We start from the raw sequence: 119,290 nt of genomic DNA, 5'->3' as shown, positions 1-119,290 counted from the left end.
GCTGTTTTCAGCCCAGGTCATAGCATCTATCGATACCTTTAGATAGACACAACTCAAAGTTCCAGATTTTTGTACACCCACAGAAATCTGATGCCAGAAAGAGCCCAAAACAACAGCATATGCCCAGGCTCTTCATGTTGGAGCCTCAAAGGAGAGCTGGATTTGAGCAGGGGAGCCGTTATCCCTCAAATATCAAGAGAAGAGAGGGGCAGCAAACAGCAGCCCCTCCACAAACCGCAGAACACAGCCCAGCCTGCCAGGTAATTAGGAAATTGATGCAGTAATGTATGCGAGGAACTGCTAAGAAGGGGGAAAAGCCAGCAAGTCACTTTCTTACTTAATTTTCCCCAAAGTGAGAAGGAGGAGAGAGTTTTCCCAGCAAGTTGAAGCCGGACAGCCAAGCGTGCTGCGATACAGCACTGAGCCTGGCAGGCTGCCGTGTCACAAAGCTGCAGTGGGATGCTGGAGGAGAAGATGCATCCTGACATCTCAGCCAGGAGCTGGGCTTCCAGGGCCCATCAGTCCCACCTCAAGCCACCTGCCCCCTGACAGACTGTTCAGCTTCCTTTTAAACTTTTTGGAGAACAACCTGCCTCCTGCCCAGATCTGGCACAGCATCACCTTAACCATGAGCCTGGAAACCTGCTCATGTCCCCTCTGCTTTTGCCAAACAGCTGTACGCTTATTTCCACACCAGTGGGTGAAAAGGAGATGCTGCTTCCCCTGGATGTGGCTACACCACCAGTCTGGCCAGAAAGAGAAGACAGGCAAGTGATAGATCAGGCACAATTCTGCCTAAACAGGTGCTAAAAAGAAGATGCAACTGAGCTGCAAATAGTCAGGAAGGAAATAAAAGGTACAGCCCCTTCTCTGCTCCTTAAGTTCCTGATGTGGAGGATATAGCAACCCTGACGTGCGATAAGAATGCTGTGCTGCCAGTCAAGGCTTTACATATGGAAGAGGGCAAGCCGTGCCCTTTGGCAGAGAACGGGTACAAAGAGTCCAGCTCCAGGGCAGGATGTGAATATAGATGACTTTCAGAGAAGTTCTTGATCTTATCATTTAAGCCTTCCTGCTTGAATAAGGTGAGAAACAAAACAGAAACTGAAGAGACTTGGTCGACTTTAAATACAGACCCAGCAACCTGCACACCTGGGGCTCTCGGGAAGGATAGCAACTGCTGAGGATTTCTCTGAGTAAGTGCCAAATTCAATAGTGCCTTTATGAGCTGGGAACAGTAATTTATCATGAGCATGTGGCAACACCACGCTGAGGCACTGGCTTGGGAGTGACCTTTCCTGCGAAACAGTGGATGGCGTGGGGTCCCTGGGCTGTTGCTGCCTGAGGGGATGGAAACGGGGTACTCCTGTCCTGCAAACACTGTGCAAAACCCTGAGCTCAGAGCTCCAGGTCCTGTATGACCTGTGCAAGGTGCTGGATTGGGGCACCCTCCAAGGCATCTCTTAGGACATGAGTTGCAAGCTTCTTTCTTCTCTACTTGAAAAGAACATCTCTCCCCGTCCTTCCAAAATCTTTTATCCCCCAGTAGCTTTTGAAACCAGCATTTATTGGGAATTAATGTTCAAGCAGCCAGTTCTCCAGAAAATCCCCTACCTGGTCATAAATGGGTGTGATGGCAGTGATGCTCAGCTGATTTCTGGCTATGGACAGGTTGACATATTATCAATCTCTTTATAATAATATTGTAAAAAAGACTGTAGCTCAAGCATATAATGTAGTACTGAACACTACATTTCTCATTGTCTTTGCAGAAATAAGCCCCAAAGCAGCAAATCTCCCAGAGGTGAAGCATGATGGTCCAGCCCCATGAAGTTGGTGGTGATGTCCTTGTTGGTTGTAGTGACTTGATGTCTCCCAGAAGTTAATTAAGCTGTTGCTCTGTATCAGAGGTCAGACCCACCCCAAACCGCTGCTCATCAGAAAGAGGAAACACTCTATGGCTGGGCAAAACTCAGGGTCATTTCTCTCCTCAATCAGAGAGGTTCAAGCAAGAAACAGCTTCTGCTTGGGTGCAGGTAACAGCTTCTGAAAAGAGCAAACCCCAGGGCAAGTGCCTCTGTGCTCACGTGAGTCTGCCTCCATGTCTTGTTGGGCTGCATTTTTGCAGCTATCTTTAACAGCACCATCTGCTGATATTAAAAATACTTTGCTTTTTGGTATATACAAGAGCCTTTGGTGCGGCTGAGCTTAGAACAGCCCCCCAAGTCCAGAGCAAGCAGTGCAGAATTGATCAGTTGCAATGAGCGATGTCCCTCCTCACGTGGGTTCGTGGGCATTCACATGCTGATGGATTTCTCTACCTGGTAACAGTCTGGCAGGCTTTTCTGAGAAGTTCACTGAATAATTGCAAGTCAGGATGTGTTGATTAGCATTTCTGTTCCACGAATTGCTTCTCTATGGGAAGAAAAACAGTACAATTAGTGAAGTCTACAATACTACACACATCTGAATTTCTCTGTCAATAACAGCTATGTAAAATGAAACCTGCTTTCAGGACACTTCTGCTGGTAAGCCTGGTAACAGTCCTTGGAGAAAGGGACTTAGCCCTGCATGGTTGTCTGGTTGGACATCTAGCCCATGGTGACAGTGCTGGAGGATGCTGGAGGATGCTCTCCTCTCCCTGAGCACCCCTGCAGCTCTCAGGTTGCCAGAGAGGCACCAACACCTTCAATGCATGAGGCCATTCAGGGGCAGTTTTCTCATCTCTAATGGTGAACGCTGCCTGTAACATATACATTTATCAAGTGTATCTCCTTGGTGACAGCCATGCAGCACAGCCAGCATCTCAGCAGCTGTTGTAGAGTGAGGTGGTGGTGGTCTTACAGGGTCTTACCCATTGTACAAGGAATTGGGAAGGTGTTTCAAGCAGCTGTGTCTCTTACAGAGCTGCTGGGGCCTAGCTGAGCACAGATCAAGGTGCTAAAACCACCATCACATGCTGATGGGCTGCGAGCATTACAGCTGAGAGGAGGATGCAGATACACATGGTCTGACTGCAAAATTGCTGATGGGAAGTGCCTGTGCATCCCTCTCAAACACAGGGGTTGTCCCTGGACAGGGACAAGTGAGGATACAGCTCCTACCCAGCAATGCTTGCACCTGGATGTTGTCCCAGCCACCCTCTCCATGCCTGTGACCAGCTCTGCAGCACCCCACATGTCAGGATCCGGCTCCAGCTGAGCCACAAGCACTGCAGTCGCTATGGAGACCCTGCCCAAGATGCATCAATATGGAGAGGAACAGGTTGTTCCTCATGTCCCATTCAAAGGACCAGTAAGCAAACCCATTCCAGATGGACCCTTCACCCCAGAACTGTCCCCACCAGGGACTGCACAGGGCAATGATTCTGGGAGTTTTGTAGTCTCTCTCCAGAGAACTGTAGCTCCAACTCCTGCACCTGGATGCTGGAGCTCTGGGCTCTCCCCCAAATTCAGCATCACTATGGGATGAGCCCACCCCATGTTCCTGCTGGCATTAGATGGGTTCATGCAGGGAGGTCTGCAGGGCAAAGCCATAAAGCACCTGAGTCTGGGGTGAGGGACATGGCTGGAAACACCCTCCAGAGGTGTCCCAGGACCACATTATGGCTGTGTGGGGCAGGATGCAATCCTGGGAGAGCTAGCACTGGCTCTGGCCCCATGGCAGGGTGATGTATGGAAGCAATGGCAGAGCTTCTCACAGTTTGTCTGCTGAGACAGAAGTCTTCATCCCTTCAGGATACTTTGTACAGGAGCTTTCTGAACCACTGAGCATCCTCCTGGCTCCACATCCATTTGTAGTGGGAGATGAGGCAGCTGAGATGCTGCCTCCCCACTGTCCCCAGTCACACTAAAGCCACCACGTGGCAATGTCAGCCTGTAGAGAGAGGGGCAAACAGAGGATAGGGCCAAAGCAACCTGGCAAGCAACGCCCATGGGGGAACAGGTAGGATGAGAGGTGCAAGAATCGATTCTTTACCTGGAGTCAGAAGCAGCTGGGGGAAGAGGAGCCAGGCTGCAAGCGGCAGTGAGACAGCAGCTACGTGGGGCAGGGCGAGACATGGGAGACCATCTGGAGCTCAGTCTGCACAGTGAGCCGCTGAGCTCCTGTGAATCATGCTCCGCTGCCGATGGTAACGGGGAAAGGAAAAAAAAATCACAGCAAAAAAGCAAAGTTTAAGTGGCACCATCTGCAAGGGGCAGCCCTGGCCAGTGCGTCCGGGTGGGACTGGGCAGGGCCTGGGGCCTCGTCCCTCTTTGTTTCCATGGGTGCTGCAGGAGATTCAAAGTCTTCCAGTAAAGGTGCTTTTCAGAAGCCATTTGGGAATTACACACTCATACAGAAAGTACCTGTCACCTTGAGAAAAGGTTAACTGTCCACAAAGGAGGAAAACAGCAAAACTCCCAGTAAAACTGCATCAGCAGCATGGCTGCGGTGACATCTCCAAAGCCATATGCCTCCATCTTGTCCCCATCCTTCTCTGCTACTTGGCCACCATGGTGGGGTATTGAGTGATACCAACCATTCTCTGTGTTAATAGTTATTGCACCTTCTTCTAGCAAGGCTATTACAGCACCTCTGTCCGCATCAGCTAAAACTGGAGATAGGAGCCTGGAGAGGCTCTGCTGTTACTCTTTGAAAGGTCCCCAGGGGCTTTTACAGAGGACTCAGTTGTCCCTTAAATCTCCTCCACCCACTCTACTGATAGGAAAACCACCTTCACCTGCCCTTCACCTGTCTGGACAGGAGCAAAGCAGCTGTGGATGAGCACAGACCCGCTCCCTCCACACTGTGAGGATGTGGGGTGGCTGGGAAGACAGCGTCACCAAAGCTGGGGGGCCCTGGGCTTTTCCCATGGCTTGTCTCTGTCTTTGTGGTTTCCTCACTGTTGGGGTCAGTGCAATCTGCATCATGTGCTGTGTCCCTGTGCCACCTCTAGCTTTGTCCCCTTGGCCACCTGCTCCTTTTCCCAAGGCTATGTGGCTCCTGACAGCGCACTCTGTCTGCACAGGGCTCTGCACGACAAGGGGCAACCACCATGCCGGCACCCCACATCACCCACCCAGGCGACAGCCATCGGGGTGCCAAACCGGGAGGCAAAAGGCTCCTGCCACTCTCCCTGGGGCTGCATGGGGGGGCTCTGGGGGAGACCGGGGGGATCTGGACCAGCGTTCCCATCCCTGTGACCCTTAGTTTGAGGGCTGGACATTCATCCCTGTCCCCATGTGATGCAGCGAGGTCTCCATGGGGGCCGTGCCGGGCGCTCGGCGGGGGCGGGAGCATCCGTGCCCGGGACCCGCCGGGGCCCGTCGGGGCGGCCCAAGCCCCGGGAGGCGGTGCCGCTCCCCCTCCCACCACCCCCACCCCACCCCGCCCCGTCGGGGCACGGCGCTGGCGGGAGGCGGCCGCTCCGCAGGTGCCGCTCGCTCGCTGCCGCGCTCACGTCGCGGAGCCGGGGCTGCCGGTAATAGCGGGGCTGCCGGTAATAGCGGGGCTGCCAGGGCTGCGGAGCAGGGTAAGCAGGCGGAGGGAGGCGGTGGCACAGTCCGGGCGGAGTGGGAACCCCGCGGGCACCGAGCGGGACCGGACGGGGAGCCCCGGGCGGGGCAGGGACCGGGGATCATACGTGCTGGCCGGGGGGCTCGGTGGGCACAGAGCGGAGAGTGTTCGTGCTGGAAGGGGGGTTCCGAGCTGGGGCCGTCTAGGCTGGAGCCATGAGGGGCACGGGTTGGGTCCGTCCGTGCTGGCCGGGGAGCCCCAGGGGAGCCCGGGCTGCTTCCCCATCCGGAGGTCCCGGTGGGTGCCCCGCGGCGGGGCTGTGCAGAGCAGGGCGCTGCGGGGCAGAGGTGACTGTGAGCAGGGATGGGGCCGAGAGGTGATGGGGTGTAGCTGATTTGGATGGTCCCATCCTGGCTGGCAGGCAGCGGGGCAGGGGAGGCACAGTGGGTCCCAGGGAGTCCCAGGAGAGGTCTCCTTGCCTCCCCGGGGTCATCCCTGCAGCCCTACCCCCTTTCCAGGGCTTGTTTGCAACAGGCCACCCATCAGGTGCTGCCTGCCTGCAGGGGTGAGCAGCTGTGGCACAGGGACTGTCACACTGGTTACAGGGGTGGCTTTTGCTTCCCTCTGGCTTCAGCCTCACAGTCCTCTTGCCTGCCAGCTACCCAGGGGCCAGCAGCGGTGGCGTGGAGGCTGGCAAGGCTCAGCCAAGACGTGATCCTATTATGCCCCCGCTTCTGGCTGCTCTGCCTGATGCTCCCCGAGGTTTTGGGTCTGGCAGGGAAGTGACCCAGGGCTGTGGCAGCCCAGGACATGCCTGTGGCTGGCATTCACACCCTGGTTCTTCTCCACTGCCTTGGAGAGCACATCTCTTCATCCACACTGGTGTGTGTGGCTAGAAGAGCCATGCCGTCCTCAGTCCTCCACCTGCCACCTAGGATTCGGGTCCTCAGCTCAGCTTTGAGACGCACCCAGCACCGGGAGCACTGGCCACAGGCTGGCAGTGGCAGCCATGATGGATGTGCTCAGGTCCGGGTACCAGCAGACCCTCGTCCATCTTGCCTGGATGTTCCTGTTTTCCACCATGCCGGTAAGAGACAAGCTGAGTCTGGCCCGCAGGGTTGGTGCTACCAGGCTTTGAGCTGTTGCAAGTGGGCTCAGTCCTAGCTTTGTTGCATCTTCCTGCTTGTCTTGAGGATGCTGGCATGCAGCAGCTCCTCAGGGGGGTGCAGGCAGCTGGTGCGGGAGCCGCTGGGTACTGCAGTGGGGCGGGCAGGCCAGCATGGGCTCTGTGCACGGTGCACAGCCTGGAGGCTCTGACCTGGCTCTGGGCTTGCAGCACAGTGGGGCCAAGGTGCTGGAGAAGACATTCGAGGAGTGGATGCGGTACCGTGATGAGTGTTTGAGGAGGATGGCGAGTGAGCCCTACCCAGCAGGTACCCAACTGTGCCCAAGCTCAGGGGCAGACATGGGGGCACGTGGAGCTGAGTGACAGCTGTGGCTGCGGCTGGGTTTTATCACCCCTCCAGCATCTTCTACACCAATCACCTATGGAGGGATGAGTCAGGGGCTGAGAGGTGTCTCCTCATCTCAGGTGGGATGCCTGGGGCTGGGGTACCCCAGAGGGCTGAGGCCGGCGTGGGGCCCAGGGCTCTGTTTGGGGTGGCACCCCATGGAGGTGCTGGCAGGGGGCTGTGGTGACGGGACTGGATGTGGCTGTGCTGCTAGCACCTGACCATTGGCTTTTCCCTGTGCTGCTGTTGGAAGGGCTCTTCTGCAACCGGACATTTGACATGTATGCCTGCTGGCCTGATGGGAGCCCCGGCACTGCCGTCAATGTCTCCTGCCCCTTCTACCTGCCCTGGTTTGAGAAAGGTGACAATGACCCTCTGCCACCCCAGAACTGGAAGCTAGGGCTGAGGCATGTTAGGAGGGGAGAGGTTCTTGGGGTTTCCCCTCCTGCCCACTGCTGGGGGGGAGAGGACCCACGAGCAGACCTGGGGGAAGGGGGCATGTGTCATGGAGCAGAGCCAGCTCTTTGGGGTTGAGCAGAGTCCAACGCATCGTTTCAGGAGGGGGTTTTGGGTGGAGCCCGGGTGGAACATGTTGTTGCTTCATGTCCGCAGTGAAACACGGGCTGGTGAGCCGCAGGTGTGGCACCGATGGGCAGTGGGTGATGGTGAACAACAGCCAGCCCTGGCGGGACTACTCGCAGTGCGAGGAGGAGATGGAGTTGGCTGCTGAGGAGGTGGGATGCCCTGGCCTGGCCATGGTGGTTGAGCAGGGACAGGCAGGGGCACCCCGGCCGCATGGGCAGGTGCCGCTTGCCCAGGCTCACCGGCGCGGTGCTAACCTGCAGGAAGGTGCCCACCAGCTGATGGTGAGCTTCAAGGTGCTCTACACTGTGGGGTACTCGCTGTCACTCCTGACCCTCATCTCTGCCCTGCTCATCCTCACCATCTTCAGGTAGGAGAGCTGGGGGCACATGGTCCTGCCCCTCATCCTTCCCAGCTGGTGATGGTGGAGCTGAGTGATGTCCCCACCTGCCCCTGACACCCTTGCTCTTGGCAGGAAGCTCCGCTGCACCAGGAACTACATCCACGCCAACCTCTTTGCCTCCTTCGGGCTGCGAGCGACCTCAGTGATGGTGAAGGATGCACTGCTGGAGAAACACTGGGGCATGGAGGTGGTGCAGGTGGCTGACTGGGAGGCCCTGCTGAGCCATGAGGCAAGAGCTGCCACCCCCCGGGGGGACCCTACTTAATGCAATTGGGGTGGGGACCTCACTTCAGGGAGGGGTATGCAGCCAGGTGCCAGTGCCCATGCAGCCCCAGGCACCCTGTGCCTGAGCCCTTGAGGCACCTCTATGCCTGGTGGGTGAGCTCTTGGGGTGCCTGTGCAGCACCATACACTCAGTGGGCAAGTTCTCGGGGTGCCCATGCCCCCCGGGCACTCTGCTGGCCCCATGGTGGGTCTCCCGTGGCAGGCGGCGCTGGGCTGCCGGGCGGCACAGGTGCTGATGCAGTACTGCATCCTGGCCAACCACTACTGGTTCCTGGTGGAAGCTGTCTACCTCTACAAGCTGCTGATTGGGGCCGTCTTCTCCGAGAAGAATTACTACAGGCTCTACCTCTACCTGGGCTGGGGTAGGAGCCACCTGGGTGCATGGTGGGGATGGTGCCTGGTGTCGGGCAAGCACCGCGGCCCCAAGTGGCCCCAGGAGGTTGCGGGGTGGGGGCTCTGCTGACCCTGGGGCAAGATGCCACCCCACAGCATCCCTGTGGTGTCCCCCCTCACGGGGCCGGTTTCTCAGCTCAGGCGGGTGCTTGGTTTTACAGGGTTTGCTGTGTGACTTGCAGGGACCCCTGTGGTGTTCGTGGTGCCCTGGATGGCTGCCAAGTACCTGAAGGAGAACGCGGAGTGAGTGCGGAGGGATGCTCAGCCCCAGGCTGGTGTTAGGGCTCAGCTGGGGAGCAGGACAGAGGCCGCTGTGGGTCCCTGACCCACCTTGCCAGGGCTGGCACCCTCTTGGCCTCATCCTGCACCCCCCAGCACAACGTGATGGTGCTGCTCTCTGTGTCTGCCTGGGCAGGTGCTGGGCACTGAATGAGAACATGGCTTACTGGTGGATCATCCGCATCCCCATCCTGCTCGCCTCCCTGGTAAGGGGGCACCCGCCAGCCCCACGCCTTTTTGGAAAACAGCAGCTCAGCCTGGGGCGGGGGGGAGGGGGCAGCTCCCTGCACAGCCCAGGAGGGAGGGACTGGCTTCCAAAGCATCAGGCTAAGGGCACATGGGGTTGTTTTTTGCTAACCACCACAGTGGGGGGCAAGGAGACCCCTGGGCTCTGAAGGCCCAGGCTGAGCCCTAGAGAAGGGTGGATGCTGCTGCTGCTGCTGCTGCTTCTTGGCCAGGAGTTTGGGATGGTGGAATGGGATGAAGAGCAGCCCTGGGGACCTGGTACCACAGGGCTTGTTGTCTCCTGTGGTCCCCAAGGGTGTGTACCACGGCCAGGGTGCCCCGCAAGGGGTGGGGGTGCTGGGTTGTGTGTGCCCCCCTCTGTCTCCCTGCAGATCAACCTGCTGATCTTCATGCGGATCCTCAAGGTGATCCTGGCCAAGCTCCGTGCCAACCAGAAGGGTTATGCAGACTACAAGCTGCGGTGAGCCGGGAGGGAGGGGGCAGCAGGTCAAGGGTCCTCCACATCCACCCTCCTCCTCCTGCACATTCTTAAATGATCACCCTGAAATTAACTCAGGGCTCGTTGCTGCTTGCACCTGTGCCCCTGCCCTTTCTTACTCACTGCCAGAGGGGACACCTTCTGCTCTTTCAGGTTGGCCAAAGCCACACTCACCCTCATCCCTCTCTTCGGGATCCATGAAGTTGTATTCATCTTTGCCACTGATGAGCAAACCACAGGCATCCTACGCTACATCAAGGTGTTCTTCACCCTCTTTCTCAACTCCTTCCAGGTGAGGGAGGAGTGTGACATGTTCTTGCTTGGCCCTGGGCACCATGGAACAAGAATTAGGGGGTCCCTGTTCCAGCTCCCTCTCCCTGCAGTGCCACAGCTGAGCTTGGGGATGCGATCACCAGCTCTTCCACCCCCAGCCCTGTTGTTGAGTGATGTCGCCTGCTGTGCAGTGCTGGCAGGGGGAACCCACCCCAAAAGCAGCCTGGAGGGACTGAGCCCATCCCAGCCCCGGGAGAGGGGGTGGCAGTGGGGGCTCAATCCCCTGTTCTCCCCCCAGGGTTTCCTGGTGGCCGTGCTGTATTGCTTTGCCAACAAGGAGGTATGTACCCACCGCAGCACCTCCTGCTCAGCCCTGCCTCAGCCGGTGGCTTTGTCATGCCAGCCCATGCCTGGCATGGTCTGTGCAGAGGGCACAGCCAGGGAAAAGCCCCTGCTCTCTCTCCTCCACCATTGCAGGTGAAGTCAGAGATGAAGAAGAAGTGGCAGCTCTGGAAGCTCGACCACCCAGTGCTCTGCTGTGCTCAGTGATGCAGTGACCAGCCCCACGGAGCCACAGGAGAGGGGCTGTGGGGAAGCCGTGCTAGGGCAGCACCTCATGGTGGGACAGTGTCTCAGCTGTGCTGCACCTGTGAGCACTAGAGCTGCTGGAGAGGACATTCCCCGACTGCAGTCCAAGGGGGAGGCAGGCACCCTCAGCTCACACCAGACATCACTGTCCCTCAGAGGAGCCTCCCCTTGCCCAGGTTTGATGAGCTGCATAGAGAGATGTGCCTGCTGCTGCCTGTACACCATCAGCAGCCCCCTTCCTAGGCATCTGCAGGGGAAGCCTGGCCCTCACCATCAGAGGACACAGAGCAGGGAACAGGAGACACTGCTCAGTCCGGCACTGCTGCCCAGACCTGCTGCCCCACTGAACAGACATCTGCTGTGCCCAGGGCTGTGACAGCACTGCTCCCACCCAGGGCATCACCTTCATGCTCTCCTTGCCCTAAGCAAGGACCATCTCACCAGCACCCTGAGACCTCCAAGATATCCAGCCTGGAGGCATCCTGCAAAGCTCTTCAGAGCAAGGTGCTGCTTGTGCACCTTCTCATCACCATCCTCACTAATGCAGAACTTGGCATCAGCACCTGCTGCGCTCCTCATTGCTCCCCAGCTGCACAAAACACCAGCTTTCCTCCTCTTGGAGCTCCTCCTGCAGCACAGACCCCCTCACAGCAAGTCCAGCCAGGGCAGCACATACACGTTTCCTGCAGTGCTTGAGCACTTTGACTTGTATTTACCCCCTGTGTTAAGTGTAGCATTGCTTCTCCTTTGCTGGCAGGGAGAAAAAAAATTAATCACAAGGGACAGGGAAGGACTTGAGAGCACCAGCCGCCCACAGCCAGGCTGGGAGCTGAGCCCAACCTCCCACTGCCCAGGCCCAGCCCAGTTGCCTGTCCTTGGCAGCAAGGAGAGCTGTGGAGTCTTGGGCAGGAGCCACCCTCACCTTGGGAACTGTTCTGCTGACAAAAAGCTGGGTGTTTCTGAGCTCAGCTGTGGAACAGTTGGGGATCAAGGTGTTTGCTTCCCAGTAGGGTACCAAAGCACCAGGTGCCTGCCCTGCCCCAGCAGCACGGTGAGCCCAGGAGTATCCACACCTCTGCCAGCCAAGCATTAAGGCTGTGCAGTTTGAGCAGTGCCATTTGTGCGTGGCTGCACACATCTGGCTATCTGCTCCTGCCCTGGGACAGGGCCTAGTGCTCTCCACCAAGAGCTGAGAGCAGCAGCAGATGCCACCAGCACGCACCCCACCCCCACCCTCACCTTCACCAGCAGGACAGACATGCTGCTGAGTCCATTGTTCCTACCACCTAATGCTTTACCTTACAGAAAAGGCCACACCAGGAGGGAAAAAGCAGCTTTTACTCTCTACTACATGCAAGTGGACACAGGTGGTTCTTCATCTCCAGTCCCTCCACCCCCAGGGTTGGAGGAAACACCTCTTGCAGACACAGCATCTCTAACAGGGAGCCTTGACCACAGACAGAGGCTGTGCCAGACTCAGCAGCAGCTGGCTTCAAGGTTGGAGAGCCATGCAGGAGTTTTCCTGGATCAATGTAACCCCTGTGAGACCATTTTGCACATAAACTCTCTTTTCAGGTGTAAATAAATGTTTCTTTTTCAGCAAGCAGAGCGTGCTGCTTCTGTCTGCTCTGGTGGAGGGGAACAGCTTTCAGGCTGCAGCTGTGAGGGTACAAATTCACACTGGAGCACACGCACTCCCAGGGACAGGGGTATGAAACAGGCACACAGAGCCCCTGGCTCAGACAGCACTGCATTGCTCTCCCTGGGATTACATTACAGGTTACGTAGGGAGGAAAAGTAGCAAAATAAGACAACATTATGGTCATAAATACAAACAGCAACCAAAATCACTTGCCAGCTCTGGTACCAGCAGAGCCATCCCACGCAAAGGGCACAGGCAGGAGCTGGATTACTGTCTGGATTCTCCTCTGCTCTTTGCTGGGTGCTGCAAGCTCCAGGAGCCTGGCCCTGGTGTGTGTGCACAGGGCACTGCTACAGGAGCAATGCCAAAGCTGTATAAGGCCACAAAGCCTTGGAAGGAGAAAACAGACGCTTTTGAGACCCAAGCTTGGCTCCTGGATCAATCAGAGCTTCCTGTGCTTCCAGGTACTCTGTGAAGTGCTGCTGTATGTCAGATGGAACTGAGAACAGTAACAGTTCTGAACACCAAGGGCCTAGAATCAGCATGAAAAGGGAACCCTTTCCAGTTCTCTCCTCGCAGTTTCAAAACTGGCTATGGAGAGAAAAAGCCCTGGCTACAGCTCAGGACACAGCAGGGCTGAGATCCAGGCATCTGAGAGTGACCCTGCTCCACTCCTACCAGTTCAAACCCCAACTCAGCTTAAATGTGTTGAGATACAGCAAGAGCTTTAGTTCTGACAAAAGATTTTTATGTTGCCCTAATTAAAATTTTTTATGGTAGCTGCTGAATGCTGTCCTCTTGACCACCTGTCTCTTGTGACAGAGGCTGGCTGAAGGTTTAGAAGAGCAGAGTCACACCAACAGCTCACAAGTCTCAGACCAGAGTACTTCATTCTGAGAGCAAAACCTCCGCACACAACTCAACAAGGCCTAAACTCTTTTCTAATCAGTGTAGAGATAACTTTTGTCATGCAGCTGGAACCTTTTGGGGGCTAAAGTGGCAATGGCCAGCTAGGAAAGAAAGATCTGAGCCCTCAGAGGAACATGGACTTTGGAACCTGTGTGTGCTCTTCTGCTGCACCTCCAGCACTGCCTGATGACATGAATTCCCACATCACGTACACAGCTAAAATTGCAGGGGTGTCACCTTCACCAGGAGCCAGGCAGGGCTAGAAGGACAGCTAAAACAGCCCCTGATCCCCTGAGAGACAAAGCTGGAAAGCACTGTATATATTCCTGGTTGTCCTGAAATAAATCAGTGAGGTTATTAACAATTCTACAATCCCAAGTCCCTCCAGAGAAACACACCAGAAACATTTTCAGTTTTTATTATTTTATCCATGTCAGCAAATACTATTTTATTCAGACAGCTTGCCTTAGGGTAGCACCAGTCTCCCTGCCACCTGCTCCACCACCCCTTCAGCAATGAATGCTGTTTGAAGTCCTCCATGTAAGCAACTGCCTCCTCAGGGAACCACTAGTCTATAAAATCACTTCTATGGTGTTACCCTGAGGCTACTCTAGAACCCCTTTAAGTCTTTACACCTGGGCTCCTGTAGCACCTTTTGTATGAGTCTTTTTCCTTCATGCACACACTGCTGTGGCTCTCATCTACCCCTTCTCCCAGTCTCCAAGCATTACAATCTATTGCATGTACCATTTTGCCCCCAAAACCCCCATTTCTTCCACCTTATGACCCAGCAAAGTTAGCCCCAAGTCCATGCAGTCTCTCCTTCCAGCCACCTGCTCTCCTGCAGTGTTGCTGAGCCAGGACTCCTGTGCTCACCAGATGCTCCCAGGCCCTTTCACTTTTTTCCCCCTTGCACACAAAAATTTTCCACCTTTCCCCACAAGCGTCTTGCTTTAAATTCAAGACTGGGCTTCCATGGGCTACAGCACTGACAACCCTGTACTGGTGCAGCCAGAGACCCCACCAAGGCTGAGGCAAGGGCATTACACACTGCCTGGGCACTCCCCACCATTCCTCCAGAAATGGGGAATGAAAAACAAAGCCCAAAATACTGTTCCCAGCACACCCTCAATACTTCTTGGGAAGCTTCCAGGGATGCTTCCTTAGGAGAATTGGCTCTACCTCACCAAAACTACTTAATTGTGAAACTTCCTGCAGCCTTGTCCCACTGCCTGCTGCACAGCTGGTGCCAGCTGCTCCCATGCATACACCCATGTGATTTGCTAAAGATTAAATTAAAAGTGTGCCGTGTTAAATTTAAGAGCTGAACATGGGTAGAAAGCAGCAGCCCACAGCTGAGCACTCTGCCAAGCACAGACAAGCTGCCAGCAGAGCAGGGTCACATCAGAGCCATACCCACCTCAGTGCCCCAGGATTGTCACCCAGAAGCACAGACACCCTGGTTCTGTGGGACATGCAAACCAGATGTGACCTTCAAACACAGCCCAGCCTGCCTAAACATCCCAGGCAGCTGATCAGAAGGGGTGACTAGCTCAATGGGTGGTGCCAGACTGGGTTTTTGAATTCTGACATCTGTGATCATGGTCCAAAAAAATTAAAATCAGAAGGAATACACACTTTCTTCCCCTTCCCAGCAAAGAGAAGAACACTTTTCCAGACTCATCAAGGCCAATGCTCATAGACTTCAGGTTTGGCTTTTCCCCACCCCCCCACAGCTCAGCAATACAGTCTCACTAGAAACCATTTTACATCAATGTTACTGTCACCAGAGCCCCTGTGGCTGCTCACAGAGCTCCAAGAGACAGAGCAGCCTCTTCCTGCACCAGTTGTCTGCCTTTTGACAACACCCACACCGCCAACACAAGAATGCCTTGGCAGAATTACTTCCAAACACTAAAGCCTGGAAAACAGAGGGAGGCAGTGGTTGAGGACCATGGCTTTGTACTGCAGCTACATCTGGGATGTGATTTCTTTGCTCATCTCCCCTGCGCGACAGCTCTGTTCCCCAGCTCTTGTTCTGCCTGCCTTGGCACTCTCTTGCCTGCCAAAGGCACAGGAGATGGAACGGTCTCAAGCTCTTCCTTCTCTCTCATGTCCTTCCAGGGGAACATTTGCCTTGCAACCACTGCCAGCATTGGGAGCTTGGCACTAACAAACCAGACAGAGTCTGTACCATAAAGCATTTACCACAAAAACAAGTTATTTGGGACTGAATAACATGATCACAAACAACCCCTGAGGCAGGGAAGAATCTGAACCAAAGCAGGGTTGGCTGGTTGGAGGGAGAGGTTTTTGAAGCACAGGCAGACATTCCTGCTGGAGATTAGGGCTGCATGAGTTTCACTGCAACTCAATGAGCCAAACGTTAAACTCCACTCGCTTTACCCATTCACACCAACCCCACATTCCTTATTGCCTCAGATACATTTTCTGAATCAGCTCCTGAGCAATCTGCATGGCATACAAGGGGCCAGGGCAAGTGTTAGAGACCTTGGGAAGGACAGGATGCAGAAAAAGATAATTGATTGCTGTCAGTGAATGTCAGGTTTCTAACACCACACAGCCCTGAATGACAATGGCTGCAGGAAGCTTAAGGCAGAAAAACCTTTTAGGGTCAGTGCTTCTCCTCTTCACTTAACCTTTTGGTATGGACAACAATGATCCTGGGAACCCAGACAACAGTCAGGCCCAAATAGTTGCTGGCTTGTCCTCTGCTGTCCCTCATTCTCCCAGGCATGTTCTCTGATCGTTGAGACCTCCTTCCATGCATCTGCCAACCACTGTGGCACTCTCAGCGGAGCTGCGGTGGTGTCGGCACGGCTCTTGCGCTCATTCTCCCAGGCACACTCAGCTTCCGGGTGGAACAATCACCCGACGTCAGTATTCCTGTAGCTACCAGGAAAAGAAAAAAAAGTCACCCTTTCAGTGAAGCAGAGGGACGAGGAGACTAAGGATTTTTCAAAGGGAAAGCTAACCAGAAGGCACACAAGGACTAGTTAGAGACTCGGTGTGCAGGCTATGGGCAAGCACTCGGCACAAGCAGCAGACGCTGTTACTTGCTGCAGGGAGTGATGGCCCCTGAACGTCACAGCTCCCAGTGACCATCACTAGTTTCCACTCACCCTCCTGCTTTGTTATGGCTCTAGCCAGCTCTGCCCCGGGGCCTGGAGCCTTTGGAGGTTTTGAGTCACAGTCTGCAGAGCTTTTCCTGAGGACAAACCAAAAGAAAAAAAATCAGCATTAGCAACAGGTCAACAAGTGGTAAAGACCAGGCTGCAGTCTGCATTCAACCACTGCTTTCCTGCCTCCATACTGCCTTCTCCCCTGCAGCTCCCAGTGCCCTGAAAACAGGAGTGTCTCCACTCTGCCTGTTGCTGGGACAAGTTCCTGTCATCAGGAGAACAGGATGCAGGCTTTGGGAACCATTTCACAGGCAGCTCTGACCACTGAGCAGGAGAGAAGCATGTACCCCCTTCTGCCAGCCAGGAATGAGGCAGAGCCCAAGATCTGCAGTGAGATGAAGTGCAAGAAAACGCCAGCACCAACTTCAGAGCCTGGAGATTTCCTCGAGCGTGTCTTGTTAGGTCCCTCCAACCTGCTACCACCAAATCAAAAATCTGCGCAGCCACACCTCCCCACCAGCACAGTCACTTCACATGCCCAGAGTCCTCCCCGACCTTACCCATTTCTCCCACACACTCCTCTAGGACAGCTGATAGCTCAGGCAAGCTCAGAGACTTCAAAGAAGGCGGCCATCCTTCCAGCACTGCAAGAAAGAGAAACCACACATTTAATTAATCTCCATGCTCTCTGTGACAGAGCAGAAACAAGGGTTTGTTGTTGCTGTGAAGCACCCACACACAAAGCAGCTCTGGTTAGCAGTTCTGAGTCACATGGGAAGAGAGCTGGAGCTGGATGTGACAAACTGAGGGGTTTTTCCTGGCAATTCTACCACTCAAATATTTTTTTTACTACTAGTTGGGTCATATATTAAAAGAATCTCAAAGTGACTACATGAAGTGGACAGAAGTCAACAGGATTTGTAATTGTCTCACTTTTAGAACACAAGCAGCAAAAAGCACATCTCTGGAAGTGTGTCAGGAGTAGCAGATCACTTGCTAACTCCTTGTGATAAGGAGATGGTGGCCTGAGCTTGCCCAGCCATGCACAGCAGTTCACCCAGGGCCTGAACAGCACAGTCCCCCTGACTGGGTCAGGGAACAACCGTGGCTTCCAGTTCAGCCCTTGCTCTAGTGCACACTGTGGTAACACACCTGAGGTGCCCACATGCTCCAGCGCAGGAAGAAGCCTGTGCTTCAGTTTTGCATATTTAGCCACAAACACCTGCAAGATCTCAAGACTTGCCACTTGCTAAGAAGCAAAAGTTGCTGAGAATCTCAGGTGCTTTGTATACTTTCCCTGAACAATAATTTTTACATTAAATTTAAGAGTTTAGCTGCTCATCCATTTCCAAATCACTTCTAACTTCGTTATTTCAGCAATGAAAGACAAGCATGTGGCTTGCTCTGGGGTCTCCTGGCATTTACCCACCCCCTGCACCCATTTGTGTAGTTTGACAAGCTCTTCCTCACCTGGACGCTCACCAGGCCGTCTGCTCTCACCGGTTCCCATTTGTACCTTTGCGTCCAGCACTCTGCCGACCATGAGCTCTTGGGTCAGCCGGGAGGACAGCTCTGCTTGACAGGATCTGCCAAACAAGACAAAGCCCATCAGAAGTGCACAGGGGCACTTCTTGGGACAACATGCCAGTCTGTGCACTCCTGCATCCTGCAAGTACCTGCTCAGGGTGCTGAGGGACCGCATCTAACGCCCTGGGTTACAAACTGCTCCTTGTTCCTTCCCAGGAAGAGGAAGACGTGCCCCAGACAAAGCTCAGGGCGCTCTCCACTGTGCCCCATCTCCACAGCAATCTCTGCCCCTGTCCACAGAGGAGCTGCGGAGGGAGAAGAGAAGGAGGGGGCACAGTGAGCAGGAGAAAGCCCAAGCCAGGGGCTGTGCCTGGTTTATATGAGAATCAAACATGACCCACGGTTCCTAAGGGGCAAATGAAGCTACCTCAGGACAGGCATCAGGTTAAAGCAAGAGCAGCACACAAAGTTCTCTGGTGATCATCACCACACCATCAATTCAGACAGCATAGCCTCAGAGCATGGAAGGGCACTTATACCAGACAGCCTTAGCTCCTCAGGCAGGGAGAAAAGACCAGTGCCCATGGCAACTGGGAGCATTGCTCTGCTGCCCTTCTGGAAGCCAATCCCGGTTCACCCTTGCTTGGCAGTGAGCAGAGCTCATCCCCTGTTGGGTCAGGAACTACTGGGGTAGGATTAACACCACCTTCAAGGACACATCTGTTCTATCAGTAGACAAAAAAGGGCACGTGATAGAATTGTAGTGCAACTGGAACAGGGGGAAAAGCACCACACAGGCAACAAAATATGTATTAGGAGGTGAGGGAGAAGAGAGAACTCAAAGGCAGTGGTGTGAATGAACAGGGCAGATACTTGTTAGGTGTCAGAGTTGCAAGAAAAGTATTCTTCACTAGCCAGGGCAGGATATTGCAAGTCCTTTGATAGAGCTTGGAAGTTAGAAACTCTTGTCTGCATTTATCACATCACCAAGTTATACCCTGGTCACTGGGTCTCATGTAAGCACAAAGCACTAAGCCTTTTGGTTCCAAGGGAACTGAGCACCTTCACATTCCAGTTGAAACAGGAACACTCAGCATCTCTGGAAAGTTAGGCCATTTATAGCTCATGCATCTGATTAAGGCTTCACATCTGCTCACATGACTGTGGCTTTCCACTAGAGAAAGTCAGGCAGGATCCACAGTGGGTTCAGCTGCCTGGTGAGTTCGCCTGCCTGACCCTAAGCCTCACCTGTAAGACTGTCAATATGAGCTCTGATCTCTGTACAGCCCAAATCCCATTTCCAGTAACCTTAGTGCCATTTCCTGGGAACGACTTACTTAATCTGATCCAGTAGGACTCCAGCATCCTTGGTGATGGCCTGAACCTCTCTGAGCTGGCACTGGATAGCATTCCAGGTCTCATCCCGCTCCATCAAACAGCTCTCAGCCACTGCACGCAGCTTCTGCTCCTGGCACACCTGGCTCTTCATCATCTCCACCTCCTCACACCTCTACAGCAGAGCAGAACAGAGGAGTAGGCTGGGGTTACTGTATGTCTCATATGTGCCTGCTCCAACATACCCCTGGAATCCCTGCTAATTTAATGGCTTAGGCAGCCAGATGATTCCTGCAGAAGTGCACCCAACCCAGTGGGAAAGAAAGCTGGATAAGGCTTGTACACTGCATACATTTTCTCTCCACACCAAGACCAGTCCCACAGTTACAATTCCCCCTTACTCTTCATTTGCAAAGATACTCAGTAGGCCCAATTTTGCAAGTGAAGAGAAATCTGTTCACTAATGGCTGCAAAACTTCACCATGAAAATGACACTACTGAAAAAGAGTAGGCACTTAATTCCTCCCAATCACTCCTTTAGTTCTCAGGTAGATGGGAAATCAAGACATGAAGCTTCACAAGCATGGAGCACAGATGATGAGGAGTGGATAAGCTGCACTGATGGTGTTACCTGATCTACTTGACACCAAGCGTGCCCACTGAAAGTTCTATCTTTTCCTTTACCCCAGGCCATTAGAGGTATAACAAAAATACGCTACGAATCACTTACTGGAGTGTGATGAGGCACTGAGCAGCTCATGGCAGACTTACCTTGTGCAGCTGAATGGCCAACTCTTGCATCTCAGCCTCCAGTCGATCTGCATAGGCCAGCTCCAGGGCATCGCTGGGTGGTCGAGCGTTGCTGTGCCATCGGGCAATGGCAGAAGTCATCTTCCTTTTGGGTCCAAACAGACTGGTGGGAGAATAGCAAATTGTCAGGGACCAAACGCTGCCCCACCTGTCCTTAGGCCAAGTGGGATGCCATGAGGACCTCTGCAGTCTACTGGTTCCTCCAAAAACAGAAGCCTGTTGCAGCCAAGAATTAGGGGATATCAAAATTGTGTGGGAGACTACCAGAGCAGAAAAGCACTCACTAGCTAAACTTTCCTGTGCAGGTTGTGCGCATGGTTTATAGTGGGAAAGATGAGAACTACATTAAAGACACTTACGTGATGCCTATTTCCTTCAGATCACTCTCTGTGAGGGTCAAGAAGATCCGGAGGTCAACATCTTGTTCCTCAAACACTTGCAGATACTTCAGACACCCAATCTCTTCAAGGAACGTTGCCAGGTCCTGCAGCCCATCCAAACCAAAATTATTTACACCCTCAGAAAAGCATTGCTATGTCTCTCCATCATAAACATCTGCTTCCTCATGTGGCTGTTATGCCTTCCTGGGTTCTAGCAGCAATTGTGACTTCCCCTGGTTAATTGCCCTTCTCTGCAGTCACACAACAGGACCTGGCCTGTCTGCTGCAGCCATTGCTTCTTGTAATGAACGTAGAGAAGACACACCAACATCTACCCTAGCACTCACCACAGACATTTGGTAGCACACCCACAGGCCTGAGGGTCCAGAATAGCCCTCCTAGCAACAGCAACACCTAAGCAGACAGTTCTTTGTACAATAAATTTTTGTTTTACAAGTGCTGAAGTCTGGGCAGAGGTTTGGAATCAAACGTGTGTTGGTAACAACTTCCCTTTTATCTGAGAAAGCCCAGAAAGCAGCTTAGGCAACCTTGGAAAAACCTCCCACACTTGATAGAGTGACACAATCTGCATTACTTCAGAGACAAGATTCTGTGTGTAGTTACCTGGGGCCCTTTATAGGCTGGGGGCTCAGGAAGGATCAGGTGCTGACTAGAGCCCCCAGCTTTCCCTGGGCAGTGGGTCCACTGACTATCACTGTTGCTGTAGCGGTTCTTGATCTTAAAGCTCTTGGCTTGTTTCCGACTAGGAGGGCTGTTTGCATGGTCAGAATCCTGAAAAAGAAAAAAAAACCAACCACACCACACAAAATATAAAGGTTAAGGTTGATCACGCAAAGGTAACAGGATCACTACAGCAAAAAAAATGCAGACTCCAAGTCCAAGCTCTAAATCCAGACAGCAGTCCACAAACACCAGAAGCAAAAGATTAACAAACGCCTTATTAGGAAGGGTTGAATTAAGGTGCTCCCAAGATGGTAGCCTGATACCATGTCTGGAATGGCACCAGGCTCTTGCAATCTCATCTTAGGAAGCAATAAATCAGAGCAAAGAGCAACACCAAATCCTCCCCTGAATCAATACAATGCACCGAGATTCCATCTATGAGAAGTTCCTCAAGAAAAAGAGGAAAAGGGGAATTAAGCTCATGTCCAGCTATAATCAACATTCTGTCTGTCAGCCCCAAAGCTGGCTTTAAAATGTGAGCTGTGACTTGAACCATTGAGTAACCTCCAACCTCCTCCCATTTTCCTTCTCTAAACCGCACTATCCTGCCTGTGATCTCATCAAGCTCAAGAACTGACCCAGCTCCAGGAGGTCACATCCTTTCTTGACCACCATCTAGCCAGAAATCTACAAAAAGTTCAGAAGCTGCAGAAAGAACTTAATTACTAACTAGCCATCAACAACCTGCTCTAGAGTGAATTTGCTTTGAGAGCTGGCTATTAGCCAGAGATCAAATGAGAGGAAACAGCCTCAAGTTGCACCGGGGGAGGATTAGATTGGATAGTAGGAAAAATTTCTTCCTGGAAAGGGTTGTCAGGCATTAGAACAGGCTGCCCAGGGCAGTGGTTGAATCACCATCCCTGGAGGCGTTCAAAGACACACAGATGAGGTTCTTTGGGTCATGGTTAAGTGACAGTGTTAGGTTAATGGTTGAACTTTATGATTGAAGGTCTTTTCCAACCAAAATGATTTTATGATTCTATGATCTTCAAATATGGAAACTGGTTTTCTTGTCCCTGTAATTCTACCTTTCCTCAGCCAGCCTGGTGGAGGCAGTGTCACAACAGGCTGTGGAGGGGTCACAGTACTGACTGAGCTGAAGGCAGAGAAAGGAAAACTGAAACCCCCACCTCATTGCTTTCCAAGGAGCCTTCACTGCTGACCCCTGGGGCTTTGGTCAGGCATTCACTGCTGCTGCTGCTGCTCCTGACAGTTGCTAAGTTGTTGGTGAGGAAAACATTATCTTCTGGAAAGGAATACAAAATAAAAAGTTTCACATTCAACTTTCTTATACTCAGTGCTGTTTTTGCTACAAAATTACCAGCAAAAGCTGCTGGAGGTATAAAAGATGGAGAAACCCAGAGCAAGGCTTCATATGCAGCACTCATGACAAGATGATTCCAAGACATAAATACCACATCTGATATCAGGCACTAATCTTTCTTCAAGTCTGTTAAGTACCACAGAGAGCAGGAAGGCTGAGTGTGTGTATTTCTGTGAGGCTTTTGGTTATGGGGTGGAAAAGTGGGTTATTGCTACCAAGCCTGCACTCCCATTAGTAAAGTTCCCTTCACAGAATCACAGAATGTTAGGGATTAGAAGGTTAAGGCTTAGAAGTGACCTCAAAGATCATCTATCATTATTTGTCACTGAGAAGAGCCTGTCTCTGTTCTCATGGCACTCACCCTTTACATATTTATAAACATTAATGAGGTCACCCCTCAGTCTCCTCTTCTCCAAGCCAATGCAGAGCCACATTATCCTTTATTGATTTAGGAACTGCCCACAGATCCTTCCTTTATGCTGTTTCACAGAACAGTGAGGTTGGAAGGGACTTCTTGAGGTCATCTTCTCCAAACCCCTGTTCATGCAGGGTCAGCTACTACAGCAAGTTGCCCAGGACCATGCCCAGGAGCATCTCCAAGGATGGAGACTCCACAGCCTCTGACACCCTGCTCCAGTGTGCAGTCACCCTCACAGTAAAACAAAAAAAAAAAAAAAAAAAAAAGGTGCTTTTCCTGATGTTCAAGGGTACCTCCCACCTTTCAGTTTGTGCCCATTACCTCTTGTCCTGTCACTGGACACCACTGAATACAGCAGTGGGAAAGAAACCTGCAAGCCAAGGGGTTGGTTTCACATCCAGGTGCACACTGCAAACCAGACTATTTTCTGAGACAGTGACCTACCCCTGCTGCTGCTGCTCTCCACATCCTGCTCATTAATTGGAGAGGTAACATCCCGGTTCCGGATATTGTCTGCTTCACAGCTGCCATCGTCATTGAAGGTAACATAGCCCCGAGGAGGGACCTGCTCTGTGTGCAAGAGGAATGAAGAACCAATAAAATTAGGATACAGGTTACCAGGGAGGCTCCAGCAGGAAAAGCAACCACTTGAGGATTTGAAAGTAGTCAAGAGAGACTGTCTTCTCAACTACCAGCTCTCATTCTAAAAAGCCCACAGGAATACTGAGAAATGCATTTGCCTACAGCTTCCCTCCCAGAAACACACATCAGCTGTACATGGTTGCATCGAAAAAACTCAGAGGAAACAGCCTCGTAGAGATGCACCTCAAATAGCAGCTTTCATTATTTCCTTTATTCTTCATGCCCCAACTGTCAGAGGGGAAAAGCATCTGCTTAAGAGAGCAAGATGCCAGCTCTGTCCCATCCCCAGTCAAGCACACCCTGTAAAACCAACCCCTCTGCTTCTCTTTTAACACACTAGTAGCATCCCACTGTCACTTCAGAAGCTGACAGTATCATTTCAATAAAGCCTCTGCCTATGGGATAGCATATCTGTATTAAAAGAATACAAACTTTGAACATGCTTTTAGGTCCATATTCTTGGCTACTCCAGACAACTGGGTAGTCAGCCTGAGAAATACCTATGGCTATGACACATATCCAACAAAACTGATAACAACTACATCCACGGGCTGATGTCTCAACTGGGATGATCTTTCTCTTAGCCTGTTGCAAGGTTTTGATAATCTCATTTATTAGTATTTCAAGCATTGGGGAAGACAAAATTGACAGGTCTAGGACCAGCAAGCTCACTGTAGTGGCCTGTGTGACCATTTCCTCTACCATCAGATTGAGAACGGTTCTCAAACTTTTGAGCCCACCGCAAAAAGGGAAGCTGGACTGTTCTCAAGAATCAGTGGAAGAGTAATTGAGATAAGAACAGTGTTCATTCCACAGAAGTGTCCCATTCATCAATATCCAGCCTTGACAAGAGAGTTCAGGGGGTTTTCTTTTTCAAGTAGGCATTGGATAGCCTTGCATGGTGTTTGCTATCTTTGTTTCTGTACAAGTCACACATTAATTCCAAATCAAAAGAAAAGAGTGTTGGCACAGAAAAACGTGCAAAGCATTTAAAAGACCCCAAAGGACTCTCAATTAGGTTTCTAACTATTCTCACCATAGCAAGACTGCTTCCTTCCCCCAATTCCAACCGCCGTTATCTTTGCCAACGCCTGGGGCCCATCATGGATGCTGGGACCCTTGGTCCTACGAACAGGCCTCTGTCTCTGAGGAGCAGAACATGATTCATCTGAAGAACTCAGCTCTTCATATTTTCCTGTAGTTCAAACAAAGATTTTTAGCAGCATAGTAATTTGCCTACTTTATTTGCTACTGGTCCTACAAACACAGTGGAAAATAAAGGGAAATGTTAGAAGAAGGAGGGTGGAACCGTTTAACTAGATTGAAAAAGGGTCAGCAGAAAATAAATGTTGGATCCAATCCTCTTCCATCCTCATCAATGCTGGAATTTTGAGAACAGACCAGCTAGTACTACCCCTTAACATACTTTCAAAATATCAAGTATCTCTCTTCAGGTTCTATCTTAAAAATAAGAAGCTACAACATCTGTTACCTGGACCCCTGCAGAAGACCTTGGGCACTGGGGCCACATGCAAATCTATCAGCCCCACAATCTTTGTATGTCCGTACTTCATGGCCAGTGTCCGTGCTGTGGCTCCAGTGTTATCTCTGACATCTGCCTTCACCCCCTATAGAAAAAGGAAAAAACATGTTTAACATACACATAGCAGAAGGCACTATATACAAAAATTTAAGGAAGTCTAAGAATTGTCTTAGTTCCAAGCCCATCAGAAATACAGTCTCACCTTTGACAGGCAGTTCAAGCTCCACTAATATATCTTTTGCCTTTCTAATTATCCACAGTCTCTCCAGTCCCTGAACACCAAGAAGCCCAGGGATGTGGCTTTTGTGCACTGCCACATGGAACTAGTTTGTTTTATCTGCAAAATGTTTTGCACTGCTGCCTCCTTCTGGAAATAAGCTGGACCAGTTAAATGGGATATCAAAACCAAGTTATTTAACATCAAAACACCTGCATGCTCATATGCTTTTGGAGGTAGAAGACACCCCAGAGCCCATACATGCAAGCTTGTAAACACAATATGCAGATTACCACATTAACATGTTTTCTAATTCAGTCATTATTCAGTTAGATCTGGACAGTTAGACCTCACTCCTATTCCTACAAGGCCAGTGTAAAATCAGAGTACTAGCCTTCAGAAAGCACATAATTTCAGAACAGTCCTGGAAGTCTGGGACTTCAGAGGTGACTGTCATCAAGGTCAAACATAACACTGTAAACAGTCTAGAGTCAAGCTTATGGTTTTTCCTCTCTGAGGGCTGGAACCACAGGTTTTCAGCTTTACAGAAGACAGCCTACACACTTACATGATTGAGAAGGTACTGGACAATTATCTCATGGCCAGAAGCAGCTGCTTCCATCAGAGGTGTATATCCATACACTGGCTCCCTACAGAGAAAAACATGCACACGTGGACTAGAATAATCAAAACTGAAATATGCTGCAGTCTTTGCCACTCCCTAATACAGCATCTTCAACCTCTGCCCCCAGCTGATTACAAACTGTACCATGTACTGGCTGTTCTACCGCATTTTAGTCTATCCCAGTAAAACTCCCAGTGGAGATCCAGTAAGTGTTACTGTATTGGCTGCACAGCAAAAGATTACTCTTCTAGTTGCAGATCTGCCCTTCAGTAGCAAAATCAGTTTCTCAAGAGCTAACAAAACAAGAACTCTTGTTGATCTCAGGTAATTCAATATGCATAAATGCACAGGCAGTTCCCAAGACACAAGAACGTACTACACAACTGAGAAAAAACTGAACTCCAAGTACACAGATAATTCAATAGAGAGACTTGTAAAGTGGACTTGAGTTCAGAAGGTATTGCACCTGCTTGCTAACAGAATTTAGCTCATAATTAAACCAGTAGTAAATCTAATTTCTCTTGATCTTAGTTACAGAAAGTAACAACATGGGTGGACTTCACTGTTCAGCATGCATTGGCTAACAGTGTGCCATACTTCTTAAGGTATAGGAGGGAGAACAAAAGCAGGTATCTGCTCCCTGCCCATGTTCAAATGCATTCATAAGCCAACTGGCTGCTTCCATATCTGAAATGAGGTATCTTTTGAGAAATGAAATGACAGATTCCTCCTTACTTGCAGTTGGCATTTGCCCCATTGTCCAGTAAGAACCTGACCATCTGCTGATGTCCAGCACTGGTGCAGTGAAACAAGGCAGTCCAGCCATGGATGTCCTTCATCTCCAGCTCTGCACCTTGCTTCAAGAGAACAGAGAAAGTTCTTTACTGCACCCTCTCTCCTCCATCTCTTTGCTACTGCCTCTCTGCTCTGTGATACCAGACTTTAAATCCTGTCAAGAAGCTGAACTCACAACAGAACATACATGGCACACTTCGGTTGCAACTGGTAGAGAGTCTTACCCTGTGCATTTAAACCATGCACTGTGGCTGTACCTGTTTCTTATGGGATACACACCTGTAGAAGAAAGTAAGCAACACTTTCATTTCCACAGCTGGAGGCCAGCATGAGTGGTGTCTGCCCTTCTGGTGTGGGGATGTTCACATTCACTCCCGCTTCCAGCAGCAGGTGCACAATGGTGTCGTGGCCAATGTAGGAGGCATACATCAGTGGAGTCCAGCCACCACAATTCCTCTTATTTAAATCCAGATCTCCACTAAATAAGAGAGAAAAGAATTCAGCTGAACTACTGTCCTGGAGCTGTATATCACAGTAGGTTCCTGCAGCCTCTTGCTACCATCAAGTCTGAAAAAAATTCTAGCACTGAAGCCTACAGGGGAATTCCTACCAGCTCCAGCACAGCTTCTACCAAGTCACTAAGGTGATAATTTTTATCAGCAGACTCGCCCCTTGAAACTTTGCGCTTTAAGAACCCTTTTGGAGTCCCAGTGACGTGCCCCAACTGCAATGTTAGACCAGCCTGTATGGCAGCCAGTGAAAAACCACAACCAGCATCAAGTAACCACAAACCTGTGCCCTCCCCGACCCCTCCTTACCGCTGGATACACTCCTGCACCACTTCATACTGCCCAACAGAAGAAGCCGTATGCAAGTCCAGGGGAACGTCCAGCTCCTCCCGACAGATCATCTGACCGACCCCATGCCACATGGAGAGACTGCGGCTCAGCAGCTCCGACTCGCTGGCTTCATCACTCAGCTCTGACATCCTGCCCTGAGTAACCAAAGCAAAGCAGAACTTTCAGCTGCTGATCTCAATTTTCTATAGAATGTGGCATTACCCATTGGTGCTATAGTTCCAGGGTGCCATGGGCTTGGAATCTGAGGTTCTCAGAGGTGTAGTTTCAAATTCCTACCTCCACTTCAGTCACCTCCTTAGCCTGAAGCAATAAGACTTGTTGAAGAATTTTTGCTGGCAGTTCTTTCTTGCTGCAGTGGACTCTGGGATGCGAATACGCTGGAAAAATAAAAGCCGATAATACTAGAAACCCCCAACTTTCTAATACAATTTTAAGACTTCAGAAGCACTGGCCATTTTTTCCCCTCCCCTCTAATCAAAACATGCCTAAGGCAGATTTGGATACGTTTGTGAAGAGAAGACCAAGCACCTATTTAGGTGATGATGCCATTCTTCATGTTATAAAAAAAGGGTGCAATCCTTAGTCTGCATGTTTTATAATTCAGAGAGAGAATTAAGAATTCGTGTGTCAGATGTTCCTGTTCTTTCTTGTTATCTGTCTTATATTACAGGATGGCCCTGCTTAAATTAAGCTACAGTCATTAATAATGACAACTGTCCACTGCTCCCAAAAGTAGTTCATATCATCTGAACAGGGCACACACTTCATTATGCCATCAGGCCGCAAGTACACTGTTTCTACCATTTATTGTTTTAGCACTTCAGGCGCAGTCCAGTCCCATCTCTGTGAACCCTGGCAAGCGCTGAAACACACGCACCTGCCCATTCATTATCTGAGCATGTCCACCGTCCTGCAGACACTAACTTAATTACACAGCTAGTAGATTTTCCTGGCTGTCTGAAAGGTTTATTTCCCATTCCTAGCCTTAGGGAGCAATTGCAAATTAATCATTTTAACCACTCACAGGAGACTGTTCCTGTTTGGTACTTCATAAAAAGCTGGTCATCACAACTTCATCTATCATCCGGTGTCTTCAGCTGCAGTTTCAGGCTACATCCAAGCCAATCCAACGGGAAGTGCCTTCCCCTCCCTGTAGTCTCTGTCATCCCCCAGGCAGCATGTCTGGTCCCATCACATATTATATGGGCAGCTAAGCCAACATGAAGTATTTGTTCTTTTTGCTGATGATTTCTTGCCAGTTTAACTCCTCAGATTGATTAATTCCCAGGTCATGCAAATGCCAAATCTGGCATCCATGAAGAACAAAAGAGAACAGGAACACACTTTTCAGCAGCAGTTGCTCTTTAGATTGCCTCAGCTGTAATGCTTCAACTGTACTCATATTTTCTAAATGACTGGGGATCTTCGTCTTGCAAGCACAAGCCCCTTTTCTTATAACATAAGCAAAATGCCCTTAACTCCTACCTCTTCACTCCCCAACTGGATCCCTTCTCCCACACCTGGCTTTTTTTTTTTCCCCTTCCTCCTTCTTAAGTTTAAGACTACAAAAGCACTACCCATTCTACCTAATCAGCATATACTGGTAATAAATTATTCCTTTCTTAAGAAATGTCCAAAAGCACCCACTTTACCTAATAGCAACAATTTGTATTACACTAGCAACTCAGAGGCCTCAGGCAAGAATATGCAGTGCTGAACACAAATGAAAGACCTGAAAACCTCACAATCAAAATATAAGGAGATAAATGGATTTAAGTGGATCATGAGGGGAAAAGTAGAAGTGTTTCTCACTACAACAGATTAAAGCTGCCCCTGGAAGGCAAAAAGGCACATTCAAGGTTAAAGGAGGTAAAATCCAGGACAGTTTGTAGATGCACATCAAGATGAAAGCAAAGCTCACTGTTCTTTCTGCAGATCTTTGTTAACTGGACACATTAACTATAAAAACAAGACATATTTTTGGTCTTTTTCAGAATCGGCCCCACATCAGGTACTAATTACCAACACAAGACAGAACAAACCCAACACTGCTCATTAATCACCACACAGCAGGCACAATTCAGCTGTGCTGGCTCTGCTGAGTTCATTCTCTTACCACCTCTTCCATGAGCACCAGTAACACTCACATAGGTCCTTCTGTCCCAAAAGACATGAGGCACCCAAAACAGCACAAGTGAGGATGTTGCTGGAGCTTCTAACTGAGCCATCAAGCTGATAACACAGAACCATAGAATCACAGAGTATCCTGAGCTGGACAGGACCCACACAGATAATTAAGTCCATCTCTCTAAAATCAGAACCAAAGGCTTCACTTCCGCTCCTGACTTAGTTCTATCTCTGTTACGTTCAGTAACGATCTATTGGAGAAAATAAGAAGTCTTGCTACAGCCCACAAATAGCCGGTACCAGCTCAGTCACAACACCAAGCGCTTCCAGAGCCAGAACATTCCATCTTCATGCTACTGTTGCCTGCTGGCTACCCAGGAACAGGTACACACATTACAGCTGTAGGAACCACACCAAGTTTCCCCAGACATTGCAGTGTGTGCAAGAAGGGGTTCCTGCAGCATGAGCTCCAGCTTGAGTACCCACAATACCTGGGCTCAATCCTACACATGCCTGTTGAAAAGACACTACATACTAAAAGGCTGATGCACTAAGCATGTTAAAGGATGTATTGCACTCCCAGAAAATTAACAGAGCCAGATAAGATGCACAAAACCATTTCAACAGCCACATTAGGAGCAGATTCCCTGGGACAGGGGCTACACCAGATGAGATGGAGCACTCCAAGGCAGCCAGCCTCCAGCCCCCCAGGGCTGAGTGCCAGACAGCCTGCAGTCCCACAGCGATAAGCCTGAAGAGAACCCAGCCCGGCTGGCGCCAGGAACCCCATAGCAAAACGGTTTCCAGGCACGTTATCCCCACAGTTACTCCCGAGGCCCTACTCGGAACTCGCTCCCAGCCCCAGGGTGGGCCGGGCCGAGCTGCGCGCCGCTGGGATGACCCGGCCTACCCCACCGCGGAGCGAGCAAAGTGGAGCCGCTCCGGCCATAGGCCCACCGAGCCCAGCAGCCGCCTGAGAAGGAGCCCATAGACAGCTGCACCCGAGCCAGACATCCCCACAGCCACCAGAGAAGAGGCCAGACCCCCCGCAGGCCCCGACGGCCCTCACCTGCACACCCGGTGAGCTTCGCTACCGGAAGTTGCCCCGCCCCGCAAAGAATGCTGGGAACCCCCCGTCCCGCCGAGCCGGCAGACTACAAAGCCCAAGAACAGACGCCGAGACAGCAAAGGCTCCGCCTACCGCGGCGCCGAGCCAATACACAGCGCCGCTGTGAGGAGACGGGGCGAAGGACAGCCAATAGAACGCAGGATCCACGCGAGGGCGGGCGGTTCTAGCAGGAGGGGCGGACCGGAGCCGGTGGCTGAGGTACGGTGGGAAATAAACTGTACCACAAGTGATACGGGCAGGCGGAGCGACGATCGCGGACGCCTCAGAGCTGCGTTGTTGCTGACTGGCCCCTCGTGTTTTTTCTTCATCTTACAAGTCACGTCGGTTTTTTCTTCAACTTATAAGTCATGTCGGTTCGCTTTACCCCGCTGCCAGAACCTCAGGCCGGGGCGGGGGCGGTTCTCGGAGGCGCCCGGGTGGGTGCTGTGAGTGAGGGGAAGGGGCGGTGCAGGGACGGGGGTCTCGCGGCGGGGAACGGCGCCGGGCCGGGAGCGCGCGCAGCCGCCGGCCGCGTTGCCATGGCGACGGAGGCGTTGGCTCAGCTGCGCGTGCGCCGCCGGGCCGCCATTTTGGTGCCTGTCAGGGGCGTCTGTCAGCGGGTGTCCCCTCCGTGTCCCCCTCGCACTGCGGGTCCCGAGCCCTGTCGGTGTGGTGTGGCCGGCGCTGAGGGCAGGGGTTGGCTCATGCTGCGGCCTGCCCGTGAATACCGCCCCGAAGTGAGGGGGTGTTTCCCGCCATTGCTTTCATCTTCCTGGCTTCTCCGTTGCACCCGTACAGCGAGGCTCCCCAGAGCGATGTGACAGGACATATCAGTTCTAGTGACATGGCGAAGCTCAGGATTTCACGTCTCAATCAGCCCAAGCTCTCCAGAATGTGCCATTTGTGTTATAGCTCTCTAACAAGCCTGCACTTTGTTTTAAACATAGAGCACTGCTTGCTCCCAGAGAAGATACGGGATTAGATGACTAATAAATCAGATGCAGTATAGGATCCTTGCCCATGGGAGACTGACCTCTCAAGCTGGCAGAGGGAGCCACAGCAGGCAGTTTGGTTTGATCTGCACGGGACTCCCCTTGCCCTTGGCAACTTCCGCTTGCTGTCAGAGTACAGCACTCCAGCCCACTTTACCTCAATCAGATCCACGGGTTGTCTCACATGAACAAAGCCACCACTCTACAGATACGGCATATGAAGTATATTGCAAAGGTGCTTTGCAAGTTGTATACTTCCCAGGGCGTGAGATGAGTTTCACTTCATGTTTAGAGTGTTGTTGGTTCATGCCAATGCAAATAATAATGACACTCTAATCATATGAACAGTTATTTCAGTACTGAATAACATGCAGTCACAAACCTCTTAACCTTTCTTGCCAAACAAATTATTTACTCTCATGTTTGATTCCCCAGGAAACCATGCAATAGTGGCATAAAATTTTAAAAGCAAAGGTTTTCCATGAGGAGTAATTGTCTAACTTGTGAGTACAGCAGTAGTCCCTACTGTATTGTCTTGACTCCTTGTGCATATCAAGGAAAATACAAGGAAAGAGTATACTTTGTAAACGCTTTGAGAGGTCAGAATCCAAAAGCATGCCTACTCTCAACTATTTTTATACAGATTCAATGAAAAAAAAGAAAACATAAACATTTCGTATATCATTTGAGCAGTGAGGAGGGGAGCGTGAGACAAAAAGGAACAGGGAGAAAAGAGCAGCTGAGAGAGAGGTGTCCAGCTCGCCTTTGCTGTGTACTTTCCCTCCCTATAGGCAGGGAGAACGTGCTTTTCTGAGAACACAGTTACCAGTCAGTCTGGCTAAGAGTCCCCAGAACACTTTATAAATGAGGGGATAAAGTGCCCCTCATGTGGCCCTGGTTCTGGGTGTACATGATGAGCAGGGCAGAAAGCTCTCAGCCCTCTGGACTCAGGTGGGAAGGAACAACTCCAGAAATGCAGGTTTTATTGTTCACCGCTGACAGTGAAAACCCTGGCAGTGCTGAGAATTGTGCTGACCCTGAATGCGTGTGCTTTGTTCTTGCTTTGTACTGTTGTTGTCCCTTGTGCTCTTTGTGAGGTGTACTTATGCTCATCTTTTATGTGATTGAAGGGAAGCTGTTTGAATGGCCTCAGAAGAGCAAAGTGAGGATACAGAGCATCTATCTGAGCCTCCTGCAGCTCCTGTTCAGAGTAATAGAACGTTTCAATGGGGAGCCATACTTGCTGCAGTGAAAGATCAGCTCCCATCTCTGGACTCTGACACCTCCACAGTAAGCACTGGAACCTACCTTTCTTTCTCACTGTGTTTTAGAAAAACCTCTCAAAAGAAAGAGAAAGTCACCTTAGCCAGGCATTTCTGAGTATGTAGCATGGTATCCTTGATGAGCTACTTGTTGTGGCAACAGTGACACTGTACATTAATCCACAGCCTTCTGGGTTCTCTGATTGTCAATGTAATTGCCGTCTCCTCTCCCTGTATTCTTTGTAACCTGAAAATGGGACTGATTTCTCCAGACAATGTGTATTCCTAGGTTGGGAAGAGGAGGGTAATGGGCATCTTGCAGAATGAGCCTGCATTTCTTCTTAGTTTGGTCAGTTGAAAATACAGTATGAAAGACACATACAGCTTATATAAAATGAAATTATAATGTTTTATGCTTGAGAGTATTATACTATTCATTCTAATGATGTACTTGCCAGACAGTAAGCCTCTTTTTCTGGATATGAGAATCACAGGAAAGCAATATTCCTGAAGACACTGTGGTCCACGGGAAAAGGCATTTGGCAGATATTTCAATCCTGGATTTGGCTTTTTTCCCTGCCTGTAATTCTCCACAAACCATGTTGCCTTTTTGTGCTTCAATTCTACCTGCAAAGAAGCAAAATGCCCCTAACCTTTTAATATAAAGCATAGGATTGCTAGATATTGTGCAGCATTCTTCACCATTACGATATTTTTACTTGCTGGGTCTTCGTGTCTGGGACAGGCTGCCTCTTGGCTGCTAAAGATCTCTGTTCACAGGACAGCAACAATCTGGTGGAAATAAAAAAAGTGCCTGCCTCTCTAGTCCAAGATGCTAGCTCTGGCATTGACTTTTCCAAGGCAATAACGTGTCTCAAGGCTCAATTATTAGTGGCCTTTTGTCCAGATCAGAATATTTTGTTAACTGTCAAACATGTATGCACTTGAAAAAATATTTTTGAACACTTAAAGGATATATTTTATTCTTAGTGTGGCCGTTAATGATACAAAGGGAGTCCTGTGAGCAATGAAGGAGCCAGAAAGGCCTCCATGGGGTATTTATTACTTATTATTAGTCAGTCATCAGAAGCAGTTTGGTCTAGTGCATGAAGTGTTGATACAGATTCCATGACTTGTTTTCTGCACCTGGCTCTAACACTAGCATTTTGGACAAATTGTATTGCCTCACTGTTTCTCAGTTCCCCTCTACCTACATTCTGGTTTAGTTACTTAAAACAACCATTGCATTTTAATATGTGTCTATATAGTATAGATTATGCCCAACACTCTGAAGTTATTTTTAGGCATTCTTGTTGTATAATTTTACAATAAGATTAAGATGGAGAGAAAGCTTTGTACTTCCATGCCAAATATCATTCTATAACTCTTCAATCACATTGAACATGTTTTTACTTATAAATAATCTCCCAGTTCCATGTTTCTATTACAAGTGGGAAAAATTTCCTGCTGAAGGAACTGAGGCAATCTGTTTGGCACTTACTTGCTACCCTTGATTTGCATTCAAAAGATCTGGTTGTATAATCCCTCTCCTGCTTAATATGAAACAGTGGCCTGCTGAGCCTGCAGTTTCAGTGCTGCACCTTTGTCCGAGTGGTTTCCACTTGTGTGAAGATACATTTGTGCATTTGAGATCTGTAGTCTCAATGGGCTGTGCTCCTGAATTTAAAAAAGGCACTGACAAATGAGTTTTATGCCCTGAAGTTCTTTCATTACCCTCACATGCAATTTATTAAGAGGAAGGAAGTTCTGTTGCAGTTTTCTTTGTGTTAGGAGAAATTAATTGTACCAGACAGACAGAATTCCCCAAAGTGTGAGTTAGTGAAAATGTCCACTTGCAAAACAAGGGGACAAGCAGGAAATCTGTGTCCTGACTGCTGAGGGGGTGCTTGATCTCATTTTGGTGTCTATGCATAAGGATTTGTTTCAAATTTATATCTTATGTTCAGAAAAGAGATTTTCAAAACTATGTAACCTCTGTCCAAACAAATATCGATACCACTTCACGTTCTGAGTGGGTGTGTGTGTCATGGCCCTGATTGCAATCACAAGCCTTCATGGCCCTTACCAGCCTCACCTGGGTCTCCCACCTGCATGCCCAGAAGCTCTATTTAAGCTCGGTGCTGAGCCTTCACTCTTTGTCTGAGTTTTGTTGGAGGAGCACTGATTTTTAGTTGCAGTTATGGTTGGTCTGGACCAGAGCTGCCAAAGTGTTTTTCACCGGGGGCTGTATCTGCTGCTACTCCTATATTTCTACAGTCCTAAAATTACATTCTGCCCTTTGAAGGCAACCGTGAAGCAGATGTGGCCCCAGTAAAAATAAGTTGGGCACCCTGGTCTAGGCTTCTACCTGTGAATTGGCTTTTAGGCGTGATCTTTGACCTGCCTCATCACCACAACCTTGCCTTATAACCTCGGTTCTTCACTCAATCTGGTAACTAGCTCTGGTCTGTTCTGCTTATTAGTCTTAGGTGTTGTGGGACTGGGCTTTGGCTGGTGAGGCTTTTGCCTTTCCAGTTATGTGCTGCTGCTTCCCTTAGGGAGCAGCCCTGCTCTTGTTATTCTGTGATGGTGAGTGAGGTAATACAAAGAATCACTTGGGAGTTAGAGAACTTGCCCACTTTGGTCATTACTTTGCTTCAGAGGGATGTTAGTCATCAGCCTTCTTGGTGATTCAATGTTTTATGGGGTTTTTACAATTATAGCTTGCTCAAATGTTGGGTCACTGTAAGACAGCCTAAGTTATTGAGTGTTGGGCCATCAAACTGTCTAGTGAAGATGCACCTGCAGAAGAAATTCTTGTCTCTGAACTTCAGTCAAGTGGTAACATAGGGTTTGTCACTGCAAAACAGATATTTAGGTGAGCATTGTAGTCTCTCATTTAATTTTTCTCTCTCTTTTTTTTGTTTACAGTCTGATTGTGAGAGTGATGGGGAGCTTTTCATTTTCCAGCGGGAGCAACCGAACTTAATTCCTGACCTGTCGGAAGAACTGATGGAGTTTTCCCTGGAAGACTCAAACATGCAGGTTGTTGACTGCTGTGCACAGGCTGAGCTGCTGTAACCCCACTCTTCTGATTGTCTCCAGTGGGGGTAGCTGCTGTTCATTTGAGCTATTTACCTGAATTGTGTGATAGAAGAGCATGGTCCCTAGTACTTTCTCCCACTAGAGACTAGATCTTTCTGTTCATACAGTGACCTTTTAAAGTTTTCTGGTTTTGAGATTTTTTGACCTTTTTTGGCCCATCTCCTTGTAGTTTCTATTGTTGTCCTTTTTTTTTTTTTTTTTTTTTTTCCCCCTGTGTGCTGACGCTGTGCAATGACTCCTAAAGTTTTCAGGTTTTAAATAGTTTCAGTTACCATTTTACATATCTAGAAAATGTAGAATTAGTTAGGTCAGTGAGTCCTTAGTAAGGAGGAAGAGTATGAAGTTTATCCCTTGACCAGCTTTTCTGAGATAAAATGATTATGTTGTGTCTGCAGTGATGAAGACTGGGCACCATTGGAAGCTGGCAGAGAAGCCAACTGACCCTATTGTTTCATCATGGGAAGACTAACTTACTGTGCTGTTTTTCCATTTGTTTATCTTGCTATAAGAAATATCATATGATGAACAGATGTAAGGGAAATTAATTTCAAAGATGTTTAATACTTCCTGAAGTTAGACTTTGAAAAGTAAACAGTCTTACTATTTTCCATGATGGATACGATGTGTGTTGTTACCAGATGGTGTCTGAGTTGGAGCTGCTATCTGCCAATCACTTTGTTTTGCTTTACTGTCATGTTCTAAAGCTTAGTGAGATGTGACTTTCTGCATGTGTGTATTTTTTCTACCTGTAACAAATGCAGGAAACAGGAAGGCACCCATGGGAGGTCTGGAATGAAGATCTGGAAAGTTTTGGTGTTCAGGTAAAAACAGATGGTGCCCAAGTCATTGCAAAAGATGATGTAGAAATTATTAAAGATGAGACTCCAAATCTTGCCAGCCATACTGAAGATATTTCAAGCCAAAAGGGAGCTGGTTTTGAAGAGTCTCTTGCAGATCCCACAGATCACATTGAAGAGAAAGAACTGGACAGGAAGCAGACCAGGGAAAGAGGAAACTCTTGGCTTAAAACAGCATTGTCTGTGGAAGAGCTAGACAGTCAGAAAGAGAGAAGAAAGCTGATAGAGACAAAAATACTCTCCAAAGTATTTCTGGAACCATTACCAGGCTGCCCAGAGCTAGACGTGAAGCCTCCCTCACATGGCATTAGCAACAGTCTAGAAAGATTTTCTAAACAGGAAACCTCCTCAGATGATCATCTTCAAGAACTAACTCATTTATCATTTCGGGTAAGTGGCCCAAGTAAGTGGTTTCGGGGAGTGCTGCTCGAGGGGTAGAGGGCACAGTCATGTCTTACAGAATCCTGCTAAAACAAAGAACTGAAATGTCAAATTCTGCACCCACCACAGCCACCTTTGTTGCTTTCATTGTTGTCCTGAGTTTGGGTTTTGTTTGGTCATGTGCTATACAAGCTACCAACAAACTACCTTTGTCTCGTAGGGCTGTTGTTGAAAGCCCGTAATGGTAGGAAAAGCCATGGGCCTGCAGTGTGGTTCATGGTCTCATTCAGGAAAACCAACCATGACATCTGTGGGAACTCTCCTGGTCCCAGGCAGGCCTTGCATAAAAACAGTGACCTTTTCAGCCTTCTGGTATCTTGCTTTTCCTGGGGAAAGAGAGGAAGGAAAAGGCTGCAGGCCTCACTTCTGAGAACTAGAAAGCCAGAAGTCTCTCTCATGTTAGTGGTAGTGAGGAGTTCTCAGCATTATTCAGGATCAGAATATGTATGCTTGGTCTTGTATCAAGGCATCTTTTCATCTGTTTTACTATCTCTGGTAGTTTTCTGTAGCCTATATCAAAAGGGTTCATAATTGTCTGAGAAGAAGCCTCAGCAGAACTGGATGAAGTAGCTGGAAGGAGGCACTATCCAAAGAGATAACAGTAAATGTATTCCTTTTGTTACAGCACTTCCTTGGGGAACTGCTTAAAGCAAGCTGGCAGTGTAGTTAGGGGCATCATCTTTTGGAGACAGTGAAAGGCTGAGGAAAGGTACTTAGAGGGATGGACAGAGAGAAGTAAAATATGTGGAGATCTGGTACTGTGGGTTTGAGAGATCAAGGAGAGTACTTGCTGTTGGAAAGATACTTCACCATGCAAATGCATGTGGAAGACTGAGCCATGTGAAGGACATAACAAAGTTATAGCCCATCCTATAGCACGAAGGGTCAGGTGGATATTGAGGGTGGATCTATGCTTCTCCTTTTAAGGAGCTGTCAGTTCAGGCTATTCTAGAAACATCTTCTAGACTTTGCAGTTTCAAGTGTGGAAGGAGGAGGTACTCTACCTTTTTTTTTTATATTTGAATGAATGTTGGTTAATCCTTCACTGATTTCTCATAGTAACTATACTGTACTTGCCCATGCTAGATGTGCAGAGCCTTGGCAATGATGTGAGGCAAGCTGTGTTCAAACAGTAAATATCCTTTTATTAGTCATGCCGTGTCTGAAGTGACACACTGGTTCATCTACTGGCAAGTGACACTGCTGGAGATAAGTAAGGTGAAATTCAATGCCATTTGTGTGTTTATATGTGGTGGAAAAATCTGATGGAGTTTATTCAAAGAATGTGAGTCAAAGAAACTTTTATTTTGTAGCAGTCTCTTGAGACTGAATTTTCCACCACGTTTTGGCTTGTCTTCTTTCAGAATATTGAGAAATGGGATCTAGACAAGATTCTTGAGGAGCTGAAGCAGCGGAAAGATAACACTCACGCAGAAGTTGCTTTCTCCCCACCAGATCATGGTAACACTGCTAAATTAATACCAACTTTGCTGAAAAATGTATAAATATAAATAAAATTCAGGTTCCTGTGTTTAAGTCATTCCCTGCAGCATCATCTTGAATGTTGAAATTGAGGTGGGTTTTTTAATGCCTCTGTATAAATATTTTTAATTAAGCTTCCCTCAAGATTTCATCTTGCTTGTGTAGCTTGAAATCAGTGCCTTGTGACTTGTCATGGCCTAAGAGTGAATTGAACAAGAAGGATGAAGGTTTGAAGTTAGAGCCAGATGCCAGTCGTGTCTTTATCCTTCCTCTGACAGGCTGTAGAGAGAGGGACAATGTGAAAGTGGGGAAGGGCTATATTGGATGATCTCGTGGCAGAAGACTGCAACTGGTGATTTTTTTTTTTTTGCTTGTTTGTTTGTGGGGTTTTTTTGGTGTGTTTTTTTTGTTTGTTCTTCCACAGATACCTTCAGGATTAGGTCTGAAAATCAGCTCATGAAACAGCTAGAAGAGTTGTGTGCCAGGCAGTCCAGGACAGTGTCTCCACTCTGCAGGTGGCCGTCATCCAAGCTGTCCTCCTTTCAAGAACAGCAGGAAAATAAGAAGTAGGTCCTTTTCTGTCATATACACTAGGTAATTATGGTTGGCAGTGGGGATACCTGGAAATTTGTGTTCTGTAAGTGCTTTTCTCTTTATCCTCTGCAGAAAGCTAATATAGTAGTTGAAACACGCTACAGGGATGTTAAAGGGGAAAACTAAGGCTCATTCATGTACATTTAATGATAAACAGTGTCCTGCCACCTTAACATTGTCCATCAACCACCACTTTTGTCTGGACCTTACAAGATAGTTGGGACAAATGAGAAAAGCAGGAAAACAATGCTGAGCAAATTATCATGGCCACACTTCTTGTCATATAGGGTACCAGGTTGTCTTACCAGAACCTCAATTTAGCTAAAATATACAGGATTATTTTTGTAGGTATTGATGGAGATGTCAGTGCATCTTAGAGGGTTCTGTGTGAAGAAAGTGGATTTCCAGACTGTTCAGAGAGAACAACATCAATAGTGGCAGCTCAGAGGAACCAACAGTGAAACAAGCCAGTCAAGCAGAAGGTGCAATGAGGATACTTTTCCAGAACAGGGAGTGCCATGAAGATTTTAACTTTGTTATGATCTGAAGGATGAAATAGAATTGCGAAAGGAGGTAGAGAGGAAAAAGGGACCTGTTTTTACTGATTTACACCGGGTTTTTAAAATCTGTAAGCTCTTTGGTACCATAGCTGCCTGCCTTTGTTCTATAGAATTATTTGACGTTGCCAGTTTTCAGGAGATATTCCTCATTGTGCTGCCTGGGATCTGTATTCCTTGGGGGAAGCTGAATCTTTGAGTTCAGCTTTCTAAGGTGGTAGAGAGTAGGCAGGAGTTTGAATCTATACAGTAGCCAAGGACAAAGCTCTTTTCACTATCCAATTTTGATCATAATCCACACCCTGCAGGACTTCTTGTCTGGATAAGGCAGAGGACATGCTTAAACAGTGTTTTCTGTACTTAGGGATGTGGCCTTCATATCAGCTTCACAAAATTCTCGAAGGATGGACATGATGAGATTACAGTACCCGCCAGAACCTGTAACTGTGTACATAGATTTAAGAGATGCTAAACCACAGAAGTCAGTAACATCGGCTGATGAGAAACTAAGGTAAATTCTGGGTTTATTTTTAGTGAGAAGTAAGTAACGAAAACTAGGAAACTGAAACCTCCTTTCCACATCTCATACTTGTGAAATGTAACTTTAAAAGTGTTTTCTTCCACACCTCTGTGACTTTAGTAGGAAGGCATAGCTGCTATCTGAGCACAGACAGTCTCAGGAGAGAATAACTTGTCTCAGAACACATGAATGTGTGGGGATGCAGGCAGCACAGAAAGGACATGCAAATCATTCAGGGAAATAACATTTAGAAAGTTTCCATCCATAAAAGAGTGGGCAGTGACTGCAAAGCTGTGCTACAGCTGTCTGAGTTGGGCCAGCATTCTGACAGCTGTGTGTACAAAATGCACATCCTTCACTCCAATCCTGGCAAGAAACTGTAGGTGCTGATTTCTGCCTCCTGTGTGATAAGAGGGGCTTATATAGTCAGTTATGAGAAGCCAAATTCTTCTCAAACTGCAACAGATTCTGGCAAATGTCTTCTCCCTGAGAGCTAATGGTGTCTGAGGTAGCTGTTTGCTCCCTTCTCAGAACGTATGTTTGCTGCTTCAAGGGGCTGAAGAAAACAGTCACTGGAAGAAACCTTGTAGTTAATAAGTCTCTAATAGTCGTTGCTAAACAGCTAACATATTTTGATATAGTTGCTTGATTTTTTTAATTGCTAGAGTAATAGTGCGAAGAACTATCCATAATACTGGATACCTTCCTTGAAGGTATCTCTCTTTTTCATAATGGCTCTAAATTTGCATCCTAGCAGTGATGAAAAGCCAAAATTCAGCTGGAACAGAGTTAACTAATGTAGTCTAATTTGTTTTATAGTGCAAGTGACAGCTCCAGTGAAGAGGAAGAGACTATGACAATTAAGGACCAAGCAGAAAGGAGAATGTAAGATTTTTACTAGGACCCTAGTTTAAATGATACCATGTTCATTTTCTCTGAAGTAAAATAATTGTGCTAACAGTGATTACAGTGAGGGCCTGCCTACTGAAATATCAGCATTCCTGGTCTTTGCAGAAAAAAACCCTAAGTAGTAATAATGAAAGTGCTTCAATCTGTCCCTAGGAGATCACTCTTTTCTTGTGGCATGGTAAAGATACTAAAGCTAGAAGATAGTTGTTGATCCTTGAGGCAGTATAGCACCTTGCTCCTGTACAGCTGCATGGAAACGGCTCAAAAGACAAATAGAGCAGACTTGGGTGGCTGCAGAACCTGAATCTTTCTCCAGACATGTTTGAGTGACACAAGAACTGTTTTTTAAATGACTCAGAAACAAACTTTGAAAATTTTGTAGCGAGTTGACTCAGATAAACCTTTTTTTTTAGAAGTAATAAAATAGGTTAGAATAGATGTTGATTGAAAGAGAATATTGAATACAATGTGTGGGCAGGAATGCTCTCAATTCTCCTTAATTGCGGGGGAGAGGAAGAGGGGAAAGGGGAGAGGGTGTGATGGGTGGAATCCTAAACTGTAAATTCTTCAATATGCCCAGATGCCAGTCTTTTTCTGTTGCTAAACTCTGGGCTTGATTCATATCCGTAGGTTGATAGACATTTGTTTAATGTGAAGCAGATATGTCAAGCTTTAAACATCTTGGTGCATTTATGCTCTGGATTACATTTAGAAGTCTGAAGTGTGCAAGTTCACATTACAGCAGTGCAGAGGACAAGCAGAACATTTGTATTGTTGTGCCAGCCAATTATTCCGTTTCTACTTGTTTGAAAGATTAAATGATTCAGCAAGGAACAGAGCCTAAACACTCAATGTAATTTAGAACATCTAATCCCAAACCAGCATAAAGTAGGGGCACTCTTGGGGAACTCTGGCACTGATGCAAGTGTGGAAATTGCATCAGTGTAAATCTGGAGTGATGGGGGGCAGAGCTTAGCTGATTACATTTTGATTCATTTTAATGTTGCTGAAGAACATATAGAAAAATGAAATGCCTGGAAAATGTCGTTCAGTTCTGTTTTTAAGTAAGGAAGTCTCATGGTCTCAGGGCATGATCCTGGTCTTGTTCATGAGGGGTCAATGCCACTTGTACTCTTATCTGGGTGGGATTATTAATAGGGTTACATATTCTGTAGTACAATATACCTACATATTAGGGCCTTGGAGTGTTAGTTGTTTTGATCTCCAGGCACTCAGCCTAGAAAATACACTTCTGGTTTGTCTGTGGCCTACTCAGGTAGTCAGTGCCATCTCTAGCACTGTAGCAGAATGCTGCCCTCCTATACATGGCTCTCCTAAAATTAGCACTGCTTAGACGTAGTCCTTAGTGGTGCAGCCATCAGTGTGAAATGTTGATTTGATGGTACTGGATATGATGGCAGATGTGAGATCCTTAAGGAGAAAGGATCCTAAAGCATAGGTTTAGTTTAGGTAAGTACAGCAGTACAATGTATACTCATACGCACCACCTAACTGCACCATTAATACTCAACTAAATCTGTTACTCAGTCCATGTACTGCCATGAAAACAGTGTATATTATTTGCTCATAACCACCAGCTACAAATTGATGGTAGTCTTCCTGTAGCAGGTGACTCTGGAGACTCATCATTGAAGAGAACAGCAAGACAAAATAACCATATCTGCCCATTTTGTCATGATAGGACACTTCACAGCAGAGTGCTATCACAGTGTTGTGGTTGCTGACAGTTTAGCATTAACCTGGAGGAGAGATGGGTGAAATTAAGCCAAACACTAAAAATTAGAAGAACTTTTCTTCTGTATGTATTTGAATCCCAACCCCTGTATCCAAAGGAGACAAAAATCTGTAAACTGTAATTTCCGTGCCAACGTTATATTTGTTCAGGACTCTTCTGGTAGGTGTGTGTTGTGCCTGAAATGCAGAAGAGGTGAGGAAATTGCTAGTAAGATCAGTCTCATGTTCTGTCACTGCAGTGTTTTATGTGTTGCCTGTGTGCTGGTGCTGCCATTACCAATAGCTATTCTTTGTGTAGATGCCCAGTCCTCATTTTGAGCTGTCACTCCTATGAGAAGTTCCTCAGAATTTGAATGTATTCATATAATGCTCTATCTTGATTAAATCTGGGGTTTTTGGGACTTTTGTTTGTTTTGTTTTGTTTTTTTCAGGAGGAATTGCTCAGGGAAAAGCCTGCTACTGCAACAACTCCGTGCAGCCCAAAAAGAAGCCTCAGAACTTCTTCATAAAACATCTACCTTGACTGAAAATCTTGAAGGCATAAAAAATGGAAAGCCAGAAAGACTGGAAGATACAGGTTCCTCTAAAATAAAGGAAACTCAATACTTCAAAGTGAGGCAAGAGACAAATAAGATGATTCCCAGGAAAATGATGAGATTGAAACCAGAGGAAAAAAATACTCCCTTGTCAAGCTGTGGGGGCAATGGAGCTGACACAGAAAAAGAAAACAGAAAGGAAATTGAGGAGGTTCAACATCCAGGAAATGCTCCAGAGTCTCTTCTAACTGCCACTGAATTCCCAAGGTACCACACGGGGGGCTAGGGAGAAGGAAAAAAGGGATCGATTGAGGAAATAGCAGAGTTATTTGTGTGTCTACCTCCTTGGGCTTAGTTTAATGTAGTATGTTCTGCATAAGGTCTAATTTTAAAGTGAAATCAGGTGGTTGCCTTATGCACCTGCCCAGCTATTTGGGAGAGCTGCATTATACAGACTTTTCAAAGGTTATATTTTGTCTGCTATTTTCAGAGTGAAATTTAACATTTTGACTTTGACATATGAGCCCTTGAAAGAATTAGTATCTGCTTGCTCTAGAGACTATTACTTTTTCAGTGTTAAACAGTTGCCTGCCTTGCCACTTAAACACTTCAGCTGCTGTGTACTTGGTTTAAAAGGCAGATGGTTGGTTGCAAGTTTTTTTTTTCCTCTATGGGACTCCTGACATTAAAGCTCATTGCTTCCATCAGTTCCATAAAACTCCGTTTTGTCTACCTGTTAGCCTGCAACATGGGTGGCAGACCATGGCTTGGCAAGAATCTGGGTTATTTATTGTTGGTCAAAATAACTTTAATGAGCTTGTTTTTTTTGCTATTCTATTGTTGCGGCACCTGGGACTTGAAAAGTTAAGAAGAAATTGAACTTAATACTTGCCATGGAAATGGCAGATTAAAACTTTCTGCAGACAAAGTACAGAAAGATGGAAGGCCTTGGCTCGGGGCAAAATTGTCACTGTGTTATAGCAGATAGGAATGGGAAAGGAGTTAGACTGACAGTTTTGGTGTGGACATGGGAATGAAACATCCCAAGCATGCCTCCGCTTAATGGAGTTCTGGTCTCCAAGTAGATTGTTACCACTTATCCGAGCTTTGAGGTCTGCTTTTCTTTGTGTTTTGTGGTGGTTTTTTTTGAGAGGTGATTTCATCCAATGACAACTTCTTGTGTCCCCCCACAAACACCATAAGTACTTTCTAAATCTATTTTAGCCTTTCACGTCATGATTCACTGTCAAGTGTGTGGTATAAATATCAGCAAAAAGAAATGCAAACAGATGAACAAAGTTGCTTTTTCTCCCAAGTGAAAAGCTTAAGTGAAGCAGAATCTGTATATTTTTCAGGACAGAAGAAAGTAAAAGAGAGAGATCCCAAAAGGAAGAGCAGATGAAAGAGAGACACAGGAGACAGAGATTCCAGGAGCAGCTGGAGAGATTGCAGCCTCAGCTGTCGGTTACTGGAAAGCAGCCCATGGCAGAGAACACCCCTGTTTTGTTCCACATGGTTAGTAGTTCAATGTAGGACTGTCCCTTTCAGAATGGCTTCCTGGCCAAATGTATGTTCCTAGAAGCAAAAAGTAATTAACATTGCATTGTTTAAAATTGTTATGGAGCACCATTACCTGATGAGATGAGCAGTCCCACAGCTCTTGTCTCATGCTAATATAATATTTTTCTCACCTTTCCTGTGTGGGGAGTGTTCCCCTTACAGCTGCCCACCAGGCTTGATGTGTCAGGGTATGACAGGAGTCCTGGCTTGCTGGAGTCAGTGGGCTCCGTGTCATGGGAGCAAGACTTTCTCACCTGATTTTTCATAACTTTTTAGAAAAAGTGAAATATTTTTACTATCATACTGCTAAAGCAAAGCTTATGTTGAGTCCTTTTGGTTGTCTGTCCCTAGCAGCTTTATATTTCAATTTTGTGGCTAGGTTTTGAAGATTGTGGTTTTAATAATAGGTTTTGCTTTTGGCTGATGTCCTGATTAGGGGACTATGAAATTATCCTAATTTTTTCCAGAGCCCAAAATATGGCTCAGAGGACAGGGCTGGTTTTCCTCCTGAAGAGATTTGTGTATGTAGTCCTAATTCATCCTTGTACTGATTTCACTGAAAACAGGGTCAACTGAGAAGGTAAGGAGAGAGGAGAAATTCCAGAATTTGTCCATGGGTACAACATCAATTGTGATTTATTTGGACTAATAGCAATAAGAAAGCTCTGCTGTTGGTACAAAAATTGGAAGACCTTATAGCCCTAACCTGAGGGCTGGCCTGATTTGTTTTGTAAGCAACTGATTGCTGTATTTCGGCAGATTGAAAGTTTTTCTATATACATATATATGTATATATATATATATATACACAGAATTAATAACTGGTGAGAAGTACAGGGCTAACACTGACAGCTGAATTTTTGTCTGTCAGCCTGCCCTGGCAAGGACAGTGCACTGCACAGAGCTCTCTTTTGAAGGTTGTAAAGGTTGTGAATCTAGTCTTCAGACTTGCTGCTTTCTCAGTGTGGGAGGTGCCACCAAATTCCAGTTAGTCCTTATTAAGATGCAGGCACACGCTCAGTAGAAATATACTTAAGCCTTGCTCACTCATTCCTGACAATGCACCAAGTGATTGCTGGATTGTTCTGTATCTTGATAATTTCCCATATTTGCTGCATCAAAGCCAATAAAATGAAGATAATGGCTTGGTAATACGGTTCCTCTCAAGTATGGCTCAGGGTGTATCTACACCATAGTCTTGCTGTAGCTGAATTGCAGTGTAAAGTTGCCTGTAGTAGCTTTAATGGTATTTCTGCCAGTAGGTCATAGCACTGTGGACATTGGCACAAGCTGTCCAGCCCAGGATTTAGTCACTTCCGATGCTTCTGGCAACAGCTGCCTGGTACCTAAACTGACAGCCTGCTTGAGGGAAACCTGCCTGAACTTCTGAGGCACACTTGGTAGAAACAAAATCAGCACAACCCATAATAACTGTCCTGTGAGCAACTTTGCTCTTAGTTCTTCAGAAATGCTCATTATTAAAATTTAGAATGAAAAAATGTATCAGTATCATCTATCATATACAACAGTCATTTATCAGATTGCTTGAAATACATCTTGACAGCAAAATGTTTTCTTTTTATTAGAACAAGTTTTTCTTTTCTGCTGCACTTACAAAGGCAGAAAAACTTGTATGTTTTGACATTTAAAACTAAAGAAGCTGTAATTTGGCAACTGTGCCTCAGTGAAAATATCTAATATCTATATATAAACCTGTATATTCAAAGAGCAAGCCGCAGTGTTTGACAGAGTAGCACATTTTCAAATTTGTTTTTGAGTCCTCTGTTTCGGCAATGATAGATGTTCAGATCTGGAACACTTGTCATAGTTTCCAGAATTCCTCTGACCATTTATAATGTACATAAATAATTGAATTGAATAATAATCAGAGGGAAAGTTTAGAAACTCTGTAATTACTGTAACTGAGGTGCTGGGAAAGAAATGCAAAGGAGATGTAAGAAGCTGCATTACAGTTCTTGTCTAAAATTTAAAAGCAGTGGAATTCAGATTTAATGCTGCTGTCTTTTTTTCTTAACCTAGTTCAGTCAAACTCTGCACTCAGCTTCACTCCGTGTGAAGCACTAATATAATGAGAGTCAGGATTGGGAAGAACGCTTTCAAAACAGAGCAGGTAACTTAGGAGATGAACTAACTTTCAGAGGTACTCCAGCATCTTAAGGAGGGGCTGATATCCAGTGGTATTTTCAAGACACGCAAGTACCAAGTTTCCCTGGAAATCAGCGGGTTCATTCTAAGCATTCTGCCTGCCAAGTCTGTGTCTTTTGGGTATCTGAATACTTGTGTGATCTGGCCCACCTCGTATTTTCAAAAATGCATGGAAGAACCTGATTTAAAAAATCTGCTCCCTTCCACCACCCAAACATTCAGTGACACTTAAGGCTGACACGGGTTGATCTCTTCTGAAAACGTGCCCCTTAACCACATTTTTACCTTTTGATCTAATTCAGAACTGATTTAAGCATTTAAATTTCTGCTGAAAGCCAGCGGAGTGCTGATGTGATACATACTGTAAGGTCAGGCTGAATTAATAGTTTAGAGTAACACGCATGGGTTTTGTTTCAGTATTTCAGCAGAATTGTTATTGACAAGGGAGACAGAAGGAATGCTGTGCAGTATGTAAAACAGTTAAATGGAGGATGTAAAATGAAATTAGTTTGATCTGTCATTTCACTCATCTTGTGTATAATGATACAGTAACTTAGTACTGATGTTGATTTCTATATTACATTCCCATTAGATGCAATCTAGATAATAGTTGTTAGTGTTGCCAGGCTTGTATCTGAGTTTGATGCCGGTGAGCAGCACAGGCAGGTTACTCTGTAAGGGAAGACAAGCCAGGAGCTACAGGTGACAGCAAAGCAGGCAGGGGCAGAGGCCCCACCAGCAAAGAGTGCGGTCCCATGGTATTCAAACAAGGAAAGTGGAGAGGGTCAAGTGAAGGTAACCTGTTCGCAAGTCTGGTAATGATGTAGGTCCAAGATCAAGGCCAGAAAGTCAAGTCAGGGTCCGGTTTGGGTCCTGTGACAGTACACAGGGTCAGCCAGCAGCCCAGGGAGTCCACAGGGATGGAGCAGGTCTGAGATCTAGTCACAAAGTCAAATTGCTTAGTTTAAGAGCGGAGCTCAGATCACTGAGGTGAGGCCAGGCAGAGGCATAGCTGCAGTGGAGCTCAGTTGAGGACCACGGCCAAGTGTCTCAGCTTAAAAGCAGCTCCCAAGCAAAGGGGGATGGACCCAGCAGAGGCTTCATACTGTTCTTTCCACAGCGATCTCATTTGAAGTTACGTGCCTGAGCTTGCGTCAGAACTGGCCTTCAAAGCAGGCAGCTGAACTGCTGCAGGGAGTGGTGCTCATGACCCTGATCCTTTACATCCAGCTATGGATTTAATTTGACAGCAAATAGCATTTAGCTTTTATTAAGCTCTTTTATTGCTAGGACAAAATAGGTGTTTTCAATAGGGTTTCAGCCTGCTTCTTTCTTTACCTTTATTGTTTTATTGAGATATGGCAGAACAAGATAATGCAGTTTGAAAGCTATTAGGAAACACCTTGTTACCGGTACCTTAAAAACACTGTTTTATCTACCTTTTACAGCCAAACTGTTTGGAAAATGAATGTGTTGACTCATACTGAGGCATCTAATTTTTCTTGGCTACACAATGACTTTGGCTAACCTTGTGTTAGTTATTCTATTACCATGATCATCATCTTATTGCAACTTAGCCTTACAGCTAGCTTACAAAACAAAAACATTCAGCCACAGAACTGAGTCATTCTAGCTTAACAAATCTATTATGCAGATACTTGCTTTTCTATCTTGAAAACATAGACTCTATGACCTTTCTGTCAAAACTGGTACATTTTTTATATTAATATGCTGTTGACTCAGCTTACTGATGTCAGGTAAAATTCTCAGCCAAAAAATTTTCTGCTTGCATTCCCACAAAGCTAAAATTAACAATATGCTATGGTCAAAAGGTTTCTTGCCCTTTGACGGCCTTATTCTCACTTCAATCTAATATCATTTCTACAGGAAAATCCCTGACACAACTCCTGGATGGTACTTACTGTCAAGAACAGTGCTGAAGCATTGTATGTTCAGTTACTGTGACAGTTACCCTGGATTTACAGAGTATGACTGAAAGTAGAGATTGACTTCTGAAACTTGAAGGGATCTTTTTAGTTCAATTACTGGTCCCGTATGTTTGTTTGATGTAGTAGGTACCTTGATCTGCACAGTTGTCAGTGAAATGCTTTTGATTCTTTTACCTATCTTACTAAAATAGGTGTCTGTAATTTCTATCACTATTGTGTGGGTGTATTGATCTTTTTCAGGCAGCAGTGCTTGCATTGACATTGGAAGGTGCATTTTTCTTACATCTTACTGAGCACAGGGGGTTGCTCAAGGACATTGTGAGTCCCAAGATCCCAACCTAACAGTTTACCAGCTGGACCATATGACTTGGGCATCTCACCAGCTCCATTGTAGAGCACCTTACATGAATGCACTTAGGTGATGTCCTAAGCAGTATTTAAAAATTATCTGTTTTTATTGCTGTGTTGAAAATACAGAAAGGAAAAGAACTGTAAGAAAGTGAAATTTGTCTCAGTAGAAAGAATGTACACCAGTTATGAAAGGAATAGGTTTTGTTCTGCACAGAATACGCCAGTGTATCTCCAACAACGTGGTGCCTTATACAGATTTGGAGAAGCTGAGGAAAACCATTTAATTTTATTTCAGTTATAATGATCTTGTGACACAGTAGCAGATTTTTTTATATGTCTGTATTACTCTAAAGCTGATCTCACATGTAATAAATCACTCTGACCAAATGTTTTCATTCACACTGAACCAAAGCAACTGTTATGTTTGCACCTATGTGTATGTAACTGAATCCAGTATTTAGCCCTTACTATTATTTTACTATAGCTTAAAAAAAGAACATTAATTGTAAAAATAGCAAAATATTTCCTACGCTAAGTCTTTTTCTGGCATCAGAACTGAATTTGGCTTGTGCTTCGCTCTAGGTCTTCTCACTCTCTTGGATGGGCTCGGGCAGGGTTGTGGCCAGCAGTGATGTGCCGAACAGCCAGCAGATGGCCCCTGAATTCCTCCTTTTTTTTCCAGGGAGGTATTTAATGAGTTCCTGAAACAAGATTAAAATCTCTTGTACTTAATGAACCGGCTGCCTCAACTCAAGAAAGGCTTAAAAATAAACTAAGGCAATTAGAGATGTAGTTAAATTTAGCATACAAAAACAGAAGGCCAAGATTCCTGTTTGTACCACCAGTCCAGCACACAGGATTCAGAATAGCATGGAAGTTCCCAAGAAAATGTTTTTCTAGCATAGATGACTGTTAGCTGGCACAGAGCCTGTAGTTCTGGCCTCCTCTTCAGCTTCCTACTTGGTACTAGTGAAAGAAAATAGGGAGGGATTTGCTGGCACCGTACATTATGCTTAGGTTGAGTTTATCTGGTCTATGGTCTCTTTGGCTGCAGCCAGAGGAGCTGAGGCTGCTCCTGCCTCTGCTGTGGCTCAGGGTGGCACAGATCTACCCTAAGGATTTGCCTTAATAGGCAAAGCAGAGGATCTAGGCCTTAAATGTCTAAATGTTTCTGTTATAAACAACTTCCTTTGCACAGGCAGAGTCTGCTTGCTCGCTGTTCTCTGAGGAAGAGATGTTACGGTAGTGTGTGCTTTGGCACTCTTAGGGCACAGATTGAAGCAAGTCAGGCTTTACAGATACATAACTCTCCTCAGTAGTTCTGCTCACGCAACCAGAGCAGTTAAAAAATGACATACAGCAATCCCGCTTTAATAACGTGCTGTCTGCTTCAGTAGGTTTCTCAGCCAAGTTGCTGCATATATGCTCAGAATCAGGAAATTCACCTTCTGTACTGAATGTAACAGGACTACCAAAAGCCACAGGGAACCTTCCATTTAAACTTCCATGTGGAGATCCAGTCTGACAGTTTCACAGGGTCTCCCACCTTTGTCCGTTGCACTTTCTAGCTATGGAATGAATTAAACAATCTTTTTTTTTTTTTTTTAAATAAATGGCTCCTTTCAGTGTTGTTTCTCTGACTGGAGTTTGAAATGGCCCCAGGAAAATGTGAAATATTTAATCCTTTCTATTCCTTGGCATATCTTGGAAGTTATTAAAATGAGTTTAGGCTTATTCTTGAATATACTTACACATGATCTTGACAGATAAGAACATTTGTTGCTATTGCTTAAGGGAAAGGTTAATGTAAGTAAAAAGAACATAGTTTCCAGAATTACATGCATGAACTTGCTGCCAGTAGAGGTCCTAAATACTCCTCCATTCACATCAGCAGGATGGCTCAGATTAAACTTGAAGACAATGATGTAAAATGTCCAGGGGCTAAATTTTAATTCTCATTTAGAAGAGGGCAAGAGGACAGAAAATCATTTCTATACCGTTTGTCTCCTCAGGTCTTTGACAGGTCCTGTGTTTGTTGGCAGAAGGATTAGTGACTGTAAGTTTGCAACATGTGAACAAGTGCCAGTCACGTTTAATTATACAGAGAGATACTTTCTGCCATGCATCTCTCTTGGAATTGGAATAGAATTCACAACTTCTGGCCTTACCTCAGGGCTGTGATCAGTGATGCTATTTGTAGATGAAAGGGTGCTGAATTTGTCCCTCTGTTTTTTGAAGGAGATGTACAGACTTGTCTGACACAGGTGCACTACCTTAAAGAAGCTGTGTAGTTTAAGCTGTATCACAGTATCACAGTATATTTGGGATTGGAAGGGACCTCAAAAGATCATCTAGTCCAATCCCCCTGCTGGAGCAGGAACACCTAGGTGAGGTCGCACAGGAACATGTCCAGGCGGGTTTTGAATGTCTCCAGAGAAGGAGACTCCACCACTTCCCTGGGCAGCCTGTTCCAGTGCTCTGTCACCCTTACTGAGAAGAAGTTTCTTCTCAAATTTAAGTGGAACCTCTTGTGTTCCAGCTTGATCCCATTACCCCTTGTCCTATCATTGTTTGCCACCGAGAAGAGCCTGGCTCCATCCCCATGGCACTCACCCTTTATATATTTATAAACATTAATAAGGTCCCCCTTAGTCTCCTAGTATTCCTAGTTTTTCACATGCCTTCTGGTTTAGTGTTATGTCTTAGGTTGGACTACAGTTCCAAATCTTAGCATGTTGGGGAATGAGCTTGGTCACAGCTTGTAAACACATTATTATACAAATAATAATTATGGACACATTATACTTAGTGGTAGGAAATGGAATTCAAGGCTTTATCTGAGATTATGGAGTAGAAATATGATGCAGTTATTTTATTTTAAAAACACAGAGCTCTGTCCAGCTCTGTGCCAAGCATCTGAAGTTCCCACAAGCTTCAGTGGATGTTGTAAGCACTCAGCAGTTCCCAGAATCACAAAACCCCTGTATTTACTGCCTTGGAGAATTCATAGGTCTGAAGGGTTATCTGCATACTGTTGTGCAGCTGGACACACAATCACAGAGCCTGTATGGCAGACAGGACACAAATCCATTTCTAAACTGGAAGGTGACAGTGTGAAAAGCAGGCTGCTTGAGCTTTGGTAAAACTTCCTGATAAAAGCAGCTGAGCATAGTTGCCTCCTCCCCACCCCTTTTTTTTTTTTTAATTGGGGGATTTCCATAGTGTATCAGGGGAGATACAGGAAAAGATAAATAAAGACTAGAAAAAAATAAGGCCTTACTCATGTTGATGAGTACATGGTGAATCTCCTGTTGGATCAAACTAGGAACATATGCCAAATACCAGCCTAGTTTTGAGACAGCTAAACACCAATTCCACGCCCTATCACAGCATTTCAAAGTGAACATGTACAAGCTCATTCCCTGCTGTGGGTCTGGAAATCATGGCACATTTTATTTGTGAGGCATTTTGAAATCATTTGAAGAACAGTGCTATGGAAGATACAGATACTACTTTTTGGGGTTTGGAGGACATCATACTGTTTCAGGAATGTCAAGAAAGCTAACAGATGAATTTTGAAAGCTCCTTGATAACCTTACACTGTTCCTCTTCACAGTGTTTTACAGGCTTTTGCTAATTAATCCAGCTAGACAGGGACTAGGATAAGGAAATATTATCTTCACTTTACAGTTTCGCAGAGAAATAATCCATTCCAGAGGCAGGACTAAGGCACAAGTTCCTGATTCCCAATCTTGTGCTCGCATGAAATGTGTAAGTAATTAAACTTCTATTACTTAATTCAGCTGCTTCTTGTTAACCAGGAGTATAAGCTCATTAGAGGAGGAACTTTTTGTTACATATGCTTAGACTATCAGCACAATGAGGCTGTGAATCCTTCTAAGCCTCTCGAAGTGTTACTGTAGTGTAAACACTAATCATGGAAAAGGCACTTCTCATTTTTAATGATTATGTCTCAGAAAGCAAACAAAATCAAATAGGATTCAGTGTTACTTTGATTTTAAATTTTAGTGCAATTTCTAGAGTAGTTCTGTATTTATCTGAGGAGTCAAGCTTTTGTCAGAAAATTTTCCCACTTCTGACAAATAGAGAAGCTGCTTGTTACTAGTTACTTGTGCCAGTTATTTGGGTGTTTTTTAGCTGCACTCAGTCTTGTTTCTAAATGGCCTCAATTTACACATTTTTTCTTGAAAAATATTTGTGTGCAAATACCCATTTTCAAACATTTTTGGTTTGGTAACATACTTCACAACCACGTAAATGTTTTGTGTTCTAATAAACAGCATTATGTTGGAATTGGTCCTTAGTTATCTGGAAGCTGGGCTGGTATTTGACCTGTGCTCCTAGCTGGCTGTAAATACTGCTTAGAACATCTATGACCTAATGAAGTAATTCAAGAGCAATTCCATCAAGGAGGTCGTCATTGCTTTAACTGTGCTTGCCTACCAGAGCTGACTAGATAGATCTTCCTGTTTCATTCACAGTATTCTGGTCCTAAAAAGAACATTAGCTGGTTGTGTAAGACTGTCTAATAATAACAATAATGTTCAAGGCCCAGGACAGGACACAGCAAGATGATGAGGGGTCTGGAGCATCTTTCTTATGAGGAAAGGTGGAAAGAGCTGGGTCTGTGTAGCCTGGAGGAGAGAACAGTGAGAGGGGATCTCATCAGTGCTTATAAATATCTTAAAGGTGGGTGTCAAGAGGATGAGGGGGGACTCTTTTCAGTGGTGTCCAATGACAGGGTAAGGGGCATCAGTCACAGACTGAAACACAGGAAAGTGCATCTGAATATGAGGAGAAGCTTCTTTGAGGGTAACGGAAAAATGGAACAGGCTGCCCAGAGAGGTTGTGGAGTCTCCTTCTCTGGAGACATTCAAAATGCTCCTGGATGTGATCCTGTACAACCTGCTTTGGCAGGGGGGTTGGACTTGGATGGTCTCCAGAAGTCGCTTCCAACCTCAACCATTCTGTGATTCCGTGAAGAGATCACAGTAAGACATACATATACAAGAGAGCCAGCATGGCAGGGGCAGTGCTGTGTACTCACATCAGGAGTAGTGTGGCAGGACAAGCAGAACGGAGGAGGTTAGGACAGGGTGCACACCCTAGGCTACAAGATTCTTCTTATTCAGGAGATAATGTCTGATGCTGTGGAGTGTTCTTCACTGCAGATAGCAGAAGAAATGTCTGTTGAATTTCGGGCCACAAATACTTTCTGCCTCAGTGATCACGCAGTGTCTCTCTGCTTACTATCTTCTACGGGCCACATCCTTGACTTTTGCCAGAGGGGTTATGCATATCTTTGATAGCACAGATGAGCCGTTAACTCTAGTGAAGCAGTTGAGAATTCCCTTGATGCAGGCTAATGCAGAAGTGGCATAGAACAGCGTAATTCACACTACATCACATCTCTTGGTTGCCTTAGTTTGTGTTGGGAGGGATTATGGACAGGATGAAGAGGGATTTTTGCAGAACACTGACATGTCCTGAGCCAGAAATGTAGCTGATCCTCACTATCATTAACTGTCTGCTGGTGTTGTGGTGGCCGTAAAGCCGCTTTAAATTGCGCTTGGGGTTAACCATGCTCAGCTGGCAGCAACGTGAAAAGGTGTACAAAGTGAGTTTTGCTGTCCTTGGTTCCTGTGCCGAGCTGTTCCCTTCTGTGCGTCTCGTCTGAACTGCAGTCCTATATTCAGTAATTTCTGGCAACGAGCTGACATTTCTCTTTGACACTTGCCCTCTTTATGCTCCAGCAGAGACACTGTCAAGCTTTAGCACGCTTATGCTGCCAGACATGGAAAAATGGTTTCTTCTGAATCAGAAGAGGTTATGTTCTTCATGCCCAAAATGAAGAATATCTGTCCAGAACAAGAAGATAACTTTCAGCAAATAAATTCTCTTTATTATATTTTTTTTTTAACTTAAGCTTATGATATGTAATGCTCTAATTGAACTGGAGGACTACAGAGTTCATAGCAAATAATGCTTCCATTATGCAGCTCTGAATTCGTGCAGTCTTACTTTGGCAGAATTATCTCCTTCGGAGGATCGTAACTCCTCCATTTTAGCAATCTGAAGCACAGCTCAGATCAGAAAATGTCAGTAACATCTTGCCACCATCATATTTTTCACATAACCTCAGCATGCTTGATTCTCAGAAAGCCATTGGTGCTATAGAGAGTGAATGTAGTACAAAAATGCATTAACAGAAAGACCATTCAGACCATTAACATCAATTGTACTCTGCTTTTTGTTTTCAAATGTTGCCTTCCTAATTACAGTATGTTCTGCCAGTTGCATGCAGTAAATGCAGATACTTTCCTCATCCTTATCCTTTGTTCCCGCTTTGCAATGATAAAGCATTTCTTTGAATAATTTCAGGGTTTATTCCACAATTTATTGTGGAATTTCAAATAATTTACCAGATGGCATTGTCATCATTTTTCCTTCCCCACAGAAAGAAAATGAACAAACACTTGACATTTCCAATGTGTCTTCACTGAATGCAAGAATTTTTAGAAGCCATGAGAGTGTTTTCTGCTTTGCCTTAGACGGACAGAATGGTTAAATGTGTCCTAACTATCTCCTCTCCTACATTAGCAATGTGACCGTGTGGAAAATAGATGTATAACCACATAATCAACATGGTTGTGTTTTGTACCATGAGCTCTGTCTATAATGAAGCATGAACATGCAATGCTAGAGCTATTTCAGCATAAGAGTATAGAATTTTCATTAGAGAAATTAGCTGGAGCTACTAAAGGACCTAGAAATCAGCTCACATTTACAAGCAACACAGCAGATGCATCATTTGGCAAAAGATTTCTGCAGTCAGTAATTTGCCATTCATCAGGGATTGCCTCTTAAATCTGTGATCCAAGCTAGGGTGCAGATGACATAGAAGGATAAATTTAGACATGGCTGAAAACAATTATTTTGATTAAGCCTTCAACCAATGGGAGTAAGATTCTTCCTATTCCTCCCCTTCCCCCTCCCTCACCCTCTCCAGTAAAGAAGGAGGAGACTGTGTGACTATAACTTATCTTCGTTTTACATGTAGTGGTTGTTTTGATTTAGGTCTTGCTGTTGTAGAGTCTGCTCAATGTAGTAGCGAGTGTTTTTTGATGGAATATGATACCTTGCTTCAGGGTTAGCATCATTTTAGTTAGTATTGGAAAAGGTGCTGGAAGGAAAACATCGAAGTTTTGTTTACCTGTGAAAGAGAGACCATATCTTTAACTTAAATTGACTTCTCCCTGACCTGTCCTTCTGCTGGGAGAAACCCTCAGACTGGGTGAGCTGATTCTGCCTGGAAATACTCATTTGCTGTCTCAGGTTTATATGGTGAAATGAACTTTCCAAATGTTTGATGTGGGGTGGTTCCCAATCAGCAGTTGACAGCACCTGCTCTCAGCCTTGTACCTGGCTGGAAACCAGCAGCAAAGTTGTCACCTGGCCCTCTTGACTCCTGAGCTGCTACTCGCTCATTCCAGCTTCTAACAGTTCTGATAATTTTTCCCACATTTAGGGCAACAGGGATGTTTGTCCAATCTAGTATGCAGGAGTAGTAAAAGCAATGCCAACTAGTCTTTTAAAAAACAATCAGCACAAATATCATTTAACCAATTAGAGCCATTTTAATAGAAACAAAATGATGTTAATCTTGGCTGATAAACCCGTATCTACTAAGCTTCAGCTTGCTGCGATCATAAACAGCTCTGCTTTTTTAAAAAAGTAAAGGAGGTAAAATGCCTTTTTTTTTTTTTTTTAGTTATGTGTATGGATGCCTTCACATTGCAGGAGGTTTTTTTATGAACAGTAGTTTCATTTGGGGCTGTGCCTCTGTGTGTAACTTCAAAACCGCTGTAGCTGAAATCTAGAAGATTGGGGGTATCCTTAAGTTGTCTTGCAATTCCTTTTTCCTCATTCCTTTGTTTGGTGCGGGTTTGGGTGGAGGTTATTGACTGCTTAGTGTCGTTAATGCTTCTGCTTGCGCTGTTATGTTAGAGTGGAGGAAGTTGGCCAGAATTGGGGGTGGAGGGCTGGTTGGAAAACCTAGCTGAAGGGTTGTAAGTTGCAATATTGTAAACTATAATTGTAAAACACAAAAGCAAACACTTTGGAAATAGAAAATTTTGTCTTATTTACTTGATGGTAATTGTTGGCACTTGACTACAATCAGCTGCATGCCTGTCTGTGATTGACAGCACAAGTCTAGCCAGAGCAACCAAAAATAGCCCAGCGTGTGAGTAATTTTAGTCTTTTTATAATCTAATATTGTCACAAATAAAAGCTGGTGTAACATGTAGGCAAATTGAACTCTCTTCACAGGTAGACTAGGCTAAATTGGGTAATGCTGTGGAAAGGCATACTGAGAAAGCACTGAATGTATCTTACTTCAGCAGTTCTTGCCCAGAATTAAATAGAATTAACTACTTTTTTGTTCATTAGCCTTAATATTGCTGAACCTAGTTAATTTCTTCTATGCCTAGGTTCTTGTTTTGGGTTAAGGAGGCTGGCAGAGGGAGGAGAGGGAAGGACCAATATTGATCAAAACCTCCCTCATTCTCAGAGAACCTTAATAAGTAAAATTCTTGGCTGATCTTGATCAGAAAACCTATTGAGGCCTCCCCTGCCGTTATGCCAAGCAAATCTGGAATAGTTGGAAATTTCCTGCTGAGGCATTAGTAGATACTGTTCTAATCTTTAGCTCTTGAGTTACCTCCTATCATTGATCCCCACACCCTTGTTGAGAGGAAGAATCAATCATTTCTCCAACACAGGATATAGAAGAAGCTCATCTTTTCTCGAAAGTCCCCAAGTTTCTTTTAAGGCCTCTTCCTCAGAGAATTACAATGGTAGGATCAAAGCCCTGATGAATCCTGTTAGCTCTTCAGGACTACAGTAATGTTAGTAATGCAGATCTGCAGCATCAGAAACTTTTGTATGACTATTTTTCCTTTATTACTAATTGCAATTTTTATTTGGTACTTGTAGGCAGTGCTGTGCCTGTGGCATGTATTTTGGCACCACAGCACTGGATGACACAATAGATCTGCTTGTGGCTTTTTATTAGTATATTTTTTTGAAAACCATTTTAAGGAATTGTCTATTTTGAGGACAGACACGAAAGTCAGGCTACATTAACTTGTCAAGTGGATTAGTCATTAAACACCTTTGTGGACATTTTAATTCAGAATTAAAGTGGCTTTAATTGGATTTAGCTTACTTTGCTTCCAAAGTAAATTCAGGTAAATCAAATTAAGTTTAATTCAGTGTAAAGATGTGGGCAGGCATCGTCATTACCGGCTATCTGGAGCAGCTGAAAACATAACTGCTTAGCTGCTCCTCGACACCCGCCTGCTCCCGTTGTGTTCCTATGGTGTTCCACACAGCTCAGTGCAAAGAAAGGAGTGCTTGCTAGTCATGTGCTAGAGTAGGTTATTTAAGATTAATTCTGCTCACCTTAATTAGCAGTTTAGTCTGTTGGCTGACCATGCTGGCAGGTACAGGAAATGCAGTCGTATTGTACTTTGCTGACTCTGCGGTGCGGAGTTGGTGCTCTAACATGTAGCTTGGAACTGTTAACCCCCTGAACAGCTCCAGCTATTTGCAAAATGAAGGTATGTCCACATCTGTCTGCACTCAAGGATGCTTTGGGGGGGCCCTGAGGGTCCTTATGAAAGGATCTTAACTGCTGATCATCAGTACTCTTATATATACTAGAGAATCTTTGCAGTTGTAGGGACTAGGTTCCTAATTTACAAAAGAAATTTCAGGGACAGCAAATCTACTATAGACAGGAATAGCAAGCCTGCTATTAATTACAGCTGCAGACCCAAAAAAACCTGAAGTGCACAAGGAGGTGTTGCTGATATAATGACCTTGCTTTTATGGCTCATGCTTACTTTTTGATAAATGCTTGCTAGATAGTAATTGCCCCTCCTGTGATGGCAATGAATGTAATTAATTTGTGATGATTAATACAGTTCCAGTAATCTGAATTACTTCTATTTTCATACTTTTTTTTGGACAGGAAGCCTCTTATTTGCCAGAAATTGACACATTGCCTAGACCACACAGTATGAAAAATGAGGTGCTGCTTATGACCATTTGGCTGTCAAGTTGTGGCCAAGTAGCAACAGATCAGTGTGGTGAGCAGGTTCCTGACATGGTGCTGAGAGCAGCCAACATCTACCAGGCCCTTGTGACGTGGCTTCTCTCTCTGGTGAGTACATGCTGTGACAGTGCACAAAAGAAAATCTGCATGATTAAAGCAGTGATTTGCCCTCCAGTGAATACATAATCATTCTTGAAATCTCCTCCTTCCGACAGCTACACACACACACACACAAAGTAGTGGCTGAACAAAGGGGAAATTATTTTCTAACTCACCTTATCACCTTAAAATCAGTAAATAAGTCTTGCTGAACTCTGTGAAAGCTGGATTGTGCCTGTAGTTTACAAAGAGCAGGGCACAGAAAGTAAGAAAAAATTGTTGAGCCTGACTTGCAGTAATCAAAGGGGACTACTGGAAGCAGAGAGCTGTCTAAGTATTATACTTTGGCCTTGGCAAAAGAAGCAAATGGGGACAGGTACCTATTTCTTTATGCTTGTTCTATTTAAGATTATATCCTTCTGACAATCAAGAGGGCTATAAACAAGTGATGGTCTGTTTTATCTTAATTGTCCTTTGGATCACATATTTTTCTCCTCTGAAGAAAACCACCTTTTCCTCACTATTCCTGTTCATCCCACATTAGCCTTTTCCTCTAGGGAAAGCAATGTGTGCTTTTCCTCCCTACCCTGTGTATTGGCCTCATTCTTTTCCCTGGTTAAAGACATTGGCATGCCAATACCAATCCATGCACGCAAGGTAGATTTCTCCCTGAGCGGGCAGCCTGCTCAAGGCTCTTAAATCACTTAAACTCCACTTAAACAATATTAATTGTTAATGATGTTCACACTTCCATTAAAACATTGCTAACATTCTCTAATGTTTGTTCAATGCTAATGAAAATTGCCACTTGAACAGCCCCAGAGTCTGGATCTCCCATTCAGAATGTAGTAAGCTCATGACCAGCTGCAGAGTGAGCTTTCTTCCCTTGTGTTATTCCCATTTGAAAAGTGTAAGCTCTGATTGTGGCAGCTCTCTCCAAGCCTGAGAAGGTAACTCAGCTGCCAGGGCTCAGCGTCACTCTGCTGAGACTGTAGGGTCAAATGCTGTGATGTGCTTTGTGTCTAATAGAAACTGGGGTAAAATCCACCGGTTTTTCACGCAGGTTCTCAAACAGGTGTTGGATAGCAATGAAAAGTCTGCATTTCTTTAGTATAAAAAAAAACCAAACAGGAAGTTTGAGGCATTTTTTGACCAAGTTCTCCTCTGGTCAAAATCTATGTAATTCCACTGATTCATTGGATTCCTGTCTTGCGTAGATCAGAATATCTTTACTGATTTCATTTGAGATACGTTGATTTCTGCTGGTTGAGAACACAATGCTTCTGATGCAAGCATTCTCCCATGGCAGAGCTGCTACAGAATTTCCCGTGTGAAATGAGTGTTCAAAGCAGTCAAGGACTTGGTAGTGCTATTTTGAGCAATACAGCTCAGCTACACAACAGTTTGAAAATTCACTCATGCTTTATGTTGAGAACTCATTTCTAAAGGCATTTATCTCACTGTAAATAGTTTTGGTTTATAGATGCAGTAAATAGCAGAGCTGTTAATCCCTCTAAAGATCACAGTGATGATATAAAGCATGAGAACAAGACTTAGTGATTTCTGTATTCACCAGAATCCTGGGAAGGAATTATACTTCTGTAATTCAGACTTGCCTGTCTCCTCATCTTGTGCATGACCTGGTTTGGGCATCTCTGCCTCATGTGGCTGCTATTCCTTTTGCATGGCTTTGCTTGTTACCTCTGTCTCCCACAGCCTTCTGCCCTTTTCACCTGCTACCGAGGTTTCAGGATGCTTTGCAGCACTACAATACCTTCCCAATTTGTTTCAGGTATCTTTCCTGTCTCTTTTCTACTCTGTAATAAAGTTTCTCGTGTATTTTGTATGATAAAGTGCATCACATTTCAGCCTGTCTTTGAGCAGCCTTACGAGCCAATGAGTGGTCTATCCTACTGGACACCTGTTTCTGGAACTAAACTGATATTCAGGATAAAAGATGTCTAGTGTTCATCTTGGGGTTGGCAGAAGTTGCTTTTTACCGTTCTTGTTTTGGATCAGATCTGTGTATTGGAATATTGGAAAATAGAATGTTTGCCCCCCGCACACATGTGTATGCAAAAAAAATCCATCAAAAATAAATCACTTCAGTCTAACTAAAAAGTGTATTCACTGGAGAGGGATTGATGGGATTTTGGCTATTAGTGGTCACTAGCAGGGAAGACAAAGTCACATTAAGGAAGCCCGCCCTAAGTCCTCAGAGTGGTATGGTCATTTAGCATTGATTTTTGAACTGAAATTGGATTGATCTCATCATATCATTAATGAAGGCTGCACATGGTGCCACTGTGGTAAGATCACACAGTGCGGTGTTGACAGGAACTGTGTTCTGATTTCTTGCTAGACTAGGGAACTAATGCAAGTTCCTGCTTTCACATAGTGAAACTGGTGGAAGTCAGAGCTTGCAAGCCCTCATTGAGAAAATAAATCCTACGACTTATCAAAACCTACTTGTTATTCCTACTTAATTTGGTCTTTATTGATTTTTCTACTGGCTAAACCACAGCTAATTCACTAATCAAGTGAGAGTGCTCCCTGGATTATTGTACATTATGGGGGTCTACTCAAAAGCAACAGAGAAAGATAAAGGGTTCTTTTCAGTCTCTAAATACAGCTATCTAAAAATGAAATTATGTTCAAATGGATTTACAGGTGCCTCCTGTGAAAATGAAGGGTGGACTCAAAGCTCCGTTTCAGGTGGTAGGGCTGCAGCAGGTCTGGCGAGAGGACGGCTTGGCCCTCTATGCTTGTCTAATGCCAGCAGAGGAGTCTTCTGCCCAGAACAGCACCAAGATCCAGAAGATAAAAGTGAGTAGCAGCATTTACACTTGCTAGGCATGTCCAGCAGCCACAGGCACTTACCACTGCTTTTTGCTAAGGACCAGGCTTGGATGTGCCAGTTCCAGCTCAAATTTCAGTGAGGTAGGGTAGAACAGTGTAAGTGCTGCTCTAAATTAGTATGTGGGAACAGCCCAGTACTGTGGGAACTGAAAGATTGCTTACAGCTAATTGTCAACTCAAGCTGTCCTCAGTTACGGTGAATTTAGATTACGTGCAGATGTGAAGCCAGCTCTCTCTGGTCTTTTGTCTCTGCTGCTCATTAGCTGTTAATATCTTTTTGGTGGCTGTAACCCCACAGTGCAGAAATTTGTCTGGGTTCAGAGGAGACATATCTTTGGCATGTGTTATCATTTTTGCGCTTACATTTTATCCATGTGATGAGGGCGTGTTGTCTGCCATTTGGTCCCAGGAGGTAGGACCCAAGACTCAGCTCTGGTAGACTACAGCGTCTGTGCTGCGCAGTGAAATACCAAGCTGAAAGGTCTAGCGCACAAGCTGAAGATCTAGCACATGTAGGTGGCACAGTGTAATGTGGGGCATGTTATGAGCTTATGTCCTGAAAACAGCAGAGCTATGACATAGCAGCTCTGGGTCCTAGTTTGTTGGCTCTGTCTTTTCACAGAGTTAATATGATACAAAATGATACTCTGAGCATCTTGTTCTGTTTTCAGTTTTGAAGACAGTTTGTTAGGTGTTATTGCTACTCTTGCCTGGTATAAATACCCGTCCTACCTATGCAGTGTAGCTGACTGTTGCTGGAAAATGTACCCAGGTATGTATCAGGAGCAGTGATCTTGTGTACCCAAGATCTCCTGTGGGTCACTTGCTTGAATAACCTGTGAGATGCTGGCCCTGTGCTCTGTTCAGGCTGATAAGTTTCAGGTGGCTCAAAGCAACACTCGTGGCTTTAGTGAGCTGGTAGTGGATTTTCTACTCTATTTTTGCCTGTTCCACCCCGTTAATGTTAACGGGAATGTCATGATATGTGCTCATTCTTGACACTTCCTCTGTGCTGAAAAGACCCCATTGGACCCAATAGCAGGTGATCTTAGGGAGGCCCCAGGTATCCGATTCACACCTGCTAGACACATAATGTGAAATTTAAATGGAAGAGGAGGTGTTAACATATTTTAAAAACATGCTTAAGCTTCCCCTACTCAGCTGCAGCAAGCGTTCTTCGCTTGCAGCTGCCTGCCTGTCTGTGAGCAGTAAAGATTAAATTTCCCATGATGTATCATAAAGCCTGGAGTATGACAGCTGTGGCTCCAGTGCTCCTGCAAGTAAATGGCTGATGCTGACAACAAATATCATCATGAAAACACTACCAAAAAAAAACCAACCCCAAAACAATAGGCAACCTTTCTGTTAGCATTTGAGCACCTGTTGGCAGAAGCAGCCAGGCTAATGACACTAAGCAGTCTGGCAGACCGGACGATGGCTTAATGTTGATTTCTGTCTAAGGCACCTGAATTCAAGATGTTTTCTCTATGGAACAAATAAAATGGAGGAACAGAGACTGACCTGACTTCTGTCCACTTGCCACCTTGCTCCCTGCTGATTTTGACTGAGGAGCTGGCCAAAGCATCACAATTATTGAGCACTGAGTATATTCAAAATATGCATCTGGTGTTGTGTACTTGAATGAACTCCTGAAGCTGCAGGGTCAGGCTGCTCTGAACATTTGGTTGGAGCTGGAAAGGGTTGTGTCCCAGGTTGGTGGAACGAGCCATACAGAGTTTCCAGTCTGCATATAAATTGTAAATGCTATTCTGCTGCCCCATTTACAGTTACTGCCACTGCTGTTGAGCTCAGCTGGTGCACACAGCACCGAACATACAAGGCATTTGGATGGTGTTCCTCAAAGCAAGACTGTGTGTAATGGAGGTTTCTCCTCATTAGAAGCTCTACCGTATGTCTTTTTGGTAACAATGACTTTTCATCGGTTTTGCTTTCTTGAGGCATTTGCAAAGCTCTGCTGCTCTTTCCCCAGCAGAGATCCAAGCTGACAGGAACAACAAAAGTCTTCCAGAAATGTCAGCCACAGCAGAGACAAGGAAACCAGCAGCAACTGCTCTGGTGTCCCCATTCCTTCCCTTGAGCAGCTTCAACCGTTGTTGGAGAGAAACGTGGTAGATTTGATTCTTCACACTTAAGTCTCTTGCTGTAGTGTTAACGTACAGCATTTTAATGATTTAATCAGATAACAAAATTCTGATGTGGTTCTTGTTCCAGTTATCTCCTATGGCCATGAAGAGAACCACTTATCAGGGCTTACCTTCAAAATTTGACTATGTTTCCAGGCATTTTTGCTGCATCTATTTGCTGTAAGAATGTAGGGAAACTCTAGTTACTTCTTTGGATTATTTAAAAAGATGTACCAAGGAGTGTAAATGTTATCCAGAAGCATTATAACAAATTGATATTTTAATGTTGTTAATGTGTAGAGTCCAGAGTCCATTTTCAGTGCCAAAAGCTGGTATGTACAAGACTATGCAACATATTAGGTACAGACTTGTGCCTGCTTGATGCCAGGAGGGAAATGCCAGTCTTTCTATGTGTATCTGTACTCGTGTCTCATAACAGCAGCAAAATTACAGTTGTCCATAGATTTTCTTCAGTTTGTAATATGAATATGATTTTTACAGCAGATGTTGGATTGATAGTCTAAGAGCTTAAGGACCGATCTGTGTCAACAAGGCAAGGTTTCACTTTCCCCAGCTTGTCCCACTGTTAATTCCCAATCTTGGTGTGACTGAACATGCTGAGTGCATTTATCAGTCCCATTGGCTTTGATGTTGTCTGATCCTGTGGATTGTTGGCTGTTCTAGGTCCACAGCTATAATGAAAGGGGACAGTTCATCACCAAGAACTGCACCAAGACAGTCTGCTAGTTTCATGTTACCGTATGTTGTTGCTGCAGCTTTTTGTTGCTTTGATGTTTTTAATTATTATTATTTTTTTTCCCCAATTACTAATATTTGGAGCTGAGGTACATTCCAGACTTCTAAGCTATCAATGTCTTATTTACTGGCCACTTCACTGTCATCTGTGTGTCTTCTGTTGTTTGTCACATTTTATTTCTCCATCCTAATGTCTAATGGTTATGAATACAAATGTAGTAGTGGTTTCTCAAGGCAAATGCTGAACCTTTTGCCTTATTCAACTAGAATGAAATCAGTTCCTATATCAAGTGGTTCTGCTATGTTACCTCCCATTTTTGTCAGTTTTTTGGACTTCAATTTTGGGGTGTTCGTTTGTTTTCTGTCCTCCCAACAACTGACAGTTGGTAAGGTAAAAAGTGAGGTAAATTTGAACATTCTGCATGGCTTCGGTTTCTTGACTTGTTGTCAGAACAAAGGCTTATACACTCACCTCTTGTAATTCTTGCATGCTGATGGGCAAGTTGCAGTTACAAGCATGTCTGATGGGAATGAGATTTGTACAGCGGATGCTTTCTAAGAATCTACTAAGCATTCCAAATTAGGTATTGTGCAGAGCAACGTGGTTCTTGTCTGTACACTTCCATCATTTAACAGTTTTATGGTGGCTCAGAAGAGCTCATAGGCTCTGTCATTAGATTTGGGGCTTTTTTGCAGACCTTTTCTTCTTGAGCTCTAGTTTTTAGGTGGGATAATAGCTGGTGTAGAGAAGACGCTTTGCATAATTGTTGATACTGTTAGTTTCTGATTTGGTCTTATTGAGGTCACCAATCTTGTTCTCTGACAGTCCTGCTAATTAAGAAACAACCTGGAAGAAGAAAGGGGCTTAGATGGGAGGTTAAATGATGGAAAACTGTAATTTAGCAGTGCAGTATTCAATATTAATGTATTGATATTAGTATCAATATTTTTAAAAAATCTTGAAATTAATGAATCTTTTCATTTATATCCACGTGAAACCCTTTGCAAATTAATGTTTCATTGTATTGGGCTGGTTTACAGTCCTGTTTATAGCATTTTCTCCCTCTTTAAGTGTGGTGTGTGACCTACTTCAGAATAATATTTGTGGGCTGAATGGGTGTCATGAGCCAGTTATTTTATACCAGTGTCTTCACACCAACTGAAGATTGCTATTAACTCGTCAGTCATCATCTGTGGTGGAGTTTTATAGCTGAGCAGTCGGAGTGTGTTGGGCGCTCTGGTGGAAGGGGAATGCTGCTTATCCCCCCTGCCTTCACCAAGGGACACTTGGAGTCAAGTCTATGTGGAGACACATCCCCATGTCATGGGGTGAGCCCTTCCATGCAGCTGGTGCATGTAATGGACTGTTGCAGGCAGCATCTGTTCTCAAGTTCCATCTCCTGGGCCAGGAATCCAGACAGTATCAGGACCTCCCATTCTGTCTTTGGACCTGGGAGTAGAGACTTTGTGGGGTGATGGCGGGAGGAGTGTGGTCTCTGTGGGTGAGGGGCTGATTTAGAGCTCTGGTTGCAGGGATGCAGGGTGTGATGGTTTGGGAGGCTGAGGGATGTTACGTTAGGGGTTTGGTTTGGAGAATCTCAAGTCCAGCTGTAGGGTAGATTTGTGAAGAATGAGGCTGGGATGGTTGCAGACAGAGAAACTGCTGCTACACATGTATGGTACAGAACAGAAAGTTCCCAAGGCCATCATCAATGTTTTTTAACCATTGTCTCTTTGCAGACTAAAGAAGATCTACAAGGAACATCAATTTTTTACCAGAAGATTTCTGCATTTCTAGCCTGTACATGGCTTCCAGATGTTGTTTGGTGGAGGGCAGAACTGGCCAATCTCTTCCAAAACCAGCTGTGTCCACTTCTTCCTGAAATTCCCTCAGTCCTGCTCAATTGCATCACTGCTGTTAATTCTGATCCCCAGGTACTGTACAGAAATGCTTGGACTTCTGGTGATTTGTTTTCCGATTGGGTCCGGTAAACACTGCTGTTCTTCCAGTGTTAACAGGTATTCCCATTTACATTAGTGAAGGATTTAAACAGTTTGAGAACAAATGCTTCTAAGCACTGCAGATTTCCACTGAAGTGTATGAGATTACAAGGACATAGCACCTCTTAAAATCAAGTGCTTAAAATCACTTGCCTGCCTAAAGACATCTGCAAGAACATTCACTTCATGCTGTCTATAAGTAGAATGTTAATTAACTTTTCCACTTCTGTCAGGTTAGCAAGTGCTCCATAGCAAACATTCAAGCGAATGAAATGTTAAGAGAATTCATTGTACTTACTGAGGGAGTTTATTCCTTGAGGGCAATCAGTGTTGCTTTTAGGCCCTTAACAGCCTATCATACCTTAATGTAAATATTTAGGCCAGATTTTCAAAGAAGTACTAAATATGACATGGTTTCCATACCTTTTGAGGGAATGTTCTACTTCTTTCTTTCCCATGACATCACCAGCCTTTGGAAAATTGTGGTCTTTTCCCAATGTATCTCAATCAACAAAAACCTTGAGACACAATTCCAGGGAATGGTGAAGACTGCAATTCTGGTTCACAACAAAGTTTAGTTCTGAAAATAATGTAGCATAAGAACTTTTCTGCAGTTTCAAACAGATTTGGGGATTACTATTACTCTCTGCGAATCAATGCCATGAAAGCTTAGGGGCTTAGCAGTGCACTTAGCAATTTGCCTAGAGGTTTATCCCACTTCTGTAGAGGAAAAGGAGGCTTAATGTTGTTGATTTGCAGTCACTGTAGCTTTCAAGTAGAAGCAAGTGCTATAAAGCAGTCTGACGTACTTGTAAAAGATAAATCTGATGTACATTTTAAGGCATAAAATAAGGCATCATTTAAAACAGTCAGGGCTTTTATGCAAATCCCTTATTAGGGGAATTATAAATCATTACAAATTAAGCAGCAAGATAGCAGGCAGTTTCTGGGTGTGGATTTTTGCCTTGATGCAATAGGAAAACTGAAGTCAATTTAAAGACCATGTTCTCTTCCTAAGTTCAAATGCACTGTGCCACCCTGGTTCCCAGGCCTGAATTACACAGAGACCACTATGTGTCATGGCTTTTTGGTAAATATATCTTGCAGTTAAACAGAAAAGCTGATTTCTCAAAGCAAGACTCAATGAGCCAGACTCTCAGCAGGCAGCAGCTAACCCTGTTGTCTGCCCTGAAGCTTTATGAAGTGGCACCAACTGAGAATGTTCCCAAATGTCATTAACATACAGCCAAAAAGTGCTGCATAGAAAATTCAATATCATATTCTTCTGTTCAGGCCCGGTGATCTATGCTTGCTTTTTATATATTTATATTTATTTTGAGGTGGTATATGGAAAACTAAGTAGACCAAAGAACCTGCTACTATGTGTTGGAAAAGCATGCAGTGAATACCTATTTTTGCTCCAGGTAGCTTACAGTCTGAGACAAAAATCTAGACAGGTTCATGAAACAAATGGGTAGAAGTGGAGGGAGAAAGAACATCAGGTAAAATTGCTGTCTGCTTGTGTACTGATTGGCTCTGTGTATGATTTTTATAAGCAATTGTTAGCAGTAATTGTAGTAACCTTATCTAACATTGTTTGCTGGTGCATGAGCTCATGTCTTGTTTTCAGTCAATTGGTCTAGTGTATTTTCAGTTTGCTCTGGACCCCAAACAGTTGCTTTTCTCTTGCTATTTTTCTTTGAGGCTTTTCTTATTAATGCTATGTGTACAGCCTATTAACCTGCAGTAATTCACTTCAGTAATTCACTTCTGATATGAAGAGTAAACTCAATGCAGTCATTAAAACCCCAGGTTAGGTTAGGAGTGATGTAATCCCTGTGGAAGTTATTAACAGCGATGTCTCTTGTCAGTGAAAAGAGGATTGCTTCATTTTAACATAAAAAAGTACTTGCTCCTTTTAAGCCCTAAGCATTAACCTTAGGGATACAGACAACATACGTAGCCAGCGTTTATGCTGCTTTTCCTCTGTCTGTTTGCTCCATTAAGGCACAGGGGATTTCTCTTGCTCTCTCTCGGTTTTTATGGCCACTGGGACATTTGTCCAAAGGGTGCAACCCCTAACGGTCACAGTCTTTTTGGTCACCTTCTAGAGCATCTCCTTGAACTCTCAACCTATCCAGGTGCTGGCCGTGGCAGAGGATTCAGGCCATGGCAGTATTGGATGGGGAGATTGTGTCAGTGAGGTTTCAAGGAAGAAGGGGAATCTCCATCCTTAAGTCAAGGTGAATGAGACTTTTTCTTTTAGTTCCAGAAAACGGATTTTGTTGCACCTTCTGGTGATCAGTCCCCTACTTCCTGCTGCTGTAGTTTCCCTGCTGACTCCCAGTGCAAGGGTTGTGTTTTCTTTTTTGAGACAATGGTACTGATTAAGGGCAGGCCTACACAAAGTTCCCTCCTTGCTTTTCACTTAAGCAAAACTCCATTTTTTTATTTTTTTAAATGCAGTTTTGTCTAGGCATAGGTGGGAATTCCAGAACTGGGTAGAGGGAGTTAAATTTGCCCCCATGTTGTAACTCGATGCTGCCAAAAACATCAAACAGCACAAACGAACTAACAGGAAGTTTGATGTATGGGAGTGGACTCGCAGAAAGTACAGCAGTCCTTTAATGTGGCATTTCAGACTTTTGGGGTTTCCCTGCTAGAGAGTTGATGGCAAGTGTGTTACCAGAGGAGCCCTGCACGTACACACATTCACACAAGCTTTGAAAATTGCAAACTTTTTTTTTCAAAGAATGAAATAACCGTGTAGCAGAAGAGCTATGCATTGCTGATGAGACTAGAAATCACTGTTTCATGCTGTGGAAACGCAGGTCCAGATGCATCACTTGTTACTTTGTGCACTTAAGGCACCTAATTTAGGTATGTGCTTGCCCTGTCTGTAGGTGCAGTCTCTGAAGAGGAAGTGAGGGGTATTTCCACAGGATCTTTCACATCTGTGAATCTGTTTTAATATGGACTCAACAAGAAGACTCTGAGCTTTAGAGTTTGAATGCTGTGACATTATTTCATTGACAAGCATCACAGCCTTAGCCCTGCTGAGTGGCTTCAGCATCTTCCTCTACCTTTTACCATAACTTCTTTTAACCTCAGTGCTAGTGACAGACTTGCTCAAGGAGATCTGCTTTTCACCAAACTCTCTTCAGGCCCTCGCCTGTGTGGGCATTGGCGTTGACACATCTCAGATTGTAATAACTGCTGGTGTGCTGTCATTCAGTGCCCCACAGTGCTGTCAATTATGCTGTTTTGATTTGGGGCTAGTGCCCTGTGTGTTCTCTCTTTTTCCTTTCATGCTGTGTGAGAAGCAGCAAACTAACAGCTTTGAGCAGTACCTAAGCCAGGCCATGTCATGTTTTGTGGGTGGAGAGCGCAGACTGAGCTACCTGGAGTGCGACAGCATTTGGCCTGCCGTTAGACCTGATCCACATGTTGCCGTAAGCTCTCAGATTTAGTGTATGGCTCAGGGCTGCACTTTCCTCCTCCAAAGCTTCTGCTGAGCCTGATGCCAAAGCTTGAAGGATTTGACTGTTGAGCAGCTGGAATTGGCATTAGGGAGGGATAAAACACCCAGAAAGGCACTTCTGCATCTGCTTCCCCAAACCAGAGCCAGCAGGATGTTGCAGCTTGCAGCGTGGCAGGTGCCAGCTGCTAAGTCCAGCAGTTTGGTTTGAAATAGAGGGTAAAGCTGTAAAACAGGAGGTTCAAAAGGACAGGTTCATCCTGCCCTTTGCTTTCCAAATATCACTCAGATCTTGTCTTTACCTGAGCTGGTGCTAAGGGTCATGTCTCACGTGTCTGGCACCCGAGTCTGCTGTGCAGTCTGGTAATGGCTTTGGCGATAGCACATCAGCTGGCTGGTGATTCCACATGGATATGTCTCATCTGTTGGTGAGACATTTGTCCTGGGGAATCATCTATATGCATTTATAGAAATTAATGCATAGCTGCAGACACGGAATAGCTGCATGGCTGTATCTTCACAAGGCAGAAGGGAGAAGGTGGCATCCTGGCCCTAGCTAGGCCCCAGTGGAGTTTATCATTGATTTTAGAGGGACCAGGAATTCAGGCTGTCGCTGGTATTTGTAACTAAAAAACCCTAGCCTTTAAAAGGAGAAAGGACTACCATGATGTCTGCCAGAGCTCACGCAAAGATGAAGGCATAGCTTGGGGAGGAATAAACTGTTATAGATTTTTTAATTCTTCCTAAAATTTGATAGCTCACATTTAAACTGTGGCCATTTCTAATTATTCCAGAAAAGAGCAGCTTAAAAGAACTCTCAAGCTAATGTGCTTAGCCATTAGTATTGTGCTTGATGGGCAGAAAGGGTGGAAGTTACTGTCTCATCCTTTCTCTTCTGTGTTTTAAGATATCCCATTTCCTGTCCAGAAGGGAGGGCAAGGGAAAGTGAGATGCCTCTTCAAACTGCATGAAATACAGTAATCAGAACTGCACATATTCAGTGGCAAAGCTCTTAATTAGCCCTCTCTATCCTCAGCCTTTTTGCTGTCTAGGATCTTCCTACTGTGCTTCCACCTTTCCTGTACTAAATTCTGTAGACATGTGAAGTGAGCATGCACAATGGGGAGGAAAGATGTACAGGAAACTTTCAAATTTGTGTTCATCTGGATTCCATAAGGAGTACTACACTAAACCATTGGGATTCATGATGGTGGGGAGAGGAAAGAGTCTGAGTATAATGCTACCTAATTCAGGGGCACACTTAGTGAATCACATCAGACATGAGCCTTGCCTATGTGTTAGCATCAAGGCCTTTGCTAGATTGAGAATAGTGCATCCTCTGCAGCCACTGATGTGGTTAGCGGAGCTGAAAGGGAGAGGTTTTATACCTGTAGAATTTACAATTTGTCTCTGGAGGTAGTGGAGGATGCAGCGTCTTCCTCCAAGGGATTTGGGTATCGTCTCATAGTGATAGTGGTTGAGCAGATCTTTGCATTGGAAAGTCCCTTGCACGTCAGGAGATAAGATTGTAGCATACACAGAAATTCTTCCTGCGGTTTCTGTTTTCCTGCTGTGGCTGGAAAGGAGTCTAGAAGACTCACTGCAACTTAAAAGACTCTCTTAGATCATCTGACAGCAAAAGCTATTTCTTTGTTGTCGGAAATGAGAACAGAACACACTGTAAGCAAGAAGAAGAGAATTTGGATTTGGTCATATTTCTGTATGACAGTTAAAGATTCATGGGTTTGTTGCATGCTGCTCCAGTCTTCTCTAAAATGTGCTTATTCTTGTTTCTGTTCAGTATTTTACGACACATTTTTGTTCTGCTGAGAATTTCTTTCCCATAGCTGTCTGGCTTCATCTCAGTAATATTTTCTGAAACAAAGCAGTAGCTCTGGGTTTCTTTCTAACATTTTTTTATGGTACAAACTGGTCTTTTCCAGTGTCTTAAGGTAGCAGAAATCAGAATTTGTCTCCCAAAACAAATAAGAAAAAGGATAATTGACAAAAAGGAATAACTACAACTAGGAGGTTATGGACATGCCCTCCCTTCCTGCCCTTTCTGATCATGGCAATATGGATGGAGAGGACACCAGTGCGGTAAGCACCCCTGCTTTCTTGCAGCAGGGACTGGGGAGACATGGTCATGCAAATGGCTATGGTTAAATGATGCTGGATTTTGCAGCCTGTCACAGCTTAAGTCAAAGTATCCTTGGGGCTGCTGTTGTCTGACTGTAGGGTACCTTTCCTCCTTGGTATAATGCCTTTACCATGACGCGTGAGATTATTGCAGTGCTCTGAGTCTGCAGAGCCTTAGAGCAGAGGAATTTTTGGGTAAGTATGGAAGGCTGGAACTGCCTCTTCACCGTTCTGTGGGGAAGGAGTCTCTCTCCTCCCTGCCAAGAGACAGGTCAATGTTCAGAGATGATGCATCAGCCAGCCTGGGAGGTGCTTTCTGAACTGCTGTGTTTGCACAGAAGCTTTACAGCTACTGTAATGTTGTTGGAGGCATAAGAAAGGAACCAGCCCTGGGGTGAAACCAATACAATTCTCACGCCTACCCTTAATACAATTCTCATGCAAGGTTAAAAGTAGCACCAAAGTAGCATAAAGATAGTGTCAAAATCACCAAAATTATTTCAATGAGAGTGAGGTCGTGCAACTGCCAGCAGAGGGTCACACTCATTATGTGTCAAACAGGGCTCATCTCAATATTATAACAACTGACTGGATGCACTTCTCTCCTATATGAACAGGAAAGTTGCTTCCTTCCTATTTTTCCTGTGGATTGTACACTCAGGCTGTGTCAGTTCTCCTCCACTGGCACATTTTAGCTGGACTGGATAAAGCAGGTGCTGTCTTACTGCAGCCATCTATGTGCATTTTCTAACCCATGAGGAAAAGGATTTTCTAGGGCAACTAAGACTTTTCAAGCTTCATTTTCTGTTGCTTTGTGAAATCACATTCAGACTGGCTGCTAGAAAACAGAACCTGACAGATCACGGTAAGAACTTCCCACAGGCCTTGATTCTTTAAAAAGCACGGCTGGATCTGTGTTGTGGTGGGGAGGGAGGCTGGCGGTGTGGCAGCATGCCTGGGATTGCACCTGATCCACAGTTCACACCACACTGCTTCCTAAAGGTCAGCTCTGTACCTTGGCTTTCCCAAGCATGGGTCCTCTGTATGGTAACTAGGGTTGGATGATGATAATGGATGTTTCTGTGGAAATGGAGGCTGGAAGTGGTTTGACCACATTTGTCCCTTCTCTTTTCCTTCTTCTTGAAAGCTCATAGGCTTGAGGTTTGTTCAAGGACCATCCTGAACCCCAGAAGATTGAGGTCTTGCTGCATTCCCCTGTATGTAGGGCTTGTCTGTGCTCACTGCATTGTTCCAGTTTTGCGTGCTGGAGCTGGCATCAAACATTGGAAACAGAGAAGATAATCTGTTTCCTTAAATAAACAATTTCTTGCTTTTCCTCTGGTGATATTTTCCACAGCAACCAAGTGTAATGAAAGATGAATTGCAGGACAAAAGGGACAAATCCATTGAGAGACGTCAAAGCTCTTTGTTTGGTGTAGTTCTGTTGGCTGAGACCAGGTAAAAAGTGAAATCTCCAGTTCTGCTTTTAGGAAAATATCTCATGAAGCAAAGAAGTAGAGGGTGAAGAAAACAAAAGGTTGCTGAAGCAGAAAGGCAGATGTCAGATGGGCTTTAGTATTATTCAATTTAATTTCATTTTCTGGTTGTTGTTTGTAAACAATTATAGAATGATATGAGGTGCCTATCATTTGCCAAGCAGTGCAAAAAAAAAATCTCAGGTGATTACGCAATTAAGTAGTATTATATGGACCTCATAATCCAGAATGGATGCTTCTTCAATGCAGTGTTAGTCCATTCTCTATCCATAATAAAAGTCCTGATGACACTATGCTGAGATTTAATTATTGTTTTATTTTTTTGAAAAGGTCTGTCCCCATGAGATGAGGACAGATTAATGTCTGCTGTAAATCAAAGCAAAGTCTTTAAAAATAGTGAAGCTACTCTGAGATACACCACCTGATGCTATGTCTCAAAACTGAGAATTTTTTTTCACTCTAGGAGTGAATCTTGCCCACTATGAACTCTGCCTAAACACATCTGTATTTCTGGAATGTTCAATATTGGCATAGCTGCGAACATCACTTCTTCCCAAACCAGAACTTAACAAACATGACTTTCAAAAGCTGCATTTGTTCCTGGACTATGGCCTTGCTTACTGAGCATGCAGTCACAGCAAATTCTTGTGAGTGACGCATCCTTAAACTTGCACTTGTACAAGTTGCTTGCTTGGCTGCCCAGAAAATGTATGAGAAACAAACTGAGGTGCTGAGGTTGGGAAATGCTGCACTTCTCTAAAGCTGCGACCTAGATGCCAGAGTCTTTTTGCCTATCCATGAGTACGTGGCACAATAAGACTTGCAGATACGTGTCACTTGTGGTGACATGAGCACAAGAGAAACGTCCTATTTTGGTCACAGGCATGTAGAAGTTCATGCCATTTTCCCCTACCCTTCCATTTGATTAGTTAATTAGAGCGTTCCTTTCACAAAGCTCTTTTCTGCTGGATGCTCTGCACAATGTGGAGAATCAAGGTCTTGAGCTGCTCAGCCTGACCATGCAGTACTTTTTGCATGCAACTCCTGTCCATGGGTACTCTGCAGGCTGGAGGGTCACTGGATTTGACTCTGGGAATGCTGGGTCTCTCAGGAAGCAGTTGCGGATTCATATCACTTAATCTGAGCTAGTGGTATGGATGTGAGAATTAAATGACAGACCAACAACACTGGAATAATGGGTTTAATCCATGAATGTGCATCTTTTTGTGCTCTCTAGCCATAAAATACTATTTTTTCCTAGCCCTTTATTTTGAGGCGTCAGGATAACACAGGTAAGAGGCATCCTTTGTACATTCCAGGCAGTGGAGAAGGTGTTTGTGGTGCCAAATGGATTTCACTGGCAGACAGTTGAAACTGATGAAGAATACTTCCCTCATAGCAGTGACATTGAGGCTTGCAGAGATACAGACACTGAGGTAAAAGAAACCCCAACCGCTCCTTTCTGACTTGTGGGATGATGTGGGAAGCTGAGAGATTATTAAGTTACCTGAAATATTTCAGTCTTGAGGTTTTGTATAAATACTGAAGCATTTCTCACTCAGACCTAAATACATCAGGTGAGTATTTTGTGTCATCCGTATCGACGTGCTGATTGCTCTGAGCCAAAGAATATTAAACCATGGAATGTGCAGATTGAAGAAATTCCTACCAACCAGATGCAAATCAGTGAAGTAGGCAGAATTTTGACAACCCAAACCCACTTGACTGCAAGCCAATATACAACATAACTTTTTTTAAATTTGCATTCAGAAATATTTTTAAAAATGCCTGAATCTTCTGGTACTGTGCATGACCTAGAGTAACTGTGTATGTGTTGTATGAAGAAGTTGGAAGTAATTCTACTTATTTTACCCCAGAAGAAGAGAAAGTTAAGGTAACTTCAATTAGCTGATATTTACTTCTGTTTAGGAGTGCATACCAAAATGTACTGGATCTCTACCCATGTATGATAACTTGTTAGCATTGGTAACTCACCTTTCCTAGCTCTTGCACAACACAGACCAGCATGTTTTATCTGACAGAGTTCAGTTGGCTGTTAGCATTGACTCAGGGAGATGCAGATATATTAAGCTCTTCCTGAGCATGCAGCAAGAGTGTACCAGGCTTGTCCTGGAAGATGCCTGAAGTCCACAATTAGGAACTGAAGTTACCTGGCGCTTGGTGCAGCTGGGAAGTGCCTCATGTCTTTGTTACAGTTCCTTGACTTGCCTCGGCAGTGCTGTTAGCGGATCCGTACAGACTCACAGCAAGGGCAGGGTGTGCTGGCAGGGAAGGTGAGCCAGGAGCTGAGACTGACAGCCAGGCAGGCAGGGCCAGTGGCCTCGCAGGCAGCGTGCAGTCCTGCATCACCCAAGCAAGAAGAGGAGGGCAGGTGCAGCAGTAATAACTGTGGTCAGCCAAGAGTCTGTAGTGACAAGGCCAAGCCAGAAAGTCAGCTGGATAATGGCTGGATTAGTGACACGTATACTGGGCCAAGGCAAACCTGCAACAAAGCTCAGACAGGGAGCAAAGGCGAGTGCCTGGCTCCAAAGCAAAGGGGAGACAGGTGGTTACGGCGGGGGCTCAGTGCAGGACAGCTGCAGGATCAAAGCTGGCCCTGAGCCCACGCAGCTAAGCCCCAGGGACGCTCATGGCAGCTACAGAAAATAGTTCTTCACTGGCTACTGTGAATAGTGGGTTAATAACAGGAGAGCTTCAGCTAGATGAACATAAAGAAATAGAGCTTTTATTCCTAATTAGACCACTTTTTTATGATTTGAGTAAATTTATAGCTTCATTTATCATGATGGAATAAGCCTCATAATGTGTTTATGGGGGAGTAGCATTTCATTTAAAGTGTCCGATAGTGATGAATTCATTTGGCGTTCACTGCAGCCATAAAACTTGCTGCTGGGGATAGCATTGTGTTGCTTTACATCCAGGAGAACTGTGCACAAATTTGAGGCCAGTACCATCACGTTTGTCTGATCTACAGCTAGACAATTTATTACCCACAGCACCATACAACTTCCTGTCATAAAGTGCCTGCTTTTTTAAACAATATGTTTCTTCTATGGGAAAGTAATAGTCATTTATTCCCTTTTGGGTATAGACATTCAGTATGTGTTGATGCGTGTCTTTCTATATGCCAGGGTAGGCTGAATTGGATTAGTCTGGTAAAGAAGGTTTCAAAAGGTAAATGTGGGACAGTACCAGTGATGTGTCTGCCTTTTGGTTTTTTTTTTTTTTAATGTTGATTTTTGGCACTTTTGTAGGTATAGAGGAAAAAACAGTTGGCCTGTTATTATTTAAATAACTTTCTGTAATACACAAAGTTGAGCAGCAGGAATGAAACACTTCAGTCTCTGCCCAGGAGAACTTGCAGTTTTTTATTAGTAGGTTTATGTGACAAAAGGCACAGTTATATCTGCAGAAATTGATTCAGACTTAATTATCATAGATAGTTAAGATTTAATCTGAAGCTAAGATCCAACTGTGCTGAACTGCACATAAGCATAAAATAAAGCTCTTAGGATGTAAGTAAAGCATGGGAATTAAAGGTGCGCAGAAGAGATACAGCTGTGTATTGAGGGCTTGGAAGGTTTTGGCTCATTCCTCCAATGTGCTCTTGCTGTTCAGGTTACCATGGCACTGCTCTTTGAAACTCTTTTCCAAAGTCCCCTGGCTACCCATCACATGCTGCAGCTGGTACTCAGTTCTGGTCTGGATATCTGTGGACTCCGCCTGCTCTATCCTCAGCAGGACGTGCTGCTCTCCAGCTCAGGTGAGGCCTAGTTTTCCTTCAGAGATTCCATCACGTGGTGATACTGAGGCGAAGGCAAAGATCACTAAACGTGCCAAGGAAGAACAATGATGTGGTGCTGCATGCGCAGGGGAAAGGGTATCAGATTTACACGAGCGTTGCTTTATCAGTTCCTATATCTTTCCCTAAAGAAATGATAAAAGATCCTGGGCTGTTTCTTTTCTTCTGTTCCCAGTGTTGAATACCCATGAGTTGAATTTTAACCCTTGATATATTTTTGTGTCTCAAACCACTTCAGTTGTCATTCCTTTGCAGTAGTCTTTCCCAGACTGCAGCTCCAGGGTTAGACTCGTGTAAGTTAAATATACTAAATTAGTTTCCACTGGTCTTCTTGAGGGTTTTAGCTGCAGAAAATCCAGCCTCCCCCTTCCACAATTTCTCCTACCCCATTGTTTATGGAGCTTTAGAGGCATGGGCAAAAGTACTGATCTAGCCATCCTGTAATGTCACCATCAGAAGATAGTCTGAGATGGGAGATCAAGAAGATAAGGTAAACAGAAATTATATGGATCTCTGAACTCAAATCACTAAGTCTTTAACATTAAGCACCAATATTTTTAAATATCGGCATGTACCACTTAAGTCTTTTTTTCCATTTATGAAATAGAAATAATGAAGCCTGTCTTAAAGTGTATATGGAATATTATTAGTTGCTAATGCAATATAACTCTAGAGCAACAGGCATTACATTAGCTGCAAAGTACAGAGATTGCCTCTGTAGTATAGCATGGCTTGTACTTCCTTTTAAGCCAAGAAGTTCTCCTGGGAGGTTTGCATCTGACACCATCACAAATGCGGGCAATCCACTTCTCTTGGGGAAAGGTATAGGCAGGCTGAGAGTGAGAGAAATGGGTTTCCTTTTCCTCAGGCAAAAGGTGAGTGAAGACCAGCTTAATCAGATAAAAATTCTCCTGTCTCACTCCCCCCTTATTTTACATTTGAAAACAATAGGAGCAGACCGCCTTAGAAATGGGACTGCAGTTGTCTCAGCACTGTGCACATAGTGCATTCATACTGATAGCTGGAAAAATGAAGAAGGAATCCAGAAATGAATAAGAAAACCATAAAATCACCAGTCATTAGGAGATGACAGGCAGCAGATCTGCTTCAATGCTCTGTGCCATGTACCATTATTTAGGAACGTTTCATATGAAGAAACGATTCATTTGAGCTGAGAACTGCTATGCGAGTTTGTAAATTAGATTTTTACCCTTAGCTTGAAAACTTTAAAAAGATTATTTTAAACATTTATAGCCAATTTTTCCATTATCTACCTGCTCTGGAGACTTATGTTCTGGCTTCTGATTCTTATGCAACAAATGATGAAGTTGACTATGTTTTTAAACCTCAGGGAAGAAAATGACACACCTTGTTTTTTTTCTGACATCTGTAGTAAGAAATGCAGAGGAGCCAAATTTACCCTTTTTCTGGGGTTACTTACTGGCCTCCAACTACGCTGACAGTTGACAGGGAGAAAGGTTTGCCAGAGACATAGGGAAGTGTTGTTGCAGGAAATAAGGGAAGCCACAGTTCAAGTCCTGGCAGGGAAGTAAAGGTGGCTAATCAAATATTTGCATGGATATGTCATCTTACAACATAGTATGAAATCTGTATTAGATGCAGAGGGAAATCATCTATAAAAGAAATCCACAGGTTTCCAGTTTGTGATCCCCTTCCCAGTTTTCCCATATCTGATGGAAAATTAAAGAAAATGTCCCTCTCCTCAGGCCCGTGTTCTTGTCCTGTCTCCCCTTTGATATCCCAGCCTTCCTTGTGGACATGAACAACATGCTGCACAAGTTAAGGTGCTGACTTCTAGTGTATCAGTAGTAACTAACCCTGTACGTGCCCCTTTTCACAGCGAATATGCGGCAAACAACTCCTCTTTATTTAAGAGATTGCCTTGAATAATCTCATTTACTGTTGGGTAAAAACATGCAGCTGGTTGCCAGCATATTACCCACAGGACAGGTAACCAGTAGGTTATTTTGTTGAAGTCTGGCTGTGACAGATCTGAAAACAGCACTTGAGTGGAATGAATGACCTTGAGGTGAGTTGTGCCATGTTTTAGTCACATGTGTTTGTCTTTCACAGAAAAGCTGCCTTCTTCCTATACTTCAAAGACTGGCAGGGTGCCACCAGTGGTGGCATTAAGCCTGAGAGGGCCTAAAGCACGTAGGACCTTGCAGAATATCTTTGGGCCATCTGACCCGAAGCTGGCGAGTGTGACAGACTGCGGTTCCATCAATGCCATCTATTGCCGGAGCCAAGCGGAGCCTCTTGCCTACCTGCCCCAGCGGGACAGCCGGGTGCAGCGGGAGCTGTGCCTCTGGTTTGCAGGGAGGGCTGCTGGGGCAGCGCTGTGTGCTGGTGGCCTGGATCCGGCTTCCCGATGTGATGGAGCAAGGTAATGACCCTGGATAAACTAGGGTTTTTCTCACACACGAAGTGTGACAGGGAGGCTGGGCAGGCACGCAACTAGCGTGCTTTGTCTTTATATATCAGTGTTCTGATAAAGGTCTCGGTGAACAAGAGTACAGGGTGGGAACACTCTGTCCACTTTTTATATTTCCAAATCAGTTACTAGAGTCTGCAAAAATCCCTCTCTCACAGGACTATCTTCTCTGCAGCACGTAATGGATGTGTCAAGGTATCAGGTGTGGAACTCTTGCAGTTATTTCACATTCCTTGTTCCCTGGTAACTAGGCCTGTAATTCATACACATACAGTGCCTGCTCTGGGGCTCTCTGTGCCAGGTACAACTGATCAGTCTGACTCAAGACCTCCTCCAGCTGGGCCTGGTGCTGGAGAAGGGCTGCAAGGCCATGGTCCACTGAGGGGACCTTTGCTAGAAAGCCTGGTCTAGCTTTGCCCTATGTGCCTTCTGAATCAACTAATTAGAGATAAGAGGCTTCAGATGAAGAACGGTTTTTGGAGGATTATGACAGAAGAGTGTGAAAATGAAGGGTGGCTTATAGACTTTTAACTCTGGCAACCAGTGTGAGAAATGCAATTTAGAAACTAATGGCATAGCAATAGGGTGCCAAAAAGTGCTGGGAACAAGTGAGGTTCAGGAGCCTGGAATCTCACTCTCAGATGGGTCTGGATATGGCTGCAGAGGGAACTGGGCTTTGAAGCTATTGGCTTTTCTCAGCAGAGCAGATGCAAACGAGGGAAAGGGGCGAGGGACAGCGAGCAAAGCCTCGGCAGCTCTGTGGAGGTCGGCACTGAGCAGCCCTTGCACGCTGTCTGCCCCTGCAGAGAGGCAGAGGCAAGGTGGGATCAGTAGCCTGGACTCTCTTGCACTCCTTCCCTGCACTTCTTCCCAAGCCTCTCAGCAGTTTTTTCCATTATGAGGATGATCTACAGCACAAAACAATCACTTTGCTTCCTGACGATCTTGCAACTTCCTGGGCAGAGACTCAGACCTAAGGGGGTGTGTGTAAATGAAAGGTTCTGCTGCACTTAGAGGTCCCTTTCCTCCAGAGGGTCAGAGCAGGCTGACCTGCAAAGGGAAGAAAAGAGGAACCTGTCTTTTTTCGGCTGCTGAAAGTCACCCCTGCGGTTATTCCAAGCATAGGTAGATCTGTGACTTGAAGCATTTGTTTTACAGTGCTTTATCAAAAGATTCCTTCAAGGAATTTCCACCAACCAAAAGAATGTCAAACTACAGATCTCTCCCTGGCTGTCATGCTTGTCACACAGGCCTGTGCAATCACCTGGGGTGCCAGCCTCTACACAGAGGGGTTTCAAGCTCTGCCATCTCTCTTTAATATTGCTGAACTGAATAAATGGTGCTGTGGTGAAACTCCCCTGCAGAAAGCTCAGACAAGGCCCTGTACCTGCAAGTTCTGGACAGATTTTTAAAGATCCCTTCTGGTGCTGGGTGCAGTGTGGCACACTGTGTCAGTGGCAGCAGACTAGAGGTGAGGTCCTGTTGGCGTTTCTGCAGAGTGGCAAAGTGCACCCTTGTAGAATTAATCTGATGCTTGTGGAGGGACTGCGTGTCCGAGTTCAGTTCTGCTTGGCCATGAACAGTAACTCATAATTTTCTCTCTTAAGATTTGAAAAAAATGATTTGATAGAGTTTCATTCTCTTTATTTATTTGTTTATTTTCCTCAGGGATGCTTTTTTCGTCTTACAAAGATGATTAATTCTGCTCCTTTGGTATAACTTAGCCAGTCCAGAGTGGTGCTACATTCTAAATAATGCACTTGTCTTTCTCCTAATGCTGGTAATTTGGTCCACTGGGAGGCAAGAATACAAACTGCAACTCAGATTGCAGTTTTCAGATTATACTTGCAAATGCCGTTGTCTCCTGGGAGTGAACAAGCAGGATATATTCCAGTCAACCCTATGGTGGCAGGGGATGAGGAAGGCAGGTTTGCCTGAGCAGCCTGCACTTCACAGACCTCACCAAACTGTTCTGCAGACCACAGTTTGCATTTTTGTCAGACCCTGGCTTTCAGAATCACACCTTATGTTCACCATGCTGTGGTTTGGTCCTTTTGAGTATGCAGGAATGTTGTAGAGGTTTCACTGCCATGAACATCTTTGCCAGACTTGATTGTGCTTGTTGCCCAATGTGAACCTTTAAAATTGGTTAAACTCTGGCTGAAGAACCAAAAGTGAATAGCAACTATGATAAATCTGTGGGCAGGAAAAGCTCTGGTAATACAGCCTAACATATTTCTTGATTCCCAGATTTCCTTGCCAAGCTGGCTACTTTGCATTAGCTGTTTTTAATTTAACACGGAGAGTCTTGCAGGGAACAATATAAAAATATGTTCAGTGAGAGACGTTGATGCAGCTTGCATCACAGACAGTGTATTGGAATGGATTTTCCAGTAAAGCAGTTTTACCAGAGAAGTTTCTGTGGCCCTGGGTTTGTTGTGGGAAGTAGGTTTCAGTCAGAACTTGGCATAACAGCTTTTAATATTTTTTATTTTTCTTTAGCTCGCAGAGTCCTTCGTCAACTAGGGCAGAAGCAAGTGAAGAAAAGGTTGATCTCCAGGGCATGGTGCTGTCTCGACCTCCAGCAATGCTTGTCTCAACTACCAAAGGTCAGTGTTAGGGAATGAACCTTGAAGTCTTATGGTTATCCTTCAGTGGCAATTTTATCTTGCTCTAGCCCATCTGTTTCAGGCAATTCTGTCTGCCTGGATTGCTCAGTGCTGTGACCTGGGCAGCTCTAGAGCCAGGAATGAATTTCTAGTGAAACGCTGTTGCCTAAAATGAAGTGGGCCTGTTCATCAAAGAAATGGCCATGTGAAGACCTAAGAGTGTCCTTAACCTGCATGTTTATCTGTTTAGAGATAGTCTACCACTACTGGTGAAGAGTTGAATATAATAATAATAGGTATGAAATGGTTAAGACTTCAGGACAGGACTGACCACACAGCCAGAAAATGAAGCACTTCATGGGGCTAATATTAACTGGATAGCACCTGGCTCTGCCCAGATCCCTCTTTTCCCTTTGTAGGTGTAGTCTTCCAGCTTCTAAATTCATACCTAGCTAGCAGCAAACTTACTGTGTCCCAGGGAAACCAGATAAGGCATGCAGGCCTTGTAGCCACCTGAGAAGGATCTGTGTGCTGCTGGGGTGTCTGCTGTAGCAGGCTAGCATGCTGACAGTCCTCTGCAGTGGGGCCGGACACAGCAGATCTCAGGCACAAGTGATTTTTAGACAATGCTATTAAAGCATTGATATCCAGTTTCTACTATTGAAGGTAGTTTCACAGGAAAAAAAACCTGAGGAGTGTGGAAGCTCAGCAGCTGTCAGGGAGATGGCAGAAGGAAAGCAGGATTGTACTGACATAGAAAGTAGGCACAGAAAATTATATTGCTAAAGGAAAGAATGTATGAGAAAAGAATGAAAGCATAAGCCAAAAAGATGAAAGGAGTGGAAAGTAACAGAAAGAAAATGGAGAAGGTAGAAAGAAAAGTCTCACCTTTGAGATGCTCTTTCATATAACTGGGCATGTTAACTCAGGTAGCTTGGCAGACAGCCATTGGCTGTGTGTTATTTGGGACTGGTATTGATGGCAGCTGGTTGCTGCTGATGGAATGAGTCACACTTACTGCCTCCCCTTCCTTTTATGGCCATTAATGATTCACTTTGGCTGTGGGCTGCTGAGTTACACCACACCACGTTCCATCTGTATTTGGGCTCAGGAAGTCACTTTCAAGCTTTGCTCCTCAGATAGATAACTATCTCATGACTCTCAGAAGAGAAACTGAAAATCTGCTCAGAGAACAGATATCCTATGGGGTTTTAAGGAAAGGAAACGTTCACTGACTCCTTCCCTCAGGTCTTCAGCAGGTTCTCTTGGAGACAGAGCGTACAGAACAAATATACTGCAGCTCCCACCAGGTATATCTGGCCCTTCAGTAATGAAAGCTTTACTGACCCTAGCAGGTATTCTTGTTGATTTAGGATATGTGTATGGGAACTTTTTTTAAAGTGTTATCAACTAGAGAGGAACCAAAATCTTACCACCTGCGACCCTAAATTTTGACAGTTCACATGTAATAGTTGTGGCACTAATGTCAGTCTGGCTCAAAGCTTGCAAAATTAAAGCTGTAAAGTCAACTAGAAATTTTAGGCAAAGAAACACTCTGCCTGTCCCATCCTTAGTAATAAACACAAGCTTTCCCTTGTTCTGTTGCCATTGCTTTGAACTACCAGGCTGAGCCTTGGTCAGATTCTTGAGGGAACAGATATCCATATCGCAGTCTAGAACTGAAAGAAACATTCACTGCTGCTAGTCTGCCCCCAAAAAACAAGTGTAAGTGGGACACAGAGAGTAAAATACTCCAACCTCATTGTATCATTTGGTTAGAGCCAAGAGAAATTAATGGGGCAGTGTAGAGGAAACTCACGTAGAAGAAGAATTTGTCTTCAGAGCTCGCTCTTGGCAGGTTGTGGAGATCTGAATGTACATTGTATACAGAAAGAAAAGCTATATTAGGACTATGACAATATAATAATGAAAGTAATGGTAAAAGTGAGACCCAAGATGATTAGAACAAAGCAAAGACCTCAGGTAGCTCAGAGGTTTCAGGGAAAAATCTTGAGCTTGTTCTGTGTTACCTAGGATGGGGCTTAGACACTGCTCAGGAGGTCTTGTAGGCTCTTTCTCTTCAACTTGCTCATAGTATGTGTTGCCACCTTGTTGGCAGTGAGTTTGGGGTTCAACTTAAAAAACAGGAGTCTAAAATCCCAAAGTTTTAACCCAATGTAAATTGCAGTTGCTTCTACAGCCTTACCTACTGGGATGAGGGATGCAAGGAGAGCATGAGCACCCAGACCTAGTAGATTAGAATCGGGTAGGAGAGAGCAGGCTGGTACCATTATCACAATGACCAAGGACAGGAATGTGTGAAATCACAGATGGTGCCAAAACAAAGAGTGAGGTGAGGTCATGATCACAGGCTGGTCCAAAGATTTGGGAGCCTGTGCCACAAGGCAAGCTCTGGGATGAAGGTTGAAGACAGGACTAAAGAAGGAACAAAAGGAAACAGAAGGTAGTGCTGAACAAGACTGTAGAAGCCAGCCACAGGTAGGACCACCAATAATAGCAGAGAGGAATGGCTGGGGTTGCTTCATGCACTTTATAGTGGACTAATTGCCAGTTGGTCTTGTTGACCTTATTTAGTTACTCATCAGTGTGGCCAGATTTGTCAGCTCTTTAGCCCCTGAGGGCACTGCCTGCTGTCGGGGTGCCAGCTGCAAGGGTAAGAGCTCAAACACAGCCCGGCGGGGGCTGGTGCACAGCCAGCATGTGAACTGAGAGCACAAATGCCACAAAGATAGATGAGTAGCTCGTAGCTAGATAGACCTGATGAGACAGACTATTTGGGGTAGATGATTCACAGAGATATTAGTGATGATGCCATAAGCTTTTCCATTCTAGATTGGCATTTGACAGTACTCATAATGAGCTGGGTAGAGCAAACAAACCATAAAACACAGTGTCACCATTTGGGATGCTCTTAAGTTGGAGCCAGCCACTGTGAGAGTTGCGTTGCATTGATACCACAGCTTCTGTGGAAATAATATGCTGCTTTTCTTACCCTCTTTTTGATCTAGGGGACATCATTTTGATGGTGTCACCTGTGGTATCTCCTCATGCATACGGTAATGTGATTTCGGTCTGTACTCATCGGGGGTTTGTTCTGCAAGGAATCAGACAGCTGCAGCTTTCACCCAAGCAAGCCGTTGTGCTGAGCATGACAACAAGTCAGGTACTGGACAGAATGCACAGCTCAGTTGATACCTTGAGCTACCAGTTGTTCTGAAACTAATTATGCTGTGAGCTTGTGGGTGTGTGAGCCGACACTCCTCCAGTAAGTGTTCTCAAGGAAACTCATTCTCTCTTTACTAGGTAGCCAGCACTTGTGTTCTCTGTATTCCTATGACTGGGACTCTGCTTTCAGTGCTGTTTTTTTCTTTAGTAGAAAAATCCCACCAGGCCTCAGCCTCTCACTGAGAACAAAAGTGTAAATTCATAATTGGGCCTCCTCCTGCTAAGGCAAATATGAATTTTACCATTGATCTCAAAATAAGCAAGAGCAGGCAGTAGCCCCATAAACCACAATAATAATTCCTGACCTGTGAATGTGTATTCAGACCAATAGTCTTCCTCTAACAGACTGATGTTTGATTATGTACTTTCCAGTCCCTCTGGGACTGCTTATGGCCTTTCAGCATGAAGTCCCCTAGTTTAATGCATTCCAGATGGGTTGCAAAAAGATTTTTCCTATTGTCAAAATTAACTTTTTTCTATTTTTCTCTGAGCCTCTGTCTAACATGACGATAGATTTGAGTTAGAGTACAGCTGGCATTTTTACAAGTCAGCCTAAGGAAACAGCAGTAATCATAAATGCAAGATTTCAGTCAACATTAATGTATGCAAGAAGTCAGATTCTGCACTTCTTACACAATAAATCACCCAGGAATCACGTGGCACCGTCTCTTACAAAGGAGCGGACCCCTTTAAATTATCATACTTAGGGCTGTTTGCTGTGTCAGTCGGTAAATGCATCATTTTGTAAATTAAACTGCATACAAAGCCCCTCTTTTCTGCTTGTTCTGTGATCAAGCCTGAGGAATAACGCTGCTTCTCCCCATAATATTTTTGTAGAATAAGCATAAATTATTTATGGAATACTACAGCCTGAATAGCCAAATATTTGGAGTATGCTCCTAAACAGCCATTTAAGACGTTAACAGCAGCAACTATTGATTCAGTGTGCTGTTTGGAGCTAAATGTTTCTGAAAAATCATCCCTTCATTTGGGACTCAAGATCATTTTTGCATCAGTGACTTAGGATGGTACCACATATCAGCTCAGCTATAACTGTCCTGGTTTTAGTCCAGCCCAGTTGCAAGGCAGAACACTTTTATGTTAAACTTCTTCCCTGAGGTTTAAATTACATTCCTCTGTCTCATGAACAGATGAACATCTAGCTACTGGAAGTTACTATGGCTCAGCTGGTGAGCTGTATCTTATGCCATCATAATTTAGATATTTGCAGGAGCCCTATAGTGATTACATCTGGATTTATTATCTAATCTAACCCTCATTATTTCAGATTTCTGTATTTTGCCCTAGCAAGATTTCAAGTTCACCTGGTACCTGTTCTGCAAGAGGAGAGCTTTCTCCTGAACCACGCATGCACTGTCTCATCTTGTTGCTGAGAAAGGAGAATGCAAGTCATCACATTCCCGCATTGGTAACAGGTAATGCTTTCACTGCTCAACAGCATTGAAGAGGTTTGCATTTCAGTGTGTGTGAGCTAAACATGAACAGTCTAACTACAGCTGTTACACTGCAGGGAATATTTACTGAGAATATCAGGGCCTGATCTTATAGTTTTGCTATATGTATCTCCACACCCATGTGTAAATTGGTCACTACTACATATCCAATAGAACAGGTTGATCTTTGTCTGTTGATTGATCTTCAGCACTGGAGCCCCCTTGAACTTAGAATCATAGCGTAACTCATGTTGGAAGGGACCTCAGAAGCTCTTGAAAATCTGCGAGAACTGAGATTCCCCCACATCTCTGGGCCTTTGTTTCAATGCTTGACCATCCTTATGGGGAGCTGTTCTTCCTTTATGTCAAGTTGAAACCTCGTCTTGTTGGAATTTGTGAGCCTTGTCTCTTGGCTTCCCACTGTAAACCTCCATAATGGACCCGGCTTCACCATCTCAATAACCTCCTCTTTGGTGTTATTGCACAGAGAGGTAGGGTAGCAAAAATATGTATGTGCCACTGAGCCTGAGGATAGCATCTAATCCTGTCAACCTCAGTCCTGAGTTCTGCATACTTCTAACTCCCAAGCACCTGAACTGTAACTCATTTATATGTAGGTACTGTCAAAAAAGAGACAAATTGCTGTCCCAAATCATCTTACTTGAGTCAGAGCTCTGTTCTGAGGCTCTGGTTCTGGAAAAGTGTTACTTAGGTTTTTTTTAAGGAGGAGCTGACATTGGTCTCAAGTGGGGAAGAACCCAGGCAACAGCAGTGATCAGTAGGGAACAAAGAACCTGCCCTGCATGCTTCTTCCTGCTCTGGCAGTGGGCGTGTTGCCTGCAGGAGGAGAGTCCAGTTCATTCCTGAACCTGTTTTCTGCAACCTCCCCCTCAGACACCACTGCTGAGAAGAGGATCACATTTGCTGACCCCTCCATTAACACCACCACAAATGGCTCATGATGGAGACATTCATCCACTGCAAGATTACTTCCTTTAATCCATCCACAATAGAAAAGAAAGTTTAGAGGTTTGGAAAAAATGACAATTCAAAAAGTCTTCTGCTTTTTCTCCCGAGACTATCACAGAATGTTCTGAAAACATGTACAGGCACAGCAGATTAATCACAGCAGACTAATTACAGCACTGTGTCACCTGCTGCCTGTAGACCCAAGGAAAGTTGCTCATTAGAGAAGTACAGTTTCTGCCACTTTTCTCACAAAGTGCCACAGATTATGTTTACAGTGTTCATGTTTTGCATGGGGAACTTTGCACTAGAAATATACAGGTGGGCACTGGAACAAAGTGTATTCTGGAAAGGTAAAATGTTTTCCCTCATTGTAGAGAGCTCAGATATTTGTTCTTTTGTTTGTAGGTGGATTTTGCAAATCCCTCTTCCCGTGTGTTCTAAGGTTGCTTCAGAACTGATCTACAGAGATACCTTAGTCCCCCCTGGAGAGGGGAAGCCAACATTCTTGTCCCATAAGCTTTGATTTGGCCTCTGGGAAGTATAGAATAGCACTAGGATTTGAGGATGGTAAATACCACACTAAAAAATTTTGCATTTGTAATCAATGGCCCTGAAAAGCAGTTACCTCTTCAAGGTCTTGAACCTTGTTTGGTTTTCAAAGCAAGGAAAAATTCAACAATCATTCCTGAAATAGAGCAGATATAGATGTCTTTGGGTGATGGATCTCTGTCTTGAGGCTCAAAGAACATAAACTTTTGTCCAAGCTTTACTTTTTGCCATGCATTGATTTTGAATAAACAGCAGGTAATGCTGCTGTGGCAGCAATGGCACATTTTTTGGTTACTCATGCCACTGAATTTTGAAAAACAGGTAGGTGATTGCCAATGGTACAAGCTCAAATCTCTTGTCAGTTCTGTGTTTGATGTCTGAGGTTTGCCATCAGCCTCTAGCGCTAATAATCCATTTCCCATGCTACACTATAGTAAATTTTTGACAGGCTTGTAGAAGGAAAACATATACAAAGTAACTTTTAAATAACAAGCCTTTAAAACTGTGGTCTGAAATATTATTACAGAAAGCTGAATTAATTGTTGTGAAAATGTACTGTATGCCAGTACCTTAATGTACTGCCTGTGTGTAGCCCAGCCTTTTGGAGGAAGAATAGGAACTGAGAAATTGCCAGTTTCAAGCATTTAGTGTCTCTAAAAGTGGTGTGGAACAGGTGTTTTCCAGACTGGGAGTTACAGGAGCAGAACATGATATTTCTGTTCAGGTTTGTAATCCTACCAGTGACTTTGTGGCCACGTGGTGCTGTGCAGGGTACAGGACACTGGCCTTGCACCTGGGGGTACAAGACACTTTGAGGGCCTGCACTTGAGCACTGGGCTCAAGATTTGTGACTTCTCTCCCTTGGGGACAGCAACTTATTTAAGACACTAACTGTAATTCAAGAGCTGGTAGCATCTTCCATGCATTTGTTCCACATTTCAGTTCACAGCAGGAGTTAGAAAGTAATGGGAACAACTGGGGTGCTGGGCACAAAGCAGAGGTGTCTCCAGAGAAAGCCGTGTTCAAGCCACAATTTTCAACAGCCATTTGCCCTGCTGTAAATGAATATGATTTGTGGGAGAGGGGATAGTTAAGTTGCGTTTCACATCTCTTAGGTAAGTTCAGCATGACGCACGTTAATGTCTCCGTAATGAAACTGTGGTCAGATGAATCAAAACATTTGGTATGTTTTCATATCTAACTGCATCACACAACGTTTCCTTGTGTTCTATGAACAGGGCTGAGGAATGAACTGGCAAAGCAAGGCCTCCTTAGCAACGGGCAGAGCGGCCTGCCTGCTACCGCTGGGCTGGACCCCTCCGTCTGGTTTCATGTGGTTCCTTACACCGAGCCCTTGCTGCAGACACTGGGTAGGTCAAAGCTATGGGAAATGCATTGTTCTCACTTTCATAAGGTCTGACAACCTTATTAGGGGATTTTCCTGATGAGAAGAACATTACAAATATGCTTATTGTCTATAATAACTTGTTTAGTGTTCTGCTGTCTGTCAATCATAGTAACTCTCTTTGGATGTCTTCTCTTGCTGAGTAATGAATGGAAGAATCAATAGAAAAGTAAAATGGGAATACATTTTTTTAAATTAAATGAAAAATATACGGGAAAATATGTTATTTAAATGTGACATCATAAGCCTTAAACCACCAACCATAGTTACAAGATTAATATTCATCAATACATATTTTTTAATTTCAAGATAAGTCAAAATATTAAAATGAGATAAGTTGGTGGTTAAGCATGTAAAACTAGAACTTCCTGAAGTGATATATGTTGGCAACTGTAGTTTCTTCCATAGGTGCAGAGAAGGCACTTTTTCATTTCACTTTACTCAGATGTTCTTAATTTCAGTTCATACGGTTGAATTCATTTCAGTAACTCAATCATTCAAAGCTATGAAACTGATAGGACTTGAAAAAGCAAGTAAATATGTTTTCATGTTCAGTATGACTCAAATGGGTGGGAGAGTCTTAAATCTACTAGTTCTATATACTTGGAGGTCACGGTAATCAGATATTTATTTCACTAACTACAGGTAGTGTTTTCTTAGTTATTTGGCAGATTAATATAGCTAAATTAATGTATTTATTTTAAATGCTGAGTATCAGAATTCTAAATTTAAGTAGATTGCTCTCCAAAACCAAAGTAACACTACATCGCAAGGAAAAACAGTAATCAAATGCATGTCATTCACAATTTTCTGCTATTATGAAATGATAAGATGTAAGAATAGCTAAGCAAATAGATGCAATCCATACAATTACTTAAATAATAATTTAGTGAAACAGTGTGGAATCAAACATAAGTTTCTGATGGGCTAGGGATTCTGCAGGCTATACTGTTCCTGATAGGACCATGGGTATATGGACAATATTGTAACAGACCCCATCTAGCCCTCGATTGTATGCTGTGTAATCTTCTAGAAAGCAAAATGAAATATCAATTTAATGTGCAGTCAGACTTTAGTTATCAATCTGGAATTGACGCCTTAAATAATTTTGGTATAGATCTATCAACTCTGTTTTATAGTGTGAATAAGGCTATCAAAATTAGGACTGAATAGATTTGCTTTATGTGGCAAAAAGTAATTCAAGTTAAGGAGTGTGACTAATTAGTAAGGGTTGGCTGTGATACTGCTCCTTGTGCATGATTGTTTTTCTGGCCATGCTGAGCTGCAGTGTGAGGAGCAGTATCACAGTGAGGCACTGGCCTTTGCTCAATCAAGAATTGGTCAGTTCCTTCACACTAAAAAAGACTTGAGATTTATTTTTGTGGGGTAACTAGTTTTGGTGATCTCCCTGGGTAGGAGGAAACCTCAGTGCAGTGCCAGACCCCCATAACATTCCTCTGGATCTTTTACGCAATCGAACATATGCTTCCGACCCTGACATGGAGCAAGTTGTCATGCTGACGCTGGTTGGAGTGGATGCTATGAAGAATGCCGGAGAGCTCCTTCACCAGATCCTTCTTCCTGGGGACAGGAACCAATCTCAGAGTGCAGGTGATCGCAGGTCTTGGGGAGATCAGCAGAGGTTCGTCAGGAAAGGTTTACCATGTTTAGCTATTTTTATCATAGCAGAAACATTATGAAAAATGTGGTAGAAGGAGCCTCAGGAAGGAAGACGGGTTTCTTGTCTAAAGAACTGTAGAATTTATCGTGGCTAGTCAGTCATAGACAAGGCCACTTTTCATAATGCAAACAGCTCAGGTGGGCATCATTTTCTTCAGAGAGTGTCACATTAGTCCAAAAATGTGCTTAGGTTTACTAAGCCTTTTATGTAATCCGGAGAATTGTGTCTCCCGTAAGTACTGGGAGATAATACTGCTGTGTAACTGGGGCACAGCAACAGGAATTCAGAAGTCGCAAACTCTGTTCTGTCCACTGACATCCTTTGCAAGCAGAAGAAAGAGACTTCACCACTTCATGCTTTGTTTCCTCATGCACAGAGGAGGAATAATGACACTATCCCCTGTGACAAATGCTTACAAATGCATGAAGAGTGCTGTGAAGTACTGAGCAGGATAATGACTTTATATAATTTCATGGTACAGATTGCATCAAAGTGTAATAATACAGGAAGTGTACCAACAAAGGGCAGAAGTCTGGCACTGTCTTATACCACGTTGTATCCTACTCTCTTGCTGTAATAATATGGAGTAAATTCTGTATGACAGTAGGTGAGGAGGAGATTCTAGCTGACAAAAACTTCTAGAAACTTGCACTCATGGACTAAGGCCCTAAATATCTTGCTACATTGGAAGAAAGACTACTTTACAAACACAACAACATTTAAACTACTTTAGAGACAAGTCAGCATTAAATTGTAGCTTTTTACTGTAATGAATATAGCTTACAATGAAATGTTATGAGAGGTGGTAAAGGATCTATAATTTTGGATTATATTGTGTCAAACCACATTGTTATCAGTGTATTCTCAGTGTTTCCCTTTCAACTCTTCTCCATTAGCTGTGTTCTCTAATCAAATCATGGCACTTATTCTCTGTGGCTCCCTGTTGATTTCCCAGATAGCCCATTTTTTGTTTTCACTGTAATGTAATTTCCTAGCATTTGTATCTTGTGGGTTCTCCCAGTATATATCTGCATTATGGTCCATTTTGGATGCAATAGGGGGTAAAGTAAAAGCAGCTTTGGAACTTGTTGTCTAGTTAAAAACAACAACAACAAAAAAATCAATGTGAATGTAGAACACTTGTCTCCAAAGGCAAACGCAGCTTCTATGAAACACATGCTGTCAACTGACACTAAACAGATTTCTCTTGACTTGCAGAAAGACCCGATTTGGGATTCGAGCTCCTAGGTCTCAAGTGGTTGCCCCATCTAACTGGACTTCAGGCCAGAGAAATAACCCCCTTTGAGGCTGGAGATACTTCCTGGCAAAGAAGCCTTGATATACTGATGTCAAACCCAGTCCTTGTGTGTGCATTACGGCGGATCAATGCCTTCAAAGTTCTCGCAGATGCATTGAAGAGATTAACGCAATGCAGAGAGAAGCCAAGTGAAAGTGGCAGTCCTCTACAGACAGTAATGGCCTTGACCCCAGAGGTGACATTCAGACAAGCCATCTTCTTCTTCACAGAGACAGATTTTGTAACTGGTAAGACATGTTTTTACCATTTATGATGTCTTCAGGTGTAAGGTGCTTGGGGATTTCTTAAACTTGGACAAAAGAATCCATTGCTATGGGTTTTTCTCAGGCACAGGAAAACTTAATGATTTGGGGTTAAATTCCATGCTCGGCTGAATAATGAGGAGGGATATTAAATCAGCAGGAGCCGGGTGAGGTGTTCTGCAAGATGGCCCATTAATTTAATGTGGCTATGTATGGCCTGGTGCCCTTTCTGAAGATCTCAAGGTGCTCCATAGATACCAAAGAGATATTATAGCAGTTTGCAGGACCTGTACATAATACTATGCATTTTGTCTCTGTTTGTAAGAGAAATTGGGAAACAGAGGCCAAGATCTGTCTCACCTAAATGTGGGCATCAGATTGCAACACCTAAATTCTTGAGGCTAGATTCCCCAACCTTGCTGCTGTACTCAGAAAGACAAAGTTACTACCAATCTGCAAGAGCTGAAGAAAGCAGATTTCTTGAGCCTTTTTTTTTTAATTCTAGAAGAGAATGAAGAGCTCATGAGGAATGGAGACCTTCGTTGTCTAATTTCAGTGATATATGCTAGCATTGATATTTTAGCATAGTAAACCTGCTGCTTTCTGCCTGTAGCAATAAATGTGTAGCCACACCTAATTAAACTAAATCACTGTGCAGACTGTAGTGTTACTGATATCGGTTGCTTTGGAGCAGCAGAGAATGAGCTCCCACTGTTGTCTTCTAATGTGAAATATATTGGCATATCACCTCCATTCTTGAGGAAGCCTGACTCCTCACACCTAAAGATAAACTGTTCTGAGCCTGATGATTTCTGATCATTCAGAAACAGAGATAAATCAAGACTGTGGTAACACCATGTATCAACTCAGGAGAAGTGACACAGTTCCAGAAGTGCATTCATGCTTTGTAATTTATAGCTCTTCTCCTATCTTTTTGTGGGGAAGAAAGGTCCTTTGTTGTCAACACAAACTTAAGATACTTGTGTCAAACACATAGTGCTTATGTAGCACTGAATTATAAATTGACTTTACTGAATAGAAAGAAGAAAATGTGGTGGTGTCAGGAAAAAGGTATTCGTTCTAGTCTCACAAAAGTTAGATTTGACAATGAACTATGTGGGTGTTTGATGTCAGACTGGAGAGGAAGAAGAGGAAGCCTTCAAAAAAGAAGGCATCAGACACCTCAAATTACTGTATAAAGCTATAAGAATTCATACATTGCTGCCCTTCATTAGAATTATCTTGAGACTTAAAAATGTGATAAGAGGAAAACAGAACTGTGAGATCAGTTTATCGAGGGAGGTTGTAATCACAATGCCAGCCTTTCCCACCAAAGCCATTGTCAAGAACATAGGAGCATAGCTGAAGCATGACTTCAGCATCCTGCACTCGCTCCTTTACAAAGTGATTATGTTTTTTTCCTCCTATTTTTGTTGTTGTGGAAGGAATGGAGAGGTCTCTGTGCTAGACAACAGCTTTTCAGTATTTTGCAGCTGGTCAAACGTCTGCCATTTCCCCTGCTAAATAAAGTTGCCTTCATCACACCCTGCCCCCGCAAACAGTGAAGGTCCCCATCTGTGAATTCATAAAAATACATCTCCTTCCTTTTACAGATGCAGAACACCGCCCTGCTATGAAATACCTGCCACCACCTGGCAAGAGGTCCAGGGCTGAAGGTAAGATCAGAGGTATGCACCAGTTGCTTCTTGGATAAAAAAAATAATTTCATAGTCTTAAAATAGATTGAAGAAACCTATAGCTCCTTGTCTTCTGCCATAGTCATCAAAATGGGATTAGTAAATCTTTGGTTAGACAACATAATCCCAAGCAATCAGGAAGAAAAGGCCAGATGGGTCTGCTTGGTACTGGGGTAAGTTGGTAGTACTGCCAGGTCACCATTCTGCGCAGCTCTGGGCATACCTGGATGACCTGCCTGAGGCTGGTGTGGGATGTAGGCTAGAAGAGTAATTAATGCCAGCTCTTTAGTAGCCCTTTTCAGATGTAGATCTCAAAGAAGATGAGTTTCACTATGTTTTAAGGAGGGATGATTGAAGCCTAGAGAGGGGTGAAATGTGTTGATTGCCATTGCCCAATAACTGAGTGACAGAGCAAAATGCACATTTCCTACATCTCAGACAGGGACTCTGTTCTTTGCATGACAGTGCCACCCCAGTCACCACATACTTCACAGATCCTAGAAGTTCTTTCAAATAACTCAAATACTAATGTAAAAAATGGTACTGGGAGGATGTGAGCTAAAGAGCTACGAGGCAAGAGCCTCGGAGCTGGTTCCACCTTCTATATGTACTCTATTATTCCAGCAAAATAAAAGAAAGACATGTGGGAAAAGAAAAAGGTCTCAGTGAAAGAAAAGAACACTTTGACTAGATACCTTCCAGATGCATTGCTCTGGGAAATAGAAATACATGGATTTCAGACAGGAATAAACACAAAAGAATGGTAATGATTTTGTTTTTGGTGAACAGATTTTAGTTTTCTGTTATCTACCTTGCACGTCATACTGGTTGAAGTTGCCAATCACTAGAAAAGGAAGTCCTTTATCAATCTGATGAAAGTTTCTCCTCATTGTGCCCCAATCCTAGATAATTTCTCAATTCTTACATGCCTTGAAGTGCCTTAAATTTTGCTCACCCCTCCAGGTCACTGCAGGTTTTACATTAGACTGAGGAGACGTTTTTATATAGGCTTTTGTCGTAAGTTCTGACTCACCAGACTCCTTTATATCACTCGGCTCTTATGAAGAACCACTGAAGCGATGATTCCGTGCTGCTTGGGGAATGTCAGTGAGGTTTTATCAGCTGAGCTGAGGAAAGGACTGAACAACAGATCTGATCTCAGTAGATGTGTAGTCACAATACATAGCCCTCCTTTGCTTCCAAGAGCACAGGAGGGGACGTTAAACAAAACACCTGAGCTCCTCAGACTTACCCTGGAAACACGGCAGCTTCTAACTAAACTGAAAAATTGGGAGCACAAAGGTAGCTTAAAACCACTATTACCCACTCCCTGAAATACACAGAAAATGTAACCAAGATTCAACATGATTTAGCACTTGGAGTCCTTTTCGGTCTATGCTATTGGTCTTACTGGAGAAATGGTGAGTAAGTCATCTTCCGAGGTGTCCCTATACACCTGAAATCAAGCCATGCATGTCCCAGTATAACATTTAAAAATAACAGTGTGTTGTTGCACTGTTGGGTGCATTATGTGAGGATGGTAACAGAATTCTCAAATGATTGTCCCAGAACATGTGTACCAATCAAATCTATCTGCTTTTCTTATTTAGTGGGAGCAAGCCAGAGATGCCATGCTGAATCCCTGTTTACCTACTTGCAAACAGGTGAGAGAAGAGCAAATGGAAAAATGTGATTTCATAACAGCTTTGTGGAATTAACTTGTCTAGATGTACCAACCAAAAATAAGCAAAAGGGTTAAAGCAACTCCTTCCTTAGGCTTAAATACAGGCAGTGATATGTGCTCTTTTCTAAGCATGCCAGGAAATCTGGTATTTGCTTCTCTTGAGTTCACACTTATTTTAAGCCACACACATCTCTAAAGTATTGTATATAAATAGTATATAAAATAAACAGTATTTTTCACAGTTACACAATGAAATCAAAACCTATGTAATAATTTTGTTGGGAAAAAGTCATTGGCTGTGAGAAAGGGTTCTAAAAATATTCCAAAGGGGAAAGCCAGAACACAGACCAGACAACTTGGGCAAAACTGGAAAGGTCACTGAACAGGCAGAACTGGAGATGGATATCGGGCATGTTTGAGGTCTGCTAAGCAGTCACCTTTGGTAATTAATGATCAATAGACAGTGTTCCATTGATAGATAGTGGTATTTTCTCTAACAGTTGTTACTCATAATCACCAAGGAGAGAAAACCATCTCTAGGTGGCAAGGTCTTCTCCCTGTTTATGATATTTGGTTTTGACCAAACCAAGATGGCAAAGTGACATAAGACAAATCCCTCCTGAAATGTCTAAAGCACATAAATATGCAGCATGTAGTGATTCACATACCACAAGAATGAGAATGTTTGCCCAGAAACATAGCAGATGGTGAATAAAACAACTTGAGGACAATGAACGCTCATGTAATGGTATACGGTTGAGATTGCTGTTCTGTATGCGAGCAGCTGAGTGGATCCAAGCAGCTTGCAGGCTGTTGCTATGGCACTTAAACCTTTCTATTCAAGAATGATGCGAGGAAAATAGCAGATCTTTACTAGAAGGGCTCCCTGAACAATAAGGGTTAAGTTTCCATATCAAGTCGGGGGGTAGTAATCTTGCTTTTCATTTTTGATCCCATATTTCTCTCTCATAAACCAGCAACATACATCTTGCCATTTGAAAATAACAGTATGCATTAAATTATATGTAGCATTGTTGCTGCTTTGTTGCATTGACATCTGCATAATTAGTAGTGAGGTGCACAGGAAACATAAAATGACATTTTATGTACACAAACAGATAATCATGGATCAATTTTAGCAGCCTGCAGTACAGTTACCTCATGCTTCACGCTAATTGCCATGGTTAGGCACCAGCAGTTAATGGTCCTAGCTGACTGGTTCCAACACCACAGTTGCCAGTAAATCTTCAAAGTATATTATTAGGATAAAATGGTAACTATATTCCTAGTAATAAGGTACTTAGGTTAGTGAAACTAATAACTTGAAAATGCTGTCATTTAAAAATGAAATTTAGGTATTTTCTGCTTTTTAGTACATTTTGTATCATTAGACAGCAAAACTATATTGGTCTCTTGTTTTCTGTTGCTCATAGCACAGTGAGTGCTGCACCTGGCTGGCAGCTCTGCTGGGAGAGCTTTGTCAGTAACAAAAAGTTTTTGCTGAAATTTCAGTTTTAGTAAACGCATTCTATTTGTAATAGGTTTAGAACATTAATTGGGACCTGTCATACTTGTTAGTGCCTCTGTGAAATGTAGCTCTAACAGAGAGATACAGAACACAGGGAGATAAACTGTGGGTAATAAGAATTTAATAACTGCCTCAAGGATTATATCACATAATCACTACAGTTCACATGAAAAATGTAAAAGGAAATATTTTATCCCTCTTAAAACATTAATCTATAATATAAAGGGTTCAGTCTTATCCTACAGACCTGCCACTAAACTTTTTGGACTCAAAGCAGACTTCCTGAAAAAAAAAAAATCTACAAGCCTAGGCAGCTTTAGATATATTTTTAAACTAAAAATTTAAAAAATCAAAATGAAACAAAATCATATATGCACAGATATTTTTAATAGACTTGTTTGGTTCAAATTTTTGTGAATGTCATGCCAGCTTTTGGATAACCCTCTTCTACAGATGTGTGTCCAGGCTAGTAAACAAATATCACTGTATGTTTTACCTCCATTTTTAGGAGAGCTCTGGGTTTCACTGGTGTGCTTTGTTACAGGAGCCCAGATTCTTTGCACAGTGCTGCTGATCAAACCTGGTGCCTGGAGCCACAGTCTTGCAAGGATCCTCCGAAAACTTGACCTAGAAAAATTCAGAGTCGTTGGGATGAAACACATAAACCTGGAACCAGACGTTGCCTTAGGACTCCTTTCTTCTGAAGTGAAACAGGTTTGTTAAGAAACTGGTAGAAACTGGCTTGGGGTCAGAGTGGGGAAGTAGGTTAGCAAGTGAAAAATCCATTCCTGAAAAAAACAATAATTCCCATCCAGGATTTGTGAGTTGTTGAAGTGAACTATATAGCACAATCAGATCTGTACTGGCAGCAGACACAAAGCAAGCTGACATGCTGACGGTTTCTTTTATCGCATGCCATAAAGAAGCAGACCTGGTTTCTCTAAAACAAAATTTTGGAAGATACAGGCAATACAGACCTCCCAGGAATTTGTGTTGTCGCTAATTTGCAATGCTGACTCTTTAACTGCAAAACAGGTGTTGCCTCCGTCTTCCCCAAGGTCATTCCAGGTAGGGCACATCTGAGGAGCACAGCACACCCCCTGCACGTGTGTCTGCTTCTCCTTCCATGTGTTTGAACCTGGGAGCAGGGAAACATTCATTGCACTGCCAGAGGATCTATACCTCTGGAGCCCTGTTACCTTATATTACATTATATATACAGCTGAATCTCTGTTCCAGGAGGCATGTGTTCAAGAGTCTATAAAAATGACCTGCAAAGAGAAAAAATTGAGTTAGTATCATTTCTTATGTCTAATAGGCAATAAAGAGGGTTCTTAAATCTTGAGGTGTTAAAGGTTTTTGTTATCTAAAACTAGATTTATGTTTCTGCTCTTTTATAGCATTAGAATTTTTTTTTCCCAAACTAAAATATTCTGAGATGAATGTAAATATACTGAGAAAGCCAGGAAACTGAAAGCTGAGCATTTTAGAGGAGCTTAATTATGTTTGTCCCCTTAAACAATACAAAAACTCCCAAACAACAACAACAAACCCACAACAACAAACAAGCAAACAAAAACGCACAGAAAAAACCCTACCCAACCTTGTTATTTGACTACTTTCATGAAGACATTTAACCAATTAACTTTGACAGAAAACAAGCCTTTAAAATTGATATTGCTCTTGAGTTAGGTCAGGAGGGTTTATAGCCCTCTCTCATATAGAAATTTCTAATAGAGGCCTCCAGAAGAAGACGGGAACGTGTCAGGAGGATGCTCTAACATAACCGTCAGTCGGGAACAATTAATACTTTCTGCATGATAGCAAAGCAATGGAGCACAAGCAGTTGATTTTTAAATATTTACAGACCACTGGTAAGACAGATATAGTGGCTATTAGAGTTGATGGGGAAGTGCTTTCCAATATGGCTTTTAATCATACAACTAGCTACAAAAATGCTTAGTTGATCATCTGAAACAGAAAACATTTTTAAAAAATCCAAATGTCTACCTCGGGAAGTAATGTAGATATGTGTGGGGTAAATCTGAAGAGAGGTTGTTTCATAAAAATTTTCTCTTGTTTTTGGAGTTCTCTAACACACAAAGCAGCTGTTGAGCGTTGATTTAGTTTCCTTGAACAGCTGGTGACTAAGGAGTTTAAAAATTACAAACTATCGGGGTTTTGTTCACGGAAAAAAATGCAGGTTTTGAAAGTGAGAAAGCAGAGATAATAGTCTGCCCCTGGCAAGGGGGAATGGACAGTAGGAAATGCTTTCTGCAGTACAGGGCCTCCTTTTCATTTTTAGAACACATCTAAACGCCTTTCACTCATGAGGGCTGAAAAAGGCTGAGCTCCCAAGATAAGTAGGTAGATTTTCAAAAAGCCTCAGCATGCTTCAGGGACTGGGTTATTTTGAAAATCTGGCTTGTAAGCATTACAATGGCAGCTGGTGGGGGCAGAACTCTTTCACAGCTGAATTTCATGTAAAGCATTTGAATTGATGTTCATTGTTGATCTGTTTCTCAGTTTTGGGTGCAATGGGATACAGTGCTGTTCTTAAAATGGGGGTCTTAATATGGGGACAAATTGCTGAAATTTAGCATCTTCTGTTGAAGAACATGAAGCCAGTGTGTCTGACCCTTCTAGGAATTCTGCCTAGGGCTTTTTCTCTCCTTACCCAGAGCCTGGTCCAAAATCAGTCTCCAAAAATCTCTAGAAAACTCCTACGTGTTCTGCAATGTGCCAGTTTGTTTTGTGTACATAGTACTTGATAGCAGAATTGGGTTTTATTCTCTGGTAGCAAGACTACCTAGCATTTCCTTCCTCTTTCAAATGTATTATTTACATGCAGGCTGACAGAAATCCTCAGCAACGTGATTTCAAATGCATGATTACTTTTTCAACTTAAATACTAACATTCAGCTTCTAAGTAGCTTTTGGCATACAATAAATAATGGATTGGTCTGCTGAGGTTACCCAGTCACAGGAGCCATGATAATACTTTTTATCTGAAGTTTAATAATAATTTTTTTTAAATAAAGGTCAGGTAAATAGTGCTGACATTGTCTGCTCAGCTCCTAGCGTGACCTGATTGTGTTCAGATGGTGAGAAGCAATGGCTCCCGAGGGAGCTCTGCCTGGGGAGGATGTATCTCCTTTCTGTGCTTACCCAGCAGATCCAGTCCTGCAGAGATCTGTGGGTTTGGACACTAGCTGTAAAGCTTGCTTTTATAGCAGGACCTGATCATTCTGTTGAGGATTACCCCATACGATTGCCTGCAGTAGCAGATCGCTGGACTCAATAACTTGACGGATTCCCTCCAGTCCTATCTTGTGATTCTAAATGGAGAGGCAGAAGGACAATTTTGCTGCTTTTTAATCCCGTTAGTCCTCCCGAGCCAGCACACAGCTGGAGCTTCCTCTCCGTCTGCATCACCAGAATTACTCACTGAATTCAAGTCAGCTGCACTCATGCAATCTCACCACAGCTGCTGGGTGTCAGTGAGGACACGGTTTGAAGACGGTGCGGAGGCAGGATGTAAATAAAGGCATCATTTGGCTGGCAGAGTCTAGAGCAGATGTGAGGATGTATCAGAAGGAATGAAGTCACCTTGACTCCCTGACACCACCAGTAGCAATTAGAAACAACGTTGTCTTTAACCCAAAGTCTGCACCTTTTCTGGGGAACAACTGAAAGAAAATGGAGGCAAAAGGGGTTTGTGATGTGGATCTAAAAGCACTGTTTAGAAGCTCTGGAAGAAAAACATTTCATTTTATTATGGTTTGTTTAACAGAAAACATGTCTCTGAACATTTTCTTTTGCATATGTTTCTGCCATGGATGAATCTTGGTATGTTCTATCCAGTCCTTTTGAAAGTTTTCATTAAGTCATGATCACTGTTTTCCGAGAAGGCCCTTGGAAAAGTGGACTATATACATATTTTTTAAGCTGACAAAAATTCTCATGCAGAAAAGGTTTAATTTTGTATTATACAGAGCAGAATGAATGTCAGAATTTTGCAGTATATAATGACATGCTGAAACTCTTCATCCTCATCTAAACAGAGCTGTGTTCTCCCAGGAGAGCCTGTGAAACTTTCCTGTATGCTTTGCATGTGCAGTCACGCGATGGGACTGAAATCGCAGGAGTTCCTTTGCTCTGGGTTTCTGTAGGGTGGGAGGCTTGACAAACATCACAAAGTGGATCGCATCCCTTACATAACTGACCAATTTAAGAACAGGGGGGCTTTCTCATGGATAATTTTTCATTTTTAAATGCAGGAGAGAATATAAGGATTGAGCCAATGGTTTTGAGTTTATAGCCTACTTCTTAGAAATACAGTTTAGAAGGGATGCAAGTGAGAGACGATTTGGGTCAAAGTCAGTGAATGGTTTTGTATGATAGAAAAGTGAAAGAGGCCTTGAAGTATTTTATCTCTGTATTTTTAAGTGGCACGGTGGGATGTTTTTTCAGAAATGTTTTATCTAGAGAATTGCCACACTCTGGTGCTTTTAGAAAGGTTCAAAAGTAGAATTAAAACCTACAGGGGGCTGCATGATGATTTGCACATATATTGCAAAGAGGAGAAAAAGCAGGGTAGTGGCAGATCTGTTTGCTTCAAACTGGGATGGGTCTAACCAAAGGAAAGCTGGGATGAACCCTGCACTCACCAACACCGCTCATTATGACCTGTTGCCTCTCTGTTATTCCTTTTCAGGATCCTGCTGTTTTAGAAGCCCATTGCACCTACCTTACCTCAGGCACTGCTCTTGTGCTGTGTCTTCAGAGACCAAACGCTGTGAAGAAGCTGATAGATTTACTGGGGCCAGAGGATCCGAAACTAGCCCAAGCACTAGATCCATGCCTCTGGAGGGCTCAGTATGGCATCAGCACAGTCCAGAATGGATTTTATGGTAGGTTTTTGTAAAAGAAATGTCTGAAGTCTTAGATATGCCAATGGAAAAACAAATATATTAAGTCCTGTTACCTCTTCCATTGTCAGTACAGACCTAGCCTTGGCAGGCAGTAGAGACCATTATTCCCTAGAAAGCTTTCATTGTTTTCTTGGTGGCTGAGTATGTCTCAAGCTATGAAATATTCTCCTAGAAGATATATTTTAAAAAGGTTTATTCCCAGAACAGCCCTAGATCTGTCTTCCGTCAGAACAGATTTCCTTTGATCTCTCTGCTGCTTGGTCATTTTGTACTTTTAGCTTGGTTATTTTGTAATTATCCCCAAGAACCCATCTGTCTTCTATCTGCTGTGAGTCCCCTCCTGATAACTTCATAACCCATTGGCCAACTACAACCAGGTATCACAGAGGGATAAAAGACTCCAAGACACCAAGTCTCCTGTAACATCTCAACACATTCATGTCTGGCTGGAGAGAGGTGATCAAAAGTTCCTCTCACTGAGGAAAGCAGGTAAACTTGGCTGTTTTCCATTTGGAGAGGCTCTTGCCAGCTGGCACACCAGCTAGTTGGCATCCTCTGTGTGCCAAACCAGTCCCAGCTCATCCGCCAGCAGGAGAGGAACCAGGATGTTGCAGTGTGTGGGGTGGGCGGGTGGGATGGGAGATGACCCAGAGTGTGGGGGGAAGATGGGAAGTATTGCTGGAGAGAGCGGCCTATGGAGAACAAAGGGTATTGCTGGAGGGGGTCTGGGCTGTTGCCCCAAGGAGGGAAGGATGCATTTCAAAAGTTCATAAGGAATTAATCATCATTGGTTCACTGCCCATTAGTTGTCTTGTACTTTGAGCAAAGTGAGAGTAAAATGTTGCCAACTTTGGGAGCATTTGTGTCCTCTGTAATGGCATCAATGATTTAAACAAGGAAGATTTGACAGGGAGGTACATAAAGGATACTGCACAACCTATATGCTGGTGACTTGTGCAATTTTAGGATTGTAAACTACTGCATTAAGGGCTCTTGCCTTACAGTACCTAGAATTATGAAGTTCAAACAGGGCTGAATGCTCTAAGAGCAGTAAGACATGATTCCTTGAACGTGTAGCCTGCAACACTGGTAATATTGCAGAGGATATTTGCATTTTGTGTGTTTGTATCCTGGGAGTATGGATCTATGCCAGGACATTGACAATCTATCTGAACTCCAGTTATACAGAAATAGCTTTTCCTTCTCTAACGTTTTCCACCCACAGATCTCCAGACATTCTGAGTAGTGCTTTATAAAACTGTTGCTTTATAGGGAAATATTCAGATGCTAGGCCTGGAGGGACCTTTCAAGTCACTGACTTCAGTTAATTCTCTCACAGTCGATCACATATTGTATTCCCTTTCATAAGCTTCCACCCTAACTGGATGGTTGTTACAGAACTGTGCTGCTCTGATAGCTAGAAATCTTACATTTTCAAACTTAAATATAGTCATATACAGTTTGTATCCATTTTTTTCTCATGCCAGTACTTGTACTTTAATTTTAAGCAGTTCTTTTTTCTTCTCTGACCTTTTCTACCCTGATGTGTTTATCAGAAAAAAATTTGTTCTCAACTGGGTCAAACAAGACAAGGTCTTTTAGTTTTAACTCTTCAGATGATTCTCCATTCCTTCCATGATCTTCACATTATTTCTCTGTACCTGTTTGAGTCTCAGTTTACCTTTCTTGACTGCAGTTGAAGAGAAAAATATACTGCTATCCGCAATGTCTCATACTAATTCTGATTTCTGTTATAAATCAGAGCGCTCAGCATATTTGGGACTTGCATTATTGTTACTAAGCTCATTTGTTTTACTAACTGGTAGCTCCTTCCCATTCAGTAAGACCAGCCTGATGTGGTCCAGAAGCAAAGGAACAACAATGTGGGGATTGGAGCTGTTACTGAAGAGTTTCACAGTCTCCTTAACATGATTTTCTTGTCAGGAAATAGGAGTCTTGTTTACATGAAGAACAAGCTGAATGATAATAGAACAGAATCAAAATACCAAGAAGGCAATGGAACTATTCTAAATATAATGGTTTAAAATGTTTGCTATTACTGTACAGAACAGCTGGCCTTTAAAGCAATTACTTCAGTAAGTTGCACATCATCAATCTCTCAGAAAGATGAGTGTGAGTCTAGAGAATGTTTAATTCATGGCCTGAGAGAATCTTCTCATTGTATTTATTTCTCAGGCTCCAAATCCTATCAAAGAGCTGTCCAGGATATGAAGCTGTTTTTCCCAGAAGGGCTGTGCTGCACCGAGTGTCAGACGTTAGAGGAGGAAGAGGTAGGATTGTGCCCTTTCCTGAGAGGTATCCTGCTATGTCAGAGCAATGGCTTTGGCCTTGCTGTTCCATGATTTTTTTCCTATTATGTTTTAGATTTTTTTTTTTTCCTGTGTTTCATCAGCTCTTGAGTTTTTCTTCTCCTGTGGATGTTCCTACCACAATGTGCTACCTTTGTATTGACCCAGGCAGCCTCGGTGGATAAGTGCTTTTTCAGATGCGTTTGTTCGGTAACCTGTGCTGTGAATTCAGGAGGGCTCAGGGCTCATACTTTAGAAACAAAGTTCTCAGATAGAGTTGACATCGCTCGGGAAACCTCTTGGCTTGCATTGTTGGCAGTGCCAAGAAGTGTCACCCACTCCTCCTCATCTGGTCCTTCACAGTATATAGCTGCTGGTCTCTGATTCAAACCACTGTAATTTGCCAAAGGTGAAAATGAAACAATGAGTCTTTCCTGTTCAACTAGTTTTGTACATCACTTCCACTCTGATAATTCTGAAATGATTGGGTTATACCCAACAAAGGGATGGGAATTTTTGAGCCTTGCTATGTCCACGTGGTGCAGAGGTGACCCAGCCGAGTTAGTCCAAGGACATTAGCTCTGGAACTGGAAGCAGCCAGCCACATCTCTAATATGCCTCACTAATGTGGATGCCCTCCCTCTGCAACTCAGTCCAGAGCATCCCGGCTGTGCTGTGCTGGGATGAGTGGATGTGCCAGATCATTCAGAGACAGAAGGGAGCTGCTGCACACCAGTGTGGCACCAGATAACAATGTCAGACATGCAGTCCTTGAGTTTTTTGCCTTCAAAAGATGGGAGCAGGGACCTTAGAAAGATGTCTGGATGTAGGACCTTTAAAAGGATGACAAGATGCTGTACTGAATTAAGTCTCAACAAAAAAAAAAGAATGCATGCAAAATGTTCTTGTATCTCTAGACAAGCAGGTGTTTTCTAGGCTGGCAATTACAGAAGTACACAGCACCAACAAAAGCTTCACAGCTTGACTGAATCAGTACTTAAGAAGTGTTATCCTTCCTGATTAGGTAACGATGTTTGCATGACTTGACTCTTTCTCCCTCCCTTCCCTACTGTAGATCTGTAACTTGAAATGTGACCCTATAGTCAGTTTGGAAATCAAGAAGCAGCGCAAGATCATAAAACATGAAACAGGAGGGCAACTCAATTTATTGGGCTCTGAGCAACCATGCAATCTTGGTAAGGAAATGCACAACTCTTGTTATAGATTGTGACTGTTATTGATTAATTGGACAGCAAGCCAAACCATCTGGTGGCAGCAGGATTTGGTATTGATGTCCTATCATAAGGGAGAGACAACTCTGAGCTGCAAAGACCAGCTCCAGTGGAGTCCAGCCATTTAACTGTTTACTTGCCAGGCCTTTCTACTGCCAGTGCTTTCGTAGGTTTAAATAGTAGGCTCTTTAGAAGTGCTGACCTTACCACCAGCAGAAGAACATGACCTGTCAGCATAACCAGTGTAAGCAACAATGCAGGTTTCTCTGCCAAACTTTTACAGTGCATTTCAACTTGGTCATGGTGTTTTGCATGTCTGTTCAAAGCCTGCCACAGGAGGGGCCAGGACTCTGCAGGGATGGGTGATTGTGAGATGTTTTGTTCTGTGGGTAGATAAATAACAATTTATGTGGGGAGTGCTTTTGTCTGTGTGGACATCTAACTGGACTGAGATCTCATTCACTTCCCACTGGCTGCTGAACAGCGCCAGCTCAAAATTACCTGCAGTTATGGTGGGTCAGACTGATTTAAAGTTAAAGCTTCAGCAAGCCTGTCAGTTCCCTCGGGTGCTGGCGGTTTCTCTGGGCCTTTTTTGTTGATTTTACTTGATAGGCATGTATACACCACAGGCTGTGCTGCAGCACCGTTTGTGTTAGGAGATGTAGCTAACACATGGGGATGCTTCCATGTTGGGATGTTGTGCATTGATCCCAAGCCTTTACAAACAAGCAGTGACCTGGTTAAACATCCCAGTGGTGTTCACTGGTGAGCAGACTTGTTTGGAACCAGGTTGTTGTCATTCCTGTAGTTTGAGTTCTGATGTGACCAGCAAGCAAGAGGGCGAGCAGCTGAGAAAGTGTAGTGGAGTGTAAGGGGAGCTGCAGGTGTTCCTAGTCTGAAATATCCTGTGTTGCTATTGCTGACAGGCAGGGTATTTCCCCCAACAACTTGCTGCATGGTTAGAAAGGACCAGGCCCATAGCACAGGCCTGCTGTGACTGGCACACTTCTTGATTTTTTTTTTAGAAGAGATTGCAGAAAATTAAAATAAACAAAAACAAAACAAAATGCTTTTTGGGGAGATAGCACAAGTATTCTGCAAGCTTTGTATAGGCCAGTGTTGGGAGCAAATCTCAAAATATATGCCCCTAATTTCCTACTGCATGAGGATCTCTTTGAAGGTGTCTAAGCCGGGTAGAAAGGAAACCAGTGTACAGCCCTGATGTGTTTGTGTCTCAGAAAATGCATTTCAAAGAGTTACTGTCCTGGAAAAGCAAGTACACGTGATCTCTGAACTGTCAGGCACAGTAAGTGCCTCCAGCAAGCCAGACGCATCATTCACTTTGTGGTTTCATCTTGAACACTAGAGGTAGCTCTTGTACACACAGAAACCTCTCCTTTCAGCAGATAATTATCACAAAGCTGCTGCCTAATGGACAGACACATTTATCATGAGAAAAATATGAAATACATTAAGTCTTAGGTATGCTGATCAGAATTAGATTTTGGATTATAAAAGCAGCTGGATTAACAGATTTCTTTGCTTGGAACAAATGAAATGGAATAGTATCTCCTGTAGCAAGCCAGCAGCTGTCCTTGTCTGACTCCTGAAATGGGGTCATTACTGCTGTCTTGTGATCTCCAGAGAGGCACAAGCAGGCATACAGCTGTTTGACAGTTCAGGATGAGCAATTGCGTCTGTGAACATCCCAAATGATATAACAATGCCTGAGTACCTCTGATCTTCCAGTCATTTGTCTGTGGCAGGGAAGAATTACTTAGAGGACTAGCAGTTGAGGGGGGTAGATATAAAAGAAGCATCTGTTGTGTTTTGATCTTTTCCCATCAGATCGGCCATTGCTTGATAACCTCTGCCAAACCACTTGTCTCGTATTGCCTGGGATAATCCTTCGGGGTTCAGAGCACCCACCCTATGTCGAACTGCTAGATCAGCTTATTAGCAAAGATTTCACAGTGACTGGAGTACGTCTCACTGTTCTGGATGCACCACAAGCTCACTACGTCTCTGAGATACTCAGCAGGGCAAAGTGCAGTGTTGCAGCAAAGGTAGGAAACAGCTGGAGTTTTGCTTTGCTTCCTTCACACAAAAGAAGAGCCTTTTAATGCCATGCTGTGCTGAGATACCCAGGCTAGCTCTGAGCAGACTTGCTTTGGTAGCAGCATTAGCACAGCGCTACATCTGATCTCTGATACCACTGGTAAGTAACGTGGGCAATGTGCCTTCCTAGCTAGTCCCTGCCCTTGTATTCCTGTGTTTCTGCTAGCGCACCAACACCTGACCTGGACATCAGTACATGTGAACATATCCTTAACGTGAATGCCACATCCCCATTAAACATTTTATTCCATTCATCTATCAGTACGCAGTTGCTGCTATTATGTATGTTCTGCTGCTTTATCCTGCCTTGTTTTTCCGGATAAATACAGTTTCTATTTTCCTTTTTCTAATCACACTCCATTAATCCTCTTCTATAATGCTAAATAACCCTTGTGTCCCGGAATCCTGGGCAGAGATTTCATTTTACTTCTTGTTGGTGCTGACAGCTCAAGCCACAGTCCAGCATGGGTTGTGAGCAAGTGCTCGTGGGGCTTAAGCATGAGATGTGCTTCTGGGGTGAGCAGATCCATTGCTTTACATCAGCAGAGTGTGTGGCCCAGACTGTTCTCTTGGCACTTGGTGGAGAAGCCCAGCATCCCAGAAACCTTCCTAGGGCAAAGCAGTAAGGTAGAATGGGCAAGGAAGTGCTGTCAGGAGCAGAGAGTAAACAAGGGGGGAAACCACTTACACTGGAAGTAGGAGTCAACAAAGGGCTGTCAGAGATGCTTGGCAGCCCTTCTGAAAAAATACAGGCAAATGTTTGTGCGTCCAGCCTTTCAGTTATAAGAGGTTTAGGTGTTACCTGTAATAAGAACAGGTAAGATCTTTTCAGGTTGTGGGTTTTTTTAAAACTGACAGCATCTCTCTGAAGTACCTCTGTATAGAATAGCAATTACATCTAGTATCCAATTAGTCTAAGCACTACTTTCTTCTCCTGCGGTTCCCCTGAGGATGCCATCCCTCTGCACACGGGAATGTGCGCAGCTCTCTAGGAAGGACAAAGCGAATCACTGTGTGGGAAGGAGAGCCATGGCAGCAGCACTGCTCTCCTGGCGATGGAAATATGTCCTCCTGTCAGAGAGGAATTACCCTGGGCAGAGCTGGCCTGTTTCCAGAAGGGTCTGGCACTGCTGAGCCAAAGGTGAACATTACAACATTTGCTTTCCCTTGCCAGAGGGAGATGGGATCTTTCAAGTAATAAGTGTTTCTGCTACAACATCTCAACATTTACCCTTATCTATGTATTCCTGCTTCCAGCAGATTTAGTGACTGAATAACACACCTAAGTAACCTGCTTATTTTCACCCTGAGAGAAGGGAACAGGAATAATAGTATGCCATAGGAGTGGGAAAACTAATGGTTCAGACATGATACTCTTTCAATTTGAAAGACTCTGCTGCTTTGTGACTTTCATCCCCTGACACAGCACACGAGCAGTTATCTGTGCTGTCAGCGGTTCCTCGGTGAGGCTTACAGACTTATCAAAGTGGACAGCAACACCAAAGCTCTGTTCTTCCCTCTCTTGTAGTGTTCTCTCTTAATGGACGGTTTGTGTCTGGTGTTAGCAGCGCAGCGAGACAACGCTGTCATTTGCTTCGAGTCCCTGCTGGAGTGGTAAGTGAGGACAATGTCACTTTACCAGCCCTGTCTCAACCCCTGCTAGGGAGCTTGTGGTCTGAAGGAGAGCACTTCCAGTTCAGAGTCCCATGAGGTCAGGTGCCACTCAAAGGCAACCCATTCTTCCTAAGTTATGTTGTTGCTAATGGGTCAACACCTCAGCGTTCCCCAGTTTCAAAGTAGTGTGTCCTATACACAGGACCTTAAATACTCGGTTGTGTTGGTTGTTAAGGCCATGGAGTGTCTGCAAGGCATGGTGGCATGTTTCCACACATACGGGGAATTCTATTGAAAAAAGGGCTCACATTGGGAATAGACCTGATGAATCAATAAAATTCCTAGGAGAAATATCGTAGCAGATTTTATGTTTGCTATGGAAAAAAAAATACTTAAAATAAATGCCAGAGAGCAAAATAAAAAATCAGCCTCTTAAATAAATCACCAGAAATGCTGGGTAGAGGATTTATAAGCCTAGTAAAACAAACAGAACCCCTCTACAGGGACTGATTAGTGGAATAGAATGATTATCAGGCCAATTAACCCCTTGTCCCCCAGAGGGATGGTTCTGCTGCACAGGGACTGGTATTTGGCAATGCGATGTGTAGTTCACACACATGGTTTCCTCTGGGAAATGAAGCCAAAAGAGCCTTTTTTATGACACATTTGGTATAGAGCAGTCCGGCAACCACACCGATAAGGCTGTCATGACTTTGACTGTATCATCTGGAGGACTTCCAGATAATGCTGTCAATAGGACAGGAATAAGGAATTCAAGGATTCAAAGGGATCAGATCTGAGCATCCAAGCTGGTAAACACCTTGGAGTTCTCATACTTAAATGAAATGTCACAGTGCTCAGTCACAAGGCCACACCTGAGAAGAGCAGTGAGAAAAAAATTCATAAATAACTTTTCAAAAATGTTTTTTAGTTAATGACAAAAATTAATTTAAAATCTCACCACTGAGAGCTACATCCCAAACTTTTCACCCAGCAAGATACAGTGCTAAGGAGAAGCAAAGAGCAAGTTACCCAAGACCTTCCTAGTGAGCTTTCTTCTACTGTTTTCCTGATTTTAAGGAAAAAAGTGAGCTGTTGGGAACCCCAGAGACCACTGCTGAAGGGAAGTCTGGGAGAGAGGCTGTCAGCAGAGCTGGCAGCACAAACAGGATCCCCCACCTCTGTATTTTTCCCAGGCTTTTGCTGATCAGAGTTGTGGGTGCTGCCTAACAAGATCAGCTACAACACAGTGCTTTTCTCGCTAGGCTTAGCTTGATATGTTTTAAGATTGCCAGCCTCAAGGCAGCACCCCCAGAGCAAACCTTGTGGTGGCTTGTCAGTGCCATTCCCAGCGAGCTGAGGGGCTGGGAAGGAAGTGAGGAGCAATCAGAGTGGACTGTGCCAGTCTCAGCCGTGTCTCACCCTGGTCTGTGCCAGCTTGGCTGTCTGTACAAAGGATAAACTTCTTGCTAAACTGCAAAATAAATACATGTTGGTAAATTTTGGCTGTTAGGAGGCACTCCCAAATGGCAGGATCCACTCTGCCTCTTACCGTGGTGCCAGAACTAGCGATCATTTAAAACCAGCTCTACAAAACCATATTTGCCTTCGTGGTCGATGTGGCTTGTGGAAGGGAGGAGCAGCAAGGTGTGCCCAAGAATGGGGAGGAGGGGAGGCAGCGGTGCTCAGGTAGATCAGCTTTAGCCAACTGTAAACTCGCGGCCTTATCGTATCACAAGCCACTATGCTGTTTAAAATGAACTTCACAAATATCTTTGAAAACGCAGCCTGACTTAAATTGTGTCTCATAAGGACACTTCATGCTAAGACATCTTCACTGCCTAGTTTATAAACATTTCAAAATAACATCTGAGGTTAATTACACTTATGACTCCATCAGCAGGAGCCACGTGACCTTTCTTGTACTGAGTAAATCACTGTATTTATTTCACTCTTACTGCCACGGCCCGGGATTCCAATACCTGCACAAGTTCTGGCCTGCATTTCACTGCGCTGCTGAAGCACTGCGGTGTAAGAGATTATTTTACAGCTCTGGGAGTTGATTCACAGCTGCGCCACATTACTTAGGCTTTGTGCCATGGGGAGAAACGTTGCCATCTGTATGGAAGCCTGGGATATGATGTCAGAGATGGGCTGTGATAAGAAGGAGGAATCAGGTGTTGAGAGGAACAATGCAGGCTCTGCTAGTATAACTGCTTGTAGTTCAGAGCCTATTAAAGCTTTCCTAAGCCAGCTCTAGCAGTGGCATATCCAGGAGAGACATTCAGTCACTGGAGGATGTGCTGTGCAGTGCAGTTGCCTTAAAGACAGATCCAGACCCATATAGCTGTGTTGATTGTTCCTCAGCAGCAGAAATGCCCACTCTGCCTGTTCTCTGGACAGCTATGAAGGCATCATTTCTGGACCAGGGGGCAGGAAGAACAGAGAAGGGGAGAAAATTTCTGCAGGTGGTTGCACAAAAGCAGGCTGTGAGCTTGATTGACTGCAAAGAGTGAAGCCAAAGTAGGAATCTGGGAGGGTGCCAAGGGCAACTCACAGGGCAGAGTGAAGTAAGTGTTTGGAAAAGGTGAGGGGAAGCTGAAGCACAAGCTAAGAGCACTGGGGACCAGGGGGGAATCTGGAGAAGGAAGTGACACAATCCTGTCCGCAGACAAGGAAAACCGATGTGACAATTACCTTTCTCATTCTGTCAGCATCTGGTTGCCTGGATCTCCAATACAAAGCATTTGAATTTTCCCTGTCATAACTTGTTTTTACAGCCAGATTTCCTAGCTGCGGGGTGGTAGGGGGGAGAATTGACAAGTAGGTTCAAAGTACCTACTAGAAAAAAAGCATGCTCTGCTTCTTATGCATGACAAACTAGATTTAGCTGCCTTAACGGGTGATGCTGATTTAGTAGTGATTACTTCTCTATGGTTATTTGAGCTTTGAAAATGTACTTTAATATGTCCATAAGGTTGATAGGACCTAACTATATTGTGCATGGTCTTCAGGAACTCACCTAGTTAACGTTGTACTGAACTCAGTAAGGAGAGTTTGACTAAAGCACACGGAAAACCTGGCTGCAGCAGAAGAAAATCAGGGTGCAGACTAGGCCTTATACATTCCTAGTTTTAGACCATGTAGTGCAATCAGAACAAAAGTCAAATATTAAGGAACTTAGCTGGATGTTATTCTCTCTTATGAAGCATTCGTACCGAGTGCTAATTGCTGTTAGCAGGGAGTGATGTTATCCCTATAGCAAGCTCATATCTGGGAGCTCTGGAGGTGTAGAAATCAAAAAATGAACACATGAAATGTAAAATCCTGGAGCTGTTGAAAACCACTGAAGGGAAAATTGTTGCCAAGCACAATACCGGGATATGGGGGCAGGGAGTGGTTTCCAGAGCCTCTGGAGAGTTTTTAAGCCTAAGACTCTGTAGAGTTAAAAAGGCAGTTTTGAAATTTGTATCTTGCCTTTGAATTTCTCTTGAATATGTCTTGTGGTTGACTTATGTGACTTGAGGTGAACTAGGGCAAAGCAAGGACTAGGGAAGCAGCCCCTGCTGCTGAAGGCAGCTTAGAAAGTCCTAGGGTTTGGGAAAAACACACGTTATCTTTGTTGAGAAAAAGACCCCTGCACAGAGCTAACCATCTACATTTATGTGTATTTCCCACTGCCCTAAAGACCCCCATTATGCAACAGGTCATTACTGTTTGTTTGAAGGCTTATATTTTAAGAATCCAAATCCATTTATACAAAGCTTTGTAAACCCCAGGATTTATCTGTGTAAAGAAGTTCAGTAACAGATGCACATGGCCAGAACTGCTGGCACAGAGCATAGTCCTCCTCAAAGCTAGGTCATCTGCAGTTCCTGACAGCTTAGGTGGCAAAGTAACACTGCCTTCCATTTTTCTTTATTCCCAGCGTCTGTTGGCAGAAGCAGTTGGTCCTGGACACTGTGCAGCATCTCCTTTATCCCCAAAACGAGAAGCAGGCAAGTAGAGACATTTATGGTACAGATATGTGTCCTTTGTGCCCCTGTGATGAATGAAACTTGTCAAAATTGTTTGAATTTTAGAAGAAAAATTCAATTTGGATGAGACAGAGGTGGTGCCTCATGGCAGCCCCAAGCCTTGGCTTATACTGAGAGCCCAGCACATGGTGGAAGGTGGGACCAAAAACTCTGTCAAACTGTCTTCCGCATTACACCAGTGGCACTATTTTAAATCAAAATATTTTGAGATTTTGATAAAGATTCAATATTTTCTGTAGATGTCAGTTACTTTTTATGAAGAAGCAACACTTAGTAAGATATCTGTGATACTTGTCAAAAATACGTGACAGGAAATGTTCATTCAGCCCTCCTGCCAAGCTGGCACATGTCCTGTGGTTGGGAAGTTATGTTTCAGAAGCCCAAATCCAAATGGAAGAGGATAAATTTAGCCATTCCAGGGATGGGCTAGCTGAATTTTTTCTCAGTAGTTCATCCTAAGAAAGGAAAAACTAAGCTCCAGGCATGTGGGCAGCTAATGGGAATAAAATGCATAATAAAATGCATAAATATCTTTAAAACTCTGGCTGTAACCATCAAATTCTAGTACAAAACAAATGAGAGATTTGGGTAGAGGAGTTAGTGCCTGAAGTGTTAGGACCAGGAGGTGTAAAAGAACTGGAGATAATAAGAAATGGTAGCAAGTGTGCAAGCCTTTCCTCTGGATCCTTTTTGCTTCCTAAGAAAATCTAGCAGGAGAGTGAGACTTGTCTGTAACCTCACATAACACACCAGAGCTGCTACCTGCAGTCCCAGTGCCTAAGGACTGAGCCTTCTAACACAGAGCTGCCTTTGAAGTCTGTGTCCCTGCTTTTGACACAGGCAAAACTACCACAAACTTCCCAAAAGTCATACAGCTGCTGTTTTCAGTAGCTTTCCCTAAGGCGCAGTATAATTCTCCTGGGACGTAGCTGGGACTGTAGGCGCTGCAGTGCCTGGGCAGATCTGTCTGCATGGCTCTGCGATAGCTGCAAGGCTGTCACAGTACAGCGCTTGCTGCTGCCAGCGTGCCAGGCTGTTGCCAAGTAATGTGACAGGGCGGCAAGTCCAGGCTGTCTTCTGATTTGCTTTGAAAAGGACATTACATATCTCTGGCTGACATAAAATCCCTTCTGCTTCATGGCTGTGGGGAATCAGCCTATCAGAAAGAGGCTTATAGTACTTTCTGTGAGAGATAAGAGAAAAAGCAAATAATGCTCACAGCCCTTCTCCCCGCAGCCTGGGCCACTGAATGAAATCCCTCTGGTGCTGATGGAAGCAGGGGCTGCTCACAGCATTTCAGAGCTTAGGTGACAAGTCTAGTCCTGGGATGGTGGTGGGTGCAGCTCTTCACATTGTGGGTTACAAGAAGCACAGCAGCAAGTAATGTTTATTTTCAAATAGGGCTTTTGCTGCAAAGTTCAGGGTAGGTTTAGAAATCACAGAGCAAGATCTGAGGAGCAAGCTCACCAGGGAATGACTGCACCTCAGAGAATGTCCCTAGAAACGATGTTTGATCCTCACATCTCTTGCTGATGAGTATGAAATGTCAGCCAGGATTTCCAGGTCAAAGCTAATGAGCAACAACATGGTATCAGGCAAAGTTCAAGCAGGTTAAATGAATGTGGATTTCAAATCCTCATGGTCTGAGCAGAGCTGCAGCATTTGCTGGTGGAGTTGAGCCATGAAAGTGAAAAGGAATTTCATACTTGCTGCCTGTGTGATTTGGGACTAGGCGATAGGCTGAGAAATCAGCTTTCCAAATACAGACTATTTCAATGCTGACAACTGTGTCTAGGCTAGTTGTCTTGCCTCCTTCTGCAGTCGCTGAGAAAAGCAAGTATTTCTGTAGCCCTTCACCTGCCCTGTTGGAAACATCTGCAGGTGAATTCCTGCTTTGGAAGTTTCTTATTCTCAGGCAGCGGTCCTGCAGATGCCTGCTCCCCACACAGGCTTCTCTTGGGCACACACAGAGCAGCTCACGTCTGGAAGTGACACAGTTAATTTTGTTGGTGCCACCATTGGGGGCTGTTGAACTTCCAGAGGGCCTCTGTGAGGAGCTCGCAGGTGTCCCTGCACGTGGTCCATACCCAGGCTGGAACTTCCCCAGCGATGAGCGAGCTGTCGGGCACTGCTGTGCTCAGCCTCGCGGCTGGGATGTCCTGTGGCTGGGCGGCTTCTCCTCACACGTGCAGCTCTGCACCATGGCTGGGTGAGGCTGTGAGGCTGAGGTGGCTGTCACCCTGTGACGGTGCAGTATGTCATTGACTTGCCGCCATTAGCGGGTCAGAGCAGGGGGATGGCACAAGGTCTCTGCACAGCTGTTCCTCATCAGAGCCCACAGATGTGCAGTCAAACCTCCACGGGCAGGCAGTGCTGATCTCTCCACTCTGCCTGCAGCCCTGAAGCTGTTGCCAGCAGCCACCAAGGCTGCTCCAGCATCTCCCTCCCTGCAGAGACAGCTGAAAGCTGGGACTGGAGCAGAGTGACACAGGGAAAACACATCCTCTCCCACTCCTGGCATGATCCTTAGCCCCTCAGCAGTAGGCAGAAGGGCTGGAGTCCTATAAAAGAGACCTAAAAACCTATGAGGAGAGGCAGAGTGGTAGCAGCAGGAGGGCCCCAAGGGCTGTATGGTGTGGACTGTCAGCACAGCATGTGTGATGCTTTAGGGGAACATGGTGTTCATTAGTGCAGTTAGAATTATGGACTGGTCCTGGAGCCCTTGGCACTAAGCTGGCCTCCCACACCAAAAGAGCTGCACGGGAGCGAGGTTTGGAAAGGAGAGGCAGAGAAGCTGGGGAAGGCACTTTGTGTGGTGTTGGTTTTTTTCATTTCTTTGAAAATGTGAATCTTGAGAAGGGCCAAACAGTGGTTACAACTAGCAGGTATCTTCCTGCTGTGGGACACTCATAGCCACCTCTGTGCTGGGATTAATTCAACCTGATAAATGTCCTCACTGTTCTGCCTGCAGCATGCACAAGAAACCCACCTCTGAAAAGAGGTTTCTCTGCGATGCAGAGAAATCGCAGCTCTCCCCCAACCCCTTCCTTCTTTTCTCCCCAGGCTGAAGAGCTGCTCTGTTGCCTTTTTGACTCCCTGACATCTGAGAGTATCCACCGAATTGAGTCCCAGGAATGATAACCAAGATGGTCAAGGCCCCCAAGCAGCCATGGGTTGATGTCACTGCGGGTATCTGTGCAGATGGACACAGATAGGACTCTCAGCCTCTAAGACCACTAATATTTGTTTGGCATTAAAACATGAAGTCTGAAGTATGGTATTAGCATCAGTAAGATAAGTGAGAGGGATGGGAGGAGGGATCAGTGTCCAAGAACAAATCTTCCTGAACCGTAGCTGTGGTTTCTAGTGGAATGCATTCAGAGACAATCTGCTTGTGTTCACAGAGCAAGGTTTGGAGCATTCCTCTGGCTGGGAAAAACTCAGGGAGTAGACACAAGGACAGGGATTTGCTGCTGTCATCCTCTCAGGTGCTTGGGCACTCCATCTTCCCCAGGCCCAAAAGACATTATGGAGAGACTCAGTTTTCTGCT

At 44.6% G+C, this 119,290-nt stretch overlaps 3 protein-coding genes across 14 annotated transcripts; 2 read left to right on the top strand and 1 right to left on the bottom strand.

Moving 5' to 3' along the window:
- Nucleotides 1-6,508: 6,508 nt before the first annotated feature.
- On the top strand, nucleotides 6,509-10,578 carry LOC309445689 (glucagon receptor-like; the record flags this gene model as incomplete). Its single annotated transcript, XM_082064692.1, has 13 exons — nucleotides 6,509-6,586; nucleotides 6,836-6,932; nucleotides 7,264-7,371; nucleotides 7,623-7,744; nucleotides 7,856-7,962; nucleotides 8,068-8,224; nucleotides 8,483-8,642; nucleotides 8,856-8,916; nucleotides 9,089-9,158; nucleotides 9,570-9,658; nucleotides 9,830-9,968; nucleotides 10,248-10,289; nucleotides 10,427-10,578. The coding sequence occupies 13 exons, from the start codon at nucleotides 6,509-6,511 to the stop codon at nucleotides 10,496-10,498; spliced, it is 1,302 nt and encodes a 433-aa protein (XP_081920818.1). The 3' UTR covers nucleotides 10,499-10,578.
- Nucleotides 10,579-13,490: 2,912 nt separating this feature from the next.
- On the bottom strand, nucleotides 13,491-30,683 carry ANKS3 (ankyrin repeat and sterile alpha motif domain containing 3). Of its 6 annotated transcripts, none has more exons than XM_082064228.1 (18): nucleotides 30,648-30,683; nucleotides 27,728-27,828; nucleotides 27,410-27,585; nucleotides 26,871-27,069; nucleotides 26,532-26,653; nucleotides 25,740-25,821; nucleotides 24,904-25,039; nucleotides 24,448-24,606; nucleotides 23,214-23,339; nucleotides 22,158-22,273; nucleotides 20,908-21,075; nucleotides 20,263-20,387; nucleotides 19,865-20,006; nucleotides 19,096-19,268; nucleotides 17,702-17,817; nucleotides 16,792-16,875; nucleotides 16,232-16,317; nucleotides 13,491-16,001 (listed from the first exon to the last, which is right to left on the bottom strand). In XM_082064228.1, exons 3-17 carry the CDS (start codon nucleotides 27,577-27,579, stop codon nucleotides 16,244-16,246), a joined length of 1,992 nt encoding a protein of 663 aa, XP_081920354.1. In that variant the 5' UTR covers nucleotides 27,580-27,585; nucleotides 27,728-27,828; nucleotides 30,648-30,683; the 3' UTR covers nucleotides 13,491-16,001; nucleotides 16,232-16,243. The 6 variants fall into 6 exon arrangements, 4 of the variants coding, with proteins under 4 accessions (XP_081920354.1, XP_081920351.1, XP_081920353.1 ...); XM_082064225.1 differs by lacking the exon at nucleotides 30,648-30,683 and adding an exon at nucleotides 28,476-28,980; XM_082064227.1 differs by lacking the exons at nucleotides 27,410-27,585; nucleotides 27,728-27,828 and having other exon boundaries at nucleotides 30,648-30,669.
- Nucleotides 30,684-30,872: 189 nt separating this feature from the next.
- DNAAF8 (dynein axonemal assembly factor 8) lies at nucleotides 30,873-119,084 on the top strand. Of its 7 annotated transcripts, none has more exons than XM_082064263.1 (32): nucleotides 30,873-30,905; nucleotides 32,809-32,968; nucleotides 35,872-35,985; nucleotides 36,807-37,292; nucleotides 38,708-38,804; nucleotides 39,250-39,391; nucleotides 40,341-40,487; nucleotides 41,316-41,381; nucleotides 43,592-43,963; nucleotides 45,052-45,211; nucleotides 59,780-59,971; nucleotides 62,633-62,788; nucleotides 67,462-67,656; nucleotides 76,155-76,271; nucleotides 78,475-78,619; nucleotides 80,753-81,065; nucleotides 83,616-83,722; nucleotides 86,752-86,906; nucleotides 88,257-88,404; nucleotides 91,179-91,310; nucleotides 92,762-92,956; nucleotides 94,245-94,571; nucleotides 96,200-96,274; nucleotides 97,894-97,947; nucleotides 100,040-100,209; nucleotides 104,213-104,408; nucleotides 106,626-106,720; nucleotides 107,814-107,934; nucleotides 109,819-110,036; nucleotides 111,617-111,702; nucleotides 115,631-115,700; nucleotides 118,803-119,084. In XM_082064263.1, the coding sequence occupies exons 2-32, from the start codon at nucleotides 32,822-32,824 to the stop codon at nucleotides 118,875-118,877; spliced, it is 5,073 nt and encodes a 1,690-aa protein (XP_081920389.1). In that variant the 5' UTR covers nucleotides 30,873-30,905; nucleotides 32,809-32,821; the 3' UTR covers nucleotides 118,878-119,084. The 7 variants fall into 7 exon arrangements, with proteins under 7 accessions (XP_081920389.1, XP_081920390.1, XP_081920388.1 ...); XM_082064264.1 differs by lacking the exon at nucleotides 30,873-30,905 and adding an exon at nucleotides 30,912-31,027 and having other exon boundaries at nucleotides 96,200-96,262; XM_082064262.1 differs by lacking the exon at nucleotides 30,873-30,905 and adding an exon at nucleotides 30,912-31,027.
- Nucleotides 119,085-119,290: the final 206 nt, after the last annotated feature.

This window comes from Streptopelia decaocto (assembly GCF_964273445.1).
Source record: "Streptopelia decaocto genome assembly, chromosome: 13".
NCBI classification, from domain to species: Eukaryota; Metazoa; Chordata; class Aves; order Columbiformes; family Columbidae; genus Streptopelia; species Streptopelia decaocto.
This window is presented reverse-complemented; position numbering and strand designations above follow the sequence as displayed.

What these genes read in the sequence shown, in the direction of transcription:
- ANKS3 (XM_082064225.1), bottom strand. Translation starts at nt 28,503, where the DNA reads ATGAAGTACCAAACAGGAACAGTCTCCT. An exon ending in CCAAACAGGAACAGTCTCCT is followed by an intron (nt 27,829 to 28,475) that starts GTGAGTGGTTAA and finishes TTATTTTTCCAG; the next exon opens with CGTATTCGCATCCCAGAGTC. An exon ending in GGAGTGTGTGGGAGAAATGG is followed by an intron (nt 16,318 to 16,791) that starts GTAAGGTCGGGG and finishes GTTTGTCCTCAG; the next exon opens with GAAAAGCTCTGCAGACTGTG.
- DNAAF8 (XM_082064263.1), top strand. Translation starts at nt 32,822, where the DNA reads ATGGCCTCAGAAGAGCAAAGTGAGGATACAGAGCATCTATCTGAGCCT. An exon ending in TTTCTTCTGAAGTGAAACAG is followed by an intron (nt 100,210 to 104,212) that starts GTTTGTTAAGAA and finishes ATTCCTTTTCAG; the next exon opens with GATCCTGCTGTTTTAGAAGC. An exon ending in TGAGCAACCATGCAATCTTG is followed by an intron (nt 107,935 to 109,818) that starts GTAAGGAAATGC and finishes TTTTCCCATCAG; the next exon opens with ATCGGCCATTGCTTGATAAC.